The sequence below is a fragment of the Alnus glutinosa genome, chromosome 8 (assembly GCF_958979055.1).
Source record: "Alnus glutinosa chromosome 8, dhAlnGlut1.1, whole genome shotgun sequence".
NCBI classification, from domain to species: Eukaryota; Viridiplantae; Streptophyta; class Magnoliopsida; order Fagales; family Betulaceae; genus Alnus; species Alnus glutinosa.
The window spans coordinates 23313474-23457652 of NC_084893.1; the positions used below are offsets into that span (position 1 = coordinate 23313474).

Genomic DNA, 144179 nt, shown 5'->3' on the forward strand with positions numbered 1-144179 from the left:
CTTGGAGCAAGATTTCTCCAGGTCGGTGATCTTAATTTCCAGAACACCAGTTCGATCTTTTATAATACACGTACGTACATATCTTGCAAAGTGAACCCTAAATCTTTTCACTTTTTCAGTTTCTTGTTTCTGAAAATTTGCAATCTTGGAGCAAGAAAGGGAAATCTTGCAAACTCGGAACGAGATTTTTCTGTGGGTTTTTGTTCTTAATCGGGTAATAGTTTTCAGCCATGGTTTTTTCTGTCACCAAATCGGTTGATCAAATGCCCAAGAATGGGGACGTGCATCATAGCGTTTCAAGAACCCCATTCCTCCGTGCCCAAGACAATCGGATAGAGAGGACGAAAAGCCACGGCTTGTTCTCAAGATCAAATTGCCTAGAGCCGACAACAAAGGAGAGAAGCCTTGCAAAGTCTTCAAGGACAGAGCAGATGAGAAGCCAGCCCCGGCCCCAACGTCTTCAAGCTGCATGAATGGCGGCGTTGAAGAGAAGCCACGGCTTGTTTTCAGGATCAAACTGCCAACAGCCCACAACAAAGGAGAAAAGTCTTGCAATGGCATTGGCATCAGACATGGTCGTTTCAAGAAACCCATTTCTCGTTGCCATACAAAATCGGCTTCAAGGGTTGCTACCAAGGAGAAATCAGACAAGAAGAAGCCTGTTCCAACATCTTCAACTGGCTTGAATTGTGCTGAAAAGAAAGCTTGTCATGTTACGAGCAGGGTCAAGTTGCCAACACCAAACAACAACAACCTGGTACTGATTCCCTCTAGTGGCATGAGTTTTACCGATGGTGATGGGAAAAGAGTGATCAAGATCAAGTCGTCTTCAGTAGGCCAAAACAAGGAGGAATTGTTGAATATCCGAAATGTTAAGGATCATGCAGAAATCACCAAGCATCAAGTAACGGCTAGTAGCCGTTACCTACCCTTTGGGGTCAATTCCTTCAGAAATAGATAGACCAGCTCGTGATACACCATTTCTGTTCTCTCTTATATGCTTCAGCACATGGTCCAGCATCCAACATCCTCAACCTTCCATAAACAGGAATCATCAAATCCCACAGTCTGCACATGATCCAGCCGCACATCTACAGCTGACCCTAGAAGACTCTGCAGCCGCCTGTCTTCCTGGTTTCAAGTCTTCCCTGTTTCCTGCTCAAACAAATGTAATCAGCATAGAAGTTAGTTGTATATTAGTTTATTCATTGCACGTAATTTTAGGTGCTTTTGTTTGTATCCAGCTCAAGAGCTCATTGTATGTAATCCCTTACATTATAAAGAAGATGATATCCTCTGCCTTGAATATTATCAAGCAGAGAACTTCTCAAAACTTACATGGTATCAGAGCTTGCCTAAAGCCAACGCTTAAACACTGTCCTCATGGCATCATCCGGTTCCTCCAATCCCAACTCCTCAACCCAAACCACAACCTCACCAACCTTTTCCATACTGCCTAACCTCTCTCAATTGTTCAAACTAGAAGGCCCCAACTATCTAGCTTGGGTGTCACAGTTCCACCCTATCCTTAGAGGCAATGATCTCCAAGGATTTGTTGATGGAACCGAGTGTTGTCCTCCTCAACTCATCTCTGATGAGGATGGTAACCGTATTGCCAATCCTGCCTATGCTGCATGGCAGAGGAAAGATCAACTTCTTTTGAGCTGGATAATCAGCTCTTTGGCTCCGTCAATCGTGTCTTCAATGTATGGAGTCAATACCTCTCATGAAGCATGGACTGCTCTTGCAGCCAAATTTGCTTCTCAGTCAAAATCCAGAGTCTCTCACCTTAAGAGACAACTCCAAACCTTACAACAGGGCACCAAGATGTGCACGGAGTATCTCAGCCTAGCCAAACAACTGGCTGACCAGTTGTCAGCAGCAGGAAAACCTGTTGAAGATGATGACCTCATTTCCTATGTGATAGGAGGCTTAAGTCCCTCTTTCAACACTTTTGTCACTGTCCATTCCTTCACCACACAGGACAGAGAAATGACTTTCTCTGACTTCCAATCCGAGCTGCTCAACCATGAGATGCTGCTGGAGAGTCAACAGCAGCAAAATGCCTCAGCAGACACAGGAACTTTTGCTTTCTACAGCAACAAACCAGGCCAATCCACCTCTCTTCACCAAGGATCCAGCAACTTCAGGAAACCCCGTTTCCCCCCAAGGTCCAACTCTCGCTACCAACAGTACCCATCAAGAGGCAACTCCACTCATCAGCCCTTTGCTTAAAGAACCAATCCAGCATATCCATCCCTCTCTCATAGGAATCAGTCACATTTTCCCACTGGAAACCAACAGCCAGCCCTAGTGATGAATCGAAACCCTGTACATCAGCAAACTAATCCAGAAATGAACACAACTCAAGGACCCCTCAGAACTGCCTGCCAGATTTGTGGTAGAAACAATCACAGTGCTTTAGACTGTTTTCACCGAATGGATTATTCCTTTCAAGGAAGACATCCTCCTGGTGAACTGGCAGCCATGGTGGCTCATTTAAATGACGAATTTGGAACACAGAAATGGCTAGCCGACTCTGGAGCTAACACACATGTCACTGCAGATGCTGCCAACATTCACAATCCCCAACCATTTGAAGGTACAGATGTGGTAGGAGTGGGCAATGGAGCAGGTTTGCATATCCAAAACTCTGGTTCTTCTATTATTCATCCCTACACTTCCAATCATCACCCATTCTTTCTTAAAGATATCCTACATTGTCCCAAAGCCTCAACCAATTTACTCTCCATCAATAAATTCTGCATTGACAACAATTGTTGGTTTGCTCTAACCGGTTCTCATTTCTTTGTTAAGGACAACCACACGGGACAGGTGCTGCTCCAGGGGCCAAGTGAGAATGGCCTTTACCCTATTCCCTTACATCCAAAGCATCTAAATAAATGGAAAGGTCTTGCAGCCTATGTTGGAGTCAAAACCAATGACTTGGTTTGGCACCAAAGACTTGGACACCCTTCCTCTTCTGTTATTTAGCACCTTTTGTAGAAGCATCAGCTTCCCATTGCTGGTTCACTTGACAAGACCCGTGTGTGTGAGGCTTGTCAGCTTGGTAAATCCAAGCAACTTCCTTTTGTTGATTCAACTAGATGTACTCTAGGACCCCTTGATCTCATCCACTCAGATGTGTGGACTTCACCTATTCCCTCAACTAGTGGATGTAGATATTATGTACTCTTTGTTGATGATTATAGCCGGTTTACTTGGCTCTATCCTATTCTATATAAATCTGAAGTCTTTCAATGCTTTGTCAAATTTAAGTTGCTTGTTGAAAATCTATTCACAACCAAAATCAAACAATTTCAATCCGATAATGGTGGGGAATACACTTCAAAGCAATTCAAGGATTATCTTTCTCAAAGTGGAATCCTTCACAGATTATCTTGTCCACACACATCTCAGCAAAATGGTATAGCTGAGAGAAAACATAGGCATATAGTTGAAGTTGGCCTAACTCTATTAGCTCAATCGCGTCTCTCTCCAAAATTCTGGGTAGATTCTTTCCTTACAGCCATTTACCTCATTAATCGGCTTCCCACTTTTGTGTTGCAACAAGAGTCTCCATTTTCCAAGTTAATGAAAAGGGAACCTGACTACACTCTTCTAAGGACCTTTGGCTGCTTGTGTTACCCTCTCCTTAGACCCTATGCAGATCACAAGCTGTCCTTTAGAAGCAAGCCCTGCGTCTTTATTGTTTATGGAGGAAACCAAAAAGGCTACAAGTGCCTTGACCCTACTACCAACAAAACATTCCTCTCCAGAAGTGTCATCTTTGATGAAACCCAATTCCCTGCCAAAGGAAAAACTATCTCACATAGCTCTTGCCGAATTTCAGCAGAATCAGAAGATCCCTTGATTGTTCTACCACTTCCTCATTTCCGCAGCCTTGAAACACAATCAGCAACTCCTAATCCTGCCATACAGCCTGCTGTTTCCCTGCCACAGCATAACCAACACCTTGACAACACCACTGTCAGTAGTAGCAACAATCCATTACCCCAACCAAGTCCGGATGCTCACATACCAGCCTTACACTCTCAGCAAATTGAAGCCATAGAATCTGAAAACTCCTCCAATACTTCTCCTACTTCCACAGAGCACATCACCTCTCCCTCTGTCATACCTGAACTGCCTTCTACCAGAATTATCACACGATCCCAAACAGGAAATCTGAAACCCAAAGACTTCCCAGGTTTTAAACTCTATCACACCATTAGACATCCTCTCACAGCCTTCCAGATGCTCTCTTTCCCTCAAGAACCCTCCACCTACAAGCAGGCAGCATCACAACCAGAATGGCTTCATGCTATGACCCTTGAATATGATGCTCTAATTTCCAATCAAACTTGGACCTTATGTCCTAGACCTCCCCATCAAAATGTGGTAAGGAATAAATGGGTTTTTAAACTCAAACAAAAACCTGATGGGAGTGTGGATAGGCACAAAGCTCGGCTAGTTGCCAAGGGGTTTGATCAAGTAAGTGGAATTGATTACTATGAGACATTTAGCCCAGTAGTCAAGTCAGCAACCATTCGGCTCATTCTAGCCTTAGCCGTGCAGTTTGATTGGCAAATCAAGCAATTGGATGTGTCCAATGCTTTTCTCCATGGTGTCCTACATGAAGAAGTCTACATGGAACAACCCCAAGGCTTTATTGATCCCAAGTTTTCAGATCATGTGTGCAAATTACACAAGTCCATCTATGGACTAAAACAGGCTCCTAGAGCCTGGTTTACCAGATTGTCTCATGCTTTATTGAACCTTGGTTTTCATAACTCTCAAGTGGATCACTCATTATTCACTTTCCACATTGGATCAGTTCATATTTTCCTCCTAGTATATGTTGATGACATTATCTTGACAGGAAATCATGAAGGCACTATGCATTGGATAGTCACCAAACTGCAAGCAGACTTTGCCATGAAAGACCTTGGCCCTCTTGGATATTTTTTGGGTATCCAAGCCACTAGTGATTCTGGTGGACTTCATCTTCGGCAAACAAAGTACATTCTTGACCTGCTGAATCGAGCACTCATGGCAGAATGCAAGCCTTATCGAGCACCCTGCACTGCCGGTTCCAAAATGTCAAGGCATGATGGTGACCCTCTTCCGGATCCTGCTGAGTACAGACATATTGTAGGTGCCCTTCAATATGTCACACTTACTAGGCCAGATATTGCATATTCGGTTAACCAACTCTGCCAACATATGCATGCTCCAACCTCAGTTCATCTTACAGCTGCCAAGAGAGTCCTTAGATATCTCAAAGGTTCACTCAACTCTGGCTTACACTACAGCAAAGGACCTCTCAACCTTATGGCCTATTGTGATTCAGATTGGGCTGGGAATCCAGATGACCGTAAGTCCACCTCTGGCTATGGAGTCTTCCTTGGCCCTAACTTAATTTCTTGGTCAGCAAAGAAGCAACACACTGTCTCAAGGTCCAGCACTGAAGCCGAGTATCGATCTCTCTCTCTAACAGCAGCTGAACTATTTTGGCTCCGAATGCTCCTCAAAGAACTTCACATTGTCTTATCTTGTCCTCCTACCATTTGGTGTGACAATTCTGGTGCCTTAGCTCTAGCCTCTAACCCTGTTTTTCATGCCCGAACAAAACACATCGAAGTTGATTTTCACTTCATCCGAGAGAAGGTGGCTAACCGAGATATTCAAATTCAGTATTTGTCAACACTTGAACAAGTTGCTGATATCTTCACCAAAGGGCATTCCGCTGATCGCTTTTGCTATCTCCGAGACAAACTGAGAGTTGTTCCTCCCCTCAGTTTGCGGGGGGGTGTTAAGGATCATGCAGAAATCACCAAGCATCAAGTAATGGCTAGTAGCCGTTACCTACCCTTTGGTCAATTCCTTCAGAAATAGATAGACCAGCTCGTGATACACCATTTCTGTTCTCTCTTATATGCTTCAGCACATGGTTCAGCATCCAACATCCTCAACCTTCCATAAACAGGAATCATCAAATCCCACAGTCTACACATGATCCAGCCGCACATCTACTGCTGACCCTAGAAGACTCTGCAGCCGCCTGTCTTCCTGGTTTCAAGTCTTCCCTGTTTCCTGCTCAAACAAATGTAATCAGCATAGAAGTTAGTTGTATATTAGTTTATTCATTGCACATAATTTTAGGTGCTTTTGTTTGTATCCAGCTCAAGAGCTCATTGTATGTAATCCCTTACATTATAAATAAGATGATATCCTCTGCCTTGAATATTATCAAGCAGAGAACTTCTCAAAACTTACACGGAAGAGGGCTGTGCAAGAAACAGAGTTCACAGAGAAGAGTTGTTTGAAGAGAGTTCAAATGGATGAGGAGGAGGCATTAGAGTTGAAACTTGAAGCCACGAAAAGGAAGCTACATCAGAGGTACCAACAAGCTCAAAATTCCAAAAGGAAGATCCAAGTGCTAGATTTCAAGGACATCCCTAAGCCTAGAATGCTCCCAAGAGATCCAGGAACCAATATTACAGACGTTTATAGGCTGTGACATCCATGCAATTAATTTTGAACATCTCACCTTTTTTTCTTTTCTTCTCTTTTCTTTTATTCCTTTGAATCATCTAGATTTTGGGTCCTTTTTTTTGTTCAGTTTGGTACAGAAATTGAGCTAGATATATCTTGTAATGTGTAAGGAACCAGTGACTATCTTGTGTAGTACTTGTTCTTTTCAATTAAGTAATTACTTTGATTTTTTTGTCAATATTGGAAATTAACTGACCTCGATTCATATGTTTGCTTGGTTTATGAAAAGCATATTGTCCTGCAAGCGCAAATTTTATGAAAGGCAGAAAATTTTGGGCTAAATTCTACTCCCATGAGACTTACGTACCATGTCTAATGTTATTTCTATTTGGGAAATAGTAAATATTACATGGAAGTGTGGTATTTAGACACAATTGGAGCTCAAGAGTTGACTTTCACACAAAATGCATGGGTCAGGATCTCGTAAAATGTCAAAGAAATTGTATATTCTCAAATTACAAAATTTATGCCGTTTTTAAACATTAAAACACTTGGAAAATTCTACATATTAAAAATGTTGCATATTATCAAGACAACCAAAAAGAATTTTCTTCTTAAAATGTTTATTTTTCATTTTTACAGACACGTTTCTTCTTCATAAAACAAATAAACAGATTTTGACTCAAATTTTTTTACAACATATAGAGCAAGAACCCGACGAAAATATACACAATTCTCAACTGTAATATGCCACATTTTTAATAAGTAACATTTTTCAAGCATTTTGATGCCTAAAAACAGCCTAAATTTTGTAATTTGAAATTTACCATTTCAAAGAAATTGTAGGAGATCTTGATCCAAAATTGGATTGGGTTTTGAAGTGTAGGAATATAAATGGATATGACAAATGAGGAATTAGATAAGACATGAGTCTACAAAACAAAAACATAAATATTTACTAAGAGCCTGTTTGGGTGTGCGTTTGGTAAACAAATTTAAACTGATTTTGAGGGTCCAAAAATGATTTTCACTAAAACATTTTCTGGTGTTTGTCGCGTACAAAAAATCACAAATATTTTTATATTTTTATTAAATTATATTAACCTATAAAAATCAATTTTTATTTACAACATAAAAATATTAATGTAAATAATTAAAAACAAATCAATCTAAAATAAAGTTTAACTAAAATATACACATTGACTAACAATAATCATATATTTTTAAGTTGGGAGAGCCATAAATAACATCCAACAATTCATTTAAACTATAGACAAAATTTTCAATCATAAGTATTACCATTCAAGTTCAACCACAAATATTACAAAGTTTAAGCCAAAGTACTACAGCCATCCAAGTTCAATCATATCATATATATATAGCCGAGTTCTAACTTAGAATTGGCTTAAAATTGTGACACGTGGTGTGAACCCATCATTTTTAAACATTAAACCGGTCTTTTAAGTAAAAAACCGGTGAACTTTAAAAGTTGAACCGGTTTTGTCATTAATTTTATAAATTTATTGTAATTTAATGAAAAAAATCATGGTTGTAGCATTAAGTGGTGATAATTTTTTTAAAAAAAAATCTAAAATTAAAAACTTTTCCTTATCATATCATATCATATCATATATATATATATATATATATATATATATATATATATATATATATATATATATATATATATATATATATATATATATATATATATATATATATATATATATATATAGCCGAGTTCTAAGTAAGAGTTGGCCTAAAATTGTGACACGTGGCGTGAACCCATCATTTTTAAACACTGAACCAGTTTTTTAAATAAAAAATCAGTGAATTTTAAAGGTTGAACTGGTTTTATCATTATTTTAATAAATTTATTGTGCTTTAATGAAAATATCATAGGTGTAGCATTAAGTGGTGAGAATTTTTAAAAAAAATCTAAAATTAATATATATATATATATATATAAAGATGAATGCTAGAGCATCTCTTGGTGTACATCTGAAATGTCATAGATGATTAGATGTAATGTTTTTTATTAAAAAATTGCATCTATGCCATCTAAAAGGACATCGATGTAATTTTTTAATTACATCTATACCATTTCAGATGTACACCAGGAGAACACTAGGAGATGCTCTAGCATTCTTCATATATAAAAGCCGAGTTCTAACTTAGAGTTGGCCTAGAATTGTGACACGTGGCGTTAACCAATCATTTTTATACATTGAACTGGTCTTTTAAGTAAAAAACTGGTGAATTTTAAAGGTTGAACCAATTTTGTCATTATTTTAATAAATTTATTGTGCTTTAATGAAAAAGATCATGGGTATAGCATTAAGTGGTGAGAATTGTTTTTTAAAATCTAAAATTAAAAACTTTTCCTTATCATATCATATTATATTCATGCAATGTTCTATATATGTACAATGGAAATGTTTTTAATTTTAAAATTAAGTTATAATTAATAATCCTGCGCATTGTGCGGGTTATGAGCTAGTTTGTTATTATAATCAAGTTAATTAGTATGTTACTACATATCGATAATACCCAAATTTTAAGCTCTATGATTTTTGAAGAAGTTGTCCAACCAAAACTTTCCAAGTTTAGCATTAGAAATGCTCTTGCAACCTTTTCATCTCCCATCAAATGATCAAATGCATATGCAAGCATAAAGTCGTCATATCCTTCCACTTTCATTACTTTCTCATAAAATTTATTTGGATAGACTCTCTTATTGAGATTTAAGTGCTAATGCAACATCTATCAACTGTTAAAATATCAAATATTTTATAAGATTACAGCTCCAACGTCAAGGATAGATGCAATTGTGGCCATAATTGTTGGAAGAATTTTTTTCATCCATCTACAAACAACACAAAATTGGAGCGAATCTTAAGTGAGAGAAGCAATTTGGATGAAGAATGATGGAAGGAGTTTTCAGTTTTCATTTATGGATGATGGAGGGAGTCCAATTTAATTGGTTGAATGCTAACCAAACAGCATCTTAGCATCTGCAGCTAGCTCCGATCCACAATTGGTGAATAATCACTTCCTGTGAAGGCCATCCTCTATTTAGTAATTACTCCATGCACTCAACATTAGATAGTCTCACAAGAAAAGAGACGTAAAAACTTTCAGGCTTAATGGGTTTTAATCTGAACAAATCTAACGTGCTTTTTAAAGGTACATTTGGGTGTGCTATTTTTTTTATTATATTATACTATTTTTTATTATATTCAAAATTACGAATACTGAAAAAATATATTTTTTAAAATTATGTTTGGATGATTTTGAAAACTTAAAATAAAATAAAAATAAAATAAAATAAAATTTAAGTAGAATTCAAATTTAATAAAATAATCCAAACATGTATTCCGAAATTAATCAAATATAATAAAAACAAATGTGTTACCTAAACATGCTCTAACAAAGTGGCAAATCACTTTTACTAGTTTACCATCAAGTAGGACTTGAAAAATTACATGAAATAGAAGTCTTAAATGGATCAAGTTATAGCATATCAAACAAAAGTCCCACCATTTTTTTTAATTAGAAAAAAAAAAAAAAAAAAAAAAAAAAAAATCCATTGAGAAAGAGTTTGAAAAAAAAAGGATTTGCAGGCTAGTTAATTAAGTCAAAACGACAATTAATTAATCTCTCTCTCTCTCTCTCTCTTGACCAGCTAGGTTAGCCATCCTTCATTGCCAATTTGCCAGCAAGCAGAAGCAAATTCTAACTCTTGGCTTCGCATCGCTCTCGCTGCCGTGGCCTTGCCAGCAAAGAACCGCGCGAAAGGAGCTTCCAACACCTGGTCTCTCTCTCTCTCTCTCCTTTACATATAAAGATATGGGATCGGTGTTCAGCCCAAGCACAAAGAGCAAAGAAGAGCTAGAAATGGCATTGAAAAAGGCAAAGGAGATTGTATCCTCCGCACCCGTTGTTGTGTTCAGGTTGTTTTTTTACCTCTCCCCACCAAAAACTTCAGTTCGACAAGATATGCTTTCCAACATCATCTAATTATTGATTTTCAATACGTAATTGATAGCATATATATGTTTGTGGGTTCGCGGTTTGGCTAATGGCTTACAGTCTTGGTTTTTCTTTCTTTAGTTGCAACATAGTCCTTGTGAGCTATCCTCACACGGGCAGTGCCTTGAGGAAGCTCTATACGAGCTATTCTTACTCTTTGCTCTATTTCAGAGCTTTTATCAAACACCTCAACTTCACCTCTGTTTATCCACCCAGACAAAAATCGTAACATCTGCCCACCCTTTTACACCCAAAAACACAGAGACAAATTTCTTTCATCTTCAACCAAAGAGGATCCCATAATCCTCTCCCAGACCAAAAAGAAAAAATTAAATAAAAAAATTCACAAGATGTATTTCTTTTTGCCAATAGTTGGCTCTCTTCTTTGGCCCAAAGTTGGTCATGTCTTTCTTTGGCCCACAGGTGGCACCTTCTTCTTGGCCCACAGTTGACTCTATTTTTGGCGGTAAAGTTTGAATACACAGGCCTTTTCTTTCTAACCATAGTTGGTCATTTCTTCTTGGCCCATAGTTGACCCTATTTCATTTCTGGCCTTTGAGATAAACTTTGAATGCCAAGGCCCTTTTCCAGCCTTTTGATAGCTCTCTTCTTGACTACAGTTGGCTGTATTTCTGGCTTTTGAGGTAGAAGAAAAAGACGACGACAAATTGAAGGTAGCTCCTCCCATCAGTTTGCGAGAGAGTGTTAAGGAAAAATCCTGAGTTCACAATCCACGCTGACTTTAGCCATCAACAACTGCCCAACAACAACTCAATCACGGTTTACGGGGCTCCCAGTTTCACGAGTAACAGTTCACTCCATGATTTATGCACAACAACCTTTACCTCCTGACAGCAGTAGCTAGAAGTCATCTCATTTCTATAATTGCTTTGCTTTGATTTTCCATCTCATTTCTATATTTGCTTTGCTTTGATTATCTGCTTCAGGAATAAGAATAGTGGAATACTAGCAGATAATTTAGCAAACTGCAAAGTTTAATATAGATATGCTATTTTGTTTCAAATAAAAAAGAGAACTTCTTGGACCTATTCTTGACCAAAAAAAAAAAGTGATAAAGAACCAACAGTTAGCCAATAGAAGCAACAATGCCAACTTTATACAAACCTTAAACAGGCAACCATAAATCTTCAATTCATCAGATTCTTCCAGGAAGCAAAAATGACTCTTGCTTCAATCACAGGCTCTGGTGGTTCTTCCTCATATCTTCAACCAAACATTTAGTTAATATTTGAACCTGATTTTTCCCGAAGCATAATACATCTATATTGGTTTTCCATCATTTTATCTTATTAATTACAAGCGAGGATGATCAAAAGTAATCCAAAATTACTTTTAGCAAAAACCCTGTTACAAATGCTGTGATGGGGATCCAAAGCAGCTGGTGGTACAAATCCCGGCCACCAAAATGGTCAAGGAACACCTACATTACAATTAGTGACTAAGCCGTTAATTGTGCATATATAATCTTTGAGGGTGGTGTGCCAGTACTCTTTCCAAAAGAAAAAAAAAAAGAATATATACTAGAGAAAAGAAAGAGTAGAACCACAACAAAGTACTGCATGTATTATCAGTCTACTTAAGTATACCTTAACACCATCCATTCACGAAAGATAGGGCTTCTAACAAGACTTTAACTCATAAGTCTTTGACTCTGAACTTTGACTACTAAGTCCATACTAAATAACTAATCGAACTCACAAATAAAATCCAAAAAAATAATAAAATAAAAAATTAGACCTAATCACCTAAAGGATCCAAAGTACAACCAATGTATAGAAATATATTGGTTAATATCTATGGAGTTCTCACATAGTTCTAGATTAAGCTGAATAATAGACATAAATAAAAAAGAAGAATAACTAATTAAACAAATATCTTAACAGGAACAACAAAGCATCTGTGTTCAAAGCTGCAACTGTATTTATTCGGACGCATCCATGCAACAGAAATATGAAGTTGCTAAAAGTGCATGGTTTTTATCACACTGAAATTGAAATAACAGGAAATTTATGAAAAATGTCCTGGCTTTTTGTAATAGCTTAGTAATAAACTTATTAAAATTTATGAGGGACCAGAATCTCATTTCCAGGCACCCATTATTGATTGAATCTTATATCTTCATTAAAAAAAAAAAAAAAAACAAACACAAATGTACCACTTGCCTAACCTCTCTTCTTCTTTACTGTATTACAAGAACCTCTCTCTAGATTTAACAAGTCCTATAAGATGTCTCCTGCCATTACACCATTACATAACTGTCTCTAATGACATTCTAAGGGTACTTCTTTATTTGTTTCAATTATAATCTCATACAAAGATCATCGCTAAAGTCCTTACTAATAGAATGAGTAATGTTATGGAGAATATCATTTCTAAGCCCCAGAAAGCTTTTGTTAAAGGTAGAAAAATTATGGATTCGGTCCTCATAGCTAGCAAATGTTTGAACAGTCTTATCACCTGGGTTACTTTGCATACTGGATATTGTAAAGGCTTTTGACCATGTCAACTAGAACTTCATTTTGTACATGATGAGAAGACGTGGTTTCGGGAAAAAATGGTATTCCTGGATATATAGAGCATTGCATTTCTTCGGTTCATTTCTCCGTTTTGGTAAATGGCTCTCCATCTGGTTCTTTTAGTAACTCTTGTGGGTTGAGGCAGGACGAACATTTTTCTCATTTTCTTATCGTTAGTCATGGAGGCTTTGTGCAAAATAATTACTGCTACTGTTGATAGAGGTTTTCTCTCAAGCTTCTCTGTGGGATCTAGGGCTCTAGCCGTAAATATCTCACACTTACTGTTTGCGGATGATACTTTGGTTTTTTGTGGGGCCAACCATAATCATCTCCACTATCTTCGAGTTCTACTCTTATTTTTCGAAGCAGTTTTTGGTTTAAAGGTTAATCTGGCCAAGTCTGATTTAGTTCCTATGGGTATTGTGGACAACATGAGTGAGTTGGCTGGCATCTTGGGTTGTGGGACTTCCTTTTTGCCCTTGAAGTATCTTGGTATTCCGCTAGGGGCTTTTTACAAGGCAAAGTCTATATGAGATGTCATTGTGGAAAAGATAGAGTGCCGATTGGCTACTTGGAAACATATATATTTGTTCAAAGGTGGCAGGATCACCCTTACTAAGAGCACACTTTCCAACCTTACTACATAATTTCTGTCCCTCTTCCCCATGCGTGCTAGTGTGGATAATCATATTGAGAAGCTACAATGAGACTTTTTACGGGGAGGGATTGGTGAAGAATTTAAATATCATCTTGTTAGCGAAGCTAAGGTTTACTCTTCGATCTCTGAGAGATGGTTGGGTATCCGTAACTTGAGGATGTTCAACTGCGCTCTTCTACGTAAATGGTTGTGGCACTTTGGTATTGAGAGAGATGCTTGGTGGAGAAATGTGGTGAATGCCAATTAAATATGGTTGTGTTACATGGTGGGTGTTGCTCCCTTGTTCCCACAGGAGCCTTTGGGGTGGGTTTATGGAAGAATATTAGAAAAGGTTGGGAGACTTTTTCAGACTACACCAGATTCGAAGTGGGGGATGGGACCAGATCGAATTAGCTTTTGACACGATTTGTGGTGTGAGGATATGACTCTTAAGGTAGCTTTTCTAGATTTGTTTGGTATGTCTCTACAAAGGATGCCTCTATTGCAAATAATTTGAAGTTTTTGGGTGGTTCCAGCCAGTGGAACGTGAGCTTTGCTAAAGAAGCGCATGATTGAGAGGTGGATGTTTTTGCTTATTTCTTCCACGTGTTGCATTCAGTTATAGTTAGAAGAGACGGCGGAGATAAGCTTTGGTAGGTCTCTTCTAAAAAAGGCTTATTCAAGGTCAAGTCTTTCTTTCACTCCTTGACTCGTTCTGTAAAGGGTCAGCTCAATACATTTTGAAGCATAAGACAACAAGTCAAAGTGAGGTATTTTCTTTATTTTTAAAAATATTAATTAAATAGTATTTATTTTAATATTAATATTATATTTTTATTTAAAAATTATTTTTCTCACTTTTTGGGATGCAAAATTACGGATGATCCAATTGGCACTTGAGATCCAAATTTATTGTCGTCCCTTTAAATTCTGGTTAGAATTTTAGCAGTTCGATGCTCATCACAAGGCCCAAAAAATCTCTTCCCTCCCACAACGTAATTGAATATTATTTTTTATTTTCATTCTCTCAATTATTTCCAAGAATAGAATGTTTAAAGTTGGAAAATGAATTTTATTTAAGAATGTGTTTAATATTATTTGACCCTCTTATTTAATACTATTAATTTTTTAAGACTTATTTCAAGAATTGAATGTTGGAGAATTAAATGATATTAATGCATTTTTAATTACTTATTACTATAATTAAGTAGGGGCCTTAGTTAAAGAATATTAACTATAATTTAGCCTTAAAATATTTTTTTATAAAAAAAAAAAATTCTTAGTAATATTCATTTATTTGGGGGGGGGGGTAGAGCCGCCTAGTTTTTTCTATGGTAGAGCCGGCCCTAGTTCCGTAGGTACTTGCTTTCCCTGGAAGCGTGTATGGCAATCCCAAGCTCCTTGATCAAGGGAGGCATTCTTTTTGTGGTCAGCAACTCTTGGAAAGATCCTCACTTTGGACAATCACAGGAAGCGCCATGTTATCATGATAAACAGATGATGCATGTGTAAGAAGACAAACGAGTCCATGGACCATCTTCTTTTCCACTTAGATGTGGCTTCTACTTTGTGGTATTCTCTCTTTGGTTGCTTTGAGTTGTCTTGGGTTATGCCATAATGGGTTATTGATCTGCTTGCTTGTTTGTGGTCTTCAGGTCGGTCGAGGAGTGCTACGATGTGAAAAATTGCGCTCACTTGCCTTTTTGGCGCTTATGGAAGGAAAAAAATAACTGAACCTTTGAGGATGTGGAGAAAACATTTGAGGAGATCCTATCCTCTTTTTATCATACTTTGTATCTTTAGACTACGGCTTATGTGTTTTCTTTATCTTTTAGTTTTCTTGATTTTTTTACTCGTTTCTCTAGTTATGTATTTCCTTTTGTATATTCTTAGTGTACTAAAAGTCGCCTCACGCTTTTAATGAAATTGACTTATTACTTTTTTTAAAAATAATAATCTCATACAATATTGCTTGGAAGGTATAGAAAGTTTAGAGAATTCCATGGAATTCAATCAAATACTTCTCAATTAACAATTTGGATTAAATATAATTTAGCTCCTGCAATTTTCAATAAAGCCTAACGAATTGATATGTGTGACACTTAGACCTATCAAATTACCAATTTATTGTAATTAAGCCCAGTTACCGTTGACGTTTGTTTGGATGGAAAAGTCATATTTGACCAAAGTCTTCCAAAACAATACCCTTATTTTGAAACTTAAAAAACTAAATTTAGCCATTAGAACTTTTAATCAATAAATTTTTTTTTTTAAAAAATAAACCAAAAACACCTGGAGTAGCTCGCGGCCACCCTAGCCACTATGAGAGTGGCCGCAAACCACCCTACACACTTTTGGGTGTAAAATGAAGGTTATTATTGGATGCAGATAGAAAAATGGTCCGTGCGTTGAACATGACCAATTTTTCATTCAAATAGATGACCGTTTCTAATAGAGTGTATTAAATGCAACAAATTTATAGTTTAATAGATATAGGTGTCACACTAGTTCGTGAAGCTTTAGTAAAAAATTAAATGCAACGAATGAAAACTTTAATAGATATAGGTGTCACATTAGTTCATGAAGCTTTATTAAAAAATGATCGTTAGTCAAAGAAGCTAAACCCTAACAGTTTTAAAAGGCCTTTCGTGTAATTAAAAGGAAAGTGATGGATAATATAGACAAAACTCAAAACAATACGAATGAGAGAGAGAGAGAGAGAGAACCGCATGTCCAAATCGTTTTAATCGTCGTCGGCCATTGTTGATTGCGGAAGAATCTTCTCATCTTCGGCTTTCTTTAAGATCCATTTACGTTTGCGATTTAAAAAAAGTACGATTCAAAATAACGATTTTAAAATGTGTAATTTAAAAAAGTGTTTTTTAAAAATACAATTAAGTGTTTAGTAAAATTACAGTTTAGCCTTTAAAATTGTAAATTAACTTTTAAAATTTTATGTTTTAAAAAAAAAAAAACACAATCTTATCTGAGATTTGAAAAAGCAGATTTTCTTTGTTTTCAAATTGTAATTTTTAAAAATGCGGTTTTCAAACGATTTATGTGATGCGATTTAATTTAAAATCGTACTTATTGTCTACGAAATCGCAATACAAACGCACCCTAAATAGAGGCCACGTGTCAAAGCCATTCAGTCATCTGCTGTCGCTTATCCAGGGTAAGAATATATGGAAATGCCATAAACAGCAGACTGTTTCCTTCCAAAACGAACAGAGTTGCCATTGCAGGTGTAGAAGCCTAGAAGCCCATTTTGTCACGCAATTACTGGTGGTCATTCATTTACGCATGGGACTCAGGGGTAGTTTTGTATTTTAAGGATCTTAGGTTCTCTCGTAATCATCGACCTAAGATGCCCAGACTCCAGATGTCCTCATCCGACGACGTAGACAACACGCGTTTACCGTGAGACTGTAACCGCCGGTATAAGAGTCAAAACCGACGTCGCTGTGGTTTTCCCTCACTCAAAGCAGCCAAAAAAACTACGTCGTTTTCTCCCAATTTCCTTTGTACAAAATAAATAATTGCCTTGAGAAAATGATAAAAAAGAAAACCCCAAAAGAAATCGAAGGTGGAATAAACAAAGCAAAAAACTGAATTAGCATGATAAACATTTATAGAACACATTTTTTTTTTTTTTAAAAAAAAAAACCATTTTCCCAATATTTTTCTTAAAGTTCTTGAATTTGTTAATTATATTTACAAGATTACAAACATTTTTAATATATTTTTTAGAGTGATAAACATTAAAATTAAGAAACATTTTTAATTTTTTTTTTTTAACACCAATTTGGCTTAGGTGCCCTAAAAAAAAACCAAAAATTTAATGTAGTGGACATGTCAAAAAAAAAAAAAAATTTAACATTGATTTGGCTTATGTGCACTAAAAATAATAAAAACAAAAAATTTCATATTAGTATTTTTATCGATTCAAAATTAATTTCACCAATGCTCTATTTTATGAAAATTTTAAAATTAAATTTAGACCATTAAAACTTAAGCCAAATTCATTAATATTAAAAATTTTAAAAAAAAGAAGGGGTGAAAAGAGATACCCTAATTCCAATTAGGAATTCATTGGGGCCTTTAGGATTAGAAAGAACCCCTCAAATTCAGAATTTTTTTTAATTCATTTTACCATTTAATAACGTATAATCAGATCTCGCTAACTAAATATTTATAACTTGACAATTTAATACAGATTTTTGAAGTTTGAGGAAGAATTATGAAGTATAAGGCAAAGAAAAACAAGTCAAAACAATCTCTTCCCCACAGCACAACAAAGTCAAAACATCAACATAATTGTTATTTGGCTTCTAAAAATTAATACAAAATAAAAATTTCATAATTATTTCCTTAAATAAGAGTCTCACCTTTTCCAAAACCAAATATTAAAACAGCAAAAAGAAGAAGAAGAAAAAAAAAGAAAAAAGAAAAAGAAAAAAGAAAAGAGATAGAGAGAAACTACAGATAGCGAAATTAATGTCTGCTACAGATGAAAACTCCTTCTGTGTCTGTCTCTCTCTAAATAGACACCCACAGTTAAAATAGACCTCTCTCTTGTTTCTCTCTCTTCGGAATAGGAATCACAGAGAGAGAGAGAGAGAGAGAGAGAGTTTGGTAAATGGTAATTGGAAACGAGATCTGAATCTAAACCCACCTAATAGTTTTCCTTTCTTTCTGTTTTTCTGTTTTTAATTTCTCCTTTTGCCAAAACTCGGAGCTTTGGGGCCCTTTGTCAAAAAAAGGGTCTTGACCTTCACAATCTCGCTCTTTCTCTCGGGTTCTCCGCTTGGGTTTCTTTCTATTGCTGGTAATAACCCGCCTATCCTTTTCTTTTTAGTTTTTTTTTCTCTCTCTCTCTGGTACTGGTATCCGTCATATCGTTTTCAATCTTCTTCTTATATTTTTTTTGGTGTTTTTTGTATCTTTTTTTGGCTGATCCATGTTGATCTCGATAATAGAAGGTAAGAAGATTGCATTCGGGTCATGTATTGGTTATTCTGTTGAATTATTTGTTGTGGGATTTGCTTTTGCATGCCTGGTTCGTTTATTGCAAGGACTTGATCTCGATAGAGCACTTGCTTTTGTTGAATTTTTGCGTTGTTTGATTATGATTTCTCTTGCATGATTGAGATGGAGATGTGTGTGCTTTGATTTCTTTCTCCTAATTTTTTTTCTTCTTAGAATTGTTTCATTCATACACACTTTTGTAATTGATTGATTGGATGTATTAAATGCATGCGTGTTATGTTTCGTTTTTGCAATCGTAGTGCTTTTTATCTGGTTTCTTCTTCTTGGGTCGTCTAGATGGTCGTTGAAGCTCTTGGTTGCCATTGTACTGTAAATAACTGGTAGCTTCGAAACTAATCTTGTGCATCTATTTGTTTTCGGTGTTCTAGATTAAAGATCTCTGCTGAAAATCAGAAAATTATTCCCCTTTCTCTTTGTTGTTGTTTTCTTTGCTCAGCGTAGTATTTTTATAATTGCCTCAAATGGGTTTTCGTGAGTAGGAATGCCACACACTCCCACTCTCACACTTCCAAGTGCACACTCCCTGATGTTCCAAGTGAAAATTACCATTGGATCTAAAATTCAATAGTGATCCATTCAAAATTTAACGGTGATTTTCACATAGGGGAGTGTGCACTTGGGAGTGTGTAGCATTTCTCTTTGGTGAAAGCATAAAAACCTGCAAATCATATAAATATGTACTGGTCTGAATTTTTCAGAAGATGGGGTTTTCTATCTTTGTTAACATGGCATGTTCTTGCTTTTTACACCAGGTTTCTGGTTTTGAGGCTGCTTTTGGGGTGAACCATGGCTATTGAGGTTGATGGGTTTGAGATGGTCCAAGGACCAATGGAGACTGTAACCGAAGGAGACACTACCATTTTGCATGAGAAGGAGAATGGTAAATTGGATCAAGGGCCAGGGCTTAATGAGCCAATAAAATTCGGTTCGCATGGAGATGAACCAATTAAAGGGGAAGGAAATAATGTTTCTGTCGCCAACTTCCCGAAGGATGCAGTTGATGAGTGGCCTGCACCTAAGCAGATCCATTCTTTTTATTTTGTCAGGTGTCGACCATATGATGACCCGAAAATAAAAGTTAAACTAGATCAGGCTGATAAAGAGATTCAGAGGAAAAATCAAGCCCGATTTCAGATCACTGAAGCACTAAAGGCAAAAAGGGTACGTAGGTTAAAGTTCTCCATAATGACGGTCTGGAACTGCAATTTTATTGGTTCATTTGAGCTATAGATCTATTCTGTTAGCATTAGCTTTAATTTCTTGGGGCGCTAATTCTAGTTGGAATATTTTTGTTCAAATACACTTATTCCTTTAGACTAGCAAACGCAGCCAATACAGTTAGAGTAGAACCCTATAATTGAGGTCCTAAAAACAGATACCCATCCCAGAGTAACTATCTTGCTTCAAAAAGGAAAGATTTCATTTTATCTCCAGACTTGCTAACTAATTCTTAATATTTGTTGCTTTCAATCAAAACTGCCATGTTAGATGAAAGAAAAGGAATAACATGATTGCATGCATAATTGCAGGTCAAAATAGACCCATCTTTAACTGGAAGATGACTTGAAAAAAGGTTTCCTTTTGTAAAGAAAATACATTTGCATCTGAAGGATTTTAGTGATGAATAAATTAGGATAAGTGGGGAGAGCTATTGCGATTTTAAGGAATATAAAACTGATATAAATGAGTTATTAAGTTCTGTTATTAGTGGGTACTAGATTTTCGTTGTAGTTTATTGCTATTACAGTCGGTCAACTTTGAAACAAGCGATGAATGTGAGCATTTGGGAGTGTGTAGCATTTCTCTTCCTCCAAATGGGCTGGGGCACATACTACTTCCTGGCTTTGTAGGGCTCCTGCACCCTTCATCTCATGTAGTTTAGCTTTTTCCTCCTTACAACCAAAAACAGAGAAAAAAAAAATTGATTTCCTGTAGTATGTATATCGAATATTCCCTTCTTAATGACTTTTTGGTTTAATTAAGAATCGAAAGACGAGGATATCTATATTTTGAGAATCCAATGGTACTAAGAGCAATGGGAGTTGAATGTTCCTAGAATAAACGGAATAATTGAGCACGGTTTTCGTAGCCAATATTCTTGAAGGATTTCGTTTCGAGTATGTCTTCTTATAATTGATTAAGGCTGTGCTTAGCACTTGTTGCTGTATCACTTTTGGTCACCTTAACAAAAGTGATAAGTGAAATTTGAAAAAAAATACCACAGCTGTAGATACAGGTGGTTTGACCACTTACCACTTTTGTGCAAATGGAAGGACATTTTTTCTGTACAATGAAAACAGATATTCCTAGCAATAACAGCTATCATGTATTTTTTATTAAATACCTTTGTAATGCCATACAGAAATTCTTAAGTTCCCTCGAATACATTTTGACACAACTTCATGATTTTTTATTTTTTATTTTATTTTATTTTTCTTAGCAAGCACAACCAAAAGGGAAGGGACACAACTTTATGAATTTGATCTTGCTGTTCTATTTCTTCTTTTCTCCAGTCAGATCGAGCAGAGTTGATTTCTCAGATTAGAGCTTTGAAAGACGACAACAGGCAGTTCAGGACTATCTTTGATGAGAAAAGAAAGGAGATGGAACCTCTGCAACAGGCTCTTGGCAAGCTGCGCTATTCAAACTCTGCTGGTCGTGGTAGTGGTATATGTTCATCTGAGGAAGAGCTTAATGATCTGGTATTCTTATATATTTTTTTCTCCCCATGCTTTATTTAATGTTTTATTCAGTTTATTATGGGCTTTAGTGATCCTTGATGCCTTTAATTTTCTTATTCTTTGATTATGGATTTGTGGGTACAGATCCAGAGTTTCCAGTATCGCATACAACATGAGAGCATTCCGTTGTCCGAGGAAAAGCAAATTATTAGAGAAATTAAACAACTTGAGGGGACAAGGGAAAAAGTTATTGCTAATGCTGCTATGAGAGCAAAGATCCAAGATTCATTGGGTCAGAAAGAAGCCATTCAAGACCAAGTTAAAGTAAGGCAGTTCTAGTTTGAATTGTATTGTTTTAGAGCTTGTCATCTCACTGACTCTTCTCTAGCTGTTCATGGTTTTTCTTTCATTATGATGTTCTAAGTATTTGCAAAATTATATATGTCATTGTAGCTCATAGGCGGTGATTTGGATGGAGTAAGGAAGGAGAAACAAGCAGTTCAGGGCAAAATTAAGCAACTTGATGAAGCACTAAAGGCAATTGACAATGAGATTAATTCTTTATCGGAGGAGCTGAAAGCTGTAACCCAAAAGAGGGACAAAGCTTATGAAAGCATTCAGCAACTCAGAAAACAGCGTGATGAGGGGGTAGGTTTTACTTTGTTGCGACATTTAGAGAATTCCTAGTGAGCTCTTTAAATTTGGCTTTACTATAAAACTTGACAAAAAAATCATATAACGAGCCCTTTAGCCAATGTTAAATATAACATTGGTCAGAATTCCTCTTTAAATGTAAGGAGCCCAAAAAGCAAAAGCAATGTTTTTCTAATATTATTTTTTGGTTTGGTTTGAATTGAAGTTGTAGTTGGGCAGAGAAATTAAATTCTGGTAGTTAGTTTCACTAATAAAAAATAATATTTAGTTAAAGTTGAGAAATATTTAGAGAGTTTGATATTTAGTGGTTTTGAAAAGTGGCTAGCTTAGTAGTTTTTTAGAGTTAAATTTAGAGAAAATTTGAAGTGATTGTGAATGCTCTTATAGATCCTTCTGTGTGTGCACGTATATGTGGGCTTAAAGATGATCGTGCTCTTGGTGGTACTATTGGGCACTTTCTGAAAGCACCTAAAGCTTCCTTAGCCGATTATGAAAGTTAAATCAATTTGTTTCAGAGTACTCAAAATTTCAATTAGCTGCTGATGCAATGCCTATACCATCAATATGGCCAACCAAGGCTCCTTGTGTTTCCATTGATGCAAGGCAGGTCATGGTAAATTATGTGGGCTGGATATCTGATATATGTTCTGCAGTTGATATAGTATGAAAGTCGTTGTTGGTGAGAGAAGTGTAGTTTATACTTTGTAGAACATTGGAGTTGGAGAAGCTGTTGAAGCATTTTACAATGATAACTGCGCCACATAGACCAGTCTTTTCCTTTCCTAGGAGCATGTGTAACAGTGTGATAGAATGGTGCAAGCAAAAAGAAGTGGTTTTCTGTTGCCTAGATTGCTTGACATCACCTTATCATTACCTTGCTTGGAAAGGTTCATTGATTAATATTAGTAGTATTTAGAAACCCGGGTTGCAGTTCTCCATCTTTGGTCTCTCTAGTGCTTTATATAATCTTCTTTGGGGCTCTGTTGATTTTTTTTTTTTAGTTATTGCAGCTTACGTAGCGAAACTTAGAAGTAAAACATGGCTGCTCTTGTTTATTTGATTGCTAGTCATATCTATTAAATTTGATTTTATGATTTGGTTGATAATTGAATATTTTCCTTCAAATATTTATGCTTTCAGGGTTATTTTATTTTTTCTTCCTTCCAGATAAACTTTTGTATCTGGTTTGGGACGTTTTCATGATCTTTTTTTTTTTCTCTTTCAGTTCAGTTACCTATAGAATTTCTTATGAAAATCGAGAAAAGTAAAGGTGTCATTTAGGTGGGTGGGCTATTTTGAATTCTTGTCAGGTAGAATGGTGGTGTGTTTTAAAACTTACCAAATTTAATATTGTAATTAGGCATAATTTTAGCAGGATAAAAATTAAATATAGGTTGGATAAATTTGGCTCCATCGGATCTGGAAGCCAAGACCTCATTTTTAACCTAACTAGGTTCAGATGGTTTAAGGTTAGGTTTCACCCACTCTTTAATCAGTACCCACTTCTTTTGGTTGGTAGATGAAATAACAGAAAGGTTAATTAACGTAACATTTTGGCACGTGCATGCATGCGTGCGCACACACACTCATGATGGTTTACTTAATGCTATTCTTCACACTTATTTATCATACATCTCACATTGGCCGTCGTCGTGTGTTTTAAGTGGCTTCTCATGTTAGCCACTTTAAAAAAACAAAAGTATAAGTAACTTAAAACACACCACGTCAGCCGGTGTAATATGAGTGATAAATAGATATGAAAAGTAGCATTACTCGTATCATAATGAAAATAAAATTATTTTGTACTTCATTATTTTTTATGGTAGGCTTTAGGATCATTATGTGTACACTGCTCCTCATATGTAAAAGAGAAATTCTATTTAGTAGACTCTTGTATAACATCCATATAATTGGATGATGTGACAGTAAAAATCAGACTTTCGATTATTACTTTAAAAAAAAAAAAAAAGAAGTGCTAATCCAAGGACTGATTTTTATGGCTATATCATTTATTTGTATGTCAGTTGTACAGCAGTCTACTAAATAACATTAGTCTATATAAAAGTTATCATCACAAACTTCTTTATTGCTTGTTCGACTTATTTTTTATTTTTTTTAAATATTTTGAAGTTGGAAAAGAACTATGACTCAAACACTGATATGCTCACTGTAGGTGCCCTTTTTCTCTATGCTGTTAATTATGCTTGACGTTCTGTTTTGGTTCCTTATAAAAATGTGGACCAATCTTCAGTAGCTTTCAAGCTTCCTAGAATATAATTATGTGAAGTTTACATTAGTAATTTGGTAGTATTTCGAGTTCAATGTTAAACTAATACTGTCCTATTTTTCAGAATGCCTACTTTTACCAAAGCCGTACGGTCTTGAATAAAGCACGAGAGCTTGCTGCGAAGAAAGACATCAAGGCTCTTGAGGAACTCTCGCATACAGAGGTTTGTTCGACTAGTGTTTGTCCATTGTCAAGAACATCACCTGAAGTTGATATTCTGGTTGTACTTTAACGTCTTTGATATGTTCATGATTAGGTTGGAAATTTTGTGTCCCACTGGAGCAGTGACAAGGCTTTTAGGGATGATTATGAGAAAAGAATTTTGCCATCATTAGATAGTCGACAATTGAGTAGGGATGGGCGGATGAGGAACCCAGACGAAAAGCCTTTGGTGGTATTAGAAGAAACTACATCTTCTGAAACAGAGACAGCGGCAAAAGCCAGTGTGAAACAATTAAAGGAAGATTCCAAATCCCCTTCACAGGATACTTTGCCCATACAAAAGGCCCAGAAGGAAGCAAAAAATGTAGCTACAGATTCGAAATCCTCCGTGGAGCATATTAAAGTAGAAGACAAGGAGATCTCTGGGTTAGAAAAGCCGCAGAAGGACACTCCTGTGAAGGACAATGAAGTTGATGCAGCAAAATTGAAGGAGATGAAAAGAGAAGAAGAAATTGCAAAAGCTAAACAGGCCATGGAAAGGAAGAAGAAGTTGGCAGAGAAAGCAGCAGCCAAAGCAGCTATAAGGGTTCAAAAGGAAGCTGAAAAGAAGCTCAAGGAAATGATTAATTTCTATATTTTCATCATCATCGGTTTGCTATTTTCTACTTACTGTGGAGCTTTAAACTGACACTTTCTTTTCCAATTAACTTATCTCAGGAGCGTGAAAAGAAAGCGAAGAAGAAGGCTTCAGCATCTGGACCTGCTTCTGATCCCGAAGAACCAGCAGAAGAAGTGTCAGATGCTGCAGAACCAGAGAAGACTGATGAAAGTGTTGAAGCTCCAGTTCCAGCAAAGGAGAGGGTTCAAAAGGGGAACACTATCAAACACAGGAATAGATCAAAAGGCCCAGATTCAGTCCCAAAAGTCATCCTGAAAAGGAAGAAGTCAACTAACTACTGGGTATGGGCTGCTCCTGCTGCTGTGCTGGTTCTGCTGTTTTTAGTGCTTGGATACTACTATCTTTTCTAAATAGTGAGTTAGAAGAACTAAATAGAAAGAGTCATGGACCAGTTTTTCTGCTTAAGCGTGAGTGGCTAGGGTTGTAGTGTTAAAATTAAGTTTATTCCTGTTCGTTACATCCTTTGAGGGGATGGACTCAAAATCATAATGTTGCTGGTAGCAGCTCAGTCACAGGGGAGAAGCTACATACATTTACTTTGACTGGATGAATTTTCAAATTTTGACTTTTGATCAAATTTCATTAATGTTATTTGGATCCATAAACTTGCTTTTATAGAAGCTTGATTTAGATAATAAAATAAACTTTTGGATTAGATGGAGAAGACCCATTTACACCTAGGCTTAAAGATGGTTGAGCCCGAGTGAATTTGGATTCATGCCCCTCTCTCAAAGGCTTCTCTTTTGGATCACCCAGAAAGAGAAAGAGAAGTAACCCAAGATAATTGGCTTTTGATGGCATTTTCTTGAAGGGAAAAAAGCTCAGCACTGAGGAGTTAATATGCCCTCTAGTGCTTTTTTCAGCCTAAAAAATGTTAAAAGTAATTATTCTGTTGAAAAAAAAATAGCTCTTAATAATTAAATTTGACTATTATAAGTCATTTGTCTGTTTTGTTGAAGATGCTTATGAGCAAGATTGAGCTATTCTTCAAAGGATAAAAAGTGGATTGATTGGCTGCTATGATCTTATCAAGACTCTTTTTAAGCATTGAAGCTAAATTTTTTGAAATAATCTTGTAGATTACATTTCACATGCTTATAAGACGAAAATGATTCATTCATTGTATAAGGTCCATTTTGCTTGGGGATGAGCGCAATAAAAGTGTGATCGAGGCCTTTGAGCAGTCAAGTAGGCAACCTTCTCTTAAAAAAAAACATTTATATATACATATATACCATTCATAAAATTATATATAAAAAAAAAAAACTAATAGGAGTCTCATCAAAAGAGCTTCGAGACTATTCCACCTGTATTGTATAGACCGATTTTTCTTTTTTCTTTTGTTAAAAAAAATTATTCAAAAAGAATCGTTTATTAATTTTTTTTAATTTTTTTTCTTTTTTCAAAAAAATCGTTTTCTTTTTTTAAGAAAATCGTATTCATTTTTGTCTGTATGTTGGTCTTAGAGTCATTGACATTTTTTAGTAGTTTAAAAAAAATACCGTCACTTTTTGGTAATTTAGTAAGACATTGACACAATTGACAATTTTGAAGGATATTGACAATTGAGTTGTAATTTGAGGGGTATGCGTATCCTTTTTTTTGTTTTAATATATAAGAATAAACATGCTTAAAAAACATAATAAAGTTAAAATCAGAATTTAACTATAATTTAATGCCCGAATTTCAAAACAAATAAAGTTGAAAAAAAACATTTTTGATAATTTGATTTTTTTAAAAATAAAATTAGAAAAAGTGAGATAAAATCTAATTTATTTTTAAAAAAACTCTAACAATATAACAAATAGAATCAAAAATTTTCTTGTTCCCAGCATACCAGCTTTAAAACTAATTTGTGATGGATCTTTATTTGAATTTTAATTCAATATTACTTGGAGAGAGTGTGGAAATGGATGGAAAAAGGCGGGAGTATGCGTGGAAATTAAATAGAATTGTGTTTTTCAAAAAAGAAAAAAAAGAAATAGAATTGTGTCGCCTACGGAGAGGAGGAGGATACACGAAATCTTTCCTTATTTGGGTCTGCAACATCACCGTATTTCCTTCCTTTTTTATTTCCCAGGAATCCAGCTTTTGCCTTCCTTCCCCAAATTCTCCTCCCCTTGCGCATCACGCAAGGGGAGGAGATCGAGCCTCCAAATAATAACCCTAACCCATTAATTTGCACCGGAGATCGGCAGAAAGCCATGCTGCCATTCATCAAATCCTCCGTGTCCGTGAGAAATTTAATCCATGAAATTGTTTCCTCCATCAACTTCTTAACCCTAAAATCTTCTTCTCGCACTCAAAAGGGTCTTCATTTCCGGCTCCTAACTTCATCAAGTCCTCATCATCAACTCGGTCTTCTTGGTCCCCCGGAGCTCCACAACCATGCCCCTGAAACCCGATCCAACACCGGTGACCCATTCCTGGACCTCATGGTCGCCAACTACAACAAAACCGCCAACCAGACGCCCCCCATGGGCTACACCGAGAACCGCTCGCCCACCTACCTCTCCTCCGGCAACCCTTGCCTGGACTTCTTCTTCCACGTCGTGCCCGATACCCCACCCGAGTCCTTGACCCAAAGGCTCGAACTGGCCTGGGCCCACAACCCGCTCACCACCCTCAAGCTCATCTGCAATCTCCGAGGGGTACGTGGCACTGGCAAGTCCGACAAAGCCGGTTTCTACACGGCGGCGCTTTGGCTCCACGTGAACCATCCGAAAACTCTAGTCCACAACATCGAGTCCTTGGCCAATTTCGGCTACTTCAAAGACTTGCCGGAGATTCTTTACCTTCTTCTAGAAGCTCCTGATATCCGGATTAAGCAAAAGGAGGAGTGGAGTAGGAAAAAACGACGTAGGAAGCCGACATTGGTGAGGAAGGATATTGCAAGCGCGGCCAGGAAAGAGAACCGCGTGGCCATGGCCAGAAAGGCCCTAGAGAGATACAAGACCGACAAGGAATTCCAGATCTTGCACGACGGCGTATCGGACTTGTTCGCCAAGTTTCTGAAGGCCGACGTCGAGTTATTGAACTCCAAGACGTTTTACGACATCAGTTTGGCGGCCAAGTGGTGCCCGTCGCTCGATTGCTCGTTCGACAAGTCGATTTTGCTTTGCGAGAGCATTGCGAGGAGGGTTTTCCCGGTCGATTCGTACCCGGAATACCAGGGCATCGAAGAGGCGCATTATGCGTACAGGGTGCGGGATCGGCTGAGGAAGGAAGTTCTCGTGCCGATTAGGAAGGCGTTGGAGCTGCCTGAGGTGTACATGTCCGCCAATCGGTGGAATGAGATTCCGTACCATCGGATTCCCGCGGTAGCCATGAATCTTTACACGGACAAGTTCTTGAAGCACGACTATGAGCGGTTTACGAAGTATTTAGAAGAAGTTAAAGGTGGGAAGTCAACGATTGCGGCAGGGGCATTGCTTCCGCACGAGATTATATCGTCTCTGAACAAGCGAGATCACAGAGCAGTCCAAGTGGCTGAGCTTCAGTGGAAGAGAATGGTGGAGGACTTGTCCAAGAAAGGTAAGTTGAGGAACTGCCTCGCCGTTTGCGATGTCTCCGGGAGCATGTATGGCACCCCTTTGGACGTGTCTGTTGCAATGGGGTTGTTGGTTTCGGATCTGAGCTCAGAGCCGTGGAAAGGAAAGGTTATTACGTTTAGCGAATCGCCTCAGCTTCATATAATTCATGGCGACGATCTTCAGTCGAAGATGAAGTTTGCGAAGAAGTTAAACTTTTGTAACACCAATTTTCAGAAGGTGTTTGATCTTATATTACAAGTGGCTGTGGCTGGGAAGTTGAAGGAGGACCAGATGATTAAGAGGATCTTTGCGTTTAGTGACATGGAGTTTGACCAAGCTTCGCCGACCGACTGGGAAACCGACTACGAAGCTATACAGAGGAAGTTCAGGGAGACAGGGTATGGCTCTGTGGTGCCGGAGATTGTGTTTTGGAATCTAAGGGACTCGAGGGCAACGCCGGTGACTGTCAACAGCAAAGGGGTGGTTCTGGTGAGTGGGTTTTCAAAGAATTTGATGAAGTTGTTCTTGGATAGTGATGACGGGGCCATTAACCCTGCGGATATCATGGAAGCGGCCATCGCCGGCGAAGAGTATCAGAAACTTGCTGTGGTGGATTGATCATAATCTCTGCAGAGTATCAGAATTTCAGTTTTCTTTGAGTCAAGAAATTATCTGGCATTTTATTTTATAATTAAGGCAAGCAATAAAACAATTTTTTTTTTTTGAACATATATTGTATTGGATTGCTTAAATGAAGATATTAAGGTTAAATATATTTTAGCCCCCAAACTACCACCCTTTCTCCGGATGCCCCCCAAACTACCAATGCTTAGATTCTGGCCCCCCAAACTACCACTTTTTGATTTTTTGGCCTCATCCGTCTATTTATGCAGTCAATTCTAACAGAAATTGGCTAAATACCCGAAAAATACCTCTCCCTTAACCGTGGGAATTTCAAAGTGTAGGAGGGGTATTTTCGGAATTCTGTTTAGAATTGACGGCATAAATGGACGGATGGAGCCAAAAAATCAGAAAGTGGTAGTTTGGGGGACCAGAATCTAAGCATTGGTAGTTTGGGGGGCCATCCGAAGAAAGTGTGGTAGTTTGGGGGGCTAAAATATATTTATCCCAAGATATTATTAAGGAAAAATGGTAAATGATTTTTGCACACACTCACTTTGTACACACACTCAGATACTCGAGTCTCATTGTGAGTGTGTGCGTAAATAACACAACTCAAACTATATTTGTTCTATTAGGATTAGGAGTGTCCATGCAGGCGCAGATGTAGTTATTCGTATTATTCACAGCCGTATCTGTAAAATGCAGATATTACTTTTAGATATTTGCATCTATATCATGTTTTTACTAACTGCATCCGTACAGTTATTGTGGTTATTAAATGCAGTTATTATCCATTTTTTCAAATTAAGTAATGAGCCTTTTTTTTTTTTTTTGAAGTGAAAGATCACTTTCAATAGATAGAAACGAGACCAAATCGGTCTAATGTTCAGGGTTACAAAAATTTCCTAATAAATCAAGTCAGAGGCACATGGGTAGAGCTTCCTCCATCCAAGCAAAGCCAAACTAAGACCATAACAGACCACAGCTGCTACAAAATAACCTAGGCAATAAAAGATGCATCTACGTATACATAAGCCTCTACTTGATAGAGGAGAGGTGACACATTCTGAGCTATACAATAACTTTTACAAACCAGGTTTGATCTAAAAATACAGAGTAATTGCCTTACAATAACAACAAAACTGAAACAAAAAACAACAGGGAACAACGACCAAACATGAACAAAATCAGGGCTACGCCATCAAACCGTCTAGAAGAATCCGAACCCAAACTCTCGGCAAAATTACCCCCACGAGCACACCCGAAAGACAACTCATGTACCCAAAAAATACACCCCTTGTGCAGGGAAACGGTTACCCAAGGAAAATAACCGTCACTCGAGCCATCGGTCTGACGCCGGCAAGACCATCGAGAAAAACAAAACAAGGGCATCTTTAGGCAAAACCGCTAGAGTGGAAAAAATGCAAGGTCCGGCACTAGTATCCACCAAACACAACCAGAAATCCAAGAAATAAAGCCCTTCCCTTCAACAATGCACCCAAAGCACACCCGTAAAGAAAAACGCCCTGGACCCAATCTAGAACAACAGGGCATCATCAGGCATAGCCGCCGGTAAGGAAAAAACACTAGATCTCGGAACCAAAAATCAGCACCAATGGCCACGAAACAGTCCCGATCGACCGCCGTTAAACCCCAACAAACCAACAAAACAAACCTCCTCATCCCAGAAAAGGGCAAGGGACCAAATCCTTTCACCTCCAGGATACCGACGACTCCCAAAGAGGAAAAAACTTTTATTTAGATTCAAAGCCTAAACAAACAAAACTGGGGGGGCTTCCCTCCTCTGAAATACGGTCAAAAGTGGACGAAGCCCTCATAGGAAGAGAACTCTCGAAATCGCATTAATGGGCCTTTTGAGCCTTCTTTAGGTCTCTATTATGACTTATTTTAAACGATTTTGAAAATAATTTAAGCAGATTTTTGGTGTATTGGGCTTGTTTAATTTTTTTTTTTTAAAAAAAAAAGCCATAATAATTTGAAAATATATTAATTTTACATTACTTTTGTTTTTGTCGTAAGTTTTACACGAAAAATCAACACAGCCAACCAAACCAATATAAACATAACATATATCTCATCCAAAACAACTTCATTTTGGTATTAAACACCAAAACGACATCTTGTTGGTGAATTTATTAAAAACAATTATATATATATATATATATATATATATATATACCGCATCTGGATGTGTGGATAGCATATGCGGTTACTTAATATATATCTGCTCGAAACCCTAATTAAGACTATGAAATGAGGTTATAAAAACAATAAATTTGTCTTCATATTGCATCCGAGATGGGGTCTGAGGAATTAATTATTTCATTGCAAGCATTTTTATGTTCTTCCTTCTTCCCTAGGGGATGCAGTACCAAAGAATCTCACCTCATTGAGGTACTTTTTCTTGTAAATAGACATCTAAGATGCAGTGAAACATACTATATTTCATATTAACATACTTCAAATAAGCATGTTCGTAATTACAATAAATTAACCATGCAACATTGCAAATATATCATAGCATGTTTTACTTAAAAACTTTTGTTATTCTTTTCCTTAGTTACTTTCTTAGTCCTCGGCCTCAGCTTGTAATCGTATGCACTTATATTATGTTATATATTTTTTAGATTGATTCTAAGCCTTTTCTAGTGTCTTAAGATTTTTTCAGACTAATTCCAACAATCATTTTTCTCCAAAAATTTCATCTTTTCTCAAAATTTGGGCAGCTCGTTCGGACCAAGTCCAAACGGCTCTATCAACCAAGCTTCTCGATTTTTATTCAATTTCAACCTTGTTCAGACATGGTCCGAACTATCTACCAATTGAGCTCCTCAGGTACTCTAGCTCCTTGTTTGGACGTGGTTCGAACGGAACAATGATTGAGCTCATCAGGTACTCTCCTTGTTCGGACGACATCCAAATAGAACATCGACTGAGGCTTTCTGATCTCGATCTCAACCGGACAACATCTAACACCGTTCGGATGAGGCATCACTGAAGCCTTGTTTTTGCTTTGAATTTCTTCATCCGATCCATTCAGTCTCTAACTTAACCAACCGTCTCTTTTACACCACACAACCATCACAAGTCCAACATAAATTTCTATCATATTCATTCTTACGTAAAAAAACTTCATTTGAGAAACAAAAAAAAAAAAAAAAAAAAAGTTTTTCCTTATTTATAATAACAACAATCGCGACAACGTCTTCAACATATCCAAATAATGTCAAAACAATATCTTCATGCTACTACAACAACAATATTCCAATAACTATGACAACTCAAAAACAAAGAGAGGCCATGCATGAGACTTTGGGATTTATACCTTTTGTACGTAGTCTTGCTCCTTTCTTCCTAGTTATACTCTACTTTTTAACTTTCTCTTACAAGAATCAAGCCTGAAGCCCCCATTCTCAAAAACTCAAAACTAAGTTCTGCTCTCAGTATTTGGTCTCTCAGCCGATGGACAAAATGAAAGAGTGAAGAATTATGTGCACTGTACATATGGTTAAAAGAAAACGGAAAATTATGTGCACTGTACAAAATAAAAGAGTGAAGAATTATTTACAAAAGACAGAAATAAAAGAAAACGGAAAATTCATAGGATCTTTGAATCGACATTGGCGTTAGCCTATAGTTTTGATATCATATAAAAACTGATAATAAAATAAAGAGATGAAGGAAATAGATGAAAGAGACAGAAATTAAGGTGATTCGACCTATGACATAGGTCTACACGTTAAAGCTTTATAGGCTACATCTTTTCTTAATTCATATTTGATTTGAGTACAATGCTCAATTTATAGAGTTTTATATGTGATTTGAATAATTTCAAATACAAACATAATCCTTGAATTAGGGTTAACAAATCCCTTAATTTACGATATTCAAATCATCTAAATCATTTGATTTATGGGATACAAATCAACAATTATCTCAAAGAATTTATATCATTTAACGCATGCTCATTTGGATGAGCACGTGTCAAAGGCTATGCCATTTCTGCTTTTGCAACATGTGGAGCTTTTCTCTTGTTCAGACGAAGATCTCACCCGTCCGAACAAGCCTCAGTCAAGCTGCATTTAAAACTCCTATCTCACAATAAGAGGTAATTTTATATTGACAAAGTGACTCAATAATGTGAGTTTGTAAGGAATTGGGAACATCAAAATTGTTGGAGGTCTAATCCTTGTTGACCTCACTATATATTCATGTTTATCCCATAACGATTAATGCGAGAAATCCTTGATTGAAGCCTTGAAGGTGTCCCCCCATCCACCAATACAAGCATTGAAAGTCATTTTAAATAAAGTTTTCATTTTGTTTTCTAATTGCATGTAATACGAAGTTGGATTTTTTATTTTTTTATTTTTTATTTGGAATTTTGATGGGTTAGAAGTCGGCTACTAAAGTCTGTAAGTGATTGCAAACTATATTACCAGATGGATGACAATTGGACATACAGTTGTACGAACCATTATTTAGTTAACGTGAATTCCGTGTAAATTAGTTAGAATAGTTAAATTGGTTATCCATCTTGGTAAACAAGTACATATGGTTACACTCTATTACCTACAAAGCGCGTGTTTACAAAGACGGATAACGAATTTAACTAAGCTAACAGATTTCTAACTATTTTAATTGATTTACACGGAATTCAGGCTAACTAAATAACGGTTTGTACAGCTGTATGCCAACTAGTAATCTAGTTTGCAATTGCTGAGAAAGTCAATAGAAATAAGTAAATGGAATATATATATATAATCTTCATAATGATGAGATCGAGAATACACATGCACGGAAGATTGGATGTTAAAATAAGGGAAAATTTCAATTTATCCTACGAAGTTGTCATCGATTTGCAATTCTACTACCAATGTTTCAATTTTGTTAATTGCATCCCATTAAATTTTAGAAATTTTCAATTTAGGGAATCCGTTCAAATCAACTATCTGACTTAACGAAATTCGGTTCATGTGCCGCACACATGCCCCTTTTGACAAAATTGCCCTCTTTAAAACGGCACCGTTTTGGACATGGAAACCAAAATTGCCCTATTCAAAACGGTGTCGTTTTGTAAGTCTTCTCCAAGCTTCAAAGCGGCACCATTTTGAAGACAAGCCTTAAAGCAAAGATGGCCTTGTCGGGGAAGACGACCTCGACAGAGATGGTCTAGCAACGTCCGGGTCATCCATGACAGAGATGGACTGCGCGGAGATGCCAGCGCAGAGGCCTCCTGGCGTCGGCCGAACTCCAAAATGACCTTCTCCAAGCTTCAAAACGGCACCGTTTTGAAGACGAGTCCTAAAACAAAACCTAGATCTTGTCGGGGAAGACGGCCTCGACGAATACCAACGCGGCGGCCTCCTGTCGTTGGGGACACAACTTCACCCTAGCTCAACCACCTCGGCCTCCAGCGACAATGCCGTGTCGTTGAACGACTCGGCCGAAATCAACAAAACAAAGTACCGTCGATTTTGACCGACACCAGGAGGCCTCTGTGCTGGCATCCTCCGCGCAGTCCATCTCCGTCAAGGACGACCCGCTCGCCGCCAACCAATCGACGCCGTCTTCCCCGCGAGGCTGTCTTTGTTTTAGGGCATGACGTTTTGTATCAAAACGATGTTGTTTTGTTTTCAGAAATTTTGGTTTAGGTGTTTCACAAAACAGTACCGTTTTGTAGAGGGCATTCTCGTCCATTTTCATCCCTAACAAGCACGTGAACGGCACATGGGCCGAATTTCGTTAAGCCAAATGGTTGATTTGGACGGATTCCTTAAATTGAAAATTTCTGAAACTTAATTGGGTGCAATTAACAAAATTGAAACATTGGTGGTAGAATTGCAAATCGGTGACAACTTCATGGGGGTAAATTGAAGTTTTCTCTTAAAATAAATTGAAATTTGAAGGAAATAATTTGGTATCTTAAAGAATGTTAAAAAAATCAAAATACCATGTGAAATTGTTATTTTAAAATTGACGAGTAGTTTGAAGAAATATCACAAATTGCAAGAGATTATGGAGTTGAATCTCCTACTTTTCGTCCCACATGCCTAGAATGTAACAAAACCTTGTCATTTATATCTCGTTGCACTGACCGCATCTATTGTCGAGCTCAGCAACGCGGGCTTGTAACCAAGTGGGACTTTGAGATGGTTGGATGTGTTGGGTGTCACCCCCAGTGGGAATCGTACGGTGTCAATTGATTTGTTCCCTTCTCGAAACTGTGTGAAGTCCACTCTTTAGTACGCCCCTCCCCCTTGGGGTCACAGGGGACCCCCACCCACCATGCGCAGGTGGGTAGTCGTACCCTGTGTAGTCATACTTACACCACTTGATTTGGATGAAGGAAAGTGAAGAAAATCGGACGGCTAATATGATGAATGATAATATGCATGAGTCCCACACTAAATGTATGTACAAATAACACACATAATCTCAAATCGGATTGGGGTTTCATCCCCACAGATCAATTGACGCCAATTCCAGCGTGCCACCTAAGTTTCGCCCTCTACTCACAACCAGCTTTTGGCTTACTTATTATTCGAACGCTCAAACGGACCATCATTTTTGTGCCCTATATTGTTTTTTCATATGCAAAATCATATCTCTAAGAGAAATTGAGCAAATGAGGCATTAGAATGATATGATAAAATTCAAGAAAAAATTATTATTAGATTTTAGATTAATCACTAAATACACTTTTGGGGGCCGGAACGAACTAATTAATAAAATAATAATAATAATTTTTTTTGTTTGTATTTTAGTTTGGCTCATCTGCTCATATAAATGATATAGCCTATTCTTCATGTATAAGTTGATAGAAGCAAGTGCATAAGTTGAGAAAAAAAAAATATAGGAATTTAATTAGATGTCAAAAATTTATTCAGCCAAAAACTCTAATTTTCTATTTTGCTTTGGCGAAAGTAATGCTATATATTGGACAAGTATGTGCCTTCCATCCAACAAAGTTGAAGTTGATGTAGTGTGGTCTAGATATTAGTATTAAAATTATAAACTCAAATCCTGATTCGATAACAGAACAAAACTTGTTTTGGACAATTTTTAATGAGAAATGCTACACATATTCTCACTCTTTGACAGGTCATTAAAAATCATCATTAGATTTTGAATAGTTCGATCACTATTAGATTTTGGATTCAATTGTGATTTTTACTGTCACGTCACAAAGTATTCACTTTTTAGGACAAGTTATTATTTTTTGGAAAAAGATAAAAGTATTAATAAATAATTTAACACATAAATATTTAAAATTATTTTCATGTTTATTGCCTACTCTCGTCTTCCCAACTAAAATAATGGGTAGTGGAATAAGAACATGCTCACCACGAATGAAACCTTTTCTTCTTAAAATTTTAGTTAGAAAAGTAATTTAATTAATTATACATATTATATAAAAGGGTCTCTCGTAATAAAAATGGACATCTTCTTTATCATACGCGCTTATCATGTGGGTAAGGCTTTCATATCATTTTAATAGAACTATTTTTTTCTTTTTCTTTTTAATTCCTTTTTTATATAATAGAACTAGTTGTTCCTAAAAGTGACGGGTTATCCTCCCCTAAACTTTAGACTTTTGATGTTCCTTATGCTAATAAAAGTCTTAGGCTAACTCGTCAAATAATATATAATAATAATAATAAAATAGTTAAGCTCTAATAAGGTTATAATAGATTAGTATCTTCTCAAATAATTTGTTTGAATTTAAAGAATTTGAACAGATGATTGTGAGAGACTATTTACCAATCTGACCAAATAAATGTTAAGTTGTTTAATTATTTATCTAGTCGGATAGATCCTATAAATAATTTTTTACAATTACAAATAATTTGAGAAAATAATCATCCAAATATATCATAGCAGAAAAGATCACGAAGAGTCCTTGCCCCCAAAAACTTGGGTCAAACGCGCTTTTCACCTTACTTCCAGATATATAACAACATTTTCAGGCCTCCAATGTCAACCATTGGAGATGCTTCCACAAGTCAACCCTTTGTCTTCTTTGAAGAAAACGACAAAAAAAAAAAAGAGAGAGAATATTTTGTACTCAAAAGGAAAGGACTACTACTTTCAACACATCCCTCTGTAGTATAGAATAGCCTTGTCAATTCGGGTTGTCGTTCGTCGGGTTAGCGTGTCAACCCGTTTAGTTAATTTAATAAATAATTTTGACATTTTTCGGTATTTGGTGAGAGCGAAAATAATAATCAATCAGAAAATGATTTCCGTTTCCCTAAACGACAGACGCAGTCGGTCTTCACGCTCAAGCAGTCGACCCTTGTCGAATTCCAACAAGCCAGATTCCGACATTGGTCGAAATCCAGCCGATGCCGGCATCTGAAAATTTCTGCCAGAATCTAGCAGCGTCCGGCCACCATTGCCGAATTTCGACGATACTGTGCCAGATTCCAACTAAGAATGGTCAAATCCCGGCCATCTAGCCAAGATCTGGCCATCTGGCTAGGATCGGGCCATTTTAGCCGAAATCCGGCACAAATAGCTAGATTTCAGCCACTTTAAAAATAATTTTTTAAAATAATATCAATTTGTAAAATATATGATTATTGTTAGTCGATGTGTATATCTTAATTAAATATAATTTTTTAGTTTTTTTAATTATTTTACATTAATATTTTTATGTTGCGAGTAAAAATTGATTTTTATAAGTTAATATGATTGTACGAAAATATATATATATATATAAAATTTGGGCCAAACACCGAAAATTGTTTTTGGCAGAAAATATTTTCCTGAAAACTTATTAAATGAGTAATGATTAAATACCACCCAAATATACAACTTTTCACCACCTTATCTATATGGCAAGGTGGTCCCCCACTACTTTTTGAATAGTTGTATTTTTTAAAAATAAATTAAGGTAGGGGACCACCGTGCCATATAGGGAAGGTGGTGAAAAATTGTATCTTTGGGTGGTATTCAATCATTACTCTTATTAAATAGCGTTACTATGTGACCGTAGCAAAGTAGCTGTACACTTTATGGGGCTGCTTAACGTATTTGAACGTGCCTTAGCAAGAATTAATCTAAAGCACGCGCTAATTTACAAAGCTTGACCATTCAATTACTAGTTGCAGTTGACAAACTTTCCTCAACTAAGATCATGCAATATTATATAAACTCGAAGCTATATATATATATATATATAAGACCCATCGTGATGATGATCCCCCACAGCTTGCACTCGTGGGCAATCAATTCCCCAAATTCACGAGAAAATGGCTTCCATTCTCCTCAAGCTTACAACCACTCTCCTACTCCTATCTTTGCACTCTCATTCAGCCTTTAGCTCAAACGATATTGAAGACGATGAAGATGAGCAGTACGTTGTCGACTCCCCACTGGCCAATCTCAGATCAAGAAGCCGGTTTTTGGCCACTGTGATAAAGAAAGGTACGCATTGTGATCCCATCGCTCACAACGTATGCAATGGGATATCGGCAAACAAGGGGGCGAGCCTTCTCCGTTGCTGCAAGAAGCATTGCCGCAACGTTCTTGGGGATAAGAACAACTGCGGGCGATGTGGGAATAAGTGCAAGCATGGACAACGTTGTTGCAGTGGAACCTGCGTCAACACTGCTTACAACGTTAAACATTGTGGCAAGTGCAATAAGAAGTGTAAGCGTGGTCATAAGTGCGAGTATGGATATTGTGGGTATGCTTGAATTTATTCGAAGTTAATTACCGTAAGTCCAACTGATCGGATCGAGTTTCGAAATTGTGATTTTGAATAAATTATTGCTAGGAGTTCTGGATCAGTAAATTAATGATCTGGGCTTTTTCAAGAACTTGAAAATATTGGTGTTTAATTTTATGTTTAATTAATTAATGATAAAAACATTCGTTAACTTGGAAACTAGCATGCAAGGGCAGTGTGATTGTGTACGTGTGTGTATATATATATTCGCCGGAGGTGGGTAGTCGAATTTTTATGATGCATCAATTCACGTCTATGAACAATTGTATCTCTACGAAGCCAAATTCTTTTTGCTATAATAGCCGGCCACCAACTTTAGATCCTCATCATCTATCTCTCCATAGTTTCTCAAGGATACTTGGAAAATCCTCTTCTTAATTCGCTAAAGCATTTCTAAATCTTAATAGATCCCATGCAATACCCTTTTTTTGTAGACCCTTAATTTTAAATGAATGACCCAAATCGTGACAATAAAGCTAAAATTAAAAATTAGATAAAAAAGAAGAAGAAGCTTTTGCAGTGATTGTTTGACGGCCGAACCATCCAAAGTACCATGGCTTGCCTACCTAGAAGGAGTGTTCGGGAGCGGCCAAACCATGCACTTCCAACAATTCATTGATCGAAGTTGATTCAGCCACTCCCAATTAATTAATGGTTCCTTTTAGATGCATGGCTCGACTATTATCTTCAAGTATTTTAGTGGTTTAGCCACCAAACACTAGTCGCCCAAAATACCACTTAAAAGTCACTTTTTTTAAAAAAAAAAAAAAAAGAAAAAAAAAATTATTGTCACGATCTGAGATTATTTATTTAAAATAAACTGATAATAAAAAAGTATTGCAGTCCATAAAATATCCTTGCAAAGGAATGTCAATCCCGTTCCGTCACTCTTTGATCTCATCTAATTAATTGTTCGTGCTTTCAAGCTGCGCGCTGTCAGTTTTGATTATCTAAACAACTTTAATTTGTCAACTATGTTTAATTATTTAGGTCACACTTCCTTTCCCGATTTAGATTCCGTTACGTACTGCCAACTATGAACTATGTTTGCTTTAATTTTCTTTTCCTTTTTTGGGTTGAACCGTTGAAGGGAAGCAGGATTCAATGGCTAGCTAGATGACGTGTTGTAATGTACGTGGTTCAGGTGGTTGACTTTTTCTTTCTTCTGCCCTTTCTAACGTGCTATATTTGAGAAGGATCCTTGCCCAGACACTGCCCGACGTTTGACCAAAATATATACTTTTTTTTCTCCTTAGTTCTATATATATATATATATATATATATATATATATATGATGCAAGCTGGATTTCAAGTTCAAGAATGAAACAAATTAAGAACAAAAGACAATAAAAGGATATTAATGCTGGGCAGTGGCGGAGCCAGGAATCTATCTCACTAAGGGCGGAATTAAAATAATAATAATAATAATAATTTTTTTTTTATTATTATATATACTAGATTTTTATTATAATACATAAAAGTATGGTAATTACAATTCAAAATATAAATTATAACATAATATATGTATCACAAAAAATGTAGCTATCAAACTTCATAAATATATGCCAAATTGATGTATCAGTTAACATGTAGGCATTAATACAAAAAAAAAAATAAAAAAAAATAAATAAAAAAATAAAAAAATAAAAAAAAATTACAAAATAAAAAAAAAAATTACAAAATACAAAGTGTCTAAAATTGCATCCTACGCGCCCTTAGAGAAACAAAATCATCAAGTATCAAATCTGAATTGAAACTTTCAGAAATTTCCTTTTCAATGTAAACAACTAAATTATCTGCAAGAAACTCATCCTACATTTTGTTACGAAGTCTTGTTTTAACAATCTTCATAGCTGAAAACGCTCGTTCAGTAGTCGCCGTAGACACTGGAAGAGTCAAAATAAGACGAATCAATCTATCAATAAGATAGTATATCTCTGATTTTCCTGTCTCTATCAATCCTCGACATAATTCCGCAGTGGAAGACAAGTTTTTTAATTTTGGATGATTAAGCACATCAAGTTCAAAATACTTCAACTGATATCTCAAATGAATTTTCTCCTGCTCAGAAAAATCAAGAGAGTAGTACTTCTCCACAAGACTACAAATATCATCAATGTTAAAGGATTTATAAGCATCATTTGGATTCAAAGATGAACTAAGTGTCAAAAGTTCTATTGCTCCTTCATCAAATCTACTGTTGAGCTCTTGCAATTGAAAGTCTATAGTAGCATTGAATATGTCAAAATGATAATGATGCTCGACCGTGATGTGATCCCGTTGATGACGACCTCGACCTTCAACATAACGAGCACTCAAATCTGGAATGTCAATTTCAAATTTCTTGGAGAAAGATACTACTTCCTCAAGCAAATTATCCCAATCTTCATCTCTCAATTTTTGGAGGAGTGTTTTTGTACTAGAAACTAGCTTCATAGCATTCAAGATGTCCTGAGATTTTTGCTGTAAATGTTGACAAAGACAATCGGTAGTACTCATGATTTTCATCATCAAATGTAAAATGAATATGAATTTGAAGGATATAATCATTTTATAAGCAGCATTAGCATCCCCACGTTGAGAGTAAGTAGATCCTCCTTTGATAATATTTTCAAGCACTGAACAAGTAGGACCAAACACCCTTATTAGGCTACAAATAGAATGATAATGAGAACCCCATCGAGAATCATCAGCTCGTTTCAAAGTGCCAATTTGGTTAGCTTCTTTTCCAGTTTCTAGTTCATCAATAGCTATCAAATGTGCGATTTCTGCTGCTTGAGCTGCTTGTAGTTCATCATGACGTTTACATGAAGCACCAACCACATTGATAATGAAATTCAAATTTGAAAAGAACTCATGAACTTAAACTACCTCTCGAGATGCAGCAACTAATGCTAATTGTAATCGATGAGCAAAACAATGAACATAGTATGCACAAGGACAATCACTAAGAAATAATGCTTGCAATCCTTACCATTCACCACGCATATTGCTAGCACCATCATACCCTTGTCCACGAATACTTTGAATATCAAGACAATATCGAGAAAGAACATCAGATATATTATTTTTTAAGGTCAACGCCGATGTATCTTTAACATGGACAATATCAAAGAAGCGTTCTTGTATAAATCCATCTTTGTCAACAAATCTCAAAACAATAGCCATTTGTTCTCTCTTAGACTCATCTCGTGCCTCATCAACAATAATGCAAAATTTTGATTTACCAATTTCTTCACGAATTGCATCTCGTACCCTCTTTGCCAAGACATGTAAAATCTCTTTTTGGACATGATGTGAAGTATATTTAGCATTTTGTGGAGCATTTTCTAAAACAACCTTAGCAACATCCTCGTTGTAAATGGAGATAAGTTTGATCAACTCAAGAAAATTGCCACGATTTTATGAATCGGTACTTTCATCATGACCTCTAAGAGCACATCCCTGAGATATTAAATACCGAATAGAATCGATTGAAGTCTTCAATCGCAATCGATTGTTCATTTTTTCTTCAGAAGTTTGCTTATCTATCACCTTATCAATATGTTGAGATTGATTCATCAAAGTGTCACAATACTTAACAACATTATTATGAGGCGAACATGGCCCATTTCCCATATGGACCAAAAAAGCACAATTCATACCATCATTAACCTTCTTCCAATTACGAAATCCGTCAATAGTAAATGCATTAGCTCCAAACCGTCCTGTTGGCTTTTTACAAAATAGATAACAGGGTAAACAATAAGCAGCATCTTTTGTAGGAGAGTATTCTAACCAAGGAAACATTTTATACCAAGATGATTGAAATCTCCGACGATTTTTTCCTCTTCCTGAAAACGGATATCCAAAACTATCAGGAGGAATGAATCTATATGGACCGTCTTTAAGATAAGCATGTCTAATTTCATCCTGTTGATTAACAGGATATTCCCACATTTGAGGACGTAACCCTGGATCATGTTGTAGAGTAGAAATATCAACTAACTCAACTTCTTGAAATTCAATTCTTGGCATCTTAGAAGCAACTTGCTCAGGAGCTGAAGTTTGATGATTAGATGTTGAGGAAGACATTTTAGAATTTGAATCAGCATATTTTTTCTTAAAAAATGCATCAATTGTTTTTGACTTGCTCATGTTGTAATTTAAGAGTTTTTGAAAACCTGAAAATTTATTTATCTATTAGTATCAAGACTTTTCACACTAAACAAATAATGGCCTAATGGCACATACTCTAATGATATTCTAATAAAATTATTAGCATATTCTGATAGCTATTAATTTAACAAATTAACAAACAATAGCAAATAACATACCTGAGAGTGGCAAAAATTCTACTGAAACTTGTCACTTGGCCAATTGAACCAATCCCAAAGTATAAAGAAAACCTTATAAAAATAAAAATAAAAAATGACAATGTTGTTCTCATCAGAATAATAAATAAAAAACTATAATAAAAAAGAAGAGTCAATAAAATTATTTATAATCACATTGATGTCAAAATAATAAAGAAATAAACTGAATTCGAGTATGGAAGTTTGAACAAAAATAAAAATTACAATTTATTAAGTAAAAAAGATGAAAGATCTTTTTTTTTTTTGAATGAATTAATTCTGATGCAGGAGGAAATCTTAACGGATGCTTTAATACCAAACTGATGCAGGAGGAATTGTAAAAGAACATAAAATAAATAAAAATCTTACATTAATTTAGAATCTCACCAAATTAACGAAGATGATAAAGAAACCAGCGTTTCACTGACCTTGGCAGCGTCTCACTACCAAGAAAGAAGAGATGAGTCACACCTCAAAAGAAACAAAACTATTTTTCATAACATCATTGTCTGTCTTGTCTCTTTACAACTACATGCTTAAATAGATTTTACAAAAGACTAGTAACTCTTTAATCCTACGCAACCTCTTGCGGTCCTAGCAATTAATTGGGCAACAAGCCCATTATGGAAAACTTAGAAACATCAAAATAAAACTATACTTAAATATCTAAATTAAATAAGGCATGAAATCACAAAAAAATAAAAAATAAAAATTGAATAGTCAAAGAAGTCAACAAAATTAAAAGAAAAAAAAAAAAAATTAGATAAGCTAGTCAACAAAACAGAAAAACAAAAGACAAAAAATAAAAAAAAAATAAAAAAATCTGAAAAGGCAACTTTGAAAAGTCAAGATAAGTTGAAAAAAGAAGGAAAGAAAGAAAATCAACAAAACAGAAAAAATAAAATAAGATAAAATAAAATTCTGGCAACGTGAACCACATATTTCTTATCTAGTTATCTTGAAAGAAAAAAGCAAATGAAAGAAAATCTGCAGCCTATTATTCGTCTCAGACTCTCATCCACTATGCCCATTGCCCAGTACTAGAAAAGAAAAGAAAAAAAGGTAGATGGCTTGCTTAGTGCTTACCATGCGAGATATTGCCGACTGCAGTCTGTCGAGGAGCGAGGAGGTAGTGGCGTGGTGCAGATGCCAGAGGTCAAAGATGAAGATTTATATTCTTGGCTTAATGGCTTCTTATGGTTGGCTTTTGCAGATTTGTATTTTTTTTTTCCACAAAATTGTTCGTTCGACCATTCCTCTTCCTGAGCAAGTGAGAATTTAATGATTGTTGTTGGTTTCTTTTTTTTTTTGATAAAATTTTCTTTGACGGTTGGTTTTTCCATGTAAATGTAATTTTTTTTTTTTTTCCTTTTGTTATTAGTAGGAGGGGCGGGCTACTGGCTAGCATCAACATTTTTTTTTCTTCTTTTTACTGTAATTTTTTTTAAAATATCTATAAATTTTTTTTTCTCAGCCATTTAGGGGGGGCGGGCGCCCCTACCCGCCCCCCTTTGTCTCCGCCACTGATGCTGGGGGGAAGATTGAGTCTCACAACCCTAATATTCGTCTTCATAGGTATGCGTACATATATATCTAACTTACCCCATGCCATACACATGAAGGTTCCATAAATGTAATTTGGAATATGCTATGTACATAGTAATTGCAGCACTTGCACTCTTGTGCTGTAGCTATAGCTTTCAGTGGCAGAGAGAGCAGCACTGAGGGGCGGAGGGTGGCAGCCGCCCAGCAAAAATCTTGAGAAAATAAGACTTTATATACAACTTTGAAGCTCTAGCCCCCTAAAATTCTGAGCTAGCACTCCTCAGCATGGAAAACAAAAGTCCCTCTAGCTCATATATATATAGTTTTTATAAACTGATGTACGTACTGGTGTACTACAAGATCGAGCCCTATTGATCATTAGGTCCATGATAATTAAGGCATAGGAAGGTAAAGTCTAACACAAAATATATAATAGTCTGATCAATTAGGGTGTTATCAAATTCGTGACTTACGAGGCTAATATATATAGATGGGGAGAAAAATAACATTTAGAGGTCAAATCAGTTAACAATTAAACCATGGTCTAAGGATGTCGCATTCGAATGGGAGTAAGTCACATTCAAATGAACACTAGGGTACGTTTCACAACTATCGCATAGTAGTGTTTGAACAAGGTTGTGATCAAGAGTCTTGGATATATATGACTTAGTGGTAATTATGTTCGAACGTGGTTGCAATCAGAGCTCTCGATGAAACTTTGTGAAACAATGTTTTAGTTGTCTTAAAATCGGGCGCCCTTGCAATCGAGCCTTTCGGGAGCTTGAATTTTTTGAAGTCTTGAGATCTCCATTCGAATGGTAGCAACGGGTGGAGGGTAGTATGGATGGGACTTTCAAACCAAGAAAAAATGAAAAAGAAAAGGGAGTAAAGAGAGCATGGAGAAAGGTGCAAGGGAAATGATGTACTCTTAATTCGGGGGACAAGCTTCTCTATATAAGGAGAGTGACAAGATCGACCTTCAACTAGAGCAGATGGGGAGAGCTTCTTAAGAGTTTCTAGAGAGAGCACCTATGAGCATTGGCATCCGCCACAAAAAATGTTTAGCTAAAATTTAGTTAAATAACATTTTTTATTTTTTATTTTAGCTATATCCATTTTTTTCAAAACACCTACATTCAATTTTAGCTATTCAATTTCAATATTATTTCTTTATCTATTTTCACTATTGCCAAAGAGGAGAGATAGAGAATCAAATTTTTGTTATTATTAATTTAACTTATGCATTGTTGAGCTATATTGCTCGACGATTAAGATAAACTGGGATGTTGAAATTATTCAGTAGACAAAAATAAAAATTAAAGATGTGTGGAGAATAGTTAGATCGAGATCATGAAGGGAAAGTATTGGCATCAATGTGTTCCACAAAGCTCTATATTTCTGACCCGTCTGTAGCAGAGGCTTTGGCTGCTTTGAAGGTTATGAGATTCGGCATAGACTCGGGGTTCCAAAATGTCATGATTGAATGAGATGCTCTGAAAATAGTTAATGCCCTACATGCAGAAAGAAGGGTCTTGAAGTAGGTATGAACAATTGATTGAAGATGCAAAATTTATTCTGAGTAGTCTTTAGTTATGCATGAAATGTGGGACATATAAAAATGGAAGCTAATTATAAAGCTACACATATATAGATCAGCAAAGGCGGCTATTCATTAGTATATGGAATGGAACAAGCTAGTTTGGATGTAAGATTTTCCTATATTCATTTGTGACATTGTAATTGCTGAGCAAGCTAGCTATTTCTTCCTTCTTTTTTTTCTTTTTTTTATAATGAAAATATATAATTTTCTTTCAAAAGAAAAAAAAAAATGTGTTGCATGGGGTCTCAATCTAACGAAATGGGGATAGTTTCTCATAGGGAAGGATATTCGGCCTTTTTGATCCTGATGAGGTACTATACATTTCAAGAGATTCCACTAATCAGGAATCAGTGGCAGAGTCAAGAGTTTATCTTTGAAAATTGGAGGAGCCGAGCAAATATTATCATAATTAAATTTTAGAAAAACTTTACTTATATCTTTTTAATTACCATGCCTTTTTTAATTGTCACCTACCAAAATTTGCAATGTGGGTGTTCAATTTATCAACTCGATCCTTTCAATTCTCCTTACTCTTAAGACTTTCAATTAACTCAAGTGGCTAAAAAGTAAAATATCTTTTATACCTTGTAAATTTTATAAAAATACAAATATACTTTTTATTAAAAAAAATCTAGAAATAGAAAAAATTAAAAAAGGGGGTTGACGACCCACGGCGTGGCCATGAATATGTCTTTTTTTTTTTCACTTTGTTTTCTTCTTCTCTTTATTTTTCTTTAATTTTTTATTTTATAAACGGGATATTTTGATCATTTATGTTCGTTTTGTTAGGATTTAACAAAAAAAAAATCATAATAGAGGGGTTGATTTGATAGGGTTAAAGGGTTAGATAGGTTTAATAGTTGAGTTGGAATGGAATTCCAACTTATTAGGATTAGATTATTTAATATTAGGATTAGAGGTTATTTGAATTTGAATATTTGAACTTTAAACATTATCACTTTAGGTATTATCTACTTGTATTTCTATTTAAAGATCATTTGGTCGTTAATGAGGAGAAAAGAAAAGAACTGATATAGACTTTTGTCTTGTAGTTTGATTCCAGCCTTAATTGGATTCACTTAGAGTCTGTCTACACCCATTAATTAGAGTTCACTATCATCTTTCCATTTCATTTCTACATTCATCCCTATTTTTCATACATCCATCAGAAATCCCGCATCATGATTGTAATGGGTTGATATAAAGTACATCCACATTGTAAATTTTGGTAGTTTAAAGGTGACATTAAAAAGGGAAAATTGCACCGTTGGTCCCTGTGGTATGCCATAATTATTTTTTACTCCCTATGGTTTAAAAAATTACTGGGAGGTCCTCGTGGTAGACAATAATTACAAATCGATCCCTGGCGTCAAATTCTGTTAAATTTTTTAACAGATTCTGTCAAATGCCACGGCAGCGACACGTGTCGCCATCTTATGGCGACACGTGTCCATCTTAATAAAAAAATAAAAATTTATTAAAAAATAAATAAAAATACTTAAAAAAAAATCAAAAATCAAAAATCAAAAAAAAAAAAAACTGAACGGTTGGCCACCCATTTAGGGGTGGCCTGGCCGCCCCCAGCCACTGGGGGTGGCCGCAGGGGGTGGCGCGCGGCCACCCCCAAGCCACAGGGGGTGGCCTTCGGGCCCCCCTGGAAGATCCGGGGGTGGCGCGCAGCCACCCCAGTGGCCTGGGGGTGGCCGCGCGCCACCCCAGAGTTGTCTGGGGGTGGCGCGCGGCCACCCCCAGTTGCCTGGGGTGGCCATCGGGCCACCCCTGGATCTTCCAGGGGTGGCCCGAAGGCCACCCCCTGTGGCTGGGGGCGGCCAGGCCACCCCCAAATGGGTGGCCAACCGTTCAGTTTTTTTTTTTTATTTTTGATTTTTTTTTTTAATAAATTTATATTTTTTTATTAAGATGGACACGTGTCGCCATAAGATGATGACACGTGTCGCTGACGTGGCATTTGACGGAATCTGTTAAAAAATTTAACAGAATTTGACGCCAGGGATCGATTTGTAATTATTGCATACCACAAGGATCTCTCAGTAATTTTTTAAACCACAGGGAGTAAAAAATAATTATGGAATACCACAGGGACCAACGGTGCAATTTTTCCCATTAAAAATAACTTAATAATTCAAGAGATATGTGAAGTTTATCTTAAATTTTTTTCTTCTTTGTACATGTTACATAAGTGTAGTAGTACAAAAAAAATCTTACAAACACAATTTAAGTTGGGAATGAAGTGTTTCATACCCCCTTTATGTTTGGGGTGATCACATGGGGCCTCTCTATTGTTAATTTTTTTTTTTTTTCAAATAAGAAATTAGCCATCATACCTAAAATATAATTATATTTCTTTAAAAAATAAGCATGTTTAGTGTTAATATTTAAAAATACTGAACGCTACAAAGTTTATCAAAGAAATTTTTATTATTTTCAAATTTAGAAGTTTATCAACTTTTCATTAAATAAAAATTAGGAATAAATGTGAAATCAATCTTTGACGTTGGCTTAAATTACAAATCGCTCAATGTCGTGTCCAAGTGAATTCGAACGTGAGTATGCTAAAAAAATAATTTAATTCTAAAAGCCAAATTCTGTTAAAATATATGATGAATTTTGGTAGTGTAAGTTGTAATGGCATTCCCAATAAAACGACCACCCGTGTTGAAGTATACGTCGAAACTAAACGATAAGGTACTGATACGGTGTTGTCACTGTTTCTCCAAGAGGGTCAAGTGCAGGCATGGACAAAATCTAATTGATTGAATTTAAATGGGACGCCAATTATGTTGTTGAGCGACCAGCGGCCATGTCTGCCACGGCTATGGGCTTCGCAGCACCGTGGGTTCTAAGAAAAGCAGCAAATGCGCTCGCTTGCTCTCACGTTCTTGGTATCAACAGCAAGCTCTCTCACTACAAAACACTCCGCTCTTTTCCTCTCACTTCTCCTTTGACTTCTCAAGGTGAGAGTGTGGCTTTGGGATGGTACTCTTTGGTAGTACGATTGCTTTGTGTCTCACTATTGCTAGTGTTTATGTTAAATTTGTGCTGAAGCTGGGTGATTTTCGGACACCCAATTGGCTGAATGGTTGAAACACGTAATTTATTGACACTAAATTTATGCGAACATTGGTAATTTACCATTTTAATGCAGCCGTTACCATCATGATGATGATGATGATGATGATTGAGGTGTTACTAGAATGTATTTGAAATTAAACTATTTTAGTTATCCATTTATCATGAATTATAAGCGGTGTGGTTAAACAAGGTGAATTGAAGAAATGAGGAAATGTTGTTTGATAAAAATCCTGACTTAGTTTTGTGGAAAATCAGCATATTCAAGTTGAAAGCTTATGAGAAAACGAACCATATATTGTGGCAATCAGTATGTGTTGTGGCTTCTGAATGCTTGAAACTGCAAGGGTTAGCAGTTAGCTTGCTTAAAGCTCGACTCATATCTGCTTATCAAGGAGCATGTTAATTATTAAATGTGCCAAGCTGAAGGTTTAAGTATCCTGCTTGTATGTAAAAGCGAAGGATGATAACACCAGTCTTTGTTCAGGACAGTACTTAACCGAAGAAACTTGTATGAAGAAATAATGAAGTACTGAGAAATGAACAACCCACAGCTTGTATGAACTTTTTTTAACCTGCCCAGCATACCTCCTAGCACCTTGGGTCTTGCCTTAAAACTCTTTTATGTACTGGCGTAACTAATAACATTATGTGTCAAATTTTTGGAAAGACCAACAATTTGATTTTAGTTCTCACCAACCCCAGGTTCCTAACAACATCCATTATTGCACACCTTGTCTGCTGAACACTGTGAGATGAGTGACTAAGGCCTCATCAGCTCTGTACATGAAGACCTGTTCAATTTAGTTCTCTTACATTCAACGACTTTTCTAGCTTATAAGTTAAAAACTTTTGTTTCGTATCTGATGCAACTTTTTTCCTTAACATGGATTCTCTGTGATATAGCTTCAGGAATATGCCACTTAGCACAAGCCATAAAGGGTGACGAGAGAAGTGCTATTGAAGAAGTGAAACGTATTCTTGAAATGGTATTTACTTCTCAGTAAATACATCATACTATATCTACTTTCATTTCATTGTAAAGGCCACCTGATTTTTTTCCTTTTTAATTTTTTTCTCTGCTGTAGAAAGGGCAATGGTTACTCTTTGGATTTGTGGTCATGAAATAAACCCTACATGGAACTTGATTTTGTAAAAATGGTTCTGATTTCACCACTCTGTTTCGCATTTATTGTAGGCTAGACGAGCATCATCAAGAAGAGAAGTTGTCCATACGAATTTTCTTACCCCACCAGTGCTCAAGGAGTTAATGCTAGCATTGGAAAAATTAGCCGACATTAGAGCAATTGCTCAGGGAGGATACCCGCAGGTAAAACTGGCGTTCTGCTTTACTTTATGTATATGCATATAATTATCATCTTGTACAGTTTGATATATCTTTCAAATTGTGGGATTATCTAGGCAGAGCGTTGCCGAATTTCTATTGGACATCCCGATGTAATGACAAATGATCCAGATGTAGTTGCAGCATTGAGGTAAGTCATGTTGTAGCAACTCTGTTTTTTGCACACCTTAGTCTATCTTTTATTTTATGGATACTTTTCCAGTGTCACAGGAAACTTTGGGTTTCAACCTTGTTCTCATGGTGACTTCCTTGGTGCAACTCTTGGTAAAGGGATTGCCAGGGAGAAGCTCGGAGATATTATCTTGCAGGTATCATTTGAATTTTCATTTGAGACACTATTTTATTTTAAACTAGTTAGGAACATTTGTGTATGATAACCAAACTATGTTCAGTTCATCGTCACTGCAATATGAAGAAGGATGGCTTCTTTTCCTTTCTTTACCCCTTTTAATATTTGAACATAAAACCTAGCCCAGCCGCAACTCACCCCATACCACTTAGGCTGTGGCAAAAGCCCCAAGCATGGAAATGTCTAGTTATAATTCCTAAAAACTAATATTATAATCAGTTCAATGTTGTTTGTAACTAACCAAATAGCTTGGACACATCAAAGGAGCCACGTCCATGCCCGGTGCCTGATGGATGTGTTTGACATGTTTTGTTCATGTTCATGGTTTTAAGAATAGTTTATACATCTTGGACTTTTAAATTTAATAGTGGGCTGTTGGGCACTGAGAAAAAAATTTCTTCATGCCAGAAACAGATAGCTCTAACCTATATGTGGGGAGCAAACTATGAGAAACCTTGGCAATTTGAGAAAAAAGAAAAGGGAGGGAAAAAAATATAAAAAAGAAGTCATAACTACACAAATATTTTGTCATGTTCTCACCATAATAATTGGTAGTGGTTAAAAATGTACCGTGTGAGGGTTTATATCTTGTTAGGTCTGTTCTCATGGGCCCATGGCTGCAGATAGGAGTATTTCCCAAAAACAATGTCATGTCTTTAGATGGCATTTCTAGCTTCTTGAGATATGATCGCTTTGATAAGTATTTGAGTTTGTAAGAGAGGTATTAATAATTTGATGGCTCTCAACTGGGACATATCCTTGTTTAACACTTGATTCCTTATTGTTTTAAACATATAGAGGTTTGTGTGCTGTCGGTTGGCTGCAGTACTTCCTTTATTCAGTTCATACTCCATTTTAGGGGTGAGCAGTGAGCCGGTTATAACCCACCCGGCCGCCAGGATCTACCCAACCGTAAGGGTAATGGGCAGATATCTTTCCCCCATTACCCAGGCTGGCAGAAGCCCTTGTTAAAATCTGCCCAAAACAGACAAATAGCGGTTTTAAGATGGGCGGTTGCAGATAATACCCGCTTGCCCATGTAATATTGTTATACTATATATTGTCTTTAAAAGGTCAAAAAAAACATGTGTAACTTCTCCCAAGTAGACGCCAGTTGCACACATCAGCTGTCAGGCGTCTCTTATCTTCTCCCAAGAACTAGCTAACTTGCTTCTTCTTCTCCCAAGACTTTGTCAGCCACTCCAGCGTGCCTTTCCACAGATATCTCTTCACACTCTGTCCCTCACAACCCTCTCTTCCTCTTCTCCCACCAAAACCCCAAAACTCTCTACCTCAAGTTTTGTCACCTCCTACCGCAACAACCTCTACTACCTCAGAGCCTTCCACATACTCAATCCCATCACCAACAGCAAAAACAAGCCTTCCTCCCCAGGCACCGTTGACCACGTCCTCGCCACTATAGACGTTCTCAAGTCCAAGTTTTTCACTAACCCCGACTTCACTTGAGCAAGCAGTTCTTGAAACTGTCCCCTAGTGGGGGGGCAGATACAAGGCGGGGTAGGGCTGAAATCCGCCCATAGAGGGTGGTGCTCAACCCTAATCCATTGTGTTGACTGAGCATATGCTCATTTCCAAAGTAGACAGTATAACCATTCCTAATATTCAGAGCCTATTTGGTTTTGGAAAATAGAAAAATGCATGGTCTTTTATTTAATCGCTAGCCATCTCCAAAAAGTGGAATGATGGGAGTTGACCTTGTTTTTTTTCCTTGGTATTTGTTCTATATTCACTGCTCAGGGAGAGAAGGGGGCTCAAATTCTCATTGTCCCAGAACTTGTTGACTTTATTATATCGTCATTAGACAAGGTACTGTTACTTCATTTCTACTGCTTTTCTATGCATTCTTCTCCATTTTCAATAGATATCCAATTTGAAAATATATTCTTTATTTTCCTTTCTAGTTTCATCATATTGAGAATCAATAAACTAACCACCTGATTTTAAATTTACATTGATCATATTAGATGTATTGATTTTGATCATATTAGATACATTGGTTCTTGAATTTATAGCATATATTGGAAACTAATAGATCTGCCGTACCAACTCCTTTTTTTGAAGTAACAATTGCAAATGTATGTAGAGAAATAAGCAGAGAAATAAAGTATCCCAAATTTTATGTTAGTTTTTTTATCGTAGTAAAAAGTTCTAGCAAAAAAAAAAGTTATGTCATACCTTTATACTGTGACTTTCCTCAAGTTGTAAATATACAATGGGTTATAGGCCACTGGGCTTGCTAGCAATACGATACTTAGTTGCATACTACTTGTGCTTGTGATGCCCCTTGTCTGTTGGAAATCAAGAGTAAAACACACTCTTCTAAGGAAGATAAGCGGAGAGGAGGATAACACACCAAACTAGTTTTTATGTTCCACTCACTTGAGAATAATGACTTTAGTACGTGGATATGTATATGATACAATGGATGCTTCTAGCTTCCAATATTCAATTCACCCATTTATATCACAAATCACTCCAACATGAAAAATAAATCCCAAGTAACTAATATTTATGATAAATTCCATTTGACTCCCACAGGACTAAATAATATCGAGTTTAATAACCAGCAACCCCCCCCCCCCCCCCCCCAAACTTGATTTTGCGACTCCAAGCAAACTCCTTGTGAAATATTTCACCCTTGAGGGGCTTAGTTTAGCAATTTGATCTTGTGATTTTATGAATTTGAGATACACCTCCTATTTTGTTACACATTCTCTAAGAAATAAAATTTTGTATCGATGTGTTCGCTTCGATCATGGAACACTGGATTCTATGCTAATACTATAGCCAATTTGTTGTCCACAAAAATCTCTGTTGGTTCTTCTTCTGACATATGAAGTTCCTTCAACAAATTTCTTAGCCAAATTGCTTGACAAACACACGTTGTCATGGTAATATACTCTACTTCACAAGTAGAGAGTATAACAATTGGTTTCTTCTTTGAGGACTATGTAAAATCTGCATTTCCCATGAAGAAAACAAATCTAGATGTCTTTTTTCTATCATCCAAGCCTCCAGCCCAATCGCTATCACAATCTCACAAGCTTGAAATTATTAGAAAAGGAATAAAACAACCTGTAATTAATTGTACCTTTGATGTACTAGAGAATTCTTTTAGCTACCTTCAAGTGAGACAAAGTTAGAGCTTCTATGTAATGACTAACAAGACCAACTCCAAAATGAAGGTTCGGCCTTGTGCAAGTCAAAATATTTTAAGCTTTCAAAAAGGTTTTTGAAAAATGTTGAGTCCACCTTTTCTTTATCTTCATGGTTAACAATTCAATTCTACATTTCATAGGGTGCGCTCACCGGCTTGCAATAATTTATCTTAAATTTATTGAGAACTCTTTTAGCATAACCTTCTTAAAAAATGAAAATGCCATCCTTCGTTTGCTTCACTTCAATGCCAAGATAACAAGACATAAGATCAATGTCCGTCATGTCAAACTCTTTGAGCTATTGTTTTGTTTTTTAATTCTTCAAACATAGGATTATTTCTTGTAAAGATGAAGTCATTCATGTACAAGCAAACAAGAAACATATCCCCATTTTCGTTGACCTTAGTATAAAGGGCATGCTTATAAGGACACTGAATTTTTTGTCTTGCAAATATTTGTCAATTCTGCTATTTCAAGATATTGGCGATTGCCTCAAGCCATATGAGACTTTCTTTAATTTCAAAACTTCTTGTCCTTCCACAATATACCCCACAGGTTGTTGCAATTAACATCTTTTTCAAGGAAACCATTTAAAAAGGTGGATTTTCATCCATTCAATGAATTGTCTAACCGTTTTTCTACCTTTTCCTTTTATTGCAACTTTGGACAAGTCTCCAAAAGTGACATTTCCGCTCACTGATTATTATAGTTGCCTTTGGTGATACGAGGCATTTGAAATAGAATCATCCCATTTGCCATTTTCTTTTCTCACTAGATGGTACCTTTTTGTTGGAAATTAAGAGGCTAAAACACACAATATTCTAAAGAAGATAAGTAGAGAGAAGGATACACACAACAATCTTTCTTTCTTTTTTTAATTCCATTCACTTGAAAAATAATGACTTGAGCACGTACATGGATATTTTTATGCTACAATGGATGCTTCTAACTTCCAATATTCAGTTCACCTGTTTACATTACATATAACTCCTACATGAAAAATACATCCTAAACAACTTACATGCATGATAAATATTAAGAGGCTAAAACACACAATATTCTAAAGAAGATAAGTAGATAGAAGGACAAACACAACAAACTATATATATATATATATATATATATATATATTTTAATTCCATTCACTTGGAAATAATGACTTGAGCACATGGATATTTTTATGCTACAATGGATGCTTCTAACTTCCAATATTCAGTTCACCCGTTTACGTTACATATAACTCCTACATGAAAAATACATCCTAAATAACTTGCATGATAAATTCCATATAACTCCCACATGACTAAAAGACAAAATCTTCAACTTAGTAACCTACTAGAATATCAAAAGACACAAACTCTTCATCTTTGGAATTATTGAAAATAAACTAGAAATAAATTTCTTATATTAAGTTTAATAACCAACATTGTCTTATTGCAGGTTGGTAATGTTCCAGTCTCTTGCACAAAGATACCGTTGATCTCTCTTGATTATGAACCACCAAGGTTGATAGTCATTATCTTGCTAATCTTTGTTGTTTCAATTTCTAAATGTTTCTCCCCGACCATAGACTTAAACACAGTTTCTTCTTTCGCCAGGATTCAGCCATTTAAAACCATAGAAGCATCACTAAGAGTTGATGCTCTAGCTAGTGCGGGATTTAAGATTTCACGATCAAAACTTGTCGACTCGATCGGGTATAGCCTTCTATATTAATGCAAAATACGTCACTTGAATAAAGTATTATCTCTAAGCTTTGAGAGCATTCACATCTGTCTCAGCAAATTTTCTCTCTATTTTAGCTAAAAAATCACATTTTTCTATTTTAGCTACCTACTTTTTCAAAGCACCTACATCCCACCCAACTTTCACTATTTCATTCAAATATTCTTTTTCAATGATTTCTTTATTCTTTCTTTATTGAGAGGAGAGCAACAAAAAAAAAAACACGTTGGTGAGTTTACAGTGCTCACCAACTATAGCAGTTCACGAATATTTTTGTTAAAGTAGCTAGCTGGATGTGGGTGATTTTTCACCCAAATTTGCATTATGGCTAGCCGGGTGTGAATGCTTTGACATAGGCTGAGGTCTTTTATATGATGTTTTAAAGGATCCCTATGTTGTTGGTTTTACTGCTTAATCAGGCTGTGATCTTTTATTTAACTAATCCCCTGGATTCCAGAAGGGATGCATGCGCAACTGACCACAAAGCCTTATGTAAACAAGTTGGGGTTATCAGCTTGAATTTGCTTCTGCTTCTTTCCTTTGTCTTTACCGGGCCATATCATTTGCTAAATAGTAGGCCTATAGGCCTGTTTTTGGAGTCTTAGCACAATCACTCTTTTTGTAACATGTCATTTAGTTCTTTTGTTTCTGTCATATCACTGAATCATTCCAGCCAGACTCTCTCGTCCTTAAGTGTTGCCACCTTTAGTTTCTTCTCTGGAGTCTCTGTTAAATTCTGGTATGATCACTCTAGACAGTTTCACATGCTTACTGGTAACTTCACTCTTTTGGATGATCTTATCTTCCGTGCATCTTTTGAGTTAATTGGGAGCCCTTATCTCTAGCAGTTAACATTACATTTAATGTTGTCCACACCTGAATGACATTTGTGGGAGGAGTTGCATCAATTCATCAGCAAATTTTCATTGGACTCAAACACATGGCCTAAAGAATTTCATTTTGTAGAACTTTTTGACTTAAACAGTTTATAATTATGACCGCCTTTTTCCGGTTCTACTTGATGCTTTGATGCGTAAATATTTTCATGGGATTTTGTATTAGAAATATTTTTATTAACTATTTTCTTTGGATGCTTCCCACTGTTTAAATATTCACATATACTGGTTTTCAATCACTTGTTTTTCACAGGAACTATTGAGAAATTTGGTTAAAAAATCGGACTAGCGATCTGCTACTCACTATGACTAGTTTCAAATGTTGCTGCCTACTTAATAGCATTATGAACTAGTATAATATTCATTTTTCATGCCTGTTCCTTTTTATAGCATCTATATATCCCTATTATTGATTTTTCAGAGGACGACACGTTACATAGAATAAGCGATGGGTAATTGATCAAATATTTGTATACACCAAAATATGATTTTGGTCCCTAAGCTATGTGACATATTTCAATTTCATCTCTAAACTATTGATTAATTGACTTTTGAAGTTTTAAAAATACCCTAATGCTATCATTATCCTTGCTTACTATCACTATATGAATGCCAATTACTGATGTTGTAGATGTTTTTTGTATTCATATTCTTATCATGTTGATGTGGCCCATGTGTTGATCTCACAAAATCAGAATATATGAAGACCCTTGAATCTAATATTATAGAAAAATAGTAAAATAAATAGAAAACATCTTAACATTCATGTTCATGTCTCCATATATTCTGAGACATAGTTTTAAGGACCAAAAGTAATATTTTGATCTTTCTTATACATGAAACACGGAAAATTGCTAGCCTTATATAATAATAAGAGAGCATATGCATTTGAAGTTCTCCATTTGTGCAGTAAAGGAGAGGTTCGTGTGAATTGGAAACCTATTTCTAAAAACAACACCCCACTCAAGACTGGTGATATTGTCTCTGTTAGTGGAAGAGGAAGACTAAAGGTGAGTTGTTGAATTTGAATGGCTTTTCCAAGTATTTAGCCTGCCATTTCTGATGCTCAAATTTACCTTGGTTCAGATAGGAGAAACAAGGGCTACGCGTAAGGGAAAATTTGAAGTAGAGCTCCTTCGATATCTGTAAAAGGAGAAATGCTACACATATTCCCTAATTACTATTGAACTTTTCACTGCCACGTCAAAGAGTGTGCACTTAAAAGTGTGGGAGTGTGTATAGCATTTTTCCTATAAAATTTGGCAGAAATTGCGGCAACTTTGAATATTATTTTCAAGCTTCAATGTCAATCTTTGGTGAGCGAAGATAGGGGATGATGAAAGGTAAATTGTATTTCTTAATGTTGGGTGCCATAATAATGAAGAAAAACAGGCCTTTTTCTAATGAAGTGTTTTTTTATTATTATTATTATTATTATTATTATTATTATTATTATTTTTGCCTAATAAATGTGTTGCTTTAATCGAGTGGAAAAGGGTCACGGAGGCCTCTTTGCCCAAAAATGGTGGGTCAAGCACACGCTTTCATCTCACTTGTTGAATAGGTATTACAAAAACTTCGAAAGAAAGCTGTGCCAGACTTATTTGTAGGGATATTTTTCTTCTTTAAATCCTGTTTTGCCATTATTTTCAGACCCCTAATGTCAACCATTGAAGATGCTTCCAATAGGCCACCCTTTGACTTTATTTCTTTCTCTCTCTTTTTTTTTTTTCAAAAAAATAAAATAAAATGTCAAAACAATATGCGTGGCATAAAAAACTCCCCTACCCTTTTTTCTTTCTTGCAGATCTCCTCCCTGGCGAGCGGCATGAGGTCACTGCACTAACAATTAACATCCTTAATTTTCTTCTTTTTTATTATTGCCATAGGTCTTTCTCAAGCAAAACTACTAGGGAAAAAGAAAAGGAATTTTCATGGAGCAATGTGACATGCATTTTGAGTTACAGCATAGCCATATTTTTCATGTCTGCCGTCTCTCCTTATATTTCAAGGACAGAATAAAATTACAATGGACAACCTATAGTCGTTGGAGAAAGTGCAGGTTTGTAGAAAACAATGGCGCATAAAATTGCTAGAAAGCAATAACCTCTCAGTAGTATAAAAATGTTTCAAAAGCTCCTTATGGCATGTAAAAATAACAAATATGTTTTCGCGCCCAACTTCTGTCTAACTTTTTAACGGAAATCGTTAGATGTCACATTAGCACAAATCAGATTATAACACGTGTCAACAATAATTATAAATATGTAAGTATATAAAAACTATAAAATATACACAATTTTCTTTTCAAAAAAAAAATTAAAAAAAAAAAGGGCGGCATTTTGGGTATTTTAGCGTTATCCATTAGGATTTAATAGAAAATCTTTTAACAGATGGGTGATATTGCAAACTTTTTAAACTTGAATACACGAAGTTGAGAGTTTTTTAAGTTTAAGGGAATTATTCCAAATGTAATGAAAGATCGTAGGAATAAATGAAGTCCCCCCCCCCTTTTTCTAGGTTTTCTGTTTATATATGTAGGTTTGGAGGAAGAAAAAAAATGATTTTTTTGAAAAACCTATTTCATTCGTGAATGAATAGCTACACCTCTCATTTTTATTTTTATTTTATTTTTATTTTTATTTGTTTTTTTAGGAATGACTATTCCTCAATTTAAGAGATAGTCATTCCCATAAAAAGTAGGAGTGAGCAAATCATCCCCGCAGAACCCACCCATCCCCACAGAGCCTTAAACCCGCACCCATGGTGCGGGCCACGGGGGTTTATTTGGGCTCCCAGCGCGGTGCGGGGGGGGCCCTTGAAATTTCTCGAGTCCCCGCCCCTCCCCGCAGATTTTGAAAAAAAAAAAAAAAAAAAAAAAAGCAGAAAAATGTAAAAAACACAAGCAGGCCAGGCCTGCAGGTTAAAGCAGCCATTGCAGGCTTACAGCCCTTTGGGCTTTGGCCCCTTTCAATTTTTCTGACTTTTCTATCCTTCTAAGTTCTAACAATCTAACCTAACCCTAAGTTCTAACTTCTAAGTTCTATCCTTCTAAGCGTCGTAGCCTGCAATCCCAGCATCACGCTGTCACGCCCTCACGGCCTGCACGAGTGATGAGTGCCAAATATTGTATATTTGGGCTCCTTAATTTACATTAGTTAACATTTAGCTTTGTTATTTTCTGATGTTTTGGTTAGTTTTTGCGTTTTTGCGTTTTTGCAGGACATTAAGAGAAAAATAGTAATTTTCAAGTGAAAATGCATAAAAAACTGGAAATTCGGAATTGCTGGGAAGTCGATCGATCGATCGAAAATTGCCCGATGTCGATTGATCGATTATAAAATCGATCGATCGAATTTATGCGGAGCTGGAATTTCAGAAACCCTAGCTAACTCTATAAATACCATTCTTTTCTCATTTTTTGAACGGGGAGGCCGCTTGGGAACGCCCTAGGTGCCGTTCTCACTGTAGTTTAGGGTTTTTGGGTTGATTTTGACCTAGAACTTCCATATTTTGTAAGTTTCTTTCATTTTAATGGATTATTGTTGTTTATTTATGCTTTCTTTAATTATGTGTAGCTGAAATTTCGTCTAGGGGTGATGATGAAACCTCACCATTGAAGAGAAACTGAGTTTCCATGCTTGTTTATGCTATTTGAGATTATGGGTTTTGATTTCTCATTGTTCTACTTCGATTATTGAGATTATTGTTGGATATCTCTTGTGATTTCCGGATACAAGTGATGATTTGATATAGTTTCATTAAATTGATGGCTTGAGTTTTCATTTATTAAAATGTTGGATATTCGTTGTGTTTCATTCCATGGATACATTTGATGATTTAGTCAAAACTAGATATCTTTTGTGATTTGTGCAAGTATGGATTCATCGAATGATTTAAACAATTTTTGAAGCAAAGTAAAGCATACCTAAGTTTTGCATGTGAAAACTTCAAATGTGTGTGATGAGCATGGGAATAGGTTGCTATGATTTGGTGACTGTGGATTCCAAAACCCTAGACCCATTTATTTTCATTATTTTTGTTTATGTTTTCTTTTGTTAAAAATCACTAAATTTGGAATTAGGTTAAAATATGATTAGTTTGAATAGATATTAATTTTTGCAACACAATTCCCTGTGGGATCGACCTCGCACTTGCAAAACATTATATTACAAACGATTCGTGCACTTGCGAGATTATTATAATTTGCACAACAACGAGCACGGCCCTCGTTGCCTCACGCCCTCACCGCCCCGCACGCACGGACACACCCGCAGTCGTCTCAAGCATACGGCATACCTATTCAACTACATGTTCAATTTTTTACTCTCTTTCTCTTACACATAGCCACACAATTTCCTTTCCTATTTTTTTGATTGCTTGCTGAGAAAACAAGGGAGTGCAAAGGAAACTAGAGAAGTTTGAGTGATGTGATTTATTCTTCTTTTTGCTTTCTTTCTGGGAAGGGAAAAAAGAGTGAGAGAACCTACATTGAGCCTTAAACAGCGAAAGAGAATTAATATTAGTTTTCAATCACATACAGATTATTTGTGATAGTGCATATTGTTTTGAAGTTTTTGTTTTTATTTTTATTTTTCTTTTTACTTAAGAGTCTACTGATCAAAAACATTATGTATTCTTACAAATTTGTGATAAGTTACTACATAACCATTCTAGAGCATTTTACTATTTTTGTTGTTCTACAAGCTTTGTGTCCGTTTGGCTATTGATGTGTATTATTTAGAATGGGTTCTAAAGATTAGTAAAAGTATAGCAATTACTTTTGAACATCTGGTTCTATTTTATTTTTTTTCAATTTTTTATGAGGCATAACCCGCGGGGATCCCTGCATAACCGTAGGGATCCCCGCCCCATCCCCACCCGCCTCGTGCGAGTGCATGGGGTTATCAGCGGGGTGCGGGTTCCCTTTGCTCTGCAGGGCGGGGTCGAAAAATCCCCATCCCCCCCCCCCCCCCCATGCTCAGCCCTAATAAAAAGAATGGTTATTCCAATGCCTAGCAACTAAACAAAGGAAAGGCTATTCTAATAGCCATTCCATTTTAGGGGGCTATTCCACATACCAAACTTTTGATAAAAGGCATAGGAATAGCTATTCCATTTTCATAGTTTGATAAGATTCTTAGCCTTGTAATAGTCATTCCCATGGAAATTAGATTCGTTATGCTCAACAACTCCAACAAGCCCTAAAGTATCTTGCCGCCTATTATTTCTTAAATTGAAGAATAATCATTCATCTAAAAAATGATAGGAATATCTATTTCTTTATTAATACACTATATTTTCCCAAAAAATTCACAATAATTTTTATTTTATTTTTTACTTTTAGAATCCACTACCGGTCGCCAAAGTTTGTTGGAATCCGCTATCGGCCACCGGAGTTCCACCTTCTTAAACAAACAGAGCCTCAATTTTAATTCTTTTTTATAGGTCTTTTAGTATTTTGGTTTAATTCCAGCGAGAGAATGTGTTGTCACCAAATTGATGAATATGAATAGATATTTCATTTCACATTCATCTATTCTTATCAATAACTATTCATTTTCCTAATGGGATAACCATTTCATACACTAAACGCCTCCCAACTTTCAGAACTAAATATTGTCTATTTGTGGATATTCTCATGCTAAGTACTTGTGTTCGATCTCTTCTCCACTCATTTTTCACATGACCAACTTCCTCTACCTTTTCTCTACGTGGAGTTTATAATTCACCTTATTTTCTCCATCACTTTTCGTAGGCATAAATATATAATCATTATTGTAGGAACGGGCTCAATTTCAAGAAAGAAGATAAATTAAAGGGATAATTGCACCGTTGGTCCCTGTGGTATACCATAATTATTTTTTACTCCCTATGGTTTAAAAAGTTCATGGGAGGTCCTCGTGATATGCAATAATTACAAATCGATCCCTGGCGTCAAATTCTGTTAAATTTTTTAACAGATTCCGTCAAATGCCACGTCAGCGACACGTGTCGCCAATAAGATAGCGACACGTGTCCACCGTAATAAAAAAATACAATTTTTTTTTAAAATAAAAATACTTATTTTTTTTAAAAAAAAAAATCAAAAATAAAATCAAAAATAAAAAAAAACAAAAAAAAAAAAACTGAAGGGGCCGGCCATCCCTTTGGGGGTGGCCTGGCCGCCCCCAGCCACTGGGGGTGGCCGCTTTTTTTAAAAAATAAGTATTTTTATTTTTTTAAAAAAAATTATATTTTTTTATTACGGTGGACACGTGTTGCCATCTTATTGGCGACACGTGTCGATGACGTGGCATTTGACGGAATCTGTTAAAAAATTTAACAGAATTTGACGCCAGGGATCGATTTGTAATTATTGCATATCACGAGGACCTCCCATAAACTTTTTAAACCATAGGGAGTGAAAAATAATTATGATATACTACAGGGACTAACGGTGCAATTATCCCTAAATTAAAGGGCGGCTTTTATAGAAATAACAATTAGACCTCCAAGTATATTTTAATTTTTCAATTTTTTTACAAAGAGCATAATCAAATTAACGGACATATTAGCTAGTTTATAGTGCAAAAGTTTAGTAAATCAAACAATTTTAAAACAAAAAGAAACAATAAAAACTAGAAAATTATCTTATAATACAAATAATAGAAGAACCTATTATTAAAAAAAAAAAAAAAAAACTACAATTGGAAGTCATCGATGCAATTGACGATAAAACCATAAAAACAACCACTTATTTTTGGTAGAGAAGTGCGTGGCTAACATGGCTCTTCCACTGATGTCAAAGATGTTGGGAGACTCCAGTCATGCCATGCTGTCTATTTGTCCTTCAACTCTCACACTTTTTCACGGACAAACCCACAAAAAAAGGAATCTCATTGTCCTGAAAATTCTTTCAGAAGCAATGTGTTTCCCAACCTAAGCTATAATTCAATATATAGTTTAAGAGAAATTCTACATATACTTCCGCTCTCACACTCTCAAATAAGTTAAATGTACACTCCCACACGTGACAGTAAAAATCACTACTGAATTTTGAATCTAGTAGTAATTTTGACTGTCACGTAAGCGAATGTATATTTAATCCAAAATTGACGCAGTAGAAATTAAAATAAACAGAAAATTAAAGAGATAAACATTTGCTAACCTGGAGTCTCACCAAACTAGTAATAGGGAAGAAAAAACCAGCATTTCACTGGCTTTGGCAGCGTCTCACCACCAAAAGATAAATGAGTCACACCTTAAGAAACACAAACATATTTTTTTATTCCATCATCATCTTATTACAAGAGAACATTACACTTAAATAGACACTCTAACCCTAACCTTGATGTGACTGACTTTGGGCCAAGGGCAAATCCCACTTTTAAAATGATAAATAACTTAAACTAACATGACTAACTGTGGGCCAAGTTTATTATTAAATTACAAACAGAAACTAATAATTTAATTAAAATTAAATAACATATTTATTCTTTTCTCATCCAGCGTCATATATCCTTGTTAATTATACAATTTACCGGAGCTTTGAACAAATTCAAGCATACCCACAATATCCAAACTCGCATTTATGACCACGCGCACACTTTTTATTGCACTTGCCACAGTGTTCAACGTTGTAAGCAGTGTCGACGCAGGTTCCACTGCAACAACGTTGTCCATGCTTGCACTTATTCCCACATCGCCCGCAGTTGTTCTTATCCCCAAGAACGTTGCGGCAATGCTTCTTGCAGCAACGGAGAAGGCTCGCCCCGTTGTTTGCCGATATCCCATTGCATACGTTGTGAGCGATGGGATCACAACGCGTACCTTTCTTTATCACAGTGGCCAAAAACCGGCTTCTTGATCTGAGATTGGCCAGTGGGGAGTCGACAACGTACTGATCATCTTCATCGTCTTCGGTATCGTTTGAGAAGGCTGAATGAGAGTGCAAAGATAGGAGAATGAGAATTAGTAGGGAGAGCATGGGTGCACGGTTGAGGAGAGTGCAAGCCATTCTCTGATGAGCTGTTGAGGATGATTGCCCGTCTGAGTGCAAGTTAAGGAACACGTACAGTGGGCATTATAAAGCTGCAAGGCTTTGATAAAATATTGCAAGATCTAAAAGGAATGGAATATATATATAGTATTTAACTCAATCATCACCTCCCATGTCATTGTTGCCCTAGGCTCAACATCTAGCAAGACCTCTAATTAATAACTGGCCATCAGATCGATGCATAAGATTTACACAAATTAACTGCAAATTTGTGCATGCCTCAAAATATCCTAATGACCTCTGGAGATGTAAACGGTTGAATATTCCTCAAAACTCTCGATGAGTGCATATATAATTAGGTCTTCAATGGCAAATGTTATGGCAAAACAAACCTTTGGAGCATTAGGCCTCCAATTTTTACTTTTCTTATTCACCAAGTAAGATAAGGTACGGTGTTAAAATTGCATGAATCAAAAGGCATACTTTTTTTGGCCTTTCGGAGGACAGATTTAGATTAAATTCCTTTTTCTCAAATTCCTTAATTAGATTTTATTTTACAAAAAATTATCAAATTAATTATAAGATAGATGATGACAATATATATATTTTTATTTATCTTATTGGATATAAGAGTCATCATTTCTAAATGACTGTCCACATGCATATTAATTTGATTATCTACTCTCTTTTTTTTTTTCTTTTTGAAAACAATCACACATTCCATTCATTAATGATAATAAACTTAAACACAACATTAAGCATTTACAATATCCATAACACATTGAGGAGCATCTTCAATGTGAATCCCTTATTCTCTTTCAGAGAGTCCAAGCTTAGCAAGCAAATGAGCAATAACATTTGCCTCCCGCCTTGCATGGGACACCCCCTCCATTGTTGAAAGGATTTAGCACATGCATGCAAGCATCATCAATTAATTGCTCATAGAGACACCAGTTTTTGCAATCCTATCTAAATCTTAATGCTTGTACCGCTTGTATTGTGTCTCCTTCCACTTTCACCTTTTGTCACCCCATTTCTTTAGCAAAAGGAATTGATCTTAAAACAATAAAAGATTCTGCAACAGCGCTAGCTGGATCAACAATATTACTCTTTGGATATTGCAAAGTAGCCAACACCTCCCCCTAAGGATCCCAAACAATCACCCCGATTTATTGAATATATAGTGATCGAACTCGTTAAATGATTTATTTATTGGCATAAGAAAACCTAACAACTTTCACATAAACACCTTTACCTATGTTTTCTCCTTTTTGAAACCATGTTTATCATAATCCATCAAAATTAATTAATTTTTTTTAAAAAAAAAAAAAAAAAAAAAAATCCGTAAACCTCTAAATTGATAAGTGTAGAAGATGACTATTACCTCCAAAAACATCTCATGTAAGTGTCATGAATTTATCTTTGTTTGATATTTCAAAATATACAACAAAATAAAGATCTAAAAAAACATAAGAAAAATTACTAAAGTAATACCTGGGGTTTAAGCTTGTATCAAATTGATACATGGGGTGTAAAAATTATAATAAAAATCCTCATGGTAAGTTTATTTGTATCAAATTTACCCTTTTGCATGTCCAATTCAAAGAGGATGGTTGCCATTTACGAGGATTGTCGGCCACCACCCCCTCAATGAGAGGCTATTTCTCTCTTCTTCTTCTTCCTCCTCTTCTTCTTCTTCTTGTAATTTCAGAGAGTATAATTTTTTAAAAGTTATGCCCGAAAAATAAATGAAAGTGGATGAAATAAACAATTTACTACAAAATTTTTATCATAAGAATATCTAAGATAATTTATATATCATAAATATCAATTTGATACAAAACTAAGTTGGAAAAATCAATTTAGGTTATGTTTGGGTGTTAGATTATATTGTATTACATTATATTATGTTTGAAAATGTTGTTTGGGTAGGTTTTTAAAATTTAAATTGTATTCGGGTTTTAGCCGATCCACTTTTCGACTAGTTGTTTTAACCCAATTAAAAAAAAAAAAAAAAAAATTAACCCAACTCAATAATAATAATAATAATAAAAAGGAAAAAATAAAAACCCTTGGTGGAAAAGCTACCCTCAAAGTTAATGGGGGTGGCTCAACCAATTTTTGGAGGTGGCTTGGTCACCCCCGTCTGATTCGAGGGTGGCTCAACTACCCCAAAAAGAGCAGCTAGGGGTGGTTTGGTCACATCCAAGCGGTTTCAAGGGTGGTCGGCCACTCCAGTCTAATTCGGGGGTGGTCGATTATCCCCTGTGGGGTAGCAGAGCAGCTATTAGGGGTGGTACGAAAACCAACCTTTTAAAAAAAAAATTAGTTTTTTAGTTTTATAATAATATAATAAAAATCATTTATATATATATATATTTCTCAATTATATTCAATTTAATTCACATTTTCAAACATCTTTTTCAAATTTTATTTTAGATTCTCTAAACCATTCAAACATAATTTTAAAACTCAAATTTTTTTAGTATTCACAATTTTAAATATTGTAAAATATAATCAAATATAGTACAAAAATATTGAACACCCAAACATGTCCATAGTAATTCTCCATAACAAAGGAAAAATATTAGAACTTCTTCTAGTGTCATTCTGAGATTCTTCTATACTGGCATGGCACCTTATTTTTAATAAAAAAATTTTAAAAAAAATTACAATTTAATTTCTCTCACTTATTTTTATTAAAAAAATAAATAAAATGTCGTGCCAGTATTAAAATACCCGCACTTCTTACCCTTAATTAGCCGACCAGGAAAATCGGAGGCAAAGATGCTGGTACACGTGTGCGGGATCGTCTTTCCTGGCGGAAAATGCGTCAGAGTCACGGGCAGGTCACATCGAACGAACGCTAGCTAGGTACGATCTCCATGGTCGGTCGGAGAAAACTGAATCAATCTGGAAGGTTCACAAAACACGGTTGAAACACATGCGCGCCGCGCGACGTCCCCACCGAATTTGCACTGTCCTTCGAAGTCGTACCCAGATTGTGTTGACTCCACGCCACCATGCGGCATGCAATTAAATGATTAATTAATTAATTATTCCCATCGGTTTTCGTCTCAAATTGATAATCATTGCCCCCCAAAAAAGTTAAGTGGAATGGGAAGTTGGGTACATGCTCTCCACAACTATTTTGCAAGAATAAATTTTTTAAAAAAACTAATTTTTTTAGTAATATATATATATATAAAGGGGACTCTCTTGTGAATATGTTATTGTGCAAGTGTTTGTATATACAGCTCAGTGTGTTATACATATCGGCATTATTATGCTCATTGTGTGATGCATATTGGCATTATTAAGCTCCAACTTTGACAAATTTCAAAGAAAGAATCATGAAGAGAAAACAAATTAAAGGTATGTTTGGTAAACAATTTTGTAGTTGAATTTTTGTTTGAATAGTAGTAAGATGTTATTTATGTGAGAGAAAGTTAAAAAAGAACAAAAGAAATTGTAATTTTTTTTTTGTAAGGAAAAGTAAAAAAGTTACGTTTTTTAATATATTTTTTGGTTAAATAGTAATAAAAAGTTAGTTATGTGATATAAAAAATAAAAATATTTTTAGATTGACTTTCTTAAAGAAATGAGGATAGCTAGTTTGCCAAACGGTATGAAAAACTTTTTTCTTTTCCTTCTTCTTCTTCTTCTTCTTCTTCTTCTTCTACTTCTTCTTTTTTTTTTTTTTTTTTTTTTTTTTTTTTTTTTTTATTATGTATAAATACTTGGGATTCAGGCTTTGCTCCTCAATTACTTAAAGAATGGAATGGATCTCTTATCCTCATTCCCCTTGGCCCACAAGTGTGGGCCAAGGAAATGGGGAGCTACTAGAATGGTGAATCTTGACCCCTAAGAATGTCTCAGGCCCAAACGTGCCAACCACGTCCCAAACCAATCCAACTAAAATAATGCATAACACTACCCAAATAAAGCTACACCGAGAAATGATACATGCACTCATAGTGCACAACAAGTGCACTACCACAAGGCATAATAGGGTGGGACCCAATGTGTAATCCCCACCCCATTGTGCCTTGAGTAATGATTGAACACCACCCAAAGAAGAGTAATGCTACACGTCATACACATGTCCCTCTTGTATCCCTCTAAAAATGAGGTGGTTTTTAAAATCACCATTGAGCTTGTAATTGATCAAAATTGAATTTTGATCACATAGTGATTTTAAAAGCCACCTCATTTTTAGAGGGACACAAGAGAGACATGGGTATGACGTTTAGAATTACTCCTCAAAAATACAACTTTTCACCAACTTGCTTATGTGGCAAGGTGGTCCCCTATCTTAATTTATTTTTAAAAAATAAAAAAAAAACTCAAAAAGTAGTGGGGGACCACCTTGCCACATAGGCAAGGTGATAAAAAGTTGTATCTTTAGGTGGTGTTCAATCATTACTCTTGTGCCTTCTAGTAATGCACTTATTGTGCACTATAAATATTTTCAGTATTTCCATTGTAGAAAATCATAACGTTACGGGCAATTACGCCTTATTAGGAAATGTCCCAACGGTCGACAAGATTATTCAATGTGTTTTAATTATTTTGTATATGGGCAGAAATAGCCCAAATGAGAGATTTAATACCTTAAAAAAAGAGTTCTCTACTTCGGCATATATCAGAAATGGTAAGTGAAGTTTTATCAATTTGTTTATATGTGTATATGAACGTTTAATTTTTGGTGTTAATTTACATTCCAAGTTGTAGTACCCATATATTATGCTACATAGGAGTTGATATAAGGTGGAAACTAGATAAGTTAAAGGTGATCACAGTTTGTAAAGGTGAACAAGAATCTGCCGATGATCTCATGGTATAATTTTAAGGGAAAATTGCTTCATGGTTTATGTGGTTGACTTAAATTACAAATCGCTTCCTCTGATATCAAAATTAATTCAAAGAACCTTATAGTTGTCTTAATTTATAAATCGTTATCTGTAGTCAAATTCAGTTAAAAAATTTGACAAATTCCATTAAGTACCACAGTAGCACCAATAAGACAATGACATGTGTCAATCATAATAAAAAATATATAAATATATTTTTGGGAGGGGGACATTAATAATGTAGTAGTAATTTGAGGGGGCTATGTGTACTTTTCTCTAAAAAATAAGAATAAATGCACTTTTGATCCATGCAATTTGGGGTTGTGACAAATAGCTCCGTAGAGTTTAAAAAGTAACAAAACATAATAGACTTTGTGAGTGGAAATGTCATTTATTTTTATTATATAAATGACATGGATCATAATATTATTCGTACTGATGTGGCACATGATGGATTCCGTTAAATTTTTTAATGACATTGATCTATTTGTTTTTTATTTATTTTTTAACCTTAGGGAGTGTTTTGTCACTTTTTGAACTTCATAGAGCTATTTGTTATAACCTCAAACCACACGGATCAAAAGTGCATTTATCCCTAAAAAATACCTAAACACATAACTTATTTTTTTGAAGTGTGGATGTTGCTTGTTATATATATATATATATATAAAGAGTAATGTCATTTAGTAGATTACTATACCGTTGCGGTATAATTGGGATGATGTGGCATTGAAAATTAGCTTTTGAATTAGTAAGGCTTTAGAAAAAGAAAAATGATTATAACTATCAAATCATTTCAATTATATATCAGTCATATATTTTTTTATTAAAAGAACAAAAAAAAAAAAAAAAAAAAAAAAAACGCTCTCAAAACTTCATCAGACAAAATTACTTTAGTAGACCTGGTATTAAAACCATTTTTCAAATGTAGCTCACAAAATAATTATCAATATCAAATTTTCCAAAAGTCGTTTTTGAAACCCAAAACCCAAAAGCCTTCTCGAAAACTTTTTTTTTGAAAAAAAGGAGATGCATTTCATTTGAAAACCCGTTCCCCAACGGCTACCAGACCTGGTATTAAACCCTTTTTATTTTTTTATTTTTTAAGTTAAATCCATTTTTTTAAATGTAGACAACAAAATAATTCTTAATTTCACATTTTCAAAAGTCGATTTTAAAACCCAAAACCAAAAAACTTCTCGAAACTTATTTTTACAAAAGGAGAAGCATTTCATTTGAAAACCCGTTCCCCCAACGGCTTCCTGAGCCAAATTCAAATTATAAGTTCCCCATCCCCTTCTCTCACAAAAAAAAAAAAAAAAAAATAAAAGAGTTCCCCATTACTCATTATTCCTCGCTCTCACTCTCTCCAATGGCGACCACCAACGGCTTTCTCAGCAGCCCCTCCGACAAGTCTCGCAAACACCCCACCCCATCTCCGCCGACTCCTCGGCTCGCTCCTTTCGGTTCGAGGCCTACAAACTTCTCCAGGCGGCGGCGGCGGTCTTCGGGGAGGAGCTGCCGATCCCAGAGATCGTGGCCCTGGGTGGCCAATCCGACTGCAAGAGCTCTCTCCTCGAAGCCCTCCCTGGGTTCCGCTTCAAAGTCCGCGAGGTCGAGATGGGCACCCGCCGCCCCCTCATTCTCCAGATGGTCCACGACCCCTCCGCCCTCGAACCTCGCTGCCCCTTCCAGGTTTTCTTTTCCTTTTTTTTTTTTGTTTTTTTTTGTTTTTTTTTCTGTGCCCTTATTTTAAATTGAAACAATTGGCTTCTAGTTTCCAGCAAGTGAAATGAAATGTCGACTATGGAGGCTGAATGATTTTGTTAGTTTTAATTGAATGCAGATTAGTGTTTTAGTGAGTTTCAAATAATCAACTATCTAAACGCTGCTAATGGTATCTTTATGCGTCTTCACCCCTTTTTATTTATTTATTTATTTATTTATTTATTTATTTTTTTTTTATATATATATATATATATATTCAAACTGGGATTGACGTTTTAGGCTACCTTTTAAAAATGTCGGACTCGCAGATGTATAGCATGTATTCAGTGCTTTATATTACACTTCTCTTCCTTGTTTGGTTGCCAAGAAACAGGAGGAAGTTGTGAATTACAAAGTTGTAAAAATGAAATTACTTGTTACGTTGAAACGGAAATTGATGAAAACAGCCAATCTTCTTTGTAGAAACTGGGTGGATCAAGTTCAGTCTTTTATTTGTTTCTTGGGAATCAAACAGCAAGTAACATGGGAATGAACATATTAGGGTTTGGATATTGAGAACTGAAAAACTTGTGGGTTCCTCTGTTTATTGGATATAAACAGACTTTATATTGGTCGTATGGTATATGCAATCTTCTTGACGTGGTGGTTATCGAAAAGTGCCAGTGTTGATTTTTCAATCTAGACTCTTCGTTATAAGTTATAAGGAGAAAGAAAAAAAAATTTCTTTTAAAATTTTTCACAATGTCTAATAGTCATATGCTGCGATAGGCATTGATTTTTCAAATCTGGGTAATTTGAAGTCATATGTTGCGTGATGTGTTTGATAGCTGTCAAATCTGGGTAATGCACATTAGGTATTATCTTTTGCATTAAAAAAAAGTTCAAGTTGCTGGAGAAGTTATAATGAACAGAGGCAAACAAGATTTGTAAATTGTAATCTGAATATTCATGGGAAAATGGGGTTGCAACTCGCTTGATTCTATCATCATAGATGTCTGTCTTCATTGCATTTTGTTTTGACAGTGCCGTTTTATTCTTATGTTTCTGTTTTTGTAGGTTGACTGGCTGAACAAGATTATTGCACATATTTTGCCTTATCTGCACAAGGTCTGACCATTCCTAAATTTTATTTATTTATTTTTCTTTGGCACCTGAAAAATTGAGAAGCAACTGAAACACATTGAATAAGAGTTGGAATAATTAATGAAAATTCTGTAAGAATCGCATGGAAATATGTGCAGGAAGAAGGAACTAGGGAGCTGCTTGTCCAGAATAAAACAAAACCTATAAATTGGCATACACAAGTATTAAACAAAACCTACAAACAGAACTAGGGAGCTACCTGTTGTCTCCTTGCTGAGGGCTCTTCTGTCTCCATTATGCTTCCAGTGAGTTTCTTCTTGTAGTATTTCAATTCCATAAAGTAATCGTATTTGAGTTATACCCATTTCAATTTTTATCTAATTTGATAGTCAGTTTTGACTTTTTGAGTGAAGAATGAATGAACTGAGCTTTAGGTAAAGTGAACTACTTCATAATTACATTACAACAGTCTAGTTTGCTTGTACCCTATTTTCTTACTTTTTGTTTGATGCATTTCTCCTATTAATTTCCAAATGATTCAACTGGCAAGTTTACCATGTTGATCTAGAGTAGGCAACAAAACTGATTGCTGTTCTGGAAACTAAACACAAGAGAAAAATATTCTCCCCATTGCCGTGTGGCACAAGGGGATTAATTCCCTTTCTGGCCGAATTCTAGTAGTACTAGGATTCTGTTTTCGTACTCCTACTGCTACTCCTAGTTCCACATGGGTTGTAACTGTTTTTTCTCGTAGTATGCTAAGCCTATAAATAGATACCTTTGTAGCTCTTACAATTTACTAATTCACTCTAGGTCTTCAATGTTTACTAAGAACTTAATATTCTTGAAGTATTCTCAAGAATAAGAAAAAGTATTGTGAGGAGCAAGTTGAGAAGCCCACACTCTTGGTTATATTTAATAATTGGTGAGAAGATCTGAAGGTTTCATAATCTTTGAGGCTGCACGTTTTTCATTAAGGAGCAAGAATAAAAGATTTTGCCCAAAACCCAAGGAGTGGCCGAAACACCAAGTAAGTGGTTTCAGCTTTTGCAGTTTATTTTAAAATAACATAGCTCTTCACTTGTTCTTCTTAAAATTTGATCTTAGTTTGGGAATTTATTATAATTTAATACTCTATATGTCAATTTATGGGTTTTGTATTATTCTGGACAAGTAGCTCCTTAGTTCCTTCTTTACACATTTCTATGCGCTTCTTACAGAATTTTCATTAATTCTTCTTGTTCTTATTCAATGTGTTTCAGTTGATTCTCAATTTTTTATTTCAGCATATATTTTGCTGTATCTCCACAAGATTATTTGATGTGTTTTAAATATTTGGTAGGGCAGAAATAGCCCAAATGAGAGACTTAACACATAAAAACAGTTCTCTACTTCAGCTGTACTATTATGGTTTGATGTTTATTTAATAGTATAGTAGTTTGATGGAACTGTGACTTAAAAATGTAAATCTAATTTTTTTGACCTTTTGGTTTCATAGGTAGTTTTTAGTGTCGGATTACTCTTGATTTGTTGAAGGATGTCAAGAAATTAAACTAATATCATGTGGTCATTGAGGATTAATATGCTGTTTTGGGTTTGATTCCCTATTACCTAATGTTCTAATACACCATTAATGAGCTTAGTGTGGTGCTTGTTGACAATGCTAATGGAGGAGTTCTTAGAAAAGTACGAAAGTTTTGCTCAACTTGTTGCCAAGCTTTTACCCCACTTTCCATATAATTTTATGTACTGTACCAGCATTTTCGAGCTCTCTTAGAGTCAAAATAGGTTGTATAATTGCAACAGTACACAGTATATATATTGTGGATGATATTATGGACATATTATGTCAACCTGAGTAATAAAATTTTCCAAGAAAAATTGGCACGTGCATAATTTGCCACGTGACATTTATTGCATTGTTAAGCATGTTAGTGCATAGTTTTCATCAAAATCATGTCCCATGCATTTTTATTTTATTTTGGCATGATGTTAGTATATTTTTATTTTTTAAACAAAGCTGGAAAAAATATTTTTCAGAGCCACAGAAGCCTGGCCGCATATCCAGGGTTTGTCCAGGTTTGTTCAAAATTTTTAGAAGGGGATTTATTAGGAATTTCTTGTTTCAAAACCTTAATCCTTGTAGACAAAGGACTACCCCTAGCCTATATAAAACCCCATTATAGTCGTGTACCCTATTGCAGCCCTCACTTTTCTACCAAAAATTCTAGAGAACACAAAAATGCTCGCTCCTTAAGCTTGCCGCAGCCCGCTTTGTGCTTGGAGAAAATTTTGTTTTCTCTCATTCTCTCATCAAACCGATTAGTGCAGCACTTCAAGTTCAAGTTCTTTCATCAATTCATTGATTCCCTTTGTGAGTTTTCATTATCCTATTCTTGTTTTGTTCAAATAGTTCATATATTGTGTAGTTTTCATGAGATCATGTTAGAATAGGTTATGCTTGCATGGGAGCATGTCATACATTACATGAACAAATGATAGGATGTTGTTTTATTACATGATAGTATCATAGAATCATGTTTTATTTTCTGTTCTAATCAGTTTTCAAAACACCTAAACTGATTTTTCTTAAACTACCCGAAAACCATGTTTATTTAACATAGTTTTGCAAAGATTGAGTCTTTTTGATTTCTAATCACCGAACCAACTTAATATTTTCCAGATTGATGTTTTTCATGCATGAAAAATATTTCCAAAGTGACCTATAGATCGGCCAAGCCTCAGACATACTTTTTCTTGATGCAACTTCATGTTTTCAATTCCTCGATTACATAGTTGTTGTATGATGTTTTAAATCCTCAAAAATAGTTTTCAAAAACTAAATTTAGGGATGATTTTAGGGTTCTGGACAGAAACTCCAGAGACCTATAAATCAGTCCTAGGGTCCTTTAATCATGAGTTTTAAGCATCCAAACCACACTGCTTTGATCTAGGCATGTTTCGGCTCATGTAGTAGCAAAAAAAATTCCAAACTCATGTCCATCATGTACAGATTTGGTTGAATTTCATAGTTGTGTTTCAGATACTCATAATTGATCCATATAGGCTTTGGTTATTGGTTCCAAGAGGCCTCATGCTAATTTGAGTTAGTCTAGTTAGAAGCCTAGAAAGCATGTTTAGAAATATTGTGTTTAATAGTTCCTTTGGGCGAGGAGTTCGAAATTTGAGGTGATAGAGGTTGTTGTTTTCCCAAACTCGTATCAGCCCTTCAAGCTACTTGATTGCTGCGACAAGGATGTTTGGGATTTCTTGCTTATGTCACGGAGGAGAAGCACAACACAAGGATTGAAGATATTCTGACCTTGAACAAGTATGCGGATGTCTTTCGTGAGGGTTTACGCAGTTTATCTTCAGATATGGAGATTGAGTTTACTATCGACTTTGTGCTCGGAATGGCACCGTTTTTGAAAGCACCTTATCGGATGGCGTTGAAGGAGCTGAGTGAGTTGAAGGAGTTGTGGGATAAAGGTTTTAGTTGACCTAGTGTATCGGCTTGGGGAGCGCCTGTTTTGTTTGTTAAGATAATGGGCGGATTGATGAGACTTTGCATTTTTCCCGCTAGTTGGATTGCACGACCCTAGCATACGAGGCATAATAGTGTATTATAGGCCATTAAAGAAAAAAAATGTTTTATTATGTATACATATATATGTATGCAAGTTTTGAAAAGGAGTTTTGAAAGCCAAAAGATTTTTTTGACAAATGTTTTCCACTAAAAATTGAATTTCAATACTTCCCCTCAAGCTGGAACAACTTGGAGCACACACTACGAAGATAGACTTATAAAAAAACATGAACAAGAAAATGCTCTAAACCAAACATAAACAAGTTGAAATTACACAAAAAGCAAACAACGAACCAAAATTCGCCAAAAACTTCAACGTCAGTCATAATCTTGCAGGGAAAACTACAACGGACAGTTGGATCTCGTTGCAAAACACCAGGGCTAGTCGAATCTCTTCGGAAAGTACCATTAACTGATGGTCTCCACAAAATAACAAGGCCGGTTAGATCTCAAGAACTAACTACGACAATCACGATTCATGTTATCATTACGATCAACAACCAACGACGATTACGTTTCTCGTGATCAATCCAACCAACTAATTACACTTGATTGATGATCGACTACCAACAACTGACAACCAACAACATCGCTTTTTTTTTTTTTTTTTTGAGCAGCTAACAACAACGTTTGATTCATGACCAATATAATCAACAACAGTCAACCACAACCAACAACAACGTTGGATTGATCGTCAATATAACCAACAACATTGTCTTGATTATCAATTCCACCAACAACGCTCAAACATAGCCAACAACATACAACCAACAACAATGTTTGATTGATGATCAATACAACCAACAATAGACAACCAATAACAATGTTTGATTAATGATCAATACTACCTACAACAGTCAACTACAATCAACAACACTCAATCACAACTAACAAATGTTGGATTGATCATCAATACAATCAACAACGTTGGATTAATCATCAATACAACCAACAACGTTCAACTACAACCAACCACAACATTGGATTGATTATCAATATAACTAACAACGCTCAACCACTACTAACAACTGACAACAAACTACGTCGGATTTAACTTCAATACAACCGACAACCGAAAACCATCAGCGTTTGATTGATGATCAATACAGCTAACATTTGTCAACCACAACCAACAACATTGGATTGATCATCAATAGAACTAATTTGATTGATGATCAATACAACCAACAACGGTCAACCACAACCAACAACAACGTTGGATTAATCATCAATACAACCAACAACGTTGGATTGATCATCAGTACAATCAACAACGCTCAACTACGTCAAACAACAACGTTTGATTGATCATCAATACAACCAACAACGGACAACAAACTACAATGTCGAAGTGAACTTCAATACAACTGACAACCGAAAACCAACAATAGCCAACCAACAACGTTTGACTGATGATCAATACAACCAACAACTGTCAATCGCAACCAACAACATTGGATTGATCATCAATACAACCAACAACGCTTAACCACAACAACCAACTAACAACTGACTACGTCGGGTTGATCATCAATACAACCAACAACCGAAAACCAACAACGGTTAACCAACAAGGTTTGATTGATGATCTATTATTAACCAACAACGTTGGATTGATCATCAATAAAAATAACAACAGCGAACCAACAACAACGATAACTTGTAAACACTACTCTAGTACTCCCCTTGAGCAACAAACCTAATGGTTGCTCCATGTAGCCCAATTGGCGGGTTGTACACTAGTCGGCCTAGGTGGGAGTTTCTCACCCTGATTTTTTTTAATACGGACATGGTGATGGCGATACTAGGGAAGCGTACTCAGCGGTATTTGGGTAGCCCAATCAGGGAGTACTACTCGTGCCCCAGCAGGATGTACACCAATTAGCCCTGGTGAGAGTCTAGCCTTGAACTTTTTCGGTACAGGGGAGCGTACCTGGTGCTGTTTAGGTAGCCGAGTTAGGGACTACCTGATCTTTTTCAGTACGAAGATGATGATGGCGATGCATTGGGAGCGTACTTGGCACTGTTTGGGTAGCCGAGTTAGGGACTACTTGATCTTTTTCGGTACGAAGATGATGATGGCGATGCATTGGGAGCGTACTTGGCACTGTTTGGGTAGCCGAGTTAGGGACTACTTGTTCTTTTTCGGTACGAAGTTGATGATCGCGATGCATTGGGACCGTACTTGGCACTGTTTGGGTAGCTGAGTTAGGGAGTACCGCTCGTGCCCAGCTGGAGTTCATCACCCTGGTATTTTATGGTACGAAGATGGCGAGGCTAGGGGAGCGTACCCAGCGCTGTTTGGGTAGCCGAGTTAGGGTGAACTGCTCGTGCTCAGCGGGATGTAGCCTAGTTGGCTAGGCGAATGTTTTTCGCCATGAGCTTCTTTGGTACGGTGCTTGCGATGGTGTTGGCAATGCTAAAGGAGCGTACCCGTCGTTGTTTGGGTAGCCGAGTTAGGGAGTATCACTTGTGCTTAGCGATGGCGATGGCGATGCTAGGGGAGCGTACCCTGCGTTGTTTGCGTAGTTGAGTTAGGAAGTACTGCTCGTGCCCTGCGGGATGTACCCCAGTTGGCCTAGACGAGAGTTTCTTGCCCTGAGCTTCTTTAGTATGGTGCTGGCGATGCTAGGGGAGTGTATCAGGTGCTGTTTGGGCGGTCGAGCTAGGGTGTATTGCTCGTGCCCGGCGGGATGTAGCCCAGTCAACCCAAGCTCTGAGTTTTTCCCCATCAGCTTCTTCGGTATAGTGCTAGAGATGGCAGTGGCAATGCTAGGGGAGCGTACCCGATGCTGTTTGGGTAGCCGAGTTAGGGAGTATCGCTCGTGCTCGGAGGGATGTACCACAGTCGGCCTAGGTGGGAGGTTTTCTCCATGAGCTTCTTCGGTACGGTGCTGGCTATGGCGGTTTGCGATGCTTGGGAAGCATATCAAACTCTTTTTTTGTGGCTGAGTTAGGGAGTATTGCTCGTGTTTGGTGGGTTGTTCCCTAGTTGGCCCAGGCGGGAGTTGCTCGTCCTTAGCTTTTAAAGTACGACAATGGTTATGCTAGGGCAGCTTACCTGCCACTATTTCGGTAGGTGGGAGTTTCTCAGCCTAATCTTTTTTTGGTACGGAGATGGCGATTGAGGTGATGATTTCGATGGTGATGCTTGGGGAGTGTACCCGACATTGTTTGGGTAGTCTAGTTGAGGAGTACCACACGTGCCGGGTTGGATTTTTTCACCTTGAACTTCTTCGGTATGGTGTTGGTGATGGCGATGCTAAGGGAGCATACCTTTTGGTGTTTGGGTATCCAAGTTTGGGAGTATCGCTCGTGCTCTGCGAGATTTAGCCCCAAACGGCCCAGACAGAAGTTTCTCACCTTGAGCTTCTTCGTTATTGTGCTAGCGATGGCGATGATAGGGGAGCGTATTTGGCGCTGTTTGGCTGGTCGAGTTTGGTACGGTGTTGGTGATGTCAATGTGTTAGTTTCTAATTGGCTTCATCTTGTTGGACAAAATCACTTCTTTGTAAAGATGCTTTTAAACAGGGATTCTGCTATTCAGAGTGCTTCCAGAAGATTCTGCACAATCTACAAGTCAAAAAAATCGGATCCTTTGCAGTCGTCCGGACGACGTGATATACTGTCCGGACGCCCAACTGTCCAAAGCATCATCTGTCTGGACAAGAGAACTTTCCGTCCAGACCTTCCTCTGTGTCAAGAAGCTTCGAACTGATCCAACTTGCATCCGTCCGGACGTTTCAGCAGCACGTCCGGACAACACTCAGTGTTCGACCAGCTATGGGATTCTTTCAAAAACACAGATATGGGAAGACCGCTGCAACCGTCCGAACGATGTGGTTTCCCGTCCGGACGCGCTCATACATAAGACAAGTATCGCATTCAAAATTCAGACGCCCGGACGCGCGAGCATCAGATATGGAAATTGCGTGCATCAAATCAACTGTCCGGACGACCATTCCTTTGGTTTGGACGCACGGAGCCTAAATATGGAAATTACGTGCAGCGGAAGTGCGACCGTTCGGACGACAGTGCACCACTGTCCGGACGCGACTCAAATCATGAAAGAATTTCAGCGAAATTTTGGAAAGCTGATCGCACAATTGTCCGTCCGGACGGCGCCTAGGTTTTATCAAGCTAGACGCTCAGTTGAACCTGGAGCTTATAAATAGAGGTCCCTAGGCTTAAGAACAGTAAGAATTCGGTATTGAATTCCTTAGTGCTTAGAGAGTTATATTGTAAGATTATTGTGCTGAGTTAGTCTCTTTGAAGCCGTTGCTGCGCTGATCTGAAGTCTATCTTAAGAGTTGGCCCTAAGGTAAATGATTCCATTGAAGACCCCTTCAGGTAAGAGACCTGGTTGGGAGGCGTTCGTGTTAGGTGACACGTTAGAGTGCAAGGTACGACCACTGCATCAGAGGTATGTGAGTGCTACTACTTTGTAACTAGTCTTGTCTTCTGAATATTGGATATTCTGGCTTTGGCTGCTCCGGAGTAATTTTTCTCATATTGAGTTTCCACTTCGTTAACAAAATTCTTGTGTTGTTTTAAATTCCGCAATGATATTGTTTTGTTAACACTTTTTGCACACACACACACACTTGTTTATATTAGAAGTCAATTTTAATTTTTCATTTGGTATCAGAGCTTGGTACACTCTGTTTAAGATTCAATTCTCAAAGTCTTAATACTGTTCCTGTCTTTGATGGTACAAACTATGGCTATTGAAAAGCTCGTATGCGGTTCTTTTTAAAATTCATTAACTGTTGGAGTATTGTTGAAACTGGTTGGACTAAGCCAGCGGATACAACTCTCGAACTAGTTCCTGAGAAAAACGCACGACTTTCTAATGATAAAGCTCTCCATGCTTTGTGTCAAGCACTTTCACCATCTGAGTTCGCAAGAATCTCAAATAGTGAATCCGCTAAAGAAGCGTGACAAATTCTGGAAACAACATATGAATGCACTAAACTTGTTAAACCTGCCAAACTTCAAATGTTGATTTTCAAATTTGAAGAAATTAAGATGTTAGAGGATGAGACATTTGGAGAGTCTTGAGAAATCCGTCTCGGATGTAAAACTCATCTGTAAAATTCAAAGATCTTTGCCTGAGCGTTTCAGGATCAAGGTAGCCACAATTGAAGAGAGCAAAGATCTGAAAGAAATGAAGATTGAAGAGTTGGTGGGATCTCTTTAAACTTATGAGCTGTCCTTGCCCCCAGTTAAGAAGCTAAAAACCATTGCTCTAAAAGCTTCCAAGAAGAAGGTCGAAGTTTCATCTGGAGATGACTCTGAGGATGAAGAAAAAGCTATGGCCATGCTGGCCAAGAACTTCGGAAAATTAATGAGAAATGAGCGGTTCAAGAAGAAATTTTCCGAAAAAATGAAAAAGGTACCCAGAGAAGTTGAACCTGAGGAAGTCGAGAAGAAAGATCCCAGGGGCCCAAGATGTTATGAATGCTCAGGGTTTGGGCATATCCGGGCCGATTGTGGGAATCTCAAGCAAGGTAAGGGGAAGGCTTATAACGCGATTCTCAGTGATGAGTCCGAAGAAGAAGAAGCTCCTGAGCAAAAGAAATTTCTAGCCTTTGTAGCTCCACATGTCGAATAAGAAGATTCTTACTCAGGAGCATAGTGATGATGGGGAAGAACTCAAGGAGGCCTATAAAACCCTCTATATAGAGTTCGAAAAGCTGAGGAAAGGTCGCAAGCAGCACATTCATAATCTGAACAGTTTGCAGACTGAGAAGAGCTCATTGCTGTGCAAAATACAAGAGTTAGAGGAGAAGCTGCTAGAGACAGCTCCAATTAGAGAGAGTCACTGATGAAAAGCTGACTCACATGCTATAAATTCAGAAGAGCCCAACCGACAAAACTGGTCTCGGGTATGTAGCTCCTCCCTCTGATACTCCCTCTACTTCCAGGATTGTCTTTGTTAAGCCTACAGTCCCAGAGCCTCTTCCCACTGTTGAAGATAAAGGGAATGACAAAATTAATGGAGATGTTCCAGGCACTCAGAAGCCTCATTCCATCAGAAAATCTCCTATATGCCATCACTGCGGTTTAAGTGGGCATGTTCGACCCCAGTGCTCCCTTCATAAAGCACAAAAAGCAAAGGTCAAGAAAGAAGTGCCCAGACAAGCAAGTTATGGCACAAGACCTCTGGCCCAACATTAGACTCCATGGTATTAGGCTCCTTATCATGCTCTATGGAATCAAGCATCAAGGTATCAGGCTCCTCAATATCAAGCCCCTTGGTCTCATGCACCATGGCACTAGGCATCTCAGCATTAGCGGCCTCAGCAACGATTTGTACCTGCCAATCATAGTGGCAAATCCAAGACCAAATCCAAGCACTTTAAAAGGCCGTAGAAGGTGGAAGATGATCAATACTGCATGGAGCTACCTATTTGGATGCAAAGCATGATGGAGTGGATGGGTCAACAGATGAAGTCCTGCCAACGGCCACCCACAGGAAGGCATGCTTGGGTCAGAAAGAAGGAAGACGTTCACCCCACACTCACCTAGTTGGTGAAGGTACTCATGCCTAGGATTTGGTTCCCAATCCTAACGCATCAAGTTAGATTGCTGGATTCTTACTTGATATATTCTGTGTTTACTGTGCAATCTGGGAACCATCTTTTTGCCCCCTATTTCTCTTGAGAGAATATTGCAGGTACAATTTGGGGAAGACAAAAAAAGCAGGTTGAGCGACTGTTTTTTTGTATTGGCAACATCGAACTTACACAGGTTTGATCATGTCGTGCATGTTATGTGATGTCATTTCCATATAGCATTTTGTTTAATAAAAAAAAAAATTGGAGAGTTTTGTAGCAGGGCAGTTGATGAATTATTCTTACATGTGGTTGAGAACATAAGTCTGACACATTCCAAGTTTTCCTGCTCACTTTTTATGATTGATAGTTGCTTTTCTCATGTAATGACTCCGTGCACTATCCTAGGCTCCCCAAAGGTGTGTATTTTCCTATAACTTTTTGCTTCTGGGTACTCGAAACAAGAGAGATGTTTTTGACAAGATGGTCAAATTGACCAAGATGCTAGTTGAACCTAGAACTTAAAAATTCTGGCATTCTCTAGATTGCAGCATAAAAAAGAATCAAGTAGTTACTCTTATGAATTTTGTGCTATGAACGTATATTCACTGCTTATGTGCTGAATTAGCAGTATACCTTGTCCTTCATGGTGCAAGTAAAATTTTACCTTGTCCTTCATAGTACAAGTAAAACAATTGGGTGTTGCATCTTAAGGGGAGTGTATCAGATGAGGGTGGCTAGGCCTTAGTCATTAATAAGGTTTGACTTTTGACTGATCTTTCTTGGATTTTCTCTCATGTTTAGATAATCCAGTTGCTCTTTGTCATATCAGAAAAATTCAATACCTTTTGAGAAAGCCTTCACGCACACATGCATTGTATGAGTTGAGCAAGCTATTTTCATTATTATGTTTGCAGAGAAATCTTTGTCTATCTTATACTTGTCTATCGACTCTATGTTTGCATGATTCTGACTTGCTCTTTGACTGATTTTTCAGACTGAGATACATGCGTGTGCTACTATACTTGTGAAGGATCTAACCTTGTTGTTCTTCTCTCCTTTTTTTAGCAAGATGTTTTTATTCAGTCCGTTTTTGTTTAAACTTTTGGACTTTATTACTTTGTTTACCTTGGTCCTTTTGAGATCTTTAGGGGGAGTAATTTTTGGTGTGTTTGATTTCTATTACTCTGTTTTACCCTTTGTCCATTTGTGACAAAAAGGAGGAGTAATTTTTTTCTTTGGACCGGGATTGTATTTTTAATCCGTCAAGTGATTTTTGTCCCAGAATGGCCAAAGAGAGAGTTTGTTAGTTTGTAATTGGCTTTATTCTGTTGGACAAAATCAGTTCTTTGTAAAGATGCTTTTAAATAGGGATTCCGCTATTCAGAGTGCTTCCAGAAGATTCTGCACAATCTACAAGTCAGAAAAATCAGATCTCTTGCAGCCGTCTGGACGACGTGGTATACCGTCCGGACGCCCAACTGTCCAAAGCATCATCCGTCTGGACGACGAGAACTTTCCGTCCGGACCTTCCTCTGTGTCAAGAAGCTTCGAACTGGTCAAGCTTGCATCCGTTCGGACGTTTCAGCAGCATGTCCGGACGACACTCAGTGTTCGACCAGCTATGGGATTTCTTTCCAAAACATAGATATGGGAAGATCGCTGCAACCGTCCGGATGATGTGGTAAGGCAAGTATCGCATTCAAAATCCAGACGTCCGGACGCCAGCCTTCATGATCCGGACGCGCGAGCATCAGATATGGAAATTGCGTGCATCAGATCAACCGTCCGGATGACAATTCCTTTGGTTTGGACGCGTGAAGCCTTAATATGAAAATTGCATGCAGCGGAAGTGCGACCGTCAGGACGACATTGCACCACCGTCCGGACGTGGCTCAAATCAGGAAAGAATTTCAGCGAAATTTTGGAAAGCTGATCACACAGTTGTCCGTTCGAACGCCCTATGACTACCGTGCGGACGGCGCCTAAGTTTTATCAAGCCAGGCGCTCAGTTGAACTTGGAGCCTATAAATAGAGGTCCATAGGCTTGAAAATAGTAATAATTCGGTATTGAATTCCTTAGTACTTAGAGAGTTATATTGTAAGATTATTGTGCTGAGTTAGTCTCTCTGAAGACGTTGCTGTGTGTGTTGTTGCTGCGCTGATCTGAAGTTTATCTTAGGGGTTGGCCCTAAGGTAAATGATTCCATTGAAGACCTATTCAGGTAGGAGACCTGGTTGGGAGGTGTTCGTGTTAGGGGGAGTAATTTTTGGTGTGTTTGATTTCTATTACTCTGTTTTACCCTTTGTCCATTTGTGACAAAAAGGAGGAGTAATTTTTTTCTTTGGACCGGGATTGTATTTTTAATCCGTCAAGTGATTTTTGTCCCAGAATGGCCAAAGAGAGAGTTTGTTAGTTTGTAATTGGCTTTATTCTGTTGGACAAAATCAGTTCTTTGTAAAGATGCTTTTAAATAGGGATTCCGCTATTCAGAGTGCTTCCAGAAGATTCTGCACAATCTACAAGTCAGAAAAATCAGATCTCTTGCAGCCGTCTGGACGACGTGGTATACCGTCCGGACGCCCAACTGTCCAAAGCATCATCCGTCTGGACGACGAGAACTTTCCGTCCGGACCTTCCTCTGTGTCAAGAAGCTTCGAACTGGTCAAGCTTGCATCCGTTCGGACGTTTCAGCAGCATGTCCGGACGACACTCAGTGTTCGACCAGCTATGGGATTTCTTTCCAAAACATAGATATGGGAAGATCGCTGCAACCGTCCGGATGATGTGGTAAGGCAAGTATCGCATTCAAAATCCAGACGTCCGGACGCCAGCCTTCATGATCCGGACGCGCGAGCATCAGATATGGAAATTGCGTGCATCAGATCAACCGTCCGGATGACAATTCCTTTGGTTTGGACGCGTGAAGCCTTAATATGAAAATTGCATGCAGCGGAAGTGCGACCGTCAGGACGACATTGCACCACCGTCCGGACGTGGCTCAAATCAGGAAAGAATTTCAGCGAAATTTTGGAAAGCTGATCGCACAGTTGTCCGTTCGAACGCCCTATGACTACCGTGCGGACGGCGCCTAAGTTTTATCAAGCCAGGCGCTCAGTTGAACTTGGAGCCTATAAATAGAGGTCCATAGGCTTGAAAATAGTAATAATTCGGTATTGAATTCCTTAGTACTTAGAGAGTTATATTGTAAGATTATTGTGCTGAGTTAGTCTCTCTGAAGACGTTGCTGTGTGTGTTGTTGCTGCGCTGATCTGAAGTTTATCTTAGGGGTTGGCCCTAAGGTAAATGATTCCATTGAAGACCTATTCAGGTAGGAGACCTGGTTGGGAGGTGTTCGTGTTAGGTGACACGTTAAAGTGCAAAGTACGACCACTGCATCAAGGGTATGTGAGCGTTACTACTTTGTAACTAGTCTTGTCTTCTGAATAGTGGATATCCTGGGTTTGGCTGTCCTGGAGTGGTTTTTCTCATATTGAGTTTCCACTTCATTAACCTTGTGTTGTTTTAAATTTCGCATTGATATTGTCTTGTTAATACTTTGTGCACACACACACACACTTGTTTATATTAGAAGTCAATTTTAATTTTTCACAATGCTAGGGAAGCATACTAGGCGCTGTTTGGGTGGCCGACTTAGGGAGTACTGGTCGTGCTCGGTGGGATGTAATGCAGTCGGTCCAGCTGGAGTTCCTCGCCCTGAACTTTTTCTGTACAACGATGGTGATGCTTGGGCAGCGTACCCAGCACTGTATGGGTAGCCGAGTTAGGGAGTATCACTCGTGCAAAGCGTGAGTTTCTCATCTTGATCTTTTTCGGTACGGAGATGGCAATGGCGGTGTTGATGGTGATGTCGTTGCTAGGGGAGCGTACTTGGCGTTGTTTGGGTAGCCGAGATAGGGAGTTCGACAAGTGCCAAGCGGGATGCACCCTAGTTGGCCCAGGTGGGCAGCTGAGATAGGGGCTCGTAGTTAGCTGTTGTTTGGGAAGCCGAGTTAGGGAGTATTGCTCGTGCCCTTCGGGATGTACCCCAGTCGGCCCAGGCGGGAGTTTCTAGCCATGAGTATCTTAGGTATGGTGTTGGTAATGGAGGTGGCGATGCTAGGGGAGCGTACTCGGCGATGTTTCGGTAGCCGAGTTTTGGAGTACCGCTCGAGCCTGATGGGATGTACCCTAGTCGGCCTTGGTGTGAGTTTTCTCGCATTGAGATTCTTTAGTACGACGATGGCAGTGACAATGCTAGGGGAGCGTACTCGGCAATGTTTGGGTAGGCGAGTAAGGGAGTACTGCTCGTGCTAGACGAGATGTACCCTAGTCAGCCCAAGCGGGAGTTGTCGCCTTAAGCTTCTTCAGTACGGTGTTGGCAATGGCAGTAGAGATGGCGATGGCGATGCTAGAGGAGCATTCTCGGATTTGTTTAGGTAGCCGAGTTAGGGATTACCCTTCGTGCCTATGCGGGATGTACCCAATCGGCTCGGGCAGGAGTTTCTTGCCTTGAGCTTCTTCGATACAGTGCCGGTGATAACGATGGAGATGCTAGAGGAGCGTACTTGACGCTGTTTCGGTAGTTGAGTTATAGAGTACTGCTTGTGCTCAATGGGATGTACCCTAGTCGGCCTAGGTGGGAGTTTCTCGCTCTGAGCTTCTTTGGTATGATGCTGGCGATAGCGATGCTAACGGAGCGTACCCGTCGCTATTTGGGTAGCCGAGTTAGGGAGTACCGCTCGTGCTCGGCCAGATTTACCCTAGTCGACCAAGGTAGTAGTTTCTCACCTTCGGTACGATGCTGGCCCTGGCAATGGCGATGCCAGGGAGCGGACCTGGCATTGTTTGAGTAGCCGAGTGTTATGGAGTAGCGCTCGTTCTTGGCGGTGGCAATGCCGGTGGTGATGGTGATGCTAGAGGAGTGTACGCAATGCTATTTGGGTAGTTGAGATAGGGAGTACCGCTTGTGCTCGGCGGGATGTACCCCAGTTGGTCCAGACGGGAGTTTCTCGCCCTAAGCTTAGCTACAGTGCTGGCGATGTTGATGGTAATACTAGGGGAGCATATCAAGCGTTGTTTGAGCGGCTAAGTTAGGGTGGATTGCTCTTGCCCGACGAGATGTACCCTAGTCGGCTAAGCCAGGAGTTTTTCACAATGAGCTTCTTTGGTACAAGGCTACCGATGGTGATGGCAATGGCAATGGCAATGCTAGGGGAGCGTACTTGACGTTGTTTGGGTAGCCGAGTTAGGGAGTACCGCTTGTGCTCGACGGGATGTACCTTAGTCGACCTAGGTGGAAGTTTTTCGGCTAAAGCTTCTTTGGTATGGTGCTGGCGATGGCGGTGGCAATGCTAAAGCTGTGTGAGGGAGTATCGTTTGTGCTTGGCGGTGGCGTAGGCCATGCTAGGAAAGCGTACCCGGTGCTGTTTGGGTAGCCAAGTTGGAGAGTACCGCTCGTGCTCGGCGGGATGTAGCCTAGTCAGCCCATGTGGGAGTTTCTCGCCTTAAGCTTCTTCGGTATGGTGCTGGCGATAGCAATGGAGATGGAAATGACGATGCTAGGGGAGCGTACCTGACGCTAGGCAGGAGTTGCTCGCCCTTAGCTTTTTGTTACGATAATTGTGATGCAACGTACTCGGCACTGTTTGGGTTGTCGAGTTAGGGAGTACGACTAATGCTAGGCAAGAGTTTCTCGCTATGATCTTTTTCGGTACGAAGATGGCGATTGCGGTGTTGATGGCGATGGCGATGCTAAGGGAGCGTACACGTCGTTGTTTGGGTAGATTGGTAGAGGAGTACCACTCGTTCTCTCCCTGAGCTTCTTCGATATGGTGCTGTGCTGGCGATGGCGATTCTAGTGCAGCGTATCCGGCGTTGTTTGGGTGGCTGAGTTAGAGAATACTGCTCGTGCCCGGGAGGATGTATGCTAGTCAGCCCAGGCAAGAGTTTCTCGTCTTGGTCTTTTTCGGTACAAAGATTGCGAGGCTAGGGGAGCGTACCTATCACTGTTTGGGTAGACGAGTTAGGGAGTACAACTTGTGCCCGACGGAATGTACTCTAGTCAGCCCAGGGGAGTTTCTCGCACTACGACGATGGCGATGGCGATGCTAGCCGAGTTAGAGTGTACTGCTCGTGCCCGTCGAGATGTACCCTAGTCGGCCCAGGCGAAGGTTTTTCTCCATGAGCTTCTTTGGTACAGTACTAGCGATGGCTGTCGCAATGCTAGGGGAGTGTACCCGGTGTTATTTCGAAAGCCGAGTTAGGGAGTACCGCTCGCGCCCGGAGGGATGTACGCCAGTCGGCCTAGACAAGAGTTTTTCGCCTAGAGCTTCTTCGGTACGGTGTTGGCGATGGTAGTGGCAATGGTAAAGGAGCGTACTCGTTGCTGTTTGGGTAGCCGAGTTAAGGAGTACCGCTCATGCTTAGCGGTGGCGATGGCGATGGCGATGCTAGGGGAGCATAACCGGTACTGTTTGGGTAGCCAAGTTGGGGAGTACTGCTCATGCGCGGCGGGATGTACCCCAGTTGGCCCAGGTGTGAGTTTCTCGCCTTGAGCTTGTTCGGTACAGTGCTGGCGATGGTGGTGTAGATGGTGATGCTAGGGGAGTGTACTCGACGCTATAATGGTGGCCGAGTTAGGGAGTATTGCCCATGCTCGGCGGGTTGTACCCTAGTCGGCCCAAGTAAGAGTTGCTCGCCCTTAGCTTTTTCAGTACGCCAATGGTGATAACTTGTATAATAGCTTTTTCATTGGATCTAAGGCTCATCATTGAGACTGGCTAACAATAGTCAAGGCAGTGAGAGTGCCAAAAAATTTTGGAAGCTCAACTCTAAAGCCTAAGAAGTTGTTTGGTAAGTAATTGTGTAATGGAATATTTATTTGAATAGTAGTAAGAAGTGATTGATGTGATATAAAATTTGAGAATGTTTTATAAAAAAGTGAAAGTTTTGTTTTGTAGTGGTTTTTTTTTTATTTAAATAGTAATAAAAAATTATTGATGTGATGTAAAAAGTGTAAAAAAGTTAGAATGTTTTTTATTTGATTTTTTTGGGAGAAATGAAATGGGAATTGAAAATTTTGCATTTGGTTGCCAAACAGCTCCTAAGTCTCCATGTCGCTTATCCTAATCACGTTGTTCCCGAAATAGAACAAGGTTGTAATACGGCTTCTCGAAATTGGATTCTAAATTGCAACCGTCAATATCGCAATTGACGTAGCGGAAGACTAAGGTAACTAATCAAAGAGCTGAGTTTTTGATTTTGCAAAGAGAAACGTCTTCGTCTTTTACTCAAAAAGATAAAAACAAGCCCGCAGACTAAAAGAAAGATAAAATTTCGTAGAGTAGTTGAGAGAATTCTCTAATTTGATAATAATTCAATGACTGAGTTTACATAATAAGCAAGCATATTTATAGAAGAGAAATACTTGTAGAGAAAGTAATCCTAATCCTAGTAGTAATAGTAAACCTATTCCTAGTAACAATAGTAAACCTAGTTCTAGTAGTAATAGTAAACCTAATCCTAAAGAAGAAAAGTTTATAAAATAAATAAAAAACTATTTATTTCTTTTAGTGGGGACCGCATATCCTGCATCAACTGCATGTCCTGCATCAGTCTCGCCTTCTTGAAAATAACTCGTCCTCGACTTAAGTTTTGAATCCTCTGGTGGAAAATATTCAAAAATGTTTGCCACGTTGAATGTTGAAGACATTGTCTGGTGGAGACCAACGACATATGCATTATCGTTAATCTTTTTAAGTATTTTGCATGGACCGTACTTCTTATTCCTCAGCTTTCCAGAAACACCAGTCGAAAGTCGCCCTTTGCGTAAATACACCATCACAAGATCTCCTTGAAAAATCTTCGGTCGCGAACCCTTGTTTGCTGCCTTCTTGTACTTAGCATAGGATTGTTCAAGATGCTGACGAACTCCTTCTTGGGTAGCTTTCACCCGTTCTCCTAAATGCTCCGCTGCCACACTTGCTCCCATTAGATAAAGCTACAAGATGTACTGGAAGTTTCGGAGTTCTCCCATAGACAACTTTGAACAGTGCTTTCCCAATAGATTGATTCACCATGTTGTTGTAGGCAAACTCAGTCTGAGCTAAAGCTAGGTTCTACTGCTTCGGTTTGTCACATGCAATACATTGAAGTAAATTACCTAGAGTTGGATTAACAACTTTTGTCCGTCCGTCTGCGGATGGCTCGTGCTACTGAAGTTCAATGTTGTGTCGAACCGCCTCCATAATGTTCGTTAAAAGTGAGACAAGAACTTGGTGTCTCGGATAGAAGTGATAAGACTTTGGGACTACATGCAATCGAACCACCTCTCGGAAGAATAGATTGGCCACTTGAACAGCATCAGATGTTTTCTTGCAAGCAGCAAAGTAAGCAATTTTGAAAAATCTATTCACAATTACCATTAAGCAATTTTGAAAAATCTATCCACAATTACCATTATAGAATCTGCTGCTCATTGGGTTCTCGGAAAACCCAATACAAAATCCATGGATACATCTTCCCATGGTGCTGTCGGTATTGATAAAGGCATGTATAATCCTGTATTTTGGGTTTGCCCCTTGGCGACTTGACAAGGCTGGCATTGTCGAACAAAATTACCTACTTTCTTTAGTTGCAGCCAGTAATACCGCTCTTCTACCAGAGCAATAGTCTTGTCTCTTCCCAGATGGCCACCCAAACCTCCAGCATGTAATTCTCGGATTATTTGTTCCCGTAAGGAACTTCTCGGAATGCACAGTCGTTTGCCACAGAATAAATACCCCTCTTGAATATGTATCTCGGGAATTGGTTGCCCCGTCTTGCAATGCTTTAAAGTTTCACCAAAATCTTCATATTTCCCATATAACTCTTTTATGCACTCGAATGTAGTCACTTCAGCTTTCATGGTGATCAGCAGGGTAGCTCGGCAACTCAAAGCGTCAGCTACACAATTCAGTTTTCCTGACTTATGCTTGAGAGAAAAATTGAACCGTTGGATGTAAGAAACCCATAGAGCATGCATCCGATTTAGATTCTTTTGACTATTGATGAACTTTAATGCTTGATGGTCGGTATAGAGGACAAACTCTCGTTGGATCAGGTAGTGCTCCCACACCTTGAGGGCTCTTAAGACAGCATAAAACTCCAACTCATATGTTGACCACTTCTGTCTTGCTTCTCTGAGCTTTTCACTAAAAAATTCCACAAGCTTCCCTTCTTGAGATAACACTGCTCCTATCCTGACGATTGATGCATCACACTCAACTTCAAACAGCTTGTCAAAGTCGGGTAAAGCAAGTACAGGCGATGTGCATAGATTTTCTTTGATGATTGAGAAACTTCGCTCGGCTTTGTCACTCCAGTTGAATTTTCCTTTCTTCATACACTCGGTGATTGATGTTGCAATACTACTGAAATTCCGAACGAACCTTCTATAGAAAGTTGCTAACCCATGGAAACTTCTTACTTCTCCTATTGACTTGGGCGTTTCTCAAATTACTCGCGCCTTCTCTTTATCCACTAGGATTCTATCGGCACCGACTACATATCCGAGGAAGAGTAACTGATCTATTATGAAACTACACTTCTTTATTTTGATAAACAACTTATTTTCACAGAGGACCTCCAACACTTTCCTCATGTGATCCATGTGAGTCACCAGGTTGCGACTTTAGGTAAGAATATCATCAAAATAGTTGTATGACAAATTTTCCAATAAAAGGTTTCAGTACCTGATTCATGAGTCGCATGAAAGTGCTTGGTGCATTCGAAAGACCGAAAGACATCATCATCCACTCGTAAAGCCCCTCTTTAGTCTTGAACGCAGTTTTTCTATTCATCTCCCGGCCGTAAACGGATTTGGTGATATCCACTCCTCAAGTCAATCTTCGAAAAAAATCTTTGCCCCATATAGCATATCAAACATGTCACCTATTCGAGGAATAGGAAACCGATACTTGACCGTCATCTTTTTTATTGCCCGGCTATCCACGCACATTTGCCAACTTCCATCTTTCTTCGGTACAAGTAGGGTCAGTACGGATCATGGACTCATACTCTCGCAATTGTCCCTTCCGAATTAATCCCTCTACCTGCTCTTGCGAAATAGCATTCTATTTTAGGCTCATTCGATAATGTGGCAAGTTCGGGAGACTTGCTCCCGGTACTAAGTCAATATAGTGCTGGATATATCTCATGGGCGGTAGTCCTTCGGGCATCTCTTCAGGCATGATGTCTTTTAATTCTTCTAACATCGATCGCATTGCCTCGGGTTCTTCTTGTGAGACGGAGCCCGGGGTTCCCTCGGTTACCAATGCTATGATGTCTCGGGCCTCCTTAACTTCTATAAATTCGTATCTAGTGGATAGGAGGACCGACTTACCCTTGAAATGAGTAGAATTTTCGACTTCTTGTATGGGGTTGGGTGCTTTTTAGTTTTCAAACCCAGCTTCGAAACCATCTACTTAGACGCCACATTCTCCCCGCTACCACCATCAATAATCACATCACATATCCTCTGGTTGACCATGCAGCGAGTACGGAAAATCTTGTGCCTTTGAGATTGATCCTCTTGCCTCGGGGTCAAGGGTAAACGTTGAATTACTAAGGATCGGGAAAGTGGAATTCCCTCATCAGCGTCAGCCAACTCCTCTTCCTCATACTCGGGTGTATCATCATCTCCATTCTCGGGTCCTTTTGGCTCGGGCTCAATCAAGCTTACCATCTACCTCTGGGGACATTGATGTGACCTAAGTCCTGGTTGGTTGCATTTGAAACACTTGTTTGAACTGGGCCGTGCATATGGATTGTTAGTTGGTTGTCTCGGGATGTTTGAACTGCTGTTGGCTACTTTTTCCGTGGAAGTCACTGGTTGACTTGGTGTGATTGTTGGGACTAGAGGTTGTTTTTCCCGACCCTGTGTTGGTCTCGTCGAATCGCTCAGGTTTCACTCCCAGGTTGGTGCTCTAGGCCTCTCCAGTTGCTTCTCCGCTCGGGTTGCTAAACTAACTGCCTCGTTCAAAGTAAAGACATGATGCATAGAAACCTTATCTTGTGTTGCCACACGTAGTCCACTAATAAACCTTGCAACTTGTTGATCTTCTGTCTCCATGAGATCATTCCTGGCAGATAGGCGATAGAAATCATCAGCATACGCTTGGATGGTTCGACCTCCTTGTCGACACTCTTGGTATTGTTGGAATAGTTGTTGCTCAAAGTCCGGTGGTAAAAACGGTGCTTTGAGAAGCCGTTTCATCTTCAAACATGAAGTTACAGGTCCCTTCCCTTGTCGGGCTCGAGAAATCTGTAATTTTTCCCACCAAGCAGAAGCTCCTCTCTTGAACTTGTATGCCACTAACTTCACCTTGTGATCATCGCGAATACTTATATAATCAAAAAATCTCTCTACCTCCATCACCCAATCTAAGAAATATTCGATGTGAAGATGCCCGTTGAATGGGGGGAGGTCAATCTTCATTCGGTATTCGTGGGATTCCTGTCTATCGTGATCCTGACGTCTGGGTTGCTCTCCATAGGCATCCCGATAGCCAGCGCCTTCATGGACATTCCCCATATGGCTAGCTCTACCGATCTCATAGCCTATGAATTCTGCGTCACCACGACCAGCGCCCCTACGTAGTTCATCCCTTCAGTTTACCCCAATGTCCGAACACCCTTCAGTGAAGTCTTCATCGTCACTAAGATCGTCATAGGCCAGTGGTCGGTTTATAGGTGTGGGTCGTGGCGGTATAGAACTAAGATTGTTCTGATAGCGTATGATAGCCGTAGAAACTATGAATTGAAGATAGAAAAATGAATTCAGGAAGAGAAAATAACAAATAGAGAAGAGAAAAACCCTAATTACCCCAAATAAACAAACAGAGAAATAACTCTAAAATACTTTTTTGACAAAATAATACAGACCTGTCTTTATTATATAGGCAAAGTTTGAGTATTTTCCAAGCAGAATACTTGGAGAAAAAGAAAGAAATAAAAGTACAAAACATAACCGTAAACTTAAAAACAAAGTAAAATTCTTGTACAGAAAGTAAAATATATTATTCTAAAAATTATCTTCAAATATTTTGTATGATTCTTTCCATTCTTGGGCTGATCTTATTCATGAAATAATTTTCAGATCTTATGTCTGATTTTCTCCTGCATCAGTTTCGAACCAAAACTCAACCAAACTATTTCTAAGCGAAACCTAGGGTCTTAACAATACTTCTAATACGAACCTAAATCATACCAACACATCATGCAAGCAACATAACGTCTAAAACATCAAAATGCTAAACCTAAAACTAAACTAGCATTAAAGACTATTGTAACGACTAGTGGATTAAACCTATGATTAAAAGTCATAAAAACAAATCGACAACATAACAACTACGAGGAAATGAGTTAAGCTAGGAGGATTAGCTTCTTAGAGCAAAAACACCTTCCCTCCACCAAAGCACTATCACACACTCACTCTAGAACAAAGATGGCTCAAAGGGGCGGAAATACACAAAATAAACAAAGGGGGTGGGGGTATTTATAGGGGTGAAATTGTAGTTGATAAGAATGAGATGATTTGCCACCTATCAAACTAGGTATTCGAGGCTCGAATATTCATGTACTATGTAGGGTTATGCGAATGTCCATTGTATGAGTCAAACGTTCGACGTACGATCTGACAAATTTGGATCCTCTCCAGTTCATCCAAGTCACTTGAACTAAAGAGTAGCCGGTTCACGGCCATAATAGCTTTAAAATAATCTAAGGTTCATAATGGGCCATGTAATTTAAAATAAAGTTAGCAGCATCAAAGCCTCAAAGAAAAGGAAACGTTGAAAAGTCAAACGTTAACCTCTGCTTTCTTCCTCGTGGCTCCGTGAGTCCCAACACCACACTATTTCTTCCTCTATCCAATGTTGTTCTTCTCTTTGACTTTGGCATATAATGGATCTGGATTACAAGCAATTTGTTGTCCGAATTGTTGTGAGAGAGTCTCAATGGGGTTCACTTGCCCAATTCCTTTTGCCCAATTTTTTTATTTTTTGATAAGTAATGTCAATTCATTAATAAAGCGCAGAGCGACACAACCCTAATACACAGGAAGTATACAAGAGTGCCCCTACTAGGAACAAGCAGAAAATAAATTTAAAAAGTCTACATAAGGAAGAACATTCAAGTTATGATGTGACGCTATCCGAATATATAACGTGTTAAGCAAACGCTTCCTTAGCTCACCATTGATGTCTCTACATCTTCAAAGTGCAGCGCATTCCACTTTCGCCAAATACACCACATTAAAAACCATGGAATTAACCGCCAAACTTCCTTAGCTGGGCCATACCCAAACGACGTGCCCCAACTAGTCAACAACTCCAGCACCATTCGTGACATAATTCACTCTACCCTAAATAACGTAAGAGCATAACTCCATGGATTGCGAGCAACTTTGCAATGAAGTAACAAATGTTTAATTGATTCCCCACTCTTTTTACACATATAGCACCAGTCAATCACCATGACATTCATTTTCCGCAGATTGTCATGCGTCAAAATTTTACCTAAAGCTATTGCCCATACAAAGAAAGCCACCCTTGTCGGAGTCTTAACACGCCAGATACTCTTTTGTGGAAATGATGGGCCATCTTTTCTATTTAACTCTTCATAATAGGACTTCACTTCAAATAAACCCCTTTTGGAGAGGTTTCAAACTAACCTGTCATCCTCTCCATGTCAAACCAACATAGAATAAAGCCAAGCGAAAAAAGAAAGTATCATCTCCTTCTCCCAATCGTGGACTGGACGCTTAAAAATAACATTCCACTGAATAACTCCATTTTGAATAACCAAGTTATTTGCAACCATCGCATCTTTATTCCTCACAATATTAGCCAATATTGGAAAAAAATTTCAAATATCTATCCCCACACCACCAGTCATGCCATAAACTTACATGAGACCCATCCCCCACCTCAAAACGATCGGAGTTGCTAAACTTATCCCACCCCCTCCTAATATGTTTCCACACACCCACTTCTAAAAGTACTCAACACTTCTTTTGAACACTACCCACTCTTTAGACTCTCAAATTTGACGCCAATCACCAATCGCCATAATGCCTTTCTCTCCCTACCAGACCTCCACAACCATTTCCCCATAAGAGCTCGATTAAAATGGATGAAATTGTGAACTCCCAACCCACCTGAATGCAATAGAGTACAAATCTTGTTCCAATTCACTAAATGAAATTTGGCCTCATCTCCAATGCCACCCCATAGAAAATCCCTTTGAAGTTTATCAAGACGATTAGCCACGCCCATTGGAATAGGGAACAACGACAAGTAATATATGTAGGAAGGTTGAAGAGAGTACTTTTAAGAAGAGTCAGCCAACCACCCTTCAACAAATACATTTGCTTCCATCCAACAAACCGCATTCTATTTTCTCAATGACACCATTCTAAATAAATACAGCCTTATAAGAAGCACCCAACGGCAAACTCAAGTATGTCATAGGCAAAGATGCGATCCGACATCCTTGGAGTTGAGCCAACCCTTCGACATCCTCTATCTCACCAATAGGAACAATTTCTGATTTTCCTAAATTAATCCTCAATCCTGAAGCTGCCTCAAAGCATAAGAAGATACACCGCAGATGTCGAATTTGTTCTCCTTGGGCACCACAAAAAATCAACGTGTCATCGGCAAACAGTAAATGATTCACAACTAAAGCATCAGAATCCCTGGATCCCACTGAAAACCCTGTCAAATTGCCTTGATTCATTGCGGCAATTAGCATCCGGCTCAAAGCCTCCATAACCACCACAAACAATAAAGGTGAAAGTGGATCCCCTTGTCTCAATCCACGAGTGCTATTAAAAAAAAAAATTCGACGGGGTTCCATTTATAAGAATAGAAAATCTCACCGTAGAAATACAAAATCGTATCCAAGCCTTCCATTTCTCCCTTAAACCACAACGTTGCAGCAAATAGAGCAAGAAGTCCAAATCCAACTTACAGAGCAACCCAGATTCTCCTAATCGAATTTGACTATCCAAGCATTCATTAGCAATAAGCACTGAATCCAAGATTTGTCGACCACCAATAAACGCATTCTGTGTTTTGGAAATAATCTTGCCCAATACTGACTTAAACTTGTTTGCGAGAACCTTAGAAATAATCTTATACATCTCCCCCATCAAACTAATAGGGCGAAAATCTTTCACATCCATAGCACAAGTCTTCTTTGGAATCAAAGAGACAAAAGTAGCATTAAGATTCTTTTCAAACTGACCTCAATTATGAAATTCTACAAAAACAGCCATAAGATCACTTTTTAAAATTACCCAACACTTCTGAAAGAAAGCCATTGTGAAATCGTCTGGACCCGGAGCCTTATCTCCATTCAAATCCCTGATCACATCTCATACCTCGTTCTCTTCAAACTCTCTTTTTAACCAAATACTATCATCAGCATCAATGGATAGGAAAGATAGACCATCCACCCTTGGTTGCCAAGAACAGTGCTCAAAATACAGATTGTTGTAATAATGGACTATATGCTCCTAGCTCTCCACAAGATTCTTGGACGTTGCACAATTTTTTATTCAAAGAGTCCACATGATGGAATTTACGATGTGAGTTGGCCACCATGTGAAAAAAATTTGTGTTCTTGTCCCCCTCCTTCAGCCACAAAGCTCGTGATTTCTGTCTCCAGTTCATTTCCTCAAATAGAAGAGTTTTCTCCAGTTCTATCGACATATCTATCTTTTGAAGCCTTTCATCCTCCTCTAAGCGATGACACTCTTCAACTAAGTCCAGCTCTTGAATACCCTCCAATAATTCTTTCTTTTTCTTCCCACATCACCAAACACTTCCTCATTCCATTTCTTCAAATCTGTCTTCAAAGCCTTCAACTTATTAGCCAAAACGTAACTTGGTAATCCAAAAAACTCATAAGACAACCACCAAGTTTTAACCTGATCAACAAAACCATCCAATATTAGCCACATGTTTTCAAATTTAAAATACCTACTTCATCCTCTTGGCGCCCCACAATCCAACAGCAAAGGAAAGTGATCGGATAGAAGTCTTGGCAATCTCCTCTATGTCACTTCAGAAAAACGTTCTTCCCACTCCGGAGAAATTAAGAATCTATCAATCCTAGACCATGTTTGATCTTCCTGATTATTTGACCACGTAAACTGGCCACCTTCAAGCGGTAGATCCACCAAATTTTGCATGAATATGAAGCCTGAAAATTCTTCCATTGCTACAGAAAAGCCTGCAACACTTGACCTCTCACTTGGAAATCGAACCACATTAAAATCTCCCCCAATACACCAAGGCAACTCCCACCAACTCATCCTACAGTTCCCTCATATCCCTATCATCATTTGGACCATATACCCCCCCAAAAGCCCATACAACATTATCACCAGTATTGTGCAGAGAACAAGCAACTATTTATCTTCCCACACACTTCTCCACTTTCTCTACCACCCGTCTATCCCACATTAACAAAATTCTACCCAACGCTCCATTCGCTCCCATATAGCACCAATCTACATAATGGCAGCCCCATAAATTCCGCACCACCTCCATTGAGATAACTGCCATCTTTGTCTCCACCAAGCAAACAACATCCGCCTTCCAATCCCTTAGTAACAACCCTCTAATCTCCAACCTTTTCTTAATCTCATTAAGCCCTCGGATATTCCACATTAGGATTTTAGGCTTCATAAAAATTGAGATGAGCCCCTTCCCCTGTGTCGGCCTCTAACAGATTGTACCCCTTTCTTCTCATAATTAATGGACCAAGCCAGCCTATTTAATTCCCACTGCCCTTTTGCCCCTGGTGTAGATGGATAATTAATCTTAGATTCTGCCATTGATAGGTCTCAGGCAGCTTCAATCTCCTCAAACAATGCCAACAGTTTATCCTTATAACCTTCACAAGATAACCCTACAACTTGATAAAAACTCTTAACTCTTTCCACCACCCACCTAGGAGACACCCTAGAATGTTGCCCATCGCCTCCATCCACGGCCAATGGTGTGTGTACCAGCGATTCACACCTCTCCAATTCCCCCTTTATATCCTCTTCTTCATTTTGTAACAAGAGGCCTTTGGGTAGGTAGTCCTGCATATCCAAGGAAAACTCATACTGCACACATGGTCGACTCACACAAGCTTATTATACCATTCAGGCGGATGAATCTGCATCTAGAATCTAGCTTTGGCATCAGCGATTAGGGCATCCATCTTTTTCAATTCTTCAATGCAAGTTTCCTTCTTTATTTTTGCATAATAATGTTTCTAAATACCATCGTGTCTTTTTCTCCTAGTATCAATAAAAGTGATGAGCCTTTTGTTCTTGTTCATACTGATGTGTGGGGCCTTTCACAGGTGGTTTCTTTATCTAGTGGTTATCAGTAGTTTGTCTTTTTTATTGATGTTTTTTTCGGACTACATGGGTTTACTTGAAAGAAAAAAATGGTTCACAAAATGGTTCAAACCCAATTTAATACCAATATCAAAATTGTCTGTTCTGATAATAGAGGTGAATTTGTGTCTAGGGATCTCAGATTGTATTTTCGTGACCAAGGCATTATACACCAAACCACTTGTGTCGATACCCCGTAGTAGAATGGTGTTGCTGAACGGAAAAATTGACATCTGTTAAAGGTAACTTGTTCCTTAATGCTTGATATACATGTTCCCAAATCTTATTGGGGGGATGCCTAGGTCACCACTGCTTATCTAATTAATAGGATGCCTTCTCAGGTCTTAGAGTTTAATGGTGTTGTCTCCACCATTCTCTACTTCAAAATGTCTCTCCAAAAGTCTTTGGTTGTGTTTGCTTTGTCCATATTAATGGTTCAGCTCGGGGTAAATTAGACCCTCGAGCCCTCAAATGTGTTTTTGTGGGCTATTCTCCTGCGCAGAACGGGTACAAATGTTATCATACTGATCGAGAAAACACTGTCTCAATGGATGTCACTTTCTTTGAAATACAATCCTATTTTTCTTCATCCCAAACTCCTCTTCAGGGGGAGATTTAGACTAAAGAGGATTTTTTTTACTCTGTTACCTTTTCCTACTCCTATGCCTCAGTAGGAGAAACAACAGCTTACTAACGAGTCTGCTAAAAATGTCGTTGGCTGTAAATGAGTCTTTCGCATCAAAAGTCAAGCAAACAGATTGATTGAACGCTACAAAGCCCACCTTGTTGCCAAAGGCTATCATCAACAACAAGGACTGGATTTTTTAGAAACCTTCAACCCGGTTTTCAAACCAACCACTATTCGCACCGTTCTCTCAATTGTCGTATCTTCAGGCTGGTGTTTACGTCAAATTGACATCCAGAACGCCTTTCTCTGTGGCTTTTTGGAAGAAAAAGTCTACATGGTCTAGCCTCTTGGTTTTCGACAACCCTGATTTCCTCACCATGTGTGTCGTCTCCACAAATCATTATACGGCCTCAAACCAGCCCCTCGCGCATGGTTCTCTAGGCGAAGCACTCGTCGTTTGCAACTCGGCTTTCAAGGCTCACGAGCAGATTCCTCTTTATTGATTTTCCGCCAAGGATCCTTGTGTATCTATGTTCTCATGTATGTTGACGACATCATTGTGACTGGGTCCCATCATATGGCTGTTGAATCCATCATCAAGCTTCTCAACATTGATTTTCAGTGAAAGATCTTGGAAACTTAAATTACTTCCTTGGAGTCAAAACTATCCCTATCTCTGATGGTCTCTTTCTCACACAACGAATGTACATCATTGACTTACTCAAAAGAAGTAACATGGCTCTCTCCAAACCAGCATCCACTCCCATGGAGTCTACTTGCTCTCTCTTTGCCCACACAAGAAAAGTTTTTGATTATCCAGTAGAAAAAGGAATTGAGAAAAGACTAGAATAATTCTTATTGCTCTCTCGTTTTGCACGGCTACACATTGGTAAAATAGAGAAACCTAAAACCTAATATGGAAAGTATTACAATGTAATCAAATAAACATAAATACATAATAATCACGGTGGATCAAATATTCAGCAAATCTTCAACACTCCTCAAGATAGGGCATAGATGTCTCGCATGCCCTGCTTGCATAAGACTGTATGAAGAACACCACTAGATACTCCCTTTTGTCAAGATATATGCAAGTTGTTCTGCCATCTTCACAGAGTACAGATGATACCTACTCGGAGTTTTTCTTTGATAAAGTGTCGATCAATTTCAACATGCTTGGTTCGGTGATGTTGGACTGGATTATGTGCAATATTGATTGCCGCTTTATTGTCACAATACAATCGCATTGAGTCCCGAGTCAAACCCAAGCTCTTTCAAGAGTATTTTCAATCATAATGTTTCACACTCCCTGAGCCATAGCTCTAAATTCTGCCTCTGCATTGGATCTGGCAACCACAGATTGTTTCTTGCTCTGCCATGTAACCAAATTACCTCCCACAAATGTGCAATACCTTGACATGGACCGTCGATCCATAATCGAGCCAGCCCAATCTGTATTTGTATTGGCTTCTATTTTCAAATGACTGTCGAGAAAACAGTAGCCCCTTACCAGGTGAGGGTTTTAAGTAGTGAAGAATGCGGTAAACTGCTTCCATGTGAGGCTCTTGTGGAGAGTGCATAAATTGACTCACCACACTAACATCATATGCAATGTCTGGACGGGTATGAGATAAATAAATCAATTGTCCAACCAACCGTTGATATTTGCCCTTATCCACCAAAGGGCTCTCACTATCTTCTCCCAATTTAACATTTACCTCTACTGGATTGTCAGTGGCTTTACATCCGAGCATTTCTGTTTCCTTTAGAAGGTCAAGTACGTATTTTCGTTGGGAGATAAATATACCTTGCTTTGACCTTGCTACCTCAATGCTGAGAAAGTACTTCAGACTCGCCAAGTCCTTTATTTCAAACTCGTTAGCAAGACAATGTTTTAAGTTTTGTATCTCCCCCATCATCATTTCCTTTTAAGACAATATCATCAACATACACAATTAAAGCTATTACCTTTCCTTGAGTGGAATGCTTAATGAAGAGTGTATGATCAACCAGACTCTGCTTATAACCAAATCTCTATATAGCTTGGGAAAACCGCTCGAACCATGCTCTTGGAGATTGTTTTAGGCCATACAAAGTCTTCTTTAATTTGCACATTTTTCCCACTAAGGATGAATCTTCCAATCCAAGGGGAATTTCCATGTATACTTCTTCTTTTAGGTCTCCATGAAAAAATGTATTTTTTACATCAAATTGATGTAGAGGCCAATCCAAATTTGCAGCTATAGAAAGTAGAACCTTAATTGAGGTCATCTTTGCTACTTGAGCAAATATTTCCTCATAGTCAATCCTATAAGTCTGAGTAAAGCCTTTTGCAACAAGTCTGGCCTTGTATTGTTCCATAGAACCATTGGCCTTATGCTTGATAGTGAACACCTACTTGCATCCAACAACCTTTTTTTCCTTTAGGTAATTTAACAAGATCCCAAGTCTTGTTTTTGTGAAGAGCTTTCATCTCTTCTTGCACCGCTGTCCTCCACTTTGGATCACTAAGTGCCTCATGTACATTTCTAGGGACAAACACAAAAAGACAATTTGGACACAAAGGAATGATATGGTGAAGAAAGATGTTGATAAGAAACAAAATCAGAAATGGGATGGTGTGTACATGACCTAACTCCTTTGCGTTGTGCAATGGGTAGACTCATACCATTGACAACAGTTATTTGATCAAATCATTAAATTAATTCAACCATTCGGACACCAGTCTGCCATGGTCCGGATGCGCGCTATCAGAAGTAGAAGTAGTATTACCAGAGTCAGGATCAGATGTTTGACATGTAGCATCAGGAATGGTCTTATTTTTCTGGCTTCTGGAGTAAACTCTCAACTCTTCCGGCATAAGAATAGGGATAGGTAACGGAGTCAAAAAATCCTCTTCACTCTTACTCTCCCCATGAAGAGGAGTTTGGGATGAAGAGAAGTATGAATGTGTTTCAAAGAAAGTGATATCCATAGAGACAATAGTGTTTTCTCGATGGGGGGTGATAACATTTGTACCCCTTTTGAGTAGGAGAATAGCCCACAAAGACACATTTAACGGCTCGAAAGTCTAACTTACCCCGAGCAAGATCATTAACATGGACAAAGCAAACACAACCAAAAACTTTCGAAGAGACACCTTTTGAAGTAGAGAGAGGTGGGGACAACACCTTAAAAGATTCTTTGAAATCTAATACCCGAGAAGGCATCCTATTGATGAGATAGGTAGTAATGAGCAAGGTGTCCCCCCAATAAGATTTGGGAACATGCGTGTCAAGCATTAGAGAACGAGTTACCTCTAGAAGATGCTGATTCTTTTCGTTCAGCAACACCATTCTACTGCGGAGTATTGACACGTGGTTTGGTGTAGAATGCCTTGCTCTTGAAAAAACATCTCGAGATCACCAGACATATATTCACCTCCATTGTCAAAATGAACAATTTTAATCTTGGTATTAAACTAAGTCTGAACCATCTTATGAAACATTTGAAACACAAAAAGCACATCACTTTTGTCCTTTAACAAGTAGACCCATGTGGTCCGAGAAAAATCATCAATAAAAGAGACAAACCACCAATGACTAGATAAAGAGACCACTCGTGAAGGGCCCCACTCATCAGTATGAACAAGAACAAAAGTTGCATCACTTTTATTGATACTAGGAGAAAAAGACATGTGATGGTGTTTTGAAAGTTCACAAATTTCAAACTGAAATTTAGAAACATTATCATGCAAAAATAACGCATGAAACATGCGTTGCAAAGTTAAAAAGGAAGGATGCCCTAATCGCTGATGAGATAACTAGATTCTAGCTGCAGAGTCATCCGCCCGAATTGTATGATAAGCTTGTCTGAGCCGACCTTGTTTGTTGGGTTGAGAGTCCAGATAGTACAAGCCATCCTTCAAGCTACCACTGCCAATCATCTTCCCCGTGACTAGGTCCTGAAAGAAGCAATAGCAGCAATAGCATGAACTTATTGTTAAGTTAGTGTTTAACTTTCTCACTTCCCAAATTCAGCCTTTTCTTCTCTAATTTGGTTTGGCTTACAAATTAGTGCAACCGACCACCCCTCTCTCTCTCAACATCTCCCTCTCTACCAAAAACTCTTGGTTTCTCCTCTGATAACGCCACTGGCGAGGGAGGTGAGGCTTGCCTCTCCTCCCTCCCTCCCTCCTCCTTCTGTTCTCTTCCTGTTTAGGTTTAGTGTTTTCTCTTTTTTAGGTCTTTTTGGTTCTTTGCTTTTGGGGAGTAGATCTACGATGGTCAGGTCTTCTTTTGTGCTCATGCGTCCCGCCCATGGCCTCGTCGGATTGCTTTGGTCCTTCCCGTCGTCGCCATTTCTGTGGATGGCTGCCATGCCAGTGTGCATGGCTATTTGGTTCTTTTCATTCTTGGGTTGTAGATCTATGGTGTTTGGGTACTCCTATCAGTGCACATGCCTCACCGGGGGAATCTCCGTCGTGTTCTAGCTTACCTTCACGGTCGGAGCAGTGACGGGTGGCCGCCACGCGTCGTTCCGGTGTGCGTGGCCTAGGGTGTTTCTGAAGATAGGGAGCTAGATCTACAGTGTTTGGGTCCTTTTCTCCACGCTCGCACCCCTCTAACGGCATCTTCGGCAGTTTCTGCATCTTTTCCAGCGGCTTTAGCGTTTCTCAGTCGCGTGTGGCATCACGCGCCGGCGCGCGTGGTGTCACGCTCCGGTGCATGTGGCACCACACGTTGCAGCTCTTTTTTTCTTTTTTCTTTTTTTTTTGTTCTTTCTTTTCTTTTCTTGTAGCTCGGGTTTTCCTTTGTATTTTGGGTTTGCTTTGTATTTGGGCTTTTCTATGTATTTTGGGTGCTTCTCGTGGGTTTTGGGTTTGTGGGTTTTTTTGGGAGGGCTCTTCGAGTTTTGGCGGGTTTCTTGGGGCAGGTTTGGGTGTTTGATTGGGGGTATCTTTGTATTTTGGGTGTTTGTTGGGTGCTTCTGTATTTTGGGTTTATTGTGGGTTTTGATGGGGTTCTATTGTATTTTGGGTTTCTTGTGGGTTTTATTGGGTTCTCTTATATGGGCTAGGTGGGTTTTCTTGGGTTAGCTGGGTTGTTCCTGTGTATACTTCATGTGCATTTAAGGGCGCCTTACGCTTTTTTAATATAATTTTCTTACTTATCAAAAAAAAAAAAGCAATAGTAAGAGTAAAAAATTGCTCCACAATTCAACTCGAGAGTAATACATGATGCAAATGATAATAGATTAGCAGCAAGATCAGGAACATGAAGTATAGAGGACAAGGTCATAGAACGGATGACAGAAAAAAATCCTCTACTCGACATTGGTGACAGAGAACCATCAACTATTCTAACATTGTCTCTACCTGAACAAGGATTATATGACGAAAATAAAGGAGACATAACAGTTATATGATCAGAGGCACTAGAATCAATAACCCACAGATCATGAGAGGGAGTAACATATGCATTTAGAGCAGTGGCTAAATTAGCTGTAGGAGCGGGGGAAGAGGATGCAGTAACAGGTGTGTCCAATTGAGACATAAGTCGACGAAGTGCTTCTACCTCGTCTTTACTCAGGACCCCCATATCAATGGCAGAAGGATGAGTATCTGGTGTAGGAACGACCATCTCAACTGTGGAAGTATGATTGGCCCGAGGCCTAGTTCCTCTGCCTATGCGACCCCCACAACCTCGAGTAGTACGGTCTTGAAGTCTCCAGCAAGTCTCTTGAATATGTCATGACTTTTTACAGTGGTCACATAATAATTTATCTTTGTCATCTGAGGTCATATTTGCAACTCTGCCACCATCTCGAACTCTGAAATCACCTCTCAAAGGGCGTTAAGATGCACTCGTGAGAGCAGATTGGGTCTGTGAATTGGGTGCATGGTGCTACGACAACTCTTCTCATTTGGATGTATAAAAAGATCTCTTGTAGTGATGGAAGAGGTTCCTTCCCAAAAACCTGAACCCGCATAGGATCATACTCTGAATTCAATCCACCTAAGAACTCATAAATGCGTTCCTCTTCAATCATCTTCTTAATTTTAACCGTATCAGATGCACACTCAGGCTACAAGTTTTGATAATGATCTAACTCCTGCCACAAACTACAAAACTTATGAAAATACGTGGCTATTAACCAGTCACCTTGGATTAGTCCATGGATCTGTTTGCTTCAATTGATATTTCAGTTCAACATTTCCCACTTTGGAATATGTTTGAGCAGCTGCATCCTAAACCTATTTTGACATACAAAGAAACAAGTACCCCTGACTGATTTTCGATTGTATTGAATGCAACAACCATGACATGACGGTAGAATTTTCTGCTTCCCATTTATCATAAGTAGGATCATTGGGCTTCGGTTATTGAATTTTGCCATTCAAGTATCACATCTTCCCTCGGCTCTTAATAGACAAAAGAGCAGATTGTGACCAAGAAATATAATTGAGCCCATCCAATTTTACAGTTGTGATTTGGAGACGAGGGTCTGGTTTTAGTCCGACCCTCATCCACTTGGCACCATTTATTTTCTTTTTTTAATAAATATATATAAACAGGATGATATTTAGCTCCATAGAAGAACGTCATGAATATTATAGAACTTATGCAAAGCAAGAGGGTTTTGGTGTGGTACAGAAGAAGAAAAAAAAGTATGAAAATGGAGCTGCACATTACATCACTCTAGGATGTGCTCGTCAAGGCAGCAGACCATCCAGCTCAAGTAATAGCTTTTGCAAGCCAAGTAAAACAATAAGAACGGGGTTTAAGACTACTTTGAATGCAAAGTTAGTGGGTACAAAGTGGTATGTGGCTAATGTAACTATTGGCCATAATCATGATTTAAGCCCATGCATATATTTTAGATGCCACACGAATTTGAATCCTTGTTTAAAGAGAAAGCTTGAGATAGATAATAGAGCTGGAAGACGTATGAATAAGATCTATAACTCGCTAGCCGTTGAAGCGGGGTGTATGTTGGAGAGAAAGATTGTCGTAATTATATTGCGAGGTCAATATATCTTTGCCTCGGCAGAGGAGGTGTTGCAGCGCTTCTAGTGTTCTTCACGATGAGAAATCCTGTTCGGCGATTCGGTGTTCTGAATTTCTTTTTGTGGAAAGCTGAGGTGCGGTGAATTTTTTTTTTTGGAAGGCTGGGTCCCGTGGTTCTAAATTTTTGGTGATCAGCGGTTGCTGATCGGTTGTTCTGCTGGTGTTCGGCGGTTCTATCCTGTGGGGGTTCGGTTGCTGACTTACTGTTCGTCTGTGGAGGGTTCGGTTCTTGTGCTTTAGTTTTCGGTTGCTGTGCAGTTCACGATGAGCATAGAATCCTTGGTGTGGTGTCTTTCCACGGTGAGCGTGGAATCCTTTGGTGTGGTGTCATTCCACGGTTGTGGAATCCGTTGGCATGGACAAGTTCCGAATGAGGAAGTCTCCTTTTGGTGTGGCCGGTTCTATGTGAGCGGCTGATTCTGGGTTGTTGCTAATTCCTATCGGTGATTTTGGGTATGATCCGATTCTGATCGGTGATTCCAGGTTTTCAGGTTCTAGGTAGTAGCCGATTCCAATCGGTGATTCTAGGTATGATCCGGTTCTGATCGGTGATTCTAGGTATGATTCGATTCTAATCGGTGATTCCAGGTTTTCAGGGGAAGTGCTCTCGTTCAAGGTTTTTGTTGCTCTTGGTTGTTCAGGGAGAGTAGTTCCCTTTCAAAGAAAGAAGAAGAATCAAACTCAAGATTTCAAAATCTTCCATCTTGAGTTTGAGGGGGGATGTTAGAATACATGAAAAATATATTATATTTTCCGTATATTCCTTATTTGGTTGATATTGTAATATTCTCTATTTACGGTGAATTGTAATCAAATCATGGGGATTTGATTACCATATTAGTATTTACTCTAAAACCTATAAATAGGATTTCAAGCACGTACAAAACATATCGAGATTGATTTTCACTTTGTACGGGATCATGCTGCAAGTAAGTAGCTGCTTGTTCAATTTATCTCAAGTAAAGATCACATGGCAGATATGTTGACCAAACCATTATCCACCACCTGCTTCTCTATGCTATGCAACACTCTCAACATTTGTCACCTCCCATTAAGATTGCGAGTGGGAATTGAAGATCAAATCCCATCAACACATAATATGGAAACCCACACATCAAGGAAAACCACACAAGGCAAGAGCACTACCTATGGAAAGCAAGATCAACCTGTTGCACAAGAATCAAACCGTTGCTAATTGACAATCACAGAAAATCCCTTCGCAGCAAAATCACGCACATCAAATTGTATCATTAAAGTTTATTACCATTTGCTATGTACAAATACCCATTATATATACTAATGTAATCTTACGCTAAGAATAGTGTGGAAGAATAACAAAGTCTTTTAGACATTGAAAATATCTCCTTTAAATACTAAATTTAAGATATCAATGTATGCAGGAGTTCAGTGGCAGGTGTGGACCAATATTTGAATGCAAGCGGTTACCTGGGAGATAACATTTGCCCATTTTTTTTGTGGCCAAAGGACCGGAACACCATTTCAAATGGTGAATTCCACAGGCAAATATCTCAGGTGGACTCAGAAGTTCTATGTCATCTTCACGAGGGTGTCCAGGGTGGATTTGATGAGGAAAAGTTCAAGCCTTATAAGTTTGGCCGTCTGCAGTGAAGTTACGACTGATGTAGCCAGAATGGACTCTAAAATTCAGGCTACTTCTGATATTGCTCATCTTAGGAGATCTGCAATGTTGTATGCAGCTTCTATAAGCAATCATGTGGTGGGCAAAAATCGCTCTTAAGATTTTTTAAATTCTGTGTTAAGTCCTACACTATTCTTGACATCTTTCATTTGGTGGACTTAACCAGTTTTTTTTCCCCCTATATTACATTCTCGTAATTCACAAATCCCCCTCATATTTCAGACCATCCATGATTTCCTTGTGAGATTCTCTTATACAGTTATACTTCCATTTTTCTACTCAGATATTTGTTCATCAGCTACAAATCATTTTGCGCGTATTTGTGAAGTTCTTGTTAAGCAAAGTGTGGCTTCAACTTTGAATTCTTGATTCTTAACCCCCCCGGTGAGCTTGTTTATATTTTCAACATTAACTTGCATCTACAAAAGCATTTATTTACAGAACCAACAGGATATGTTGTCCTTGTGATGCAAGCACCAGATAGTGTTGGGATTTATGCATTGAGGTGCTGAGGAATTTACCATTTACAGGTTTCCCGAAAGTTTGTAGGTTTTCTTGAAGCCGAAAGGCTTTTGGTTTGATTTGTTTGGTCAGCATATGTTATTTTGTACACATTTTTTCAATAGACACTACCTACTTTGGTCAAACCATTTCTTAGCATAATCTACCATTTTCAAATTGCAAGCATAACTTCACAGATTCACTTGTTTATGTCTGAAGTACAATTGCTGACATTGTTCGTTGACTAACGAGAGATTTCTACATTTTCTTTACAAGGAAACTTTTCACTTTCTTTTAATTAAGTTTGTTGCTCTATTACTGTGATTAATGTCCTCAGCAACAATCGCCATAGCCCTGTATTCCGCCTCCGTGCATTATTTAATCTAGGTAATCCAAATTTCAATTACTCTGTAAGACAATGACTCTTTATGACTGATAATCATAAATTGTGTAACAAGTTAAATCTTAAATTATTTAAGCTTGCATATAGTAATAACTGTATTATTTTTAATCTTGCATATAGATTTAAATAGTAATTCAAAACACTCATTATGTCATATGCGGATAGCGGATAATAACCGTATTTAATAACCATAATAATCGCGCGGATGTGGATAGTAATAATATAATGCCGATATCTAAAAGTGATAACCACATTTTGAGGATACGGATATTGTTAATAACCGCATCCGCGTTTTCACCTCTAGTTTTGATAACCACATCCGCATATGCGATAGCGGTTATGTACGGATAGAGAATGCACCGGATAATAGTAAGGTAGATGATCAACTTTAAACTTGGACAACTTACAGCCTACAATATGTGGTGACTTGTACGGTTTGGCACAAGCCATATTTGCCCGAGATAGTAAATCAAGAATGTATTTGGACTTATTTAAATGAAGCTTCTTGTCATCCCTTTGAGCTTGTATACCAAAAAAATAGAATAAAGTCCTAAATCCTTTATTGCAAATTCTCTCATGAGCCCTTTGATCAAATTAAAAATAATCAATGATTTGTTACTTGTGACAATTATGTCATCCACATAGATAAGAATGAACTGATGAATGTTGTGTTGATGAAATACCAGTAGTGAAGTACCAAATAATGAACACGAAAAACCTAGGACAATAAGAACCTGCTATAGATGATTGAACCAAGCACATGGTGCTTGTTTTAAACTATAGATTGATTTGTGCAACTTACAAACATAGTGGTTTAGAGGAGCCCACAAAACCTTGTAGTTGCTTCATAAAGACTTCCTCTTTGAGGTACTCGTGCATAAAGGCATTAGAAACTTCAAATTGTCTTACTGGTCAATTGTAGTGGATGATTTACTTTAGCCGACCTCAAATTAAAACCATTTTTCAAATGTAGCCCCACAAAATAATTCTCACTTCCATCCTCATTCCCTTTCCTCAGTTTTTTCCCTCCTCCCTCCTCTTTGTTACCGTTGGAACTAACCTCCCCTCCGCCTCTTCCTGCTCATTGCCGCCCTCTTTCACCCTCGGAATAGCCAGGTTTTTAATATATGGCTTCCCAAAAACTAGATCTGCTTTTCAACGCCAGTCCAGCCACCTTATGTGCCTCGCCACCATCTCCATCGGCCTCTCTGCTCCTCATCGCCATTCTCCCCATCTCCATCGAACCCCCACGTGTCGGCACGTGGTTTGCATGCCTAAGCCAGACACCGCTTTCCACCACGTACCCCTGCTACTCTCCGATGCACCTCCCCTTCTCCCCCTCAGGTGTCTCTACTCCTTGACTTGCATGCCCAGGTCAGGGTGTCATCCTCTGTCACAGCCTGTCTCCGTCATCCTCTGTGCCTTGCAGTTGTTGGGATTTGTTTTGTATTTTCCTTTTTCCTGTCTTTCTTCTTCTTCTTTTTTGGGTTATGATATCCTTGGATCTTGTTGTTTTAGCTTGTGATGGGGACTTTTGTTTATGAAGTTTTTCTTCTTTAGATCCCTTGTTTCACTCTGATAGTACATATATTGAGAGGGGGTTTTTGTTTCCTTTACCTAGCAAAAGGTTGGGTAGGGTTAAAGAGTCTCTCGAGTGTCATGTCCCTACTCATAGAGCTGGTAAAACAGGTTGGCATGTCGGGTTTGAGTTGACCTGACACAATTAGCTAAAGAGGCTAACACCCTAAATCCGAATACAACACGATTATTAGTCGGGTAACCCGACACGACTAACTTGTTTCATTTTTCAATCTTGATTTAATCTTTTCAATGTGTCTTTACTAAACTTGAGCTTTTCTTTTTTAATTGCTTTTCTTCTTGGATGATGCATGTATACAATTGTTTATGAGTTTTCCTTTAATGGAGGTTTCTTATTGGATACTTTAAGTTTTTCAGGTACGAGAGCAGCAGCTTCTATGAAAATGGCCGAAGAGCGAGAACGGGAAAAGGAAGACAACGAAACAGAGGTCAAGGATGATCCCATGGCAAGGGCTGAAGCCAGAGGTTTTGAAACATAATAATTAGGGGTAATTACATTTTTCCCCCATGAACTACCACCCTCTGTCAACATGCCCCCATGAACTGATAACTTGACCAAAATAGAGCATTCAACTACCAACGTTACAGGTTTTTTCCCCTTCCGTCAATCAGAGGGGTTAAATCTAACGGCAACGCTTCATGTGATTGTCACATGCTGTTTTGCAAGTTTTTCTTCCTATTTTACCCTCATATTCATTATCACTTCATAGGGGCATGTTGGAAGAGGGTGGTAGTTCATGGGGGGAAAATGTAATTACCCCAAAAAATTAGAATCTATGCCAACACTTTTTTTTTTTTTTTGATAAGTAAATGCCAACAATTCTTTCTACAATTCAAATCAATTTCTTCCTATTTTTATCTTAAAAGGTTTAAGTTTACATAATTAAACTTTTATATTTAAATTGTTATTTTAAATATATATCTAAGCCATGCACGCTTCACCGAAACCAATTCAATAAAATTTCAAAACACCTTCCCATTTATGGTACAGACAAAAAGCTTCATGTGTCCAGAAATCTGCCATGGTGTTGGATGATAAAAGAGGTGATACCAATTGTAAAGAGACTACATGCATTTTTTTTATTGGTTTTTTTTTTTTTTTTTAATAATGTTTCTTGCACAAATTTTGTACGATTTTTGTACAATTCTAACAATTTTTTTTAAGATCAACCATTGGATATTTCAGGCTCACATGTAGGAAAACATATCTAATGGTTGATCATAAAAAATAAAAAAGTTATTAAAGTTGTCCGAAAATTGTACAACAATCATTTTTTTTTTTACTTGAAATGATTGTTGTACAACTTTCTCTTCCCCCCGCACATGCTCCCAACACACGACTAAACCTTTTTGCAACGACCCTTAAATCTGATACGAACACGACACAATGTAAGCAATGCTGTGGCAAATTAGAGCATAGGTTCTCCTTCTCTGAGTCGTTCTCTACATTGTGTGGAATGGCTGGTGTGCGTGTTGGAGATAAGTATGTGACTCCAACACACGCTGGATTATTTTTTGGTACTCATAAACTGTGTTTCTTTTTTCCCTTCTCCCTGCCAGAATGTATGTGACCCACTTGTTTTCACTTCATTAATCCATCGTCGTCAAACTAATGTATTTTCCGGCCCATTTCAAGCCTTAGGCCTACGTCTTTTCTACACTTGACCCTTTGACCCACACACCAACCATGTTTTCAGGTTCATATCAGCCTTCTTAATGCCATTTCAAGTAAAAAAAAAATGATTGTTGTATAACTTTCGTACAACTCTAACAACTTTTTTTTTCTTCTTATTTTTTATGATCAACCATTGGATCTGTTTTCTTACATGTTGGCCTTAAATATTCAATGATTGATCTTAAAAAAAAAGTTATTAGAATTGTACAAAAGTTGTATGAAATTTGTGCAAGAAACATTACTCAAAAAAGAAGAAAAGAGAAACCGATAAAAAAATTCATGTAGTCTCTTTATAACTGGTACCACCTCTTTTTTCATCCAACACCATGGCAGATTTCTGGACGCATGAAGCTTTTTTGTCTGTACCATAAATGGGAAGGTATTTTGGAATTTTATTGAATTGGTTTCGGTGAAGTGTGTGGCTCATATATATATTTAAAAGAACAATTTAAATATAAAAGTTTAAGTTTATGATAAAAATATGAAGAAATTGAGCGTTTAATTATAAAAAAAAAAAAAAAAAAAAAAAAAAAAAAAAAAATGTTGGCAGAGATTCTAATTTCTTTGGGTAATTACCTTTCCCCTCATAAACTACCACCATCTTCCAACATGTCCACATGAACTGACAACGAAGATAAGGGTAAAATAGGAAGAAAAACTTGTAAAACAGCATGTGACGGTCACATGAGGCATTGACCATCAGATTTAACCCCTCTGATTGACGAAATGGGGGAAAACCTGTAAACATGGTAGTTGAATGCTCTATTTTGGTCGAGTTGTCAGTTCAAGGGGCATATTGACAGAGGATGATAGTTCATGAGGGAAAATGTAATTACCCCTAATAATTACTTCTTACCGAAACAGAGATACGAACCTTTCGGATGAGATAAAAATCAAGTGCAGAAGGACCACGGTGGGCAGGGGCAAACCCACGTCTTGAGGTGGGGGACATTCGTCTTCCAAAAAAGTTTAAAAATATCCTTAAAGTTTACCTATTTTATAAATTTGTTCTCCTAAAATGAACTTTTTTCTCTCTAAATTAATATTTGTGTCCCCTTTTAATTTTTTTTTAGCTTTGACCCCTCTTTCAAAAACAAAAAACCATTTCATTTAGTTTTTCTCCATATTCTAGTTGGCTTCTAATCAGAAACTCAATTTGGTTCAAGACTCTGAAGATGTAAAAGGAAAAGTTAAATGGTTTGGGTTCTTTGAGTGGCTTCTAACTAACAATCAATTTTTTGAGTGGTTATTTTGCAATCATTTGAGTTCACAATATTTGTTTTGGCATCACAAGTTAAATTGTTTAATCATTTATGAATGTATCATTGTTTGACTTGACTCTTTAGCATTGTTATTTGGGGCTTCAGGGAATTGTTAGGAGAAAGAGTCAACGCTCATATGTACTGTTTTAGAGATTCTATGTATGTACACATTTTTGTATTTATGTAAATTCGTCTCCTCAACAACGATAAAAAATCTGAGCGGCGCTGGAGAGTGGAGAGTCACGAGCAACACAGCCGACACTGGAGAGTGCTGGAGCGCAGAGTTACTCACGAGCAGCACTGCTAAGTGTTGGAGTGAAGAAATGTGAAATGATGCTAGTTTAAGCAGGTTGACCGTGTTGACACGTTTATAATCCAAACTCATTTAGCCTAAACTCAAATCTTATAGGGGTAATTACATTTTCTCCCTCATGAACTACTAATCATTGTCAATATGCCACCATGAATTGACACCCTCACCAGAAGAGAGTATCGAACTGCCATTTACATATCAAAACCCTTCTTCCGTCAATCAACATCGTTAAAAGACTCAAATACCCTAACTTAAAATCAAAATCTACATATAATATATAATATATATTTGTATTTTTTAGGTTTGATATTTTTTATTAAATTATTGTTTGAGGATATTTCTGTCTTCAAACAAAATTTAACGGCTAAAAATAGAATATTTCATCCGATTTAACGAGATTCCCTAATGGAATGAGGGTTTTGGTATGTAAATGGTAGTTTGATGCTCTTTTCTAGTGAGGGTGTCAGTTCATAGTGGGCAAAAATGAAGTTATGTGAATTTAATTATATATATATATAAACGGAATGCGGATGCAGTTATTAGTCGCATCTACATTCCTTAAAACTGCTATCGAATGCGGATAGCTGATAATCGCCCGCATTTTCACCTCTATCCCTACCTGACCGTGTTCTCTTTATTGGGAGATCAAATAAGGTTGAAGGATATCGTGATGGTCATGCCCCTGCCTTCTTCTGTTTAGTCCTTATACCACTCTATACGGCTCATTCCTTGGCTTTTGACTAAGGTTTAGAGGATTAGGACATTTTTGAGTCATTAAAACCCACTCATTTCATGTTTGTTGTTTTTAGATTTGGCATCAATTGTTTCTTTCGTTTGTATTTGTTATCGTGGAGTCTACCACTCTTAATATATTCATTTCTTATAACCCTTTTTCTTTTTCTTTTTCTTTTTTTTTTTCTTTTTTTTTTTCTTTTTTTTTTTTCTTTTGATAAGTGTAAGTGTGTAACCCTTCACTTTTTAATGAATGATGTAATTAAAAAAAAAAAAAACTTCTCTTCTCGAAACTTTTTAAAAACTTTTTTGGAGGACGCATTTCATTTGAAAACCCGTTCCCCAACGGCTTCGTGAGCCAAATTCAAATTCCAAGTTCCCCATCCAGCCATCCCTCATTCCCCCCTCTCTTTCTCACTCTCTCCAATGGCGACCACCAACGCCTTTCTCAGCACGCCCTCCAAGACCCCCTCCGACAAGTCCCGCAAACACCCCAACCCCGTCTCCGCCGACTCCACGGCTCGCTCCTCTCGGTTCGAGGCCTACAACCGTCTCCAGGCGGCGGCGGTGGCCTTCGGGGAGAAGCTGCCGATCCCAGAGATTGTGGCCCTGGGTGGCCAATCCGACGGCAAGAGCTCTCTCCTCGAAGCCCTCCTTGGGTTCCGTTTCAACGTCCGCGAGGTCGAGATGGGCACCCGCCGCCCCCTCATTCTCCAGATGGTCCACGACCCCACCGCCCTCGAACCCCGGTGCCGCTTCCAGGTTTTCTTTTCTCCGTGCCCTTCTTTCAAATGGATTGCTGGAGATTTTGGGAAAAATGGAAATATAATGGAAATTGGATTTACGTATGCGGTTCATTTTGAAACAATTGGCTCCTAGTTTCCAGCAAGTGAAATGAAATGAAATGTCAACTGTGGAGGCCGAATAATTGTGTTAGTTTTAATTGAATGCAGATTAGTGTTTTAGTCAGTTTCCAATAATCAAAACTGGGATTAACGTTTTCGGCTACCTTTTAAAAATATCGGATTCACATATGTATAGTATGTATTTAGTGCTTTATATTACACTTCTATTCCTTGTTTGGTTGCCAAGAAACAGGAGGATGTTGTGAATTACAAAGTTGTAAAAATGAAATTACTTAATATGTTCAATTATTGCGTTGGTGGATCAATTTCAGTCTTTTATTTGTTTCTTGGTTATCAAACAGCAAGTAACATGGGAATTGTTAGAGGATAAATCTCAGCTCACAACAGCTCCTCCTTTCATGCCTGACAGCATCCTCTTCTCCAAGCTTCCCTGATTTCCTCCTCAATGTTTCATGCTTGCTCCAGATTTCACTCCATGATATATGGGATGTGCTCCCCTTTATTAGTCTATATATTGTTCTATCTTGTAACCAAAATATGTAATGAAAACTAGACAAAATGTAGTCCTTTAGTTTACCTTTGTGTTCTCTTCTTCTTCCTTTACAAGCATCCATCTCCTTGTCTTTATTTTACAGGAATGAAAATATTAGGGTTTGGATATTGAGAACTGAAAAACTTGTGGGTTCGTCTGTTTTCTGTGTATAAACAGACGTTTATATTGGTCGTATGGTAATGAATACATATGCAATCTTCTTGACGAGTTGGTTTTTTTTCGTTGTGTTACTTGTGTTTTGCTTCTCCCAATGCTTTGATGTTTTGTTTACAAAAAGTACTGAAATTTAGCATTGAAATCAGGAAGAGGATTCTGAAGAATATGGAAGTCCTGTTGTTTTGGCTTCTGCAATTGCAGATATCATAAAATCCCGAACTGAGGCACTTTTGAAGAAGACTAAAACTGCAGTTTCTTCTAAGCCAATCGTGATGCGAGCTGAATATACGCATTGTCCTAATCTCACCATTATAGATACACCAGGCTTTGTTCTTAAGGTGACACTCTTCTACATGGGTAAATAGATGTTTGGAATTATTATCTTCTTATATGAATTTCTGTTTCGGAACTTTCATCGGCAGGCAAAGAAAGGAGAACCAGAGAATACCCCCGAGGAAATTCTTACGATGGTGAAGTCATTGGCTAGTCCTCCCCATCGCATTCTGTTGTTCCTTCAACAGAGTAGTGTGGAGTGGTGCTCCTCACTGTGGTTAGATTCCATTCGCGAAATTGATCCAACATTCAGACGGATAGTAATCGTCGTCTCCAAATTTGATAATCGTCTCAAGGTATGAACTTATGGCTTTTGTTGAGTTGATCCCTGGTAATAAAATTTAAGCATACTAGAAAACAGAGAATGTTTTAGATGGGTGGATGCCTCCATCATTTAGATTCTCAATGGACAAAATTGTGCCTCCTCGTGCTGTTGAAGTTTGCTTTCGCAAATGCACAAATAACTAAAGAAACTTGTTTTCATAGTATGGCAGAAGTGAATGGTTTCTGTGGATGACATTGTATTATTGTTTGAATACTAAATCTAAGATATCTATGTATGCAGGAGTTCAGTGACAGGTGGGAAGTGGACCGATATTTGAGTGCAAGCGGTTACTTGGGAGAAAACATACACCCATTTTTTGTGGCCCTCCCAAAGGACCGGAACACCATTTCAAATGATGAATTCCGCAGGCAAATATCTCAGGTGGACTCAGAAGTTCTACGTCATCTTCATGAGGGCGTCCAGGGTGGATTTGATGAGGAAAAGTTCAAGCCTTATATTGGGTTTGGCCGTCTAAGAGATTTTTTGGAGTCTGAGCTTCAGAAAAGATATAAAGAAGCTGCACCAGCAACTCTAGCTTTGCTTGAGCAGCGCTGCAGTGAAGTTATGGCTGATCTGGCCAGAATGGACTCTAAAATTCAGGCTACTTCTGATATTGCTCATCTTAGGAGATCTGCAATGTTGTATGCAGCTTCTATCAGCAATCATGTGGTGGGCAAAAATCGCTCTTTAATATTTTTTAAATTCTGTGTTCAGTCAAACTGTTCTTGACATCTTTCATTTGGTGGACATAACCAGTTTTTTTTTCTTCGTAATATTAGGTTCTCGTAATTCACAAATCTCACTAATATTTCTGACCGTCCATGATTTCCTTGTGAGATTCTTTTATACAGTTATACTTTCATTTAACAAACATATGCTTTTATTCTTAATGTGGATTCCTCAGCTCAAATAGTTGAGACTAGATAGAAGTTTTTTGTTGAGCTAATTTGAACCCCCTCCCTTCTCAAGCAAAAAGAGGTGAATAGAAACCAGAAAAGTAATATACTTTAACCTCCTATAAAAAGAAAAAGAAAGCTAAAATTACTTATTAATCATCCCATGCCACTAGAAATATCAACTAATTACTTCTTGTAGTTATTATTACTTTCTGTAAAAAGTAATTCATGAAGTCATCATACAAGATTCAGCTTCCGTTTTCTCTTTTCCTTTCATAACTCTGAGAAAGTAAGTTTTAGATATTTGATTAAAAATGTCATCTGTTCATGCCTATTGTAAAGGGAGCTTTGATTGATGGAGCAGCAGATCCTGCCCCAGAGCAATGGGGAAAATCAACAATGGAGGAGCAGTCAGAAAGTGGTCTGGGGGGTTGGCCTGGTGTTATTGCAGATATAAAGCCTCCCAATGCTACTCTTCGGCTTTATGGAGGAGCTGCTTTTGAAAGGGTGATACATGAATTTCGCTGTGCTGCTTATTCCATTGAATGCCCCCCAGTGTCAAGGGAGAAGGTATATATACTCTAAGAGCAATTTACCTGGGATAATGGATTGAGATTGTCTGTGAACTGGTAAATAAATTATTTAGTTTCCTGGCAGGTGGCAAACATATTACTTGCCCATGCTGGCCGAGGTGGGGGTAGAGGAGTAACAGAAGCAGCTGCAGAAATTGCTCGTGCTGCTGCCAAATCATGGCTGGCTCCTCTTCTTGACACTGCTTGTGATCGGCTTGCTTTTGTTTTGGGGAATCTCTATGATCTTGCACTAGAAAGAAATCACAGTCGTGACGCAGAATGTGAGAAGCTTTTTTAACTCTTTGGTCACAATTCTCTTGCAGTTACTAGTTTATTTTACTTCATTGCCAACGCAAAGAGTTGGGATTAGCACTTTAATAGATTGGGTGTAGTTTCTCTTTTTAACCTAATTACTAGAGAAAGAAAAGGTCCTTGAGGAGGGTTCCAGAGAGTATATGGGCTTTGTGCCCTTTATGACTAATATATTTTATGCAATATTTGCCGCTTCTGTAATCCTCTTTTCTTTTTCTAATTGTGGGTGTTGGTACATTAATTTCATAGAATGGATCATAAAAAACCATTGGACTTTGTTCGCTGTGCAGATGGGATGAAATCAGAAAAAATGGATGGCTATGTTGGTTTTCATGCTGCTTTAAGGCATGCTTATAATCGCTTTATTAAGGACCTTGCCAAACAATGCAAGCAATTAGTTCGGCACCACCTTGATTCAGTTACAAGCCCATACTCACAGGTATGTTATGAGAATGATTTTCAAGGACGCCTTGGCTCAAGTGCAACCTCTTTTTGCAAGTTCAACCAGGCTTCAGTTGGTTCATTTTGTCTTGAGCTAACTGATGGGGGGCCAGCAGCCTGTGATGAAAAAATGAAGGATCAAGAGAACGTACCTCCGGAAAAGAATGGACAGCAAACCACTCCAGGAAAAGGTGCAGAAGCTCGAGGAGCTCTTCGAGAAAGCCAAATGACTGTGCCTGAGACACCATCACCTGATCAGCCATGTGATGCAGTATATCCTGGGGCCAAGAAAGAACTTGGAAATGGCATTGACGTTGGAGTGAGAAAACGGGTTTCAAGATTGACAGGCAATAGCAGAAATACTGATCACATAAGAGTTCAAGATGGTGGTGGTCTTTTATTTGGTGATAGCGGTTCAAGATCAGGCTCACCCTACTCAGATATCTGTTCATCAGCTGCAAATCATTTTGCACGGATTCGTGAAGTTCTTGTTGAGCGAAGTGTTGCTTCAACTTTGAATTCTGGATTCTTAACCCCCTGGTGAGCTTGTTTATCTTCTCAACATTAACTTGCATCTACAAAAGCATTTTACATTTACAGAAACAACAGCATATGTTGTCCTTGTGAGTTGTGACAGTGCAAGCACTAGATAGTGGTGGGATTTGTGCATTGAGGGGCTGAGGAATTTACCATTACAGGTTTCTTGTTGGTCAGCTTATGTTATTTTGTACACATGTTTTCAGAGACACTACTTTGGTCAAACCATTTCTTAGCATAATCTGCCATTTTCAAATTGCAAACATATCTCATAGATTCACTTGGGTTGATTATAACAAGCTGTTATTTGTTCTGCTCTATGCAGCAGGGATAGGCTTGTGGTGGCACTTGGGTTGGATTTGTTTGCTGTGAACGATGAGAGATTCATGGACATGTTTGTTGCTCCAGGCGCCATTGATGTCCTACAGAACGAACGACAGTCTCTTCAGAAGCGTCAAAAGATACTTCAATCTTGCTTGAACGAGTTCAAGAGTGTTGCTCGTGCCCTTTGATGGCAAATTGGCAAATCCTATTTTTTAACAAAACTGTGCTATTACCAGCAATTCAGAGGTTTTCACATCTAGTGAACACTCACACTTGTTATTCTTTAAGGCACTACTTATTGCATCTATAACAACCCGTTAGTATTTGATAAACAAACTGTTAAAGTATTGATTATGTAATTAGATTTATCTCTTTCTATCAGCTTAAACTTTTTGGATAAGTGGAAGTTTAACATGGTATCAAAGCCAAAGGTCTTGAGTTCGAACCTTGACTCCGTCATTTATCTCCTATTTTAACTAAATATTCTACATGTTGGGCCTCACCTATTAAAAGGAAGTCAGAACTCACACTTAAAGGGAAGTGTTAAAGTATTAATTAAATGATTAAATGTATATCTTCCTATCAGCTTAAACTTTTGGAATAAGTAGTAGTTTAACATAAACTCTCGGATAGGGATGACAATTCATGTTCATGTGTCAAGTTGGGGTTGTGTCGAAGCATGAGTATTAGACTATAAGTTAATCACAGTCCGACTCATTTAATTAAATGAGTCATATCCTTTAATTCTAATTTACTAATTTCGTGTTGAGATCGTATCCAATTCATGAGTCGTGTCTAAAATTGTCAGTCTTTATGTTGTGTGTCGAGGCATGCGTATAAAATTATGTAAATTAACTATAACTTGACCATCTTAATTAAACGGGTCAAACTTTTTAATTTTAACTTTTTATTTTTGTATCAGGATTTGTATTAAATTTATAAACCGTATAAAAATTTGACAGCACTACCCTAGCCCCAACCCTATATAACAATTACAAAAAAGTTCCAATTTTTTAAAAAATAATAACTATTAATAGTTGCACATGAAACAAAGTTGGTTCTTTAAAAATGATTAAATACAAAAATAAAAAAAAAAAATAAAAAAAAAATAAAAAAAAAAAACTTAATTGCATACATATTCTATGTTGTTGCCTACCAAAAGAAAATATTCTATGCCGTCTTTTTTGACTTTTCGCTTGGCCATATGAAACACAACTCTTAGGTTCGATTAAGGTGTCTTCTTCTGGTTATTCTTTTTCCCCCCCAAACAACATTTTTTTCTAAGCAAAAACAAAAACATATTCTGAAAGAGAGAAAGAGAGTTTGACCCGTTTACCTGCAAGTTGGGGCTTGAGAATTCAGAGCATCAAATAGACCAAACACCACCTATTACAATTTTTATGATAAGGGTCCTCACCCAATTACCCGTCAATTTACATGTTTAAATAAATTTTAGACTGTTTTTTACTACGATAAGTAATATGAGAGACTATCTGCTTGTTTAAATAAATTTTGAACTGTCCGACTAGCTATCCGTATAACTGCTAGTAATTTAGACAGATAATTAAAATTAAATCCACATGTGCCAAACCAATCATGCCCATCACCCTTAAAGTCACTTTAATTTGTAGGAGTTGGCTGGGTTTTCTACTTTCTTGGTTCAAATTCAACTGTTGATCAGTTTGTGTGATGACGCTCGTGATAATTATTTTTTTAAAAAAATAAATAAATAAATAAATAAATAAAGACAAAGACAGCTATAGTGTCAGCACTTGTGGGAGCTGTTCATGAACCTTGTAAACGTAGGTGGTCCCCAGCCCTCCATTCCCAATGTCCCTAATGAGAACTGATTCTCGTACAACACTTTTACAACAAGTGTACAATAGCTCTCTCACATGGGGTGGGCCCCACACACTGTGGGACAGCCCTTCACATGGGGTGGGCCCCACACACTGTCACATAGTGTGTGGAGCCCACCCCATGTGAGAGGGCTGTTGTACACTTATTGTAAAAGTGTTGTATTTTTATCATTTTTCGTCCCTAATACAAGCGACCTAGTCCAACAAGATAAAATTCCAATAATAATAATAATATTTTAATTACCATATTATTGGCAATTTCTATATTATTTATTGGCCACCAGCATATTCGTATCTATCCGCCGCTTTTCTTTTCTTTTTTCTTTTTTTTTTTTGTTTTTGGCAAGATTTTCTGACCAAATCTATGACCAGTTTCTGTATGAAGTTTTATGGTGCTGTTAAAATGCTTAAGTTAATAGACTATGATTAATTTGATTATTTAATTAATATTTGGTAGAATAATGTTTTTAAATTTAAAAAATCAAATTAGTTCTTTTTCATAATGCCCTTTGTCATAAAAGAATAGTCCTAATTTGCTTGTTGACTATTAAAAAAAAAAAAAGAGAGAGAGAGAGGACAAATTTGAAATGTTCAATTTTTTTCCCTTAAAATTTGTTTATATGATGACCGAGTCATTGATAATGCGTGTTTTAAATGATTTTTCTACTAAAAAGATAAAAGAAATAAAAGAAAAGAAAATTCACCCAAGTAATTGTGACGCTCGAATGAGAGTTTATCAAGAAAAAGTATAGGGTAAAACTTCACTTAACCTCTTGAACTTTCATCGTCTTTGCAATCACCTTATGAGAGTTTAAAATTTCTCAATTTAGTATATCAAACTTTAAAAGGTTTGCAATATCACCTCTTTCGTTAGAGTTTGGAGTTAAACCAGGAGGAGCATAGGTAGAATGTCCCTTATACCCTTGTATTTAAATAATTAAAATCGACTTGGCCGTGGGTCAACTCAGCAGCAAATTTTTTCTTTTTTAAAATAAAAATAACAATTAACATGGTTATTTTGGTGTCTTCCGTTAAGATTTAACAAAAAAATCCTTACAAATGGGTGATATAAATATTGTAAATTTTTTTAAGTTGAATACGCTAAATTAAGAGTTTTTGAACTTCAAAAGAGTGATTACAAAAATAATGAAAATTCAGGATTTACGTAAAGTTTTTATGAAGTATAATCTATCTTATAAATTTTGAAGGGTTGAGATTTAGAAAGGTTTCTTTCCCACCCCTAACCCTAGCCGTTGAAATATTCTTTCACAAAGATTCTGGGTAACGGTTTGATATTTTTCATAAAATTAAAATAATAATAATAATAAAAAAATTAATTAATTAATTTAAAAAAAGAAAAAAGAAAAAAAAAAGTAATTGTGTCCAGAGCGAATTGAAGTGATGAGTGAAACGTACACTTGATAGCCGTTTTTACTTTGAAGCAAGTGAAGGGCTAAAAGCAGTATATAATTTTTTTTCTTGGCCGTAATCTTTCCCTATTTGAAATTTGCCCCTTTTTGGGGCCATACATGATACCTGGCCTATAATTGTTGACAGCCACCAAGGAAGCAAGGATATATATATATACAGGGCAATGACATATGTCAATATATGCAGCTTTGACTATAAGAAGCACTGCTTTGTCAGGCAAGGAATAGATAGAGACTTCTAGCAATTTTGATGTCTAATGCATGCACTAAATGCAAGAGGGTTTATGGGGTTCAACTGTTTGAACATGTCTCAATAGTCCGCCCGCCTGTTTGGATAAGTAGATCCTATAGATATTTTTTCATATTTATTATTTGAATTATTAACAATTTGGACAGTAAATTGCTAGATTCCAAATCAGGTCTTCTAACCTGTAAGGACGTTAGAAGGACCTCAAGTTAAGGTCTTCCTCCTTTCTCTACCAAAATGATTGAATCCGGCCTTAAAACACTCTATCGACAAACTAAGGCACTTTTTGCAAAATTTGTGTTTTTGATCAATTGCAAGCTCTATATATTTTGAATTTGAATGGACTCTTCTGCAACAAAAATTAATATATATATATATATATATATATATATATTCAAACAAACAACAAGAAATAAAATTCAATAATTCTTTATAATTGACAATTCCCGTCGATGATCCTCCATAATGTATAAGTGACCCCTTTATGATAAAGGTTGTGTTAGGGAAATTTGATATATTGAAAAACATGTTAAGATACCATTCATTAATCCAAAGTATAGGTTTAAGCCCGGTTATATAATTATTAACCACTAGTCATATTTTTGCACTCGATCTCCTTCCAACGAAAAGCTTTATTAATCTTATGAGCTATCTTTAAGATCACTTGTGTTGACTATGTGAGTTTTTATCCTTTCTGTCCGTGCATCTTCTTCCTTGTTCCAACCGCCAAAAAAAAAAAAAAAAAAAAACATGTCATTCATTTCATCCGCACTATTCTCACTCCAACTGACAAAGAAACCGCTTTTATGCATCATATATGCTTCACATCATCACCGACTCTAATACCACTTGTTGAAAAGGTTAACACTTAAAAGAATCTTCTAGGGAAACCATTATACGTATCTAACATGTTGGGACCCCGTCCATTCAACTAAAAAACTTAAAGTCTTTGGATTTTGACATCTCTATATCAACCATTCACACTTATAATATCTATTTCAATATAAACTTTCTTCCTTTTTATTTTTTAATACTCACATGTTTATACTCAACAAGTATCATACAGGATTAACCACAACAGTCCGCAGTCAAACTAGAATTAATTATATTGAATTTGTCAAACCGATCGACTTATTTCTTTATGATATATATCTTCAAGGATGAGGAAGGGTAAGTGAGCAACTAAACACCTTGAATTGACAAGATTTGAGATTTAGCTAACTAGATGATCAGAAAAATAAACTGATGAAATATTGGTTACCAAATGAGCCTAACTATTGCATATTTACTAAGAAATAAATGACCCTCCAACAAATACAATAATAGCTTAAACAAAGGTAATTATGAGAGGAGTTTTGCCTCGATCATCCCATCTTTACCGTTTAAACTCTCGCCGGAGGCAAGGCAAAAGATAGCCGTTTCTACTTTGAAGTGATGAGTGAAACGTACACTTGATAGCCGTTTTTTACTTTGAAGCAAGTGAAGGGCTAAAAGCAGTATATAATTTTTTTTCTTGGCAGTAATCTTTCCCTATTTGAAATTTGCCCCTTTTGGGGCCATACCTGATACCTAGCCTATAATTGTTGACAGCCACCAAGGAAGCAAGGATAAATATATATACAGGGCAATGACATATATGCAGCTTTGACTATAAGAAGTACTGCTTTGTCAGGCAAGGAATAGGTAGAGACTTCTACCAATTTTGATGTCTAAGGCTATCTCCAGCAGTTAAAGTTAAAGTAGCTACTCAAAAACTACAAATATTTACTTTAGCTACTCCAACAGTTAAAAATACTCCAACAATACTCTTTATTCTACTCTTCATTTCATTAAAATATTGTTTTTTAATCATTTTCTTTCATTAAATGATAGAGAGGGAGAAGAAGAGAGAGAGAAAATATTAATAAAAAATTTATAAACAGGTGAACAGTGAATAGCCAGTGTTGGCTATTCACTATTCAATGTTGAAGATAAAAAGTTATAGTGGCTAATCTGTTGGAGGGGAAAAAATGTTCAAAATAGTCATATTTGACTATTTTGGTTAAAATAACTACTCTGTTGGAGATAGCCTAATGCATGCACTAAATGCAAGAGGGTTTATGGGTTCAACTGTTTGAACAGATCTCGATAGTCCGCCCGCCTGTTTGTGTGTTTGTTTCGAATGATATTCGAAATAATATTCAATTTTTTTCAAAAATAAATTATATTTTATTCAACTTTTTCAAAAAAATTTAAATTTTTTCAAATTTTATCTCACAAAGTCAAACCTCGTAATTCGCACAGTGAATTCGAATAATATTTGGATTCAACACCCAAACGGACCATAGATCCCATAGATATACTTTTATATTTACTATCTGAATTATTAGTAATTTGGATAGTAAATTTCTAGATTACCAATCAGGTCTTCTAACCAATCAGGACGTTAGAAGGACCTCAAGTCAAGGTCTTCCTCCTTTCTCAATCAAAATGATTGAATCCGGCCAGAAAACACTTTATCGACAAACCAAGGCACTTTTTGCAGAATTTGTGTTTTTATCAATTGCAAGCTCTATATATTTTGAATTTGAATGGACTCTTCTGCAACAAAAATTAAAATATATATATTCAAACAAACAACAAGAAATTCAATAATTCTTTATAATTAACAATTTCCGTCTATGATCCTCCATAATGTATAAGTGACCCCTTTATGATAAAGGTTGTGTTAGGAAAATTTGACATATTGGAAAACGTACATGTTAAGATACCATTCATTAATCCAAAGTATAGGTTTAAGCCTGATTATATAATTATTAACCACTAGTCATAGTGTTGCACTCGATCTCATTCGAACGGAAAGCTTTATTAATCTTATAGGCTATCTATAAGATCACTTGTGTGGACTATGTGAGTTTTTATCCTTTCTGTCCGTGCATCTTCTTCCTTGTTCCAACCGCCAAAAAAAAAAAAAACAAGACCTATCATTCATTTCATCCGCACCATTCTCACTCCAACCGACAAAGAAACCGCTTTTATGCATCATATATGCTTCACATCATCACCGACTCTAATACCACTTGTTGAAAAGGTTAACACTTAAAAGAATCTTCTAGTGAAACCATTATACGTATCTAACATGTTGGGACCCCGGCCATTCAACTAAAAAACTCAAAGTCTTTGGATTTTGACATCTCTATATCAACCATTCACACTTATAATATATATTTCAATATAAACTTTCTTCCTTTTTATTTTTTAATACTCACATGTTTATACTCAACAAGTATCATACAGGATTAACCATAACAGCCCGCAGTCAAACTAGAATTAATTATATTGAATTTGTCAAACTGATCGACTTATTTCTTTATGATATATATCTTCAAGGATGAGGAAGGGTAAGTGAGCAACTAAACACCTTGAATTGACAAGATTTGAGATTTAGCTAACTAGATGATCAGAAAAATAAACCGATGAAATATTGGTTACCAAATGAGCCCAACTATTGCATATTTACTAAGAAATAAATGATCCTCCACCAAATACAATAATAGCTTAAACAAAGGTAATTACGAGAGGAGTTTTGCCTCGATCATCCCATCTTTACCGTTTAAACTTTCGCCGGAGGCAAGGCAAAGGGTCGGGGTTCATAGAAAACTCGCCCCGGCCATTATATATCTTTCTCTACAAGCACCGTTAAAACACAAAAATTAAACCTGTCTTAATTAGAGATAATTTATTAAGACATAATTTTGTTTGTGTTTGTAGATGAAGAGAAGAGGGTGTGGAATTAATTAATAATAGAATTGGGAGGTTTTGTAGATATAACATGAGCCTACCATTAGCTTTAGACCGGCTGCGACGGTGAGAGATGTAATTAGACCAAGTTTGGCGGACCCTACAAAGTCTAGCAAAAATCGAAGTAAGATTCTACACAAATTGTCACGTACCTACCAAAATGCCACCTCATAATTGCATTGTTTAAGGCTTTAGTCAAGCCGGCTAGTTATCCTTGTTATTATTATTAATTATTATCTAACTTCCAGGACCAATGGACCCGAAATGGCATACGCCATCTCGTTGGAATTTAAGCATTTTTTTTTTTTTTTAAGCAATTAAGAGCACATTAATAATAATTAAGTGAATCAAATCTCTCAAATTATTGAGAAATGTTAAGCGTTTTTTCTAACGGTTTTTTAGTGTCCTTCTGGATGACATGAATTTAATAAAAAAATTATCTCAAAATGTGACTTAGGAAATGCAATTTTTTAAGCAAAAAAATTAAATCAACATTATTCATAAAGACGCTGGAAAGAGCTTTGCATTTCTCCAAATTATTTGCCTGAATTTAAAAAAATTTAGGTAGGTGATTGTGAAAGATCACTTATAAGACCCACATGACCAAATAAAAATTAAACTATCCAACTATTTATCTGGTTGTGTGTGTCCTATAAGTGATCTTTTATAATTATTGTCCGAATTCTTTTAAATTAAGACAAATAATTTGAAAGAATCGTAACTTTTTCTTTCTCGTTTCTCAAAGTTAATTAAAGTTTGTGGCAGCGATTAATGTAACTTTTATTGGTCCACTAGCTGAACTTTAAAGAACTCAATAAATTAAGGCATGCATGGTGCCAGAAGGTTATTAGTGCAAATTCTTCTAGTAGCCCCCATTCCAGGGGGGCAATGAATAAAGTTTCATGTCACCTAAAGCAATTCACGACTCCAGATTTCAGTTCCTTTTGGCATTAAAATAAAGGTAATTATATATCCAACACAGATTTCAGTTAAGTGGGTCTTAATTAGAAAGATGGTTTGAATAAATATGATTCCATCATTGGTATATAGTAGTTCTTTATATGACCTGTAAACTCAATATGAAATTAACATATTATATTCATGTTTAGACACGATCCAAATTCAACACACGACGTCATAAGAACGTTTTGCAATTATATATTGACGTATATATTCTTATATTAACGTCATAATAACACGCGGACACTATTACGGCTACTGGTTTTTGTATGAAATGACTACTCCTAAGATTCAAACCACACAAATTATGTATACTTGATAGCTCAAGACTTTTATGCAGCACCATGTAATGGCTGGTCTCGAGCAAATCATTGCTCAGTACCAATTCAACTTAAACAAGGACTTAGAAAAAAGAACAAATGGTCCAAGAGGAAGAGTTCCTCTAATTCTATTAATTTTTTTATAATACTCTTTTCTTGAATATCATACAAGAAAATTTCGGATTGTTTAATATCGCACCAATTAGTAACCCAAGATTTCGGACTTTTAGTAAAAAGTAATTGCAGTAAAACCTGACCTGTTGACCCTTTAGCTTTTCCAGCAACACGAACGTATTTAAATTTCTTGGCTTAGTGTAAGATAGAAATATGTCCATCTAATCTTAACAAAATGAATGACTCAATGAATGAAAGCGGAAGAAATGAAGTTTAATTTTCCTTTTCGGTCTGGCGGACCAACCACTCTCCAAAAGGTCCCATACCTCGTATTATTTATATTCTACTTTTACCGAATTCTCAAATTATTTGTTCGAATTTAAGAAAATTCAAGCAACCACTTATCAAATTAAGTAGATCTTATAAGTAGCATCTCATAATCACTTGTCTGAATTCTTTTAAATTCAGACAAATAATTTGAAAGAATTCTGATCCGTTTATGATGTTAAAATATCCGAGAAAAAAAAACTCTGCGTGCGTGTGAAATTGTCAGAATTACTTACCCGAATTTTCTCGTGCAATAGTAGCAGCTTGGGTGTTACATAATGAAAAGTCACGTAAGAAAGTAGTATTTCTACCTATAAAAAAAAGAAAAAGAAAAAAAGAAAGTAGTATTTCTGTCATGTGCTCATTGCTACCCATCCTTTCACAAAACCTACTCATTTCCCACTTGGATTTTGCAATTTTGGTTGTCCTTTTAGGCCGTTTCGACTGATCATTTCCTACCCAAAATTATTATGCTCGTTGAATATGATATGACTACTTGAGACCAAAACTATAAACGGAAAAATTTACTTATAATCTTTAAATTTTTAACATTTTTAAAAGAATGTATTTAAATTTTAAAACGTCTTAATTTAGACTATTTATTTTTCAGAAAGTTTCAATCACAGTCCTCCGTTAGAATTTTCTGTTAAATTCTATCAAAATTTTCAAAATACTCTTATATTTATTTTTTAAAAAAAAATATAAAAAATTTCAAAGATTCAAATATGGGTATTTTTGTAAATTTCGTTAAATTCTAATCAACACCTAAATCCTAGCAATTTTTTTTTTTTTTTTTTAAATGTGTTTTAATGTGACGTAAAAATAAAATATGTTTTATGCTTTAAAGAGTGTTTTGTATTTAAATTATTTAAAAAAGAGAGAAGAAAACACATAAAACAAATATTTTTATCTCAAGTAGTTTTCATGTCGAAATCTATGAATCTTTTTTAGTTCCTTTCTTGCTCAATGCCCATAAATTAAACAGTACTACTTAGCTAATAAATCCATTTTTTACATGGCTAATGGAGTATGTTAGGTACTCCACAACCCAAAAGTTAATGATTATGGTTATGACACATTGCAATTCCTTTTGGAGCAGTTGTAGTGTGTTATGGGCATTTGGCATCAGGATCCTCTCCGATTGATTTTCAACAGGAGAGTAGCCGGTCCTTTATACATAGAAACATTTTTGAAGTTTTACTCCATATGAAATTATAAAAATACTCCTATGTATAAAGGACCGGCTCCTCTCCAGTTGAGGGAGGATCCTGGTCCGGGCATTTGGCCCCTCACCCTTCATTCATTTTTTCTTTTTTCTTCTTTTCTTTCTATATATCCTCTTTTCCCAATGTAAATAAGAATTTGATTCTCCTTCCTTTATTGCTTTTGTGTATTTAAGTGTGATCAAAATTAAGAGCCACTCAATATCTTATGTGGATACAGAACAACATATTAAGAAATGAATTAGAGAATGAGAATTAGAATCTGACCATTGTTTTGGAACCGAACTTATTCACCTACAAATGATTGGCATTAAAAATACCAATTATATATATCTTGGCAGATTCCAATAGGTCACTCTGTCTTATTCATACTGCTTTCTCTTCTCATCGCATTTTATATCTTCATGAATTCCAACATCATAAAATCGAATCAGTGAACTCAAGGGGATGATGCTATAAATTTACTTTAATATATGCAAAAGGAAGATATTTTTATTAGAAAATTCCAACTGTACGTGTATGTGTGTAACATGCCACTATTGCCTCTCTCTTTCTTTTTCTTTTTCTTTTTCTTTTTTGTATATAGATGAGCTAAAGAACTAAGTGGCAAAGAAAACCATGGACAATATTGTAGCCGATGTCCCTTAAGATCGAGGGGTGCCCGATTGATGAAGCTCGAACGACATCCCTTTATTCCTTCTCCACGGCAAAAAATAAAAAATAAAAAGGGCACTTGCAACTGGGGAGACTGCGGGGGTGATTATTTTCATTGAGGAAAATGGTTTCTTTGAACGGAGAGAGAAGAGAAGACTTTTGATGCAAATTAAAGGCTGGCACTTAATCTCTTTTGGGTAGACCGACTCTGAGGTAGGGTGCGTTTGGAATTGTGATTTCGTAGAGAAAAAGTGCTAAATAGAAAAATTGAATTTCTTAGCTAAAATTTGAAAAAAATATGCCTATTGGGATATCGGTTGAATAACTTGAATGGGTAAAAATTAACCTAGGTTCATGTCATATAAGTATATAAAACGTTTCTCTAATGTTTCTTTACATTTGTTTTCCCTTGAGCAATCTAATGTGTAAATGAACGTTTTAAAAAAAAAAAATTAACCATACAATTTGATGATATGGCAATGAAGATCAACACTTATAAAAGAATATATATATATATATAATTTTCACTTCTACAAAATTTTTTTAGTCTAAAAAAGGGGGGGAGGGGGGGAGGGTGGAGAATAGCAATAATGACGTTACAAGGAAAACAAAGTAGTTCTAGATGGATCCTTTCACATTATTTGTCCAAATTTTGTGTGAAATCATTTATGAGACATACCTGACTGAATAAGTGGTTTGGCAACTTAATTTTTATTTGGTTAGATGAAGGGTCTTATAAGTAGTTTCTCACAATCAAATATCTGAATTCTCTCAAATTCAAACAAATAATTTGAGAGAATTTTGGTTCGGGATGCGTCACCCCATTATAGATTTGACCAAATTAAATGATAAGTCTGGATTTTATTAATGCAGTGTGGTAAGCTTGTGAATTTGTAATGTATTATTAATCCTTCCCACCTCCTCAACCACACAAGATTTGACATGCGGTTGCAACACACGCGCCTTAAATGTGCAAATCTGTGAGCGGATGGGCGTTGTGATGATCACAAAAATACTTTTCATCATCATCATCTCCCCATTCTCCAATCCCATCACACACACACACACACATTCACACAAAAGAGTCTCTTCAGTCAGGGGGGGCTCTGAAGTCAATGCCACTTCTCTCTGTACAAAATCAAACATAGAGAGACAATTCCAATTTCAACCAATCCCCTTTTTTCCTTCTTCAACCCCATTTTCTCTCTGCCCAATCACCCTCCTTAAAAGACAATAATATGCAATTTCATTTCATATATAGAAACCATGGTCTAGCTCTAAAGACACACATTAATTAATTAAATAAATAAAAAGAGAGAGGGAGAGAGAGAGAGAGAGAGAGAAGCAGAAGAAAACAAAAACATAGCAAATAAGCAAACCCCTCTCCCCATCAAACCTTGTTTTTCACTCTTTCATCCCTTCTTCTTCTCCACCCAAATCACACCCATCTTCTCTTTCTCTCGACGGACCCATCAATGGAAAGTAGCTCAAGACCCCAAGAAAGAGAGAACCCATCTCCCATCAACTCGCCGACCAGCAATGTCACCAACAGTGTGGGCAGCAGCAACAGCAATGGCCTCCAAAATCCACCCAAGCCAATCCCCAGATCTGCCGACTCCAACCCCTACCCGACAACCTTTGTCCAAGCGGACACCTCCACCTTCAAGCACGTCGTCCAAATGCTCACGGGCTCATCGGAGACGGCCAAGCAATCGTCAAAACCCAACCAGGATCCGTCGCTGGGGCCAATATCGTCCAAGAACCATAGCATACCGCCGATGAGGACTGCACCCAAGAAGCAACAAGGGTTCAAGCTCTACGAGCGGAGGAACAACCTCAAGAACAGCCTCATGATCAACACGTTGATTCCCAACTTCGCTCAGAACAATCCCGGGTTCTCGCCGCGCAAGGTTCCGGAGATCCTCTCGCCGAGCCTGCTCGACTTTCCTTCGCTCGCTCTCAGCCCTGTCACCCCATTGAACGGAGAAGACCCATTTGACAAGTCCTCCTCGCCGTCGCTTGGGAGCTCTTCCGAGGAAGAGAAAGCCATCGCCGAGAAAAAGTTTTTCTTTCATCCGTCCCCGCGAACCACCACTCCCAGAGACTCCGAGCCGCAGCTTTTGCCTTTGTTTCCTGTGACATCGCCAAGAGTTTCAGGGTCCTCTTAATTCCTGCAGAAGAGAGATCTTGTATGAACAAATAACTTCTTGCTTTTCAATTGTAAAATTTAATCTCTTTCTTCCATAGATTGCTTAAAGGTCTTTGTTTTTACTCTTTCCAAATTTTTATGCCTATATTATCATTATTCAGAACCCTCAAGATGACATAGATTTTGTTCTCCTCTTTTGCTTTCTTTCTTTCTTTCTTTTTATCTCTTTAATTATACTCTTTTCATCACAAAATAAATACATCTATCTATCTATATATATATATATATATATATATATATATATATATATATATATATATATATATATATATATATGTTCTTTCGGTTTCGTTCAATCAATATCTGTGTGGAGAGTGAGAAAATAATTATTACAAGTGGGAAATTAGAAAGTTTCTTGGCGAAGCAGTCGACTAGGTAAGAAGAAGGATATCTCATACTTGGAGGAGTCAACTTGTGAACCTTTCTGGGTCCCATTAATCAAAGCCAAATTTATTTTTTTTTTCCTTCTCTTTTTTTTTTTTTTCCCTGAGGTCACTGAAGGTCAATTTATTTAAATGTTCTATTTTTTATGACATGGTCATGACATGCATCTGAGTTTTCGAATTCTTGGATCTTCCCACGTTTTTAGGGGGTTTTTTTTCATATATATTTTTTTAAAAAAAATTAATTATTATTTTCGAATTAAATGGATATAATTTTGTCATTCGGTATTTATTACATTTATCAGCTCAATACTTATCATAAATTAAGAATATTATTTTAAAAGGTGGTAAATACTGATATATATGACCAATTAATCTCATTTATTTGGTTTGAAAACGTACAATAATAAGATCCTAATCGCCTTAGGGTTTGAAAAAGACCTATCTTTTTTTTTTTTTTTTTTTTTTTTTTTTTGAGAAATGAAAATGACCTATCGAAAGCAATTACGTGGACTCAAATTCAACACGTACGAGACTTTCTCAAATACCTTTGGCTTTTATTTTTTTTATTTTTTATTTTTTGAACGGCAAAATCAAATCCTCCTTTTTGAAGAGAAATAAGAAAATAGTATATATGGTTTTAAAAATCGGATTATTAAGAGAATGGACTATATATTATTATTGTCTATAATTAAAGAAATAAAATTAATATTAGAAAAAAAAAATTAGTCTAACGGTTAGAGTATTAATATGATCATGAAAATTAAGAGTTCAAATTATAATATTTATAAACTTTATATTTTTATGTTAATTTGTCTAAAACACACATATATGTGTATAATTCTAGTGTAATATCTCATACAAAACATCAAGTTGCTTTTAATTTAGAGGGAAATTGTTAAATTGATCCCTCTCATTTGGCCTTGTAACAAATAAACTTTTGTACTTTCAAGAAGAGCTTATAAATCCATGGGATATGCCTATGTAACAAAATGATAATTTTGTACAAATTTCAGCCTTTTTTTTTTTTTTTTTTTTAATAGTGATTTTATGACATTGCAATTTTACTCTCAAATAAAAAATTATACCAAACAAAAATAAAAATAAAACAACCCTTTTTTTTTTAAAAAAAAAAAAATGGTTCGTGAGTGACCTAAAGGAGATAGTCGACCACTTCAAAACTGACCGATGTGGTCTGTCAAATCACTCCCATAGTGTGGTTTTGCCATCCCTAAAATTGACCGTTGGGTGTGCCTGAATCGCCCTCAAAATCGGCAAAGGAATGTTCGAACACTTAACGATGGAGTGGTTTGACCACTCTAGAACCAAGTTTTTTAAAAACTAAAAAAATAGTTGAATTTTGTACAAATAATTATTTTGTTAGAGAGAATATAACACAGTGATTTATAAGCTCATTTGAAACTGTACAAATTTTTTTTGTTGTACGGTGGAAGTACATGGACCAATTTAGTAATTTCCTTAAAAAATTAATTATTATTGCTAAATACCATAAAAAGACCCCTCTTGCCTCTTGGTAATGTATACCTGCAAATTCCCTCTGCATTTAAACCTACCTTTTGTACGAGGAAATTATGACGTGGCCTCTTTTAACTCAAAGGAGACCAGCTCAAATTAAAGTAAATAAGAACTTATTAAAGGGAGAAATGTTAGACTTTCTAAAATTTTCTTCTAAAAAAATGTGTCACAATCTTATAAGATGGTAACACATTTTTCAAAATAATAAATCACATGAGATTGTGACACATCATTTGAAAACAAAATTTTGAAAAAAAAAAATTTAAGCCGTCTAGCATTGAGTAGAAGGAGAAGAAAATAGAGTTATTATGATTGAAAAAGAAGAAAAATGAGTATACTTGTCTAAGGATCAAATCATCTCAAATTATTTGTCTAAATTTAAGAGAATTCGGGTCGGTGATTGAGAGAGACCACATATGGGACCCATTTGACCGGATAAATAACAGGGCAGCCTAACTTTTATTTGATCAAGTGAGTTTCATAAGTGATTTCTCATAATCACATAAGTGTGTGATGTGTAATGTGTAAGAGATATGATACATTGACACCTCAAGACACAATTATTGATCACCTTTGCTCACGTGGCAAGTTTTACTTTTACTTCTTTTTTTTTTTTTTTAGAAAAAAGTCATAATGCTAGTTAGGGGACTATGTTGTCACATGGACAAAGTGGTCAAAAATTATATCTTCGGGTGACAAAAAATTCATATCTCAATATGAAAGAACTTTTCTTCTTTTCCTTTTATAAATCTCATTTAATTGGTCATTGTATATGGACTAGGTGGGGCCCGAAAGAAACTTCCAAGATATTTTGACTTTTGAGTATGTTATACAGTTTTAGGTAAAATGCTTGGTAGTTGTTTAACTTAACTTAAGGATTAATGTATCCATTTATTTCACGTTATTATTTGAAAAATATAAGACAAAGTAAGTTTGAAACTCATTGTTGATGTCAAGCCTCGGCTGCTACTTACTTTGACTACAACAACTTTGACCTAACTTCCTACTCGTGTACCTATCATTTAATTTACTATCTTTCAATCAAAGCGGTTTGCCGGAGGAATGACAATTTGTGATTTCGTGTCAGATTTGTATTGTGTCGAGATATGAGTATAAAGTTATATAGGTTAACTCTAACCCGGTCAATTTTATTAAACCTGTCAGACCTCTCAACTATAATCCGCTAATTTCATATCGGGTTCGCGAGTCGTGTAACAAATTGTCAAACTTTATATCACGTGTCGAGTTCGGATCATGTCAAATTATAGGTATTAGACTATATAAGTCAAGCGTAACTCGACCCATTTAATTAAGCAAGTTAGACCTTTCAACCCTAACCCGCTAATTTTGTGTTGGGTTTATGTCAAGTTCATGAATCGTATAAAAAATTGCCAACTCTTATATTGCATGTCGGGTCATATAATGTCAAGACATTAGTATAAAACTATATAGACCAACTCTAACTAGACCCATTTAATTAAAAGGGTCAAACCCCTCAATTTTAATTTGTTAATTTCGTATTAAATTCGTATCGAATTTGCCAGTCGTGTTAAAAATTGTCAATATAGGATAAACCTCTTCATTGTTTTTTTTTTTTTTTTTTTGGCCAATATGAAACCCAATTTTATCACATTTAAAAATCAAAATGCTATGAAGACTGCAACTGATTCTGGAATCATCCATAGAATTCCAATAGGATTTTTACCATTCCCTGCACAAGCATCATGAGATGGAGAAATAGTAAGTTCCAAATGCTAATATTAAAGGGTCACAAGTCAGAAATTGGCAGCTTGAGCTTATGAACTTTTCAGAAGAATATGTCCAACTGATATAGGATAAAAGCAAAGATGATTTAAAATTATAAATTCAGGCAAAGCATTGATCTTGGCAAACAGAGATCAAGATAGGAGAGCAGAAACACAAATTTGCATTGGTTTTTATTTTATTTAAGAAAAAAAGGTCAAAGCTTTTTATTTATGTATATACTTATTCATAGTAATTGTCACATTTCATATGATTATAGAAGCACATGTCTGCTTTCAGATTTCCGAGAATGATTTGATTGTCTTGAAGCCATGATTCTGTGGAAGGGGTGCATTCCCTGGCCGGATGGAAACTATCACCTCCAAACCTGTAACATGGATTAGTGTTAAAATATAATACAAAAACAGATTGCATTTGAGGATTAAATTTACTGAGCTGCAATTAAGGTCAATCTCCTATCATAGGCTTCCCCATGATGAATATGAATAAACAAATACTCAGGATGCAAGATGAAACTCTCTTGAAACGCCACCTGTGTATGCATTAATTGAGGACACCTGTATTTTATCATAAAGCCTGAACATCCAAAAAGGGTGCCCTTCAAGTATGGAGTTTCATTTACCAAACACTTTTGAAAAAGTTTACCAAACAATTTTCTTAAATGGACCCAGAGAAAGTGTCACTTTTCAAATTTGGACTCCACCGAAAACACTTCTCAACCTTTTATCACACCAAAAACCTTTTCAAATAAAAAAAAAAAAAAAAAAAAAAAAACATACTCTTCAAAATACTTGACAAACATAACCTAAGATTTTTCACAAATAGGTCATTACCTGCTGCCTTTGCAGCTACAGCTTCTTGATAAACATCTGTTACAAACAAAATCTCTGATGGCTTATCAACTCCCAGAGATTCTGTGATTTCAACATAACTGCGTGTTTCTCTTTTATTCCTGAGAGAGACAAAGAAAGACGAGTCAAAAGAGATCCTCCTGAGCACTAAATGCAGAGAAGCATTATGCAAATTACAAAACTTACCCCACTCTGGTGTCAAAAAATCCAGACAAATATTTTCTTAGATCACCGTAGCTTGTATTTCCAAATAGAAGCCTTTGTGCCAACCGGCTACCACTAGAGTAAATATACACCTGTTGCACAAGATAGAAACATAAACTTTCAACGAAAAATGTATGAATCATTAACTGCAAAAATCAGATGCATTCAAGGAATTACATCTAATTGTTACTAGAGTAGTGATGTCTTCCAAGTAAAATGATAATTGTTTCAGCAATAATGATCTTTTGCTCAATAAATACCATTTTTCTAAAGCAATTCTAAGTCTGACCCTAAAACGACACTTATTCACAGGAAGGTAGCATCTCTACAGACCTTGGGTGGGAGGGAATGGGGTCACTAAGGTTATTAGCATTTCATAATCATAAATGATGTATTAGATGCAACAGAAAACTGGATAATTAAATAGAAAATGAATGATAGTTTTGACATGAATTTGTAGATATTCGGAGTCACATGACACATCATTGGCTGGCTTCTAAAATGTCTTTCCCTCTCCAAGGAGAAGCAATCACACCAGAAATAGGATCATCGTAATGGATATAGTGAACCCCTCTTCAAAGTGTTTTCAGTCCTTTCATAGGCACCTAGTTGAGTGATCATACTTACAAAGTAATGGAGGTCAGATTATATCCTCCATAAAAACTAGAATAACTTGCATTTATGGTTTCTCTCCGCATGTTTGTATCACAAGTTTGTTCAATGTGTATTTCTTTGTGTGTGTATGTGTACCGGTTGGAATACAAGTAGACATACAGACGACGAAAATGTTCCATTACAAAGAAAGACAGCGTTAAAACAAATAAATAAGAAATGACAAAAAACAGAAGTTTTAACTCAAACTATAAATTCAGAGACATAGAGAAGAGAGAGGGAGGGAAGGAGGGAAAAATGGGGGGGAAGAGAAGGAATGTAAGACCTTTATTCCTAAAGCATGCCACTTCTCAAAAGCTTCTGGTACATCCTCAAAAACTTCTCCCTCCAATTCATTATTCTCAAATCCAGTTTGCCATATATGACCCTGCAAAGTGAAGCGTCACCTATATCCACAAGATGGGCTCCATTGCAATCATATTTCTACTATCCAGTTTTGCTTACTTGTAATTGTTTTAAGGCAGTGATCTTCCTATCAGCTCTTATCATTGCTTCCACATTAGCAACCAAAGCAGCAATCACATCCTCTTTCCCTGCATTATCAGGGGGAATGGGCACAGCACCCACGACACTTTGTTCCAGGTCATCCTCAACCTGCATTTAGAATGTTGATTAATTTACAGTTCATGAAATAGATTTTCAAGCAGTCATTTAGTCAATTCAGAATTATTTGATTGCAACAAACGGATTGAAAATCCCAAACATTTAACTTAAATGCAACAACTCGATGAACTACTAGTCTGAGATGACCAACTCTCCCTCAAACGTTTCTTAAGTTCTAAATTGCAATAGGGACATTAAAGTGAATCTACAGCACATGTATAACATGCTTGCTAGTGTTATGGACTTTGGTTTAGATTTGTATTCACTTCCATCTTAAAGCGTCCCACAGCAAACTCATGTCTATGTCATGTTATACAGGCACTGCAAAGTAAGCCAAAAATCTAGGTAACAACGCATAAAAATTTCAATAGCAATTCCTTCATAAAAATTTCAATTGCCATCTTCTATCTCAAATTAGTCCTTTTTGCATCTCATAGTAACTAGAAAAGCAAAAAGGAAAGTGCCGTGCCAAAAAATATAGACAGCAGTCACTTTTGAAATCTTGAAGATATATGCAGCCTTTATGCGTCAAGTCACAGGCCTGTATTTGAGACTGTCCCATATATCAATCCATATTTTCATGCCACTAACATCCCCAATCTAAAAGCCAAAGTTTATGCAAAGTATTACACAAGCACCATTACCAAATCAAAACACCTAAAGAAATATCTTACTTGGGTGCGCAACAACTTAATATCATCTTGAGTTTCTGCAGTATCATATGTTGCAGATAGATGCCTCCCAACATTTTCACGGGCATATGGAAAGAGAACCTCAGAAACGAATGATATGGGAGTTGTAGTCCCTTCAATGTCAAGAACAATGCACCGCTGTAACCCAAATAGAAAAAAAAAATACCAAGTTGATAATATAAAGCCAAAAAAAGAAATTGAAAAATTAAAAAGGAGAATAACAGGAAAGAATATCAATAATGGGTCTAGAACCCCAAGATTTCCAATAAAAGGAAGAACATTTCATAAACTCACTCGCAATGGCTCAATTTCATGATTTGCGTCTGCCTTTGCCTTCAGAGACATATTTACATTACCGCCACTGCCTAAAACTCCTTTAAACTTCTGAATGGGACCATGATTCGGAGTAGACCAGTCCAGCCCCAGTTGATGAAGCTTGATGGCAGCATCAAAGAGATAATGATAACATTCAGCCTGAAAGGAAAGTCACCAGTTGAAGGGAGCATATAAATTGAACTCCAATGGCTATACAAAAGTTCCACCTTGATAGGAGCATCATTTCATTAGTGAAAGTCAACCATAGAGATAGAAGATGATGCGAGGAAAACTGCATCCTAGACGTTGGTACACATGCAGCTGGGTTCATGTGGTTTTCAACAATAACTAATAGCTACACTCGAGTAATTTAGTCATACATAACAATGAAGTGCAAGATAGAATGTATAATATTCTGTATTTGACTGTCAAACTGAAAATACATTTATGATCAAGATCTGGAAAACTTAGAAGCCCTCCAAGGAACATTTTGTTTCAAGCATTTTCATGCATCATTCGACTCTGATCATAAGATCACATATAAGCCATTTATGAAACTTCCAATGATTAACCACATTTAACGGAAGCAGATATACAGAAAATCCAGAATAGTTGGCAGCAGAACATGAGGTTGTAGATGCATGCTACGTAGCATCAATCATTACAAATATTGGATTTTATTTTTTCTTCTATATCAAAAGGTAATAAAATTCATTATTAAGAAACCAAACAATAGCAAGGCTCCAATAGGTTACAAATAATAAAAATGACACTGAAGGTTTTACTAACAATTGTTGTAAGAAATTTGCCATTAAATGCCCGCAACAAGAGTCCTAGTCACAAGTGCACATAAGGCAGGTGCTAAGGATAATTTAATGCTGACCTCCAAGTCTTTTTCAATTAAAACACACAAATTAGAAGCATTTCTCAAGAAAGTTGTCAAATCATCAGTTGTCTCAAAAGCTAAGCTGATAGGAAATGATTAATTTAATTATTTAATTAATATTCTAACACTCCCCCTCACGTGTGCAATCAAACTCCACCTCAATAAGTGCCGCATAACATATAAAATATTCAATTGAAATTAAAGATGAATTATGGAGACAGAGTTCGAACTCAGGACCTCTACTCTGAAACCATGTCAAATCACCAGTTGTCCCAAAAGCTTAAGCTGATAAGAAATGATAATTTTAATTATTTAATTAATATTCTAACAAAAGCAATGGGGAAAATACAATCTCCACACTTTGTCTAAAATACTATGTTCGAACTCAAGCTATCTTGTATTGGTTGTCTCCTAGTTTGTGTGGCCCCACTCCATATCATCCATCATGCTCATGGAGTGCTTGTTTGGCCAACTGCATATAAGCTATACTAACTATGATTTTCACCTTCATTGCTGGTGAAAAAAAGGTTGTTCTAGCAAACTTTTGTGACTTAGGACACACTTTAACAAAGCAACCTCATTTAAGTGGGTTTAATGAATATTATTCCCATTCTCATTTATGTGGAAGTGAATATTATTCAACCCTGATGGTGGTTACAATTATAAGTTTCATATATAACCATGATGGAGGCCTCCCTCCCTCCTCTTCCGATTCCTTTCCGGTCTAGGTTCTCTTAGTTCTTCTTCTTCGCTTGGGTCTTTTAGTTTTGGGGTTTTCTTTTGTTGGGGGTAGTTCTCAGTGGTTGGGTTTTCCGGTGCACTCGCGCCCCGCTCGTGACCTCGCCGGCTTGTTTCGGTCCTTGCCGATGTTGCCGTCTTTGTGGTTTGCCACTGCGCCGTTGTGGGTGGCTGTTTTGGTTCATGCGCTTCTTGGGTTGTAGATTTACGGGTTTTGGGGCCTCCTTGCCATGCACGTGCCTCTCCAGTGGACTCTTCTTCGTGGTCCGACTTTTCCCTGTCGTTGGCACTACTATGGGTGGCCGCCACGAGCCGTTTTGGCACCCGTGGCCGTGGGTGTTTCTGATTTTTGGGTGCTAGATCTACGGCGTTTGGGACCTCTCCTCCACACGAGCCTCTCGATGTCTTCTCCGGCAATTTTCACTTCTTCCAGTGGTCCTTCCAGCTGCTTTCGCGCCATGCCGGTGGCGCGTGGCTCCACGCACCACTACTCTTTTCTTTTTTTTCTTTTTTTTTTTTCTCTTTTTTTCTTTCCCCCTGTAGCTCAGGCTTATCTTTGTATTTCGGGTTTGCTTTGTATTTTGGATTTTAATTTTCATATGTATTTTGGGTTGTGGGTGTTTTTTTGGGAGGGTTGTTCGGGTTTTGGAGGTTGTTGGGTTGGGGTGCTTTTGTGGCTGGTTTGGGTGTTTGATGGGGGTTTCTTCTGTTTTTTGGGCTTTAGGTGTTATTAGTGTTCCTTGTGGGTTTCGGGTTTTAGGGTTGATTCTTGTGGGTTTATTTGAGTTTTTTCCTTTTGTAAGCTAGCTTTGGTGGTTCCTATGTATA

The 144179-nt window shown here is 37.2% G+C and overlaps 10 protein-coding genes and 1 pseudogene across 13 annotated transcripts in view; 7 read left to right on the forward strand and 4 right to left on the reverse strand.

Annotated features, from left to right (window-relative positions):
* Nucleotides 1-18226: 18226 nt before the first annotated feature.
* LOC133874923 (proton pump-interactor 1-like) lies at nucleotides 18227-25821 on the forward strand. 2 transcript variants are annotated; one of them, XM_062312843.1, is made up of 8 exons: nucleotides 18227-18532; nucleotides 19506-19914; nucleotides 21267-21455; nucleotides 21579-21758; nucleotides 21888-22082; nucleotides 24440-24538; nucleotides 24632-25151; nucleotides 25253-25821. In XM_062312843.1, the coding sequence occupies exons 2-8, from the start codon at nucleotides 19540-19542 to the stop codon at nucleotides 25564-25566; spliced, it is 1872 nt and encodes a 623-aa protein (XP_062168827.1). In that variant the 5' UTR covers nucleotides 18227-18532; nucleotides 19506-19539; the 3' UTR covers nucleotides 25567-25821. The 2 variants fall into 2 exon arrangements, with proteins under 2 accessions (XP_062168827.1, XP_062168825.1); XM_062312841.1 differs by lacking the exon at nucleotides 18227-18532 and adding an exon at nucleotides 18544-18686 and having other exon boundaries at nucleotides 24632-25821.
* A 1403-nt stretch (nucleotides 25822-27224) lies between these two features.
* Nucleotides 27225-29478, forward strand: LOC133876389 (uncharacterized). Its single transcript, XM_062314657.1, has one exon. The coding sequence runs from the start codon at nucleotides 27421-27423 to the stop codon at nucleotides 29365-29367; it is 1947 nt and encodes a 648-aa protein (XP_062170641.1). The 5' UTR covers nucleotides 27225-27420; the 3' UTR covers nucleotides 29368-29478.
* A 9122-nt stretch (nucleotides 29479-38600) lies between these two features.
* LOC133875911 (protein GRIM REAPER-like) lies at nucleotides 38601-39289 on the forward strand. Its single transcript, XM_062314183.1, has one exon. The coding sequence runs from the start codon at nucleotides 38652-38654 to the stop codon at nucleotides 39096-39098; it is 447 nt and encodes a 148-aa protein (XP_062170167.1). The 5' UTR covers nucleotides 38601-38651; the 3' UTR covers nucleotides 39099-39289.
* A 1534-nt stretch (nucleotides 39290-40823) lies between these two features.
* On the reverse strand, nucleotides 40824-43268 carry LOC133876247 (uncharacterized; annotated as a pseudogene).
* A 6016-nt stretch (nucleotides 43269-49284) lies between these two features.
* Nucleotides 49285-58619, forward strand: LOC133875488 (uncharacterized). 2 transcript variants are annotated; one of them, XM_062313637.1, is made up of 10 exons: nucleotides 49285-49585; nucleotides 50613-50689; nucleotides 50899-51030; nucleotides 51123-51196; nucleotides 51269-51374; nucleotides 53174-53242; nucleotides 56035-56099; nucleotides 56193-56291; nucleotides 58126-58225; nucleotides 58302-58619. In XM_062313637.1, the coding sequence occupies exons 1-10, from the start codon at nucleotides 49432-49434 to the stop codon at nucleotides 58362-58364; spliced, it is 939 nt and encodes a 312-aa protein (XP_062169621.1). In that variant the 5' UTR covers nucleotides 49285-49431; the 3' UTR covers nucleotides 58365-58619. The 2 variants fall into 2 exon arrangements, with proteins under 2 accessions (XP_062169621.1, XP_062169620.1); XM_062313636.1 differs by having other exon boundaries at nucleotides 49287-49585; nucleotides 50607-50689.
* A 5846-nt stretch (nucleotides 58620-64465) lies between these two features.
* LOC133876022 (protein GRIM REAPER) lies at nucleotides 64466-65266 on the reverse strand. Its single transcript, XM_062314324.1, has one exon. It carries the CDS (start codon nucleotides 65212-65214, stop codon nucleotides 64756-64758), a length of 459 nt encoding a protein of 152 aa, XP_062170308.1. The 5' UTR covers nucleotides 65215-65266; the 3' UTR covers nucleotides 64466-64755.
* Nucleotides 65267-70357: 5091 nt separating this feature from the next.
* Nucleotides 70358-109918, forward strand: LOC133876248 (dynamin-related protein 5A-like). Its single transcript, XM_062314533.1, has 6 exons — nucleotides 70358-70401; nucleotides 71381-71744; nucleotides 72834-72884; nucleotides 73019-73165; nucleotides 73674-73890; nucleotides 109525-109918. Exons 1-4 carry the CDS (start codon nucleotides 70358-70360, stop codon nucleotides 73109-73111), a joined length of 552 nt encoding a protein of 183 aa, XP_062170517.1. The 3' UTR covers nucleotides 73112-73165; nucleotides 73674-73890; nucleotides 109525-109918.
* Nucleotides 93953-94579, reverse strand: LOC133876250 (uncharacterized). The gene has a single exon (XM_062314534.1). The coding sequence runs from the start codon at nucleotides 94577-94579 to the stop codon at nucleotides 93953-93955; it is 627 nt and encodes a 208-aa protein (XP_062170518.1).
* A 6650-nt stretch (nucleotides 109919-116568) lies between the features above and the next one.
* Nucleotides 116569-121960, forward strand: LOC133874554 (dynamin-related protein 5A-like). 2 transcript variants are annotated; one of them, XM_062312404.1, is made up of 8 exons: nucleotides 116569-117031; nucleotides 117991-118182; nucleotides 118267-118473; nucleotides 118743-119171; nucleotides 119741-119968; nucleotides 120056-120251; nucleotides 120573-121263; nucleotides 121586-121960. In XM_062312404.1, the coding sequence occupies exons 1-8, from the start codon at nucleotides 116696-116698 to the stop codon at nucleotides 121770-121772; spliced, it is 2466 nt and encodes an 821-aa protein (XP_062168388.1). In that variant the 5' UTR covers nucleotides 116569-116695; the 3' UTR covers nucleotides 121773-121960. The 2 variants fall into 2 exon arrangements, with proteins under 2 accessions (XP_062168388.1, XP_062168389.1); XM_062312405.1 differs by having other exon boundaries at nucleotides 121589-121960.
* An 11830-nt stretch (nucleotides 121961-133790) lies between these two features.
* Nucleotides 133791-134810, forward strand: LOC133875984 (VQ motif-containing protein 4-like). The gene has a single exon (XM_062314275.1). It carries the CDS (start codon nucleotides 133974-133976, stop codon nucleotides 134664-134666), a length of 693 nt encoding a protein of 230 aa, XP_062170259.1. The 5' UTR covers nucleotides 133791-133973; the 3' UTR covers nucleotides 134667-134810.
* A 3730-nt stretch (nucleotides 134811-138540) lies between these two features.
* LOC133875371 (probable bifunctional methylthioribulose-1-phosphate dehydratase/enolase-phosphatase E1 1) overlaps nucleotides 138541-144179 on the reverse strand; it is a 13889-nt gene continuing 8250 nt past the window's right edge. Inside the window, exons 6-12 of the mRNA XM_062313487.1 lie at nucleotides 141707-141886; nucleotides 141395-141550; nucleotides 140562-140711; nucleotides 140383-140484; nucleotides 139428-139537; nucleotides 139224-139342; nucleotides 138541-138757 (exon numbers count right to left, since the gene is read on the reverse strand). Of these exons, the coding sequence (XP_062169471.1) occupies nucleotides 138666-138757; nucleotides 139224-139342; nucleotides 139428-139537; nucleotides 140383-140484; nucleotides 140562-140711; nucleotides 141395-141550; nucleotides 141707-141886 (909 nt within the window). The 3' untranslated portion in view covers nucleotides 138541-138665. The remainder of the gene's footprint in view (nucleotides 138758-139223; nucleotides 139343-139427; nucleotides 139538-140382; nucleotides 140485-140561; nucleotides 140712-141394; nucleotides 141551-141706; nucleotides 141887-144179) is intronic.

Coding starts and splice junctions, on each gene's coding strand:
- LOC133874923 (XM_062312843.1), top strand. CDS start 19,540: ATGGCTATTGAGGTTGATGGGTTTGAGATGGTCCAAGGACCAATGGAG. Junction 19,915..21,266: donor AAGCACTAAAGGCAAAAAGG/GTACGTAGGTTA, acceptor TCTTTTCTCCAG/TCAGATCGAGCAGAGTTGAT. Junction 21,456..21,578: donor AGGAAGAGCTTAATGATCTG/GTATTCTTATAT, acceptor TTGTGGGTACAG/ATCCAGAGTTTCCAGTATCG.
- LOC133876389 (XM_062314657.1), top strand. CDS start 27,421: ATGCTGCCATTCATCAAATCCTCCGTGTCCGTGAGAAATTTAATCCAT.
- LOC133875911 (XM_062314183.1), top strand. CDS start 38,652: ATGGCTTCCATTCTCCTCAAGCTTACAACCACTCTCCTACTCCTATCT.
- LOC133875488 (XM_062313636.1), top strand. CDS start 49,432: ATGTCTGCCACGGCTATGGGCTTCGCAGCACCGTGGGTTCTAAGAAAA. Junction 50,690..50,898: donor TGAAACGTATTCTTGAAATG/GTATTTACTTCT, acceptor CATTTATTGTAG/GCTAGACGAGCATCATCAAG. Junction 56,292..58,125: donor AAACTTGTCGACTCGATCGG/GTATAGCCTTCT, acceptor CCATTTGTGCAG/TAAAGGAGAGGTTCGTGTGA.
- LOC133876022 (XM_062314324.1), bottom strand. CDS start 65,214: ATGGCTTGCACTCTCCTCAACCGTGCACCCATGCTCTCCCTACTAATT.
- LOC133876248 (XM_062314533.1), top strand. CDS start 70,358: ATGCAATTTGGGGTTGTGACAAATAGCTCCGTAGAGTTTAAAAA. Junction 71,745..72,833: donor AACCTCGCTGCCCCTTCCAG/GTTTTCTTTTCC, acceptor CTGTTTTTGTAG/GTTGACTGGCTGAACAAGAT. Junction 72,885..73,018: donor TTTTGCCTTATCTGCACAAG/GTCTGACCATTC, acceptor AAATATGTGCAG/GAAGAAGGAACTAGGGAGCT.
- LOC133876250 (XM_062314534.1), bottom strand. CDS start 94,579: ATGGGGAATGTCCATGAAGGCGCTGGCTATCGGGATGCCTATGGAGAG.
- LOC133874554 (XM_062312404.1), top strand. CDS start 116,696: ATGGCGACCACCAACGCCTTTCTCAGCACGCCCTCCAAGACCCCCTCC. Junction 119,969..120,055: donor CCCCAGTGTCAAGGGAGAAG/GTATATATACTC, acceptor GTTTCCTGGCAG/GTGGCAAACATATTACTTGC. Junction 121,264..121,585: donor TCTGGATTCTTAACCCCCTG/GTGAGCTTGTTT, acceptor TGCTCTATGCAG/CAGGGATAGGCTTGTGGTGG.
- LOC133875984 (XM_062314275.1), top strand. CDS start 133,974: ATGGAAAGTAGCTCAAGACCCCAAGAAAGAGAGAACCCATCTCCCATC.